Below are 104,751 nucleotides of genomic sequence, written 5' to 3' on the forward strand. Positions count from 1 at the left end.
TGTGCAAACCAAGTGATCATCTCTCAGAATTGCTAAGAGAGAGCCCGAAATGCTTCTGGAGGTTGCGGCTGATAGTTGGTGAACGCTACTAACGACAACCACCAAATACGGCTACGCGTTTCAACCAAACAGTGTTCACGTACCATCAGCTCTTACTTTTCCGAGCTACGCAGACCATATTCTATTCCCTACACAGTTTCCGTACCCATGCCCATGGAATGTACGCAGAAAATGTGCCCCACAGCACCTCAGTAGTTATTCGATCTTTTTCCCGAGTTTTGCCTTTTTTCTAGTTCAAATTCTGAAGACCAGTACGTGTTTGGAAGGGGTCATGATCGTTCATGCCACTGGACTCGCAGTGTTAAATCAAAGGTCGCCTGCACTTCTTGGTCTGCAAATTTCGGTCTACGGAAAGTAAGTCATGCATCACGAGACTGTGCTTTTGCAAGAAATAAATACAGTAACTTCGACATCAGCAGTATTCATAAAATATAAAAGGTCACATATTTTTTTTCACGCTATTTTCACGTGTATGTGTATTACTGCATGAATGCAGCCAGATAGACAAATAAGTGGTGATTCACGTAAAAGTTTCCACAAAATGGCGTTTATTTAATTCTACGGTCCACAGGACTGGTTCGCAGGGAGGTAGGGTAAAATTGTAATTGCGGAATTTGAACTACTCAAATTTTCAAAAGCAAATAAGAACAGCTACACTTCGTCATTTGAATGATGGCCCGGATTTCGCTTCTTGTTTTTCGCCATTCAGTAGCCAGCCGTCGTCTTCAAAGACACTGCCGCCAGGGTTCCCCTTACATGTTTAGCCATGAACGGAGCCGGGACGGCAACAAGGCACGCATTCCATGTGGCATTATGAGCATGCATATGCGCAGTATATCTGTAAAAAAAGACAAAGGCAATTAGGATTCTCGGGGGTTAGGATCGTTGTCAAAATACTGATAGTTTCCACGTGGCGTAATGAACGCACAGCATGACTCTAATATGGCAGCTTCGATGACGTCAAAGAAGTGTAACATCACGATGATTAACCAGCCTAATCGTGATAGTGACGTCACGAGAGCGTATCAGATACCCGCCAGAGGTTAGCGTGGAATGTACTGAAAACATTAACGCGACGTGAAAAAGTTCACGTTCTACCATGTCGCTGCTGTTTTAGAGACGTCCCTGCAAGTCGCCTACAGCGCAGAATCCCAGTTGGCTCATGAAGCCACCTGTCAGGCTTATCACGTTTTGTCTCAATAAATTATAATGATTGTAAAAAAATTATGAGCAGACGAAATTTCGCAGAAAGTATTATTGCTAGTGTATGCGTTAAAGAGCGATACTTAGCAGTACCTTAATCTGACACCAGTATAAACACAGCTGCAAACATTTCATTGAACTACTAATGTAACAGTTGTTTGTGTTTGCGTACTTTTCATCGGCTGGCAAATGCAGTCCGACGATTTCATTAATAAACTTTGTGCGACTTCAAAAATCGATGCAATCCAACTTTGCTAAGCACCAGCTTAATTGAATTTTCCCAGCAGTAGTGTTATCTTCCGCGAAGATAACAGATAATCAAGTTTTTAATTGATCCTATCGAATGGAAAACTGAAAATAGAAACAGGCCAGCGAGTTCATTGAGCGATTTTCGTTGCATGGAAGAGCCAGCTAAAAAGGGAAGATGGTGAAATGCGAAGAGTGCGACTGTTCCGAAGCAGGTTCCTCGTGCAGTCCGCTCACACCATAGCGTTGAATGTGGTAAAGTCTTACTTTACGGCTGTCAGCAATGTCTAGATAACTTGAATTGAAGAGCAAGTTTCCAAGGCACTCACTGCGTGTAAACGATGCATACAACTTAATGGTAACGCAGCAGTAGCAGCCACCGCACGCTTTATTCTTCAATGCAACTGCCGAATAGTGAAAAAAAAAAACACACGGCCTGCCCCAATACACTTAAGTCAATGAGAAGAGAGACCAACGTGACTCAAATATTTCCTATTTCCTGTAATACATAGTACAAAATATATTAGTTCCATGAATTTCAGTAGACTTTTCTACGCAGTAATAATGTGTCCATAGTTGTGTTCCAGCACATCAATGCAATGGTTAGGTACACTGCATAGCTATACTAGCACATACAAGTTAAGCTCAGGCAGGCGACTGCTGAAAGTAACTTTGTGTCTTTCCATTTATAAAAGTGTGCACTTTACATATCTAGATATGCTTCGGCGAGCAGCTTCGAAAATTCAGCTCAGGATCTAGCAGAACCGGCAATAAGCCTAATCGAATGCATTAAACGCTACTCTGCGCCTAACGATGACCGGGAAGACGATTTGTACCGTCACGGGGTAGCGAATTTCACCGTGCAGGAAAGCAGCACTGCAGGCTTCACCAGATGCGCTTTTACAGAGGACACTTGCGCTCTTCACATTCGTTACATAGTCAGTACAAGGAGAGTAACTTACCGTGAAGGGAGGCACCAAGTACTGCTAAGCATCGAAGGAAGGGCCTGGAAGGTTCAGGAGATGCCAAGAAGCCTAGAAGTTCAGCCGGAGTGGTGGTTCTGGAAGGTTCCGAATCGCTGGAACCTTCAGAATCGGTGGTAGAACAGGATGATTCGGAATAGGTGGTGGACGTGGAACTCCTGGATAAGCGAGGGGAACTGGGGAACAGGGTAATAGCAGAGGAACTGGGGCCTCCGGAAAATTGGATGGAACAGATGTCCCCATAACGGGACGCTCGCCAGAGAAATCCGAAATCAACCGCACACAGAGCATGCCAACAACCGCAGCAGCACACACACAGATTCCTTATGCACGCCATGCGAAGTTTTGCACAATAAACTACCATATGAAGGCTACCAGCCTCCGGGATAGTACGACCTGCCTATCGCGTATGCGCAGCTTACACATATTTTGCTTTGCTGTACGTGGTATCACTCATGCACGGTTCAGATAAAAAAATCCTGCCTATTTGCAGGGTGGTCGAGGGTAGTGACATGAACGAGATAAGCGATAAGAGAAGTTTATAAAAACGTCAGTGCTGATATCGTGTTAAATCGCGTTAGTAAGGGTGTTCGCAATACTCAGGTTGAATTGAGCAACTTTATGGTGATTGTGCGTCCAAAAGTGACGCCATTATTGGTGAAGGCTGCCTGAAACTGTTGTGTACGCAAGAAAACAAACAACGAAAAAATTTCGTTTTAAATTAACCCGCCATGCATATGAATGCATAAAAAGATAACGATTCACACTGTATAAAAATTTTCAGCATCTAAAAGCACTGGAATTCAGGCGTAATGCCGGTATATATGTTCTAACCACCCTCATAAAGCATGCGCCCGGCGTCGTTCGTAGAACTTCAGACTATGCATGTAGTGTCTCTGAATCTCTGAGTTGAATTTTCGTGATCGGGTGCCTTTATTCCTTCATTTGTTTATATACCATGATAGAGGTAATAATGGTAGAGACATTTTACCAGCTTTTAATTTACAGTAATCATTCAACTGCTTCTGTAATGACGGGCTTAATTTTGTGTTGGCCAATAGTTATATTTCTTGGCCTAAATCTTGTTTTTTTATTCTATTAGAATTATATGAAAACTTTGTGTTAGTTTTTGCGCCACCTACTACCATCCTGTTCATATAAGGCACACAAAACATTATTTCAAGAAAAAAAGTTTCTCTAAGCGTCAATGCAAACGTGCGACTGACCTAACTCCGCAGTGTGCAGCTTTAGACAACTCCGCCACGAGTAGTAGTTCTTCAGCAAATAAACGATGAGCTAATTATATACACCATTTACCTCTGACAGCACACAGAACTTTGAAACGTTTCAGCATCGTCTCTTCATGACCAGAGAGTTCGCGCGAAGGTCGCGCTCTAAAGGCCGTCACTCCCGCCTGTTGCGAAGCGTGCGCCGCGCCTGCTACCTTTACCATCTATACCGTGGCCTAGAGGGCGTGGTCGTTCGTGCGCGCACGCTTATCTCGGGGTCGCGGCAGTGTGTACTTCTTGGGCTTTCACTGCAAAGTCGAAGTTACAAAGCGTACGAAGGTCGCTTCGCTCGCGGCCGTGGCCGTGTTTGAGAAAGAACCGGCTCCTGAAGCAACAAGTAACAACTGTGACACTTGTTAGCGCTCGTCCTGTATGTTCCCGTACATTCGCTTCAAACATACTTCCTCGTGTATGAAATGCACGCTTTCAGCGTCGAGCTGAGACAATTGTTAGTTCATGGTTGTCTTTGTGTGTGTCCCATCTTGCGTCCTTCAGCAGCGAAAGGAATGTTTCTAGCTGCTTGCCGTTCTCCTCGTTAACTTCAATTTGTTGCTATCTGCAATGATCGTTTTGCGTTTGCTGTGAAGCTTTAATTTTATTTTTTATCCAACACGTTTTTTCCACACAAATGCCAGGATTGTAATTTCACTCAAGTGGAAAACTTTTATATTCCATTTGATTTTCATTTTTCTTCTTTTTTCTTTTTGTATGTAGAGACAACGTGGATTTCTCATTCACAACCAATCACAACGCTGCCCTAGTTTCTGCGAAACGTGCTCTTTAATGTCATCACATGAAATGGAATGAGCTTCTTAACATGTAACAGGTATACTCGTCATTCTCAACTCACCATTCTCCCACGCACCATTCGTCGGGATCTGCGTTTCAAAGCTAGTGCTATATCATTCACTGGTCAGAGGCGTATACAAGTAAATTTTAGAACATGGGTGGTAGAAACGAAGGGCCAGCAGTACAGAGCACAACTACGTGACAGCACAAGTTGAACACTGACGTTACCGACAGCCTCTGGGTTTAGAATGAGCAAGAGATGAGACCACCGCCCAACGCTTTGTTTGAAAGCGTATGGTACCCACAAGTGTCATCGTCGCCGAAGCTGGACCGCAGGTTCTACTGCCTTCACTGCATAGATGGAGAATTCAGGATAATCTGCTGTTCGAATACTGCCTTCACGGTAGCTCACTGACGTATTTTGCGTTTTTCTAACATTTGGTGCAAGTGCAGGTTTGTTCCCTGGTAGTATAAGAAGCAAACAGAATGTACCTGCACATGTTCGTTTCAGGGCAGTGCTAAATTACACTTCTTAACTAGAACTTCCAGGTTTCGTAGCAAACGATAGCGATGAGGTCAATTTTAGGAGCCGTGCATCGATGACAGTTGCGCCAAGTATGTGCGGTAGAGAATCGATTGCTAGCACACCAAAAAAAGTCCCACAAATCGACGTTAATTTGAAGTTGCGGGCTCTACAATATTCATTAGACGTGAGAAAGTGTGATAATGTAGGATTGGCACAACTTTTTTTTTATTCAGCGATATTGTTAAGTTTTCATACGATGAATTGTTGCTGTCGGTGAACCTTTCAGTATGTCGCCCGTAGACTATGTTCCATGCCATCCTTGTCGGCAGAAAGACAGTCTTCCGTGACATGACCACCACAATACCGCTTACACGTTCAGTTATGAGAGAGTCAGGACGCTGAAACCACCAGCGGGCCTCGTAGCAGGATGACCATGGGTATTCACCGCATACTTGTGTAAAGAAAGCTGCCGCATGCGAGAGCTAACAGTAACCTTGAAACTAACTGAAGCTTGAACGAATATGCCATGAACAAGTTATACATCTAAAGAACAGGTTTGCGTAAACCCTTCTGGCTCAATTTAAAGTGAAACACCTAGAGGCATGACGCATTCACTTGTTAAATTCATGGCGTATGAAAAACAGTTCATTTGATTTAAATGTGGGGTTTAGCGTCCCAAAAGCACCATATGATTATTAGAGACACCGTAGCGAAGGGCTCCGGAAATTTCGACCGCCTGGGTTTTTTTAAGGTGCACCCAAATTTGAGCACACGGGCTCACAACATTTTTGCCTCCATCGGAAATGCAGCCGCCGCAGCCGGGATTCGATCCCGCGACCTGGGGGTATGAAAAACTGTTAAAAACTTAAAAAATAATAAACTACTTGTGTACGAACGGGCATTTTGCATTAAATTTTCTTGCCAATGCACAAATACAAGAACACCATGCTTAGGTATGCGGATCTGAGAGCAGTGTTAATGAAGCCACTAGCATTAGGATAAACTTCTAATTCAGTCTAGGCTAAATAATCTGGTTCCTAACTCCAGTGGTACAGTTCTCAGCAGCTTAGCGTAGTTACAAGAGTCGAGAATTCGACCCCGAAAAAAGCAAGGAAAAATCGATTGCCCAGTCATCGCAAAATACCGGTAGAACCGAGACGAAACAAAAGCCGCATGCGTGCCAGACATACTGTGCGCTATATATAACTATGAGCGACAAGATCTTTGACCAAGCCCCCATACAACCCCAAAACTGTAACGTAATGTAATGCACGTAGCAACGATCAACACGGCTCAGAGGTTATGACATTTCACTGCTTATTTCAAGCGTGCCACTCAGGTTACATTTCAAAGGGACGAAAACGCCCACGCACTAAAGTTTACTGCACGTCAAGAACCCAGAGTTACAGCAACACCAGAAACATCGAATGTGGCGTGACTCATCTATTTCGTAGTTTTATCGCCTAAATAAGGATGAATTTAGTTCAAGAATGGTACTGCCACGTCTCGGAAAACTCAGCGCTCGTAAACTTTCAAAAAATGTTATTCAAAGATATGGGAGGAGTGTGTAGGGCATGCAACGCACTTTTTCTTCATAATTCACGCAACTGTGAAGCTATAACCAAGCAAAGTATGACCACTCCAAAAATATTTCATTCCAGATTGTGAAAGGAAATACGGTTCACAACACTGGATAACGCTTTATACGATACAACGTCATGGTATTACTGCTAGACATCTTTTCACTTCTCGAACAGAATAAAAGAGTGGCGTGACAATGGCCCTTTCGCGCAGACAAACTTAATGCGATGTGGTAGTAAAGTCGCACATCACTGCAATGGTAGGCGCATGCTGGTGCACACAAGTTTCACGGCTGCGAATGGCTGCTAAACCTATGTTTGAAACTTTGTGCGGCAGTAGTTCAACACACTTCATATATTATTCTTCTTGGCAACAATTTGCCAATAATTTCATCAAGAACACAGGCATTATTAGAAGCGACGTAGTCACATCGGAGGACTACTCAAAACGTTACACACCACACAGCAACTGCCGCGCTGGTAGGGCCTCACCATCATTGTGCATGAGTTTTGACAGTACAGGAAAACTGCCTTGTGGGTATTGCAACATGCCTTGGCAAACAAATGGGTGCTCCCTACCGCATTAGCTCGGAGAAACAAGCTTACGCTGATTAAGGCGCTAAAATTGTTCAGTGACCAGGCGTAAAGCGAAAACGTTCTGGAGACCGAGTAGGGTTCACGACTTCGGCAGATGAACATCAACGGAAAATACAGAAGCCCTCGTGGAACGGGAACTCTTCCACGAACAGCTTCAGGTTAAACATTAAAAAAAAAGGCGATGGAACGAGAATCTTCAGGTGAAAAAGTTGACTGGAAGCGCTCAGACCATGGAGCTGAAGCTGAGCGTTCAGAAGGGGCAGTTCATTCGGAATGTTCACAAGTGCAAGCTGAACTCTAAGAAGTGGTTGAGTTAACCAAAACATCCTAAACTGGCGGTGAAACTGGAACTTTACGACGAGCGTACGACTAGTAACACGAGAGGGCTGCACTGACATTTCCAGAACAGGTGGTTGAATTTCGACGGTCGTATAATAGTACATACAAGAGGTCCGTGGTTCAAATCCCGGTACCGCGCAGTTCCCAACCGGATTAAAAAAAAATCCGCGTGTTGATGGAACTGCATTAGGAGGCCTGGGGTGCGGCCTCACCGGCAAACACCGCCGAGAACGCACTCCCTCACCAGCGAAGGATTGGCCACCCTGGTGCAGTATCTGGCCACTACCTCCCACATGCTTACGTCAAATAATAGACGGATACTCACGTCATGTTCATTACATCGCTAAAAAGGTGAATAAGCAAGAGTGCAGCAACACTTGCGATTTCTCTGACAGGACCAGTCTGACAAGACCAGTCATGCTTTAATGGTAGAATGTTTGACTGCCATGAAGAATGTCTGCGTTCGATGTCAGTACAAGTCCCGATGTTCCTTCTTTTCAATCATTGGGACTTGGCACTCAACGGCAATGCCGCTGAAGCCAACACGAGATTTTCTGCGACAATGGCTTCTTGACGCTCTCGCGTTACTCTTTGTGAATGATCGTTCTTGCCGTTCCTCGATTATTATGAAGTGTAGGTTATACCGCTGCCCAACGCGTGCGCGAGTTGTGTGCACCCGCGAAATCAACGACAGGCTTTCGTGTATGCCAATTTGGAGAGACCGCAACGAAAGCACCCAGAGGAAGATAGATAGATGCCTAGATATGTCGAAACAGTCAAAGTGTCTTTCGTTCACTGGAAAATGCTTCGCATTTATAAAAAAAGCTAACATTCGCTCCTGTTGCGTACCTCACAGCTTTTGGCACGAGGAAGTCTAAAAGTTATTAAGATCCCCTCTTTCTTACGCCTTGAAACAAATTGCTTAATGTTTATCAGTTCACGAGCAAGAAACAAGGTATGGTAAAGAAGCATCCTGTAGCGGGGCATTCTGGAATCACTATTCGCCACATTCGTTTCTTTCGTTACAACGCGAGCTTCGCTGCTTAACACAATAAGTATTGCAGGGGTGCACAAAAAACAAAACGCCAACGAACACAAGGGTCTCATGAAATGACATTTGATCATGCTGTCTACAAGCCTGATAAAACGGGTGATAGGGTGACTGTCGAGCGAGATGAAATCACTTATGACCTCTGGATGCTACCATACTTCTGTGAAAAATGGCTGGAAAGCGGAACACTGAGTAGCTTTTTTTCGTGCCCTTTGTGCGTCGTCGGTTAAACTTGGAACACGTCATTACATTGGAGAGAGTTGTCCTTGCTGACAACGTTGCGACGAGCCCGTCTACATGCTCAGCCATGACCAGACACGGGTGGCCGCCATAGACAGGGTCAACCACAGCAGCTGCAGGAACGTGTGAACTGGCCGCACGAGCTCACCTGTGCGGAAAAAGAAAGCAGGCCCATTCGTATACAGTTTTAGCGAGTGATTTATGAGGGGCACTATATTTTTCTCGTGTGTTTCGCTGGTACGCAAGAATGTCTTGTAGGGCATTAGATGGCACTCGATTGTGGGAGGCTGACGCTCCACTCGGTTCGACAAATCGTGATGTAAAGCGTCCGCTATCTCATTCCCTTCCAGGCCAGCTTGTGCGGGGCGCCATATTAGCTGAGCGAAATATATCCTACGTGGCACCGTACGCTTGTCTGTGGTGCGACGCTTTGCCAGCATTGTATCACATCTCTTGGGAGTGTGCCCGAAAGCCAGACAGTTCTAAATCTTGTTTAGGCATTGTGGGCAGTTCAGAGCAGTTGGAAGCACAACTTGCAAGCTCGGACCCGGAGGTGTAATTAGCGCTTCTCAGTCACATAAGACGAGCGGCGCAAGTCAGGGGGTCTTCAGGGACAGTAAAAAATGAAGGAGCAAGCGTTAAGTCGGCGCACTTAGGTTACATAGATCTAGTAGTGCACTTTAGGACATCAGTACCGCAGCGGTCAATACCCGGGGGCAAACTGATGTCCTGTTGACAATTACATGACTGACTTCATAGCACAAAAGCACACAGCATTTAAAAGTCAATGTACAACAAAATGCCAGCCACAAAAAAGAGCATAACCAATACCAAAGTAGGTCCAGGATGAGGTTGCGATTCCGGCCAGAGTTACCGATGCACTCAAACGTTCAAGTTCAGCTGCTCTTCGTAGGCGCAACTGTAGCACACGCTAGTCATATTTCTCATACAGCGCAAAGCAACCATTGCGTAGGGCCAAGGTTCGTAATTCAGTGAACGTGTCACTTCAGTGCGTACAGTTCAAGCTTTTCTGCAAGGTAGTTTACACATTATGGAAACAATAAACTGTAGAAACAATCAAGCTAAATGCTGCTGGGTTATTCCACGAGCGATCGACACGGGTCCAAAAGTTGATATTTTAGATTTCATTGAGTATTTTATATTTCGTGCACCTTTCACCAGGTAGCCCGAAAGTCAACTTCGTTTTGTGATTAACGGCATAACTTACGAGAAAAAAATATCAAACTTCACCAACACGGAGGCACCAATTTCGTCTCCTGTCATTTTCGAAAATTGCATTTGCTATAAAAAAACAAGTATTTTTGTTTCAAGGAAGATATTTTTTACCTGAAATGCATGTCTAATGAAGAATGAATTCATACGGTTTCAATTTTGTAGACCTAAAAAAATAGCTTTTAAAAATGTCGAATTTTGCGATAGTTTAAAATGAGTTACGTATGCCCTATTTTTTTCTCCGAAAGTAATGCAAGCAGCGTTTTCAAACCTGACACGTTTTAAGGATATAGTGTGTTCATTAGGTACATAAATTATTGCTGCCGTGGGGCAAATGTAAATTTTTATATATTGCCTCAAAGTTCTCATATTGGCAAAAGTGTACTCCACTGAAACTTGAATAATAAGAAACCCCATCTTCGATTTTCCCTAAAATCTCGCAAATAGACAACCGAAGGCCATTATACAGTAATATAAAAAAACAAGTTGCAATATTTTGTTTTTAGCGACAATATTTGTGGTACAAATCAGAGCTTTTCGAGAATGCGCTGATAGGTTAAGAAATCTAGAAATAGGAATGGAAAAGCGGCAATGAGCTTCAAACGCGAGTAAACGTGACCTCATTTGGTGAAAAAAGGCTGTTTTAGCAGATAGGAGTAACTGTTTTGAACACGGTATTCTACAGTATCTGAATTAACTCTTATACGAAGAGCACTGAGACTTCTATTATGTGGTGCCTCTCCATTACTGACACACCGATGGAGCTGCTGTGACGGCCATGTGTTTGCAACACGTTGGGTAAGAGAATTGAATGTTGAATGAGTTCGTAAACGATTCATAACAAATTTTTATCATTTGGGGCACGAAGACAGCCGCATTAGACTACAGAACACGCTTTAGGGCAAGTTGTCATCCGTCGTCTGCTCTACAGATGAATTGCTGTGCGCCGAAAGTTCTTCTAAGAACAGAAAGTTCTGAGAAGAACTTTCTGTTCTTCTAAAAAAGAGGACGTATGACCGACCTGTAGTAGTATACATATAAAAGAGATTCTGACTTCAAAATTTATGAATGTTTAATGCCAGACTTGTGTTTCAGCGGTAGTAAAATGCACACTCTCGTTCTTTATGAAAGGGAACACGCAAACGCGTGGCCTACACTCTGCGGCGGCAGCCTACAGCACCATCAACCGACAAGTGAAGAAAGCACGTTTGGCTTTGGCGTCATCCATGGCTAAGCAAGATAACGAGTCATGGCCGGTAGACAAGCGCTGCTAGATTACGTTCCCTCCCCGCTCGCGCGGCGAGTGATATCGGGCGATTACTGCTGCCTGCGCCATGGTCACGCACAACGTTTTATATGTTGGCAGTGGAAGTGCTTCTCTACCGGCCATAACTCGTTATTTATTTATTTATTTATTTATTTATTTATTTATTTATTTATTTATTTATTTATTTATTTATTTATTGCTACACATGAAGCTGAAAGCGAACGCGTTTTTTTTTCCTGTCGGTTGATGGTACTGTAGGCAGCCGCCACATAAAGCCCCTTCTTTACCGCCGCAGAGCGCAGGCCTCGCGTTCGTGTGTTCCTTTTCATAAAGGATGACAGTGCACCTTTTTTGAAGCCATTCTGATGCTGAGGAACGCTAAAATAAAAGAAAAGACATCGTCCTCATGCTATCCGCCAACAATGTTTCAAACAAAGGCCGCATCAACGAAGCTTCTTACAATTAAAAATCTATGCTTAAGCAATACGTACACAAGTGCTAAAAGTGATCCGCGGAAAATTCACGTCGGAGCACTTTTGGTCATCTTTTTTTCCAGTGACACTTCGTACTTTGAAAATATCTCCAATAATAGGCTGGCCCTGGTCAGGGTAGTTTAATTCCCTTCGGCAACCAGGGCCACTTAATAGAGCACTTTAATCATAGAGCAGCTGAATAGAGCACCTAAAAGTACGCTCTTGGATGATTCATTGACTTGTACGTGGAGAGCGCAGTCGTTTATGTTGTATTTCGTGCTATACAAGTAGATTCACAAAGAACCAAGACCAACTATCCAGGCTGTCAGTTCAACATTTAAGTTTTAGCCCCATTGAAATGCAGCAGCTCTGACATGGGCGCTTTTCCAGCATTCTCGATAGTGATACACAATGAAGATAGCTTAAGATGCTAGGGTTAAACCAATTTGAGTTGGTTTCTTGTTTGCTGAAGCCATCACGAGATAGCTTTTGTAAGGAATAGCAGTGCGGAAAAGAAGCAAGCTCGTCACCTCCTGGGCAATGTTTTAAAAGTTCTTGCACGTATTTTAACAAGGCATAAATATCGATGTCATGGCGGAAATACGGTTACGAGGGCAATTCCCATGCTGTGCTGATGCTAAATTCGTCTAACGGTTTCTGCCATGACGTCGCCTATATATTGCGATGGCAGTGAAAAGTTGCCAGCAGGACTAACACATGTGGTCCATACCATTCCAACGCATTAAAGTGAAACTTCTTTCGGGTGTTAAAGTTAGGCTGACCATAGTTGCCACTCCAACCGGGTGCGGTTGTTAACTAAATTGAGCACACATTATTATAACTACAGAAACAAAGTAGCAGATCTATTATGATTACACGTAACATCCAGGTGACCAAAACAGGCGTACAGACCCCAATTTATCTCTATTTGTTTCCGCTAGTGCACTTCCACTCATACCCCAGTAATGGTTGTACCCTGCCACTATCACGGATGCCTTCTAGGAAGGCCTCCGAGATAAATTCGGAGGCCTTCTTAATTACATTTCAAGTCCAATAGGCTTATCGGTATTTCGAAATTTTCTCTCATTACCAAAAATTGGTAGGAATACAGTGACGGGAGACTTGAATACCATTTCAGCATTAGGTGAAAAACGAATTTGAAGGGATGCCTTCCTCTATGCGAATTCTCTCACTGGCTATTATAGCCCCCGAGAGAATCTTAGCAGCGAATCTCTTCTAACAAATCTTGTCTTTCGCCCCTGTACCTAAAAAAAAACTATCATCGTCACAAGCAAGTATGTGCCGCAGCAACTGGGTAAATTCCGCCACCCAGCCCAGGTCAACCAACAGCGAAGAAGGATAGGCCTAAAAAGGGGCATCTGCCATATGAATTTGTTCGGCCTATCAGAAAACTATCATCGCAAACGGGTATGTACCGCAGATATTCCTATTACTCACTGCTAGTCCACGAGAAAAAAAGAAGTCAACAGCTAGGCCAACAAATCGCTGCGAAGCAATAGCGGGGAACTGCAGACCCTGAGCACGTATACAAAGATAGAGCACCAGGAATCAGAGGAGGTAAGGGCCGCTGCAAAACTCGGAAGTGATAGAAGGCCTACGCCACCGATTAAAGTACCCTTGTCGTGTGTGTGATTTAACTCGAACCTCTTTGAAATTATAATCAATGTATAAAACCTAGCATCACCGAGCTAAAGCCTAGCACCTAGCAGGAACCTATAAAAAAACATGGATCACCAAGCTAATGACGATAAGCAACCTAGACGCAACTAGATTAGTCTTCAGAGTTGTCCGGTTTCGCTGTTTCAACGCTTGTACGGTTTAACGCAAGGTTAGACTTTTTTTTTCTGCACATCGTTAGCCGGTGTTCTTAGTTCCATGCTCGGACACTCCCGACGATGACCTCAAGCAGCTCGTTTTTGTTAGAATGGTTACTAACCGAACTGGACGTTGTTACAGGCAGTGCCTTCTTACTTCGTAAACTGCTGCAGTCGTAATACGATTCTGATGATGACGAACATGATGTATTGGTGGCACTCGTCCACAAAGAGAAAGTGTGATACGTGGGAATGGTTGTTTTTGTTTTCGTTCTGACCTTGCCAATCTCACTCACTAAGTACAATCTGGTATTGAGTTCATCTTTTCAACTCCAGAATTGATGCAGGTGAAATTAGGAGCACTTTTACGAGATGTCTTGGAGTCTCCAAGAGCAAAAAACGGGTCATTATACATAAAACCACAAAATCGTATGCCATATGTATGCTTGCCGTTCAACTTCAGAACACATATGTATGTGCTGCATGCTTGCCATCCCACTTAAATATCGCATACAATTTCTACGCTCTCCAGTATTGTTGCACTGACCAGCGACGTAATGGTAGTAATTGGCATATAATACTCGTTCTTTCTTTTTAATTCGACAATATTGTGTTCACGTTGCCTAAAATCTTATGTGTGAAAAGCTCGGCAATTTTCACTGCCATTTTCGTTACATGACAGACACGCACGTCAGAATGACATGAAGCTACTTTGTGAATATCAAATATAAAAGCAAACGAATTAAACATTCTTAAGCGGTTATGTTGAAACGAGGGTGACACATGTCAGCCAACTTGACATCGTGCATGCTTAAAATGTGTGTGGTATCTGTCGCCGTATAATCTCCGGAGGGGTATGATCAGTGTGCGACCGACAGCAAAGTGCTCGCGCATTCATGCTGCCACAAATGCACGCTCACACAAACACAGGTTTCCCGTGAAATGAAGTTTATTGAACGATGTTTCGACAAGTTGTTTGATTGCGTGATGAGATGCTAATGTTCGGTGATTATAAAATCGCCATCGAATCATGTTTTTTTTAAAACTTGTTTGGCTTGGCCACTCTTCGAGTTGTGTTTGCAGATCAGTGAGGTCCTCGGAATGTGATCGGGTGAATTTACCATGCCAGCTTCATTTCGTGGGGAAAGTTGTGCCGTAGGAGAAGGCACTGTAGGGAAGCCGCCTACATGTTGAGCCAGCCGCGCACCGTGCGAGTGCTGTTTGTCACGACGCTGGACGCCATGAGTACAGATGCACCGAACACCAGCTGAGTAAGATCCCAAAAGCTGCTGATGTAACGGCGGGCTCTCTCTGCGAGAAAAAAAAAGAGAAACGATAATGCGTCACGTGAAAATCTGATAACAACCGAGTTAAATGAAATCTCATATAGCAATGGTGTTCGATGGCGTCCTTGGTGACTGGTATGTGGTTCAAAATTCGCAAGCGTGGTTTCAAACTTTATGGTACACGCGAAGAACCTTTGACCTAACAAATTGGGCAGATCATTGATTGGTTTACTGATGCGAGATCAGTGACCAATTATTACACTGACAATACATATAGCTGTAGCATAGCGTTCGCAGCAACACGACAAGCTTTATTTTATAATCTGTCGTCTTGGGCACAGGTTTGCAGACAAAAGAACCACCACTGACCTATAAATCACTGCATTAACTGGTAGATATCTCAGTAATAAACTAGTTCCACCTGAACGAATACGTGGAACTGTATTCTTGACTTTCCTATAAACCAGAGAGTGCGCTTTAAAACCAATGCCTGTAACATTGTTCCAATCAAATAAGTGCGACACTATTAGTTTCGAATGTTTAAGTGCATCATATAAGCATTATCTTGCCCACACGTGGTGCATAATGTCAGGGCACAAAAAATAAAATGTGTGTGAAGAGCGAGGGATTGTGCTGAGGTGCTGAATGAACGGTACACGGTGACATAAGTAGCGTGTCATGACGGAAGGTTTTTCTGCTAAGAATAACGGAAATAACTGAAGTATTCGGGATGCATCAAATGGGTGTTCATCTAAGGTGTATGTCTAATTCAACTACGAGGATAAGTTCGTTCTTCTTGCTGCCCTTTCCAATTATTGTAGGAGAACACATTACCGCTATATTTATCAAGACTTTTGCGCATATCTTTCATAACTACCCAATTAACAGAAACAGGCAGAGTGACTTAAAAAATGCAAGAGCCATGCCTCATTAACATATATACGCAAGGCCATTCCACTTCCAGTACAATGCCAAGCGCACGACATGGCGTGTCGTGTCGAAAAGAAAGACCACTTCACTAAATTGGGCTACACTACCCAACAGAATCTTAAGACCTAAAGCACATTCTTCCTTGTGGTCACAGCCCTGCCAAAGCTACAGAACGAACACAACTTCCTAATATAGAGTTCTTTTTTTTTTGCATGAGAGATACTACACCGGTACAATATTTTGCAATAACAAGTAAAGACATTACCAAAGTAGGAGACGGTGCCGGGCTGGTCTTGGGCAGTCCTGCGTCCCCTGGGAGACCTAACTTGCTTACGCTGCCGCATCTCCCAGAGGCGCCAAACCCTTTTGAAGATTTTGCGGGCCGGGCGGGCACCACGCTCCCATGCTCCAGGACGCGGCATTTCGTACGAACTGTTCTGGTGGTGAGGACCAAGTGAACCGAGGTGGTCCTAGCACCGTGTTAATATATACTGAAATCCAAGCTTGCGCATGTCTCACGTCCCTGGCTTCTTTGCGACTGCGGTCACGTGATATCTAGATGGCTGAAATCAACTCGGGTCACACTGCCCACAGGCAAAAAGATATAATATCGCTTTCAATGTCGACGACTCATTACAATGAGTTACATTGGTTTTTGATGCTGCACTCGATGCCAGATAAATGTTCGAACACGACAAGCGGTAAAAAGTGTAAGGGCTCACAAGTTAGTCGATACAATGGTGCTACTCGGAAAAACTTGAGCCAAAGCTTCTAATATTTCTCGGGCCACCCGATCCTTGCATTTGAACCACAATCCTCTCCATTGCTTATCACCGATAACAGCGTTCCTTCCGTTCATATACCCTAAAAAGAGCTGAGTATTTCGATGTAAATCTTGCATGCCTAACGTGGTGTCTCGTGGTACTCTCACGCGTGCACTTGCTCGACGTGTTTATGTCTTGTCTTGGTAAAGTTAAAACTTAGCGGACAGTTAGGTTTCGCTTTGAAGCACTGAACGTGATAGCGTAATTCAACTCTGTTCGCATGGCCCACCGGATTTCCAGCCTGGCTTCGCTTCAAGCAACGTTTGTACTTCTATTGATAGGCCCTTTCTACCACCCTAGAAGGCCTACAGCAAGCGCCGTTTCGGTGTGCCTCCTACGACACAATTCTTCTTCTTCTTGCGAGTTGGCTTGGTACCCATGGTGCGTGCGTAAGGGAACATATGGAGCTGCGTTGGTTCACATTTTGTCGATTCTCTTCTAAAAAAAAATTGTAATCACCTCACGTCAGAAAACAACGAGAGCGAATGTTTCTGCGAGCAACCCGCCTTGTCGAACGATTACGACACTCCCGTGTGCTTTTGTCCTTGTCTCCCTCTCTCTCAAATCTTCCTCACTTTTCTGTCTCCCCTTAGCCCTTTTCCTGTCGAGGGTAACATACCAAATATTTATTTTCTGGTTAACCACGCCGCCATTCTACAATGCATTTCCCTCTTGCTTGAAGCCTGTGCGATCCTGTGCTTGTGCCATGCAATAGTGATTACGATAACGACAATCCTCCCAGTACATGCCATTCACATAGCTTGTTTTCTGAGGAAACACTGAGCACTGGCGTGTCTCTGCGGTACAACACCTGTCTGCCACGCGCAAGTCTGGCGTTTGATTCCAACTGGAACGTAAGAGTTTATATTCCTTATTTAATTGTACCTATTCCGAATTTCGCTTCACATACGATGGTGAGTAACCAATGATGCCGACAACGAATCCTAAAGCATTTCTTCGAAACAGCCTATTTCACGCTATAGCTTTAAAATAAGTTGCTCTTCAATGCTCGTCTTGTCTTCATGTCTTCTTTGTGTGTGTGTGTTTATAACTGACGCTGCCAGAATAATTGCCAATTCCGGTAACCAAGTAGCTATCATTGCCACTTTGATTGCCTGGAGACCTTTGAGGTCCGCCAGGCACTCATCTAGAAGGTGCGGCTGACGCTGAGGGTCTCAGATGATTGCCGGACTAATCATACCTCCCACTTTAGCCTCTCTCTCTCATTCAATTCAAATCATTGATAATAAATCAAACAGTAATATTTTTTTCTATTAGGTTGGTGGAGTGCAAACTTACAAATATATCAGCCAAGCCACGCCCTATCTATGCAAACACTGTTCCCACCCTATTAAACACGTGTGTTAATTTGGTTTTAGGACAAACCCATGTTGTGTATGTGATCCAGACACGAAGCAAGACTTTTTTTTCGTGTTGGGGGCAGGTTTATTTTAACTGTTTTCTGATGTATAGCAGTGCATGGTAACCCTATGCAGCATGTGCAGTGATGTAAGTTTTTGAAGGGAGGCAAGAAAGTTAAACGCTTAGCCTCCCCCTTCCTCTCTCCTAGCACGTCATGGATGTAAAAACAGAAAGCAACAGCCTTAGTTGGTATGCTGTTATCTTGTTAACCTATAAAAAGTGTATCGTTATAATTTTTGTAATTTCATCGCTATGGCTGAAGATTAGTTTCATCTCAGCGGCTTTCATATTTTTCATATTTGTTTTTCATATTTTTCATATTTCATACTATCACGTCCATTCTGGGCATTGCCAAAATTAAAAAAAAGCTTTAGAACCACCGACATCTCAACGAAGAGTATTGTCTTCTTAGCGATATGTGGTTTTGTTGGGCACGCCAGGAAAAATCTTTCCTAAAACTATTCTCCATCAAAATTTACTATTCCGAAATTCATCCCTTTGTTTGACCGCATGTATTGTATTATCGCTTATTTTTATAGCTATCAAAGGAGTTCCTCTTAAATCTTCGCGTGTACCTAGGCTAGGCGATCAATTAAAAAAATTTTTCTCTCTTACATCCACTGTCAGTTTCAAGGTCCATTGCCCATATATTGTAGGCGCGAAAAACTAAAAAGGCAATACGGCGAATAAGTAATCCCTCTCTTCATTTTTACAGACGTAAGCTAACTAAATTAGAGTATTCTAGAGCTACCTGGTTAATGGTCGATTCCTCAGCGTGGGTTATATGCCACAGATAATAGGCTCTACCCTACTCTAATCACCCGTAGCGGGCATGAGCCATCGACAAGGTTCAAGAAGAAGGACAAAATGGCCGAATTACATGACGACGCTAGCATGGGCAGCAAACCGACAAGCGACAGCACCGAACTGTCACGCACCGAAAGCATCTGCTCACAATCGAGCCTACGGGCCTCTGGCAAGTTCCACGTCACGCAGGACGACGTCCTGCGGGAACTCGGTTTCCTGCACCAGAAGATGGAACAGACAGCACTCCAATGCGAAGGTCTGTTCCGCACACCGGTCACGGATCTCGAAAGCGGTTCTGCCAAAAACGCCGCGTCAACGGGCGAGTCCACACCGGTTGACCCCAAACGAGTCGTCACGTTCCACGAGCTACCCAAGGACCCCGAGATCTCCATCTCGATGACCACTGCGATTCCGGTGAAGGACATCGAGATCCCCAACTCGAAATTTACGGCGGCTCCGACTCAGGAAGTCAAGCCGTCTTCTAGAAGCAGCTGGCTCAGCGTCAAGCTCAGCCACCTAAGTTTGAGCCGACAAACAGGTATATTCCAGTATATCATTTGGATGGTGTATCCCACCAGCAGCAGTGTGCTTGGGGAATACCGCCGTGAATGTAACTTTACCACTTGTAAAAACACACATATGTGTGCGTCCGAAAGGAGGGGGAAAATAGGGTGGCCCTATGCTTTAATCATCTAAAAGGGCTGCTCTTGTGTCGTATACCTTTACTCAGTTGAATCTATCGCGTTTTTTTTGCTTCATTGAGTAAGGTGATGGGTATGCATGCGTTTTGAGGATCACCAAGGACTCCTTACGTTGCATTAAAAGATCTGCTTTTCTCTAACGTTTATCCCTGGAAGTAGGCAAACCGTAGCAGATTGTTGTGCGAAGCACTTCATCGCTTCATCTTGATCTTTTTCGTACATGACGGATCTCGCTGTGTTTACGTACAACAGAGGTGGCTTTCCCAATGAAGCTTTGCCCCATAAATGAGAACGTTTTTGTCACGTCTGTGCACAAGAATGTTGAAGTTGCTTCGTAACGTAGACCTGCCTCAAAGGCACTACCAAGGAGAATGGGGGTCCCATTACCGGAACGTCTGCAGTTTGCACGAAAGTGCGCTGAACTTGCAAATACGACCGCACACATAACGTGTAAGACCGCATTTTAGTGGGCTTTGATCTCTTTTACGAAAATGGGGCTTTTTTCATATGCTTCATTTATTCTCAATTGGAGTCACAATCGCTATACAACACTACAAACTACAAATAATTATATCTATGCTTTTCATTGCTCAAGCCTGTCGGTTTAATTGATCTTTTCGGCACAGATATAGCATCCACAATGACGTCAGATGCCTCTCCTTCGCTCACACGAACGATAATAATGGTAGGCACTCGGCCTGCAAACACTCAAGACATACGTTGTATTGTGGTCACGTAAGCTAGGCACATACCGAGTTTTATTCAATACATTTACAGTACACATGGCGTCCATGTGCACCGCTGCACAGTGTTGGGTGCTGAAAGCGGGCGTACCTGTTGGGTTTTGGTGTGCCCTTAAAAACGTGCACTATACTCAATTTAATATTGTTGGTGGTATCAACTCCGAGCAATCTGATATGCCCATAACTAATCTCGTTTATGGGTGAGCCAACCATTCTTTATCTTTCCAAGTCAGTGCAGGGTCCAGAGTATAACCATGGCTGCACTAGGGCACTGCTTTCAGAACCACATTAAATACCGAAACTTAGACGGTATCTTACGTATTCGCCTAAGATGATACTACTTTGACTAAGCGTAAGTAATGACATCCGAGTCACTTCATGAAGATGTCACAGATATTGGTTATCTATGATGCCATATGCTGTTATCACGTGATCAAAATATTTATTGCACCACTCGCATTGGAAATGCCGATGATAAATTTTCTCGTTCGAGGAGGGTTCTAAGGTCTTCGCAAGTCTTAATAATATTGAATGTTTATTAAGCCTTATTTATAATGTTCACTAATAAGCCCTCATAAGCATTCATTCACCATCTGTCACGCAGGTGACAAAAGCGCGAAGCGCAAGACGAAAAAGAAGATGCAGGAAGCCAGGGATGCCACGTCGTCATCCAACCGACGACTCCGCTCCGCCCTCGGCCCATCACTGGGCTCCATCGGCTTCGTCGCTTTTGTGCTGGTTGCCATAATCCTGGTGGTTGCTTACGCGATCGCCTTCCGTGGTAGTCGCGACATTCAGCGATCCCAAGAACTCGCTCTGAGAAAGGCGACAAATGGGACTCTGTTGCACGAATGACGAGCGATAGTTATCACGGCATACGTTCGACAGAAATCACGCAATAAATCTGATTTACCGTCTGTTTTTTTGTAGCACGCGAAACAGCGTAATGTGAAAGTTATTGCGCGGGCGTCTATCGGCCCAGCGTCCCAAAGCTCTAGAGGCCATTTGGGAAAATATTGAAAAATGAAGATTTCCTGTTCTCCGCTCGTTGGCTTTTAAACGCTACAACAGTCAACCTCGCGATGAACTCGCCAGCGTTTCTCTCACTTTTGGGGGTTTTCATTTGCCCCAATGAAGCGTAGATTTGGTTAACTCTCACCTTCGTGGACTATATAAAAAAAAAAGACGGTTTCAGAGCATTCAATGCCTGGTTACGCCAAAGGATACAATGCAGGCGGTACCAATACTGTAGGTTTCCTGGAGCAAAAATAAAAAGAAAGCTTCGTCCTCGTACGGGAGTGCCCGCAGTTCAAGACGCAGAAAAGAGAGTGAGTGAAGTTTGATACGTCGAAAGATAATTCACCACGCAAGATGACTATACGGGCCATGGCGCTCTTTTAGTTTTAGGTCGACGCTCACCTGATGAAATACCACTCGACTCTAGGCCTACACAAAGAACGCTGAAGCTGCCAGTACGGGAAAGCCTGAAGCTAAAAAAATTAGGGTGAATGCAGCATTTGCATCAATAGTCATTATTATTCATCTTTTCGGGCAGTCTTCTAACTGCATACTGTGCCGCAACACGTGCCAACTTCTGCCCCTCAAAAAGAACGGAATCCTGGCAATAATTACGCGTGCCGTACGGCTGGCATCATAAGCAGCCCAATATTCGACAGGCTCCGCTGTACTGTAGGCGCAAATAGCCCATTCAGCGCTTGGGAAAGTTGATCGAAATTTGAGGCGCCTTGCACTGCCTCTCTTGATTAATGTGTGAGGTTTAACGTCCCAAAACCACCATATCATTATGAGAGGCGCCGTAGTGGAGGGTTCCGAAAATTTCGACCACCCGGGGTTGCACTGCCTCTCTTAGCGACGTGCTTACGGCGTGTTGACGCAACGCTCACACTGTCGCGTGGATGCCGTCGCTCGTATACCACTTTTGATAAGAGCGTATCATGTCTCGGTTACGGCATGGCTCCGAAAACCGGCTGTTGCTTTTTTCACCCACGGCGTCTAATTCTTAAGTTGATTCACCAAAAGTGTGAGCACTTTCGTTGCTTGAGTCTCGCACTCGGCTGTGTTTGGCGGCTTCGTATCTTGCAGCGTGTTCAGCTTCACGAATGCGGGAGACAGTGTGGACTAGACCACCCAGTGTGCACAATTGCCATGCGCTTCCCATCACGCTTGCTTCGTTGCCTGACACGGTAAGTTCCAAAACTGACACGTAAACGTCGCTTTTCATCAGTGTCGTTAAGTAACCGAGAAGCCAGCTTCCTCGAAGGAATTCAATTGAGGTTGCCGTTTCCATGTGTCACATTGTCTTTCATGTTTCCAATTCTGATTCAGGCACGTGTAAGTTTCCGCCAAAAATTTATTTTTGTCCGATAATACTCAGTGCTGTCATACCTTGTTTCACCCAAAAGTGTTTAAGCATAAGTGCCGTGTGCTATAATAACTGGGTGTTTGTGTGTTGGTGGGTAGTCTTTCTTTTTGTTTAAATTTCTGTTTCAGGAAAGTGTAAATCCACGTCTATGTTGGTAATGAAATTCAGCACGGTCTTTGTTATATTATGTAAAGGTGTGTAAGCTTGTCTGCCGTGTATACTAACACATTAGAAGGGTTTTTTTATTATTCTTGGAAATGATTCCATGTTCGTAGACCTTTTCTGTGTCGCTATAGGGATTTGGGTTATATAGGAAGTGCTTTTTCTGAAACAAAATTAATCGAGAGTGTAGCAAATGTCATGCTATGTTTTCCTCTGGGTCCCCGTAGAATTTGCGCTACTACACTATATGTTAAAATAATATCTCACCAACTAGCCCAGCTCTCAACCCTACTGATCTGCATGGCTTATTCACGTCAGCCGCATAGTGCAACCTCATGTTAGTCCTCATGTTAGTCCTATACCGCATGTTAGTCAACTGTCAAACCTCTAATAATCTTAATTTGACAGTCAGGTTATTGTTTGATCTCCATTGTTTCGTGAAATAATTACCCGTAGATTTAAAATGACTTCTACTTTGACATATTTGGGAGACAACGACATTTCCTTCTTCAAAGCAGGTGCACACAAGCCTGCTCCAATGGCTTCGCGGTTCGAACAGATGTCGTGTACCGGATGACCTGTGGACATGCCTCCAGAGAACATGACCTTGTTCGTGAGTGGGACTATTTTTTTATTTAGTCAGGGAGGGCATTGGCTACCGCGATTCGTTTATCTGGACGGGGCCCGACTATACGTTTTACACATCCATATTGCGCATTTAAGACGTGAGCTTGAAATCACCTAAAGTTCGATCGGCATTCGTTGGTCTAGGTTCTTTTTTTTTTTCGAAGCTTGGAAAGCCGAATGTTGTGACCGACATTTAAATGTTAATGATGGTAATAATTGATAAATTCTGCGGAGTTTAGAGTGATGTCAATTGCACTTAATTCATTCATGTCCACTTTACATTTCTAAAAACCTGATCTGTTCATATACAGGTGTAGTGGCGGTGCACACACATTTGTACTACCTGCGTGAAATGAAACACGGACAGCCGCAAGCCTTCGTGATGGCATAGCGCGCGCCGTCCACTTATCGCCACGAACAGGCATGCATGTATGCGCAGAGCTGCCAAAAAGGGTGCGCACGCCTGTCAATCGAGATAACTGGGCGGCACGCGCTATGCTATCGTGAAGGCTTGCCGCTGTTCGGGTTTCACTTGACGCTGACAGTGCGGCAATGATAGCATTTGGATATCCGAACACACACTTTGTAACCGCACGTTGTTATGGGCGCATATGGCACTCGATAAGGACGCTGCAAACCATTAAGGTTCTTAAAAAGGTTATTAGAAACTGTAGGTATGTAGGTAAACGTGTGAAAGACTCGGTTATTTTTCAGTTCGGACAAAAAGCAGTCAAACGCTTTGAATAACTGAACCACTCACTTTACAATGATAATGTCTGTTATACTGCGTAATCCTAGGATGCACCCAAACAAGCTGGGGAAATGTGAGCACATTTAGTCGTACACTTAGTTTAAAATCAATAATTTTATAAGTACGGGGTTAGCCACAAAATTTGATAATACCAAGCGAACTTGCAAGTGATGGCGTAACCAGCCGCTCGTTTTGAAAACGTCTGTGTTTCAGTCAACGACTGTTTCGTGGTCAGCTAAGCGTACGATGGATCTATTTCAGCATGCCTCAGCTTGGCTTCAAGAAGTGAACAATGTGCAGGTACTCAAGCCTATTGGGGCACATTGGCTCAAGTTCATGAAGCACATGACGACGCACGTGTCATGGCTAAATGGTGGTCTCTGACCACGGCCGGGCTTGATAGTTGACAAATTCGAAAGCCAATTTCAAAATGGAACGTTATTTTGCACTCAGTTTTTTATGCAGGGAAAGTGGACCCTCTACTTCTATTTTTTGCTGAGAAACCAAATTGGTGGGTGAGCGTATTATCATTCTTTATGATATTTCAAAATAGTCTTAGTTCTGAACTCAGCATCGCTTTTCAACACAAAAAACACAGAGTTGCCACAAAACACTGCGGTATTTTAAATAATTTGAGTCGCTGAAGAGTGCCGTCCTACTTGTTTTAGGAGCAAAGCTTCCGCCGTACAAAAAACATCCCTCTGCTGCATCATTTCCCTCTTTGTGTAGCACCCGCGGAATTCCGCTTTTGTCTACTTTTTACGACTGGAGATAGTTTTGCCACGCGCTATTTGAAAAGCATTCGCTTGCGTTTGCTACACTATAGCGTCCACAATGGCCAGATGTTGTTCATTTTATGCTTTCACGAAGTAAGCCTTAACAAACAAATGTGCGAACAGATACGCTCTAGTCACATAAATGGCCGCAAGTCTGTGTACGCGAAATTCAGTATTCGGCTGCCCTTAAAAAGAGCTCGGCGTGTGGGGGAGAAGACGGATGCAAGGGGAAATCGTAGGCTTGAGGAGGAGCACCACGGGTGTGAGCGTAGGTTAGTGTTGTCACGTTGCTTACACAGTGACTCATTTTCCCCACTGTTTTGCTGCACAGCTCGAAAACACAAGAGTTTGTACAGGACACAGCGATCACAACTCTTTCCGTTAAACAATGCTACCCACGGTGCTTACAAGATGCAGCTAATGAGCAGGTATGTACTCTAGTTCTCCATCTTACAATACTTGCCGAGTGTACAGCCATGGCCGGTGGTACAGCAGAATAAATTAAACTATATGAATCTTAAGTGAGAAATGTGCAAAGTAGGTTTTATACAAGTATTGATTAAGTTTATTTGTATAGCTACCACTAAAGATATCTTAAACTTTCACAAATTTGTTTGAGGAATTAAATAAACACCACATGGTACTGGTATTACTCGTTACCATGAACGCCGATGGACATGACGTGCAAATCTTTGACACTCAGACTGACACCAGAATGCACTAATTACTTGATCTAATGCAAGATAGTTTTTAAAAGTGTTATAGTGTACCAATGACGAGCTATGCCAACGCCGAACTGTAGCTGTTTGAGGGACTTAAACGCTTCTCAAAAAAAGATATGGAATCTGATTGATCAGATCTCTTAAAACAGAACGTTTAAGCGCAGACAAAAGCCAGAGGGAGAGGATGGAAGTACAAGCGATCTTGATTTTTGTGGTTCGTTGGTGTTCGTCTCAGAGCAAAAGTAAAAAGGAAACACAAGAGCCACGCATGGTAACGTAATTTTATTCACGTGGTATAAACGTAACTTTTTCACTCCCGCTACATCCTGGTTGACATGAACCTTGTGTGAGGAGAGATTTGAATCAAAAATTTCTTAATGCAAAACGTGTGTCTATCGCAAATGAAAGCGAAAAGAAAGAAAAACTGCCTGCATAAGCTTACGATGGGATGTCTGTCCTGAAGATCAAAAGCTGCCACTCATGCAAATGAAAACTAGGCCACCAAGTGTCTCCAATTAATTCATATGCAATTACCATCATGGCCTTCTGAGTGGCATGTCAGTCTAGTTACCCTTGAACATGATTAAGGGCAATGTAAGACAGGCCCCCTATTCACTTCCCCGTCCCCCAAGAATAAACTTCCTGTGGTGCTACGGCCAGTTCAAAGTGGCGCTGCGCACACCTTCGGCTAGACTCCGCCTACCTTGTGTGACTTAATTTTGTGGGAGTCTTTTCGGGGCACGCACCTGTGCGCGCGCTGTATACACGGTCGTCCACTTTTCGTGTGAACACAGATATCCGGGACAGCACTCCGTGGAGCTCCAGCGAATCTGGCGCAGACGCGCATAAGAACGAAGCCTGCATGAACACAGGGGCGCACCGTTGTTTATTTTATTTATTAGAAAATGCCTGCAGCGCCTGAGGGCACTATTTCAGGGAGGGGGGGGGGAGTACACAGAGCGTAACATACGTTTACATAAAAGAACTATTCAAAAACAAGACGAACACACAAAGCAGATCTTCACAATATTGCAGCTATGACAGTAGCAATATGTCCCTGAAAGATGCTTTAGTGCGGCAGTCTGCAATCTCCTGGGTAAGCCGATTTCACTGGGAGATTGTGAGCGGAAAAAAGGAGTAATCGTAAATGTATGTTCTGGAAAAATTTTATCCTATTTCAGAGTATGGTCAGTTATCTTATATAAAAAATGTGGAGGTGAAAGGTAAGATTCTCTATCTATTTTGATCACCCCAATATATATTTTGAATATCATTTCTAATCTCAAGTTTTTTCTACGGGATACTAACAAATCCCACGCTAACCTATCCTTAAGCGCAGTGACATGGACACTGAAGTAATTGTTGCTAGTCGCAAAACGAGCTGCGCGGTTTTGTACGATCTCGAGCATATTAGACAGTTTTTGTTTGTGGGTCCCACACCACGCAGACGTACTCTAAGTAAGATAGGTCGGACATTGGAAAAGTAGAGTAGTTCTCTGATTTTAAGAGGAGCTAACCGGAGGTACCGTTTAACAAAGTTTAACATTCTACAAGATTTCCCTGCGACACATTCAACGTGCTTAGTTCAGCTAAGATTCGATGAAAAGTAAACACCAAAATATTTATACTTAGTTGATCGCGTTAGCTGGATGGCATCTAATGCATAATTAAAAACGTATGGCACACGTTAACGAGTGAAGGAGACGCACTGCCACTTCCTTGGGTTCAGACCCGTACACCACTTATCACGCCAGCACATAATACTGTCTAAATCCCGTTGAATGTACTGATGGTAACAGGTGGATGTAATACAATGGTAAACCACACAATGATCGCAATAGGCTGGAAAGGTGGGCTAGTTGAGCGCTCATACTGTGTGCCTCCTCTTTGCTTCGTGTCTGTGTTACTCCCGCGCTCCCAGTTCACTGAACAATCACACAATAATCTGCATACAGACGTACTTTGCATGACACATTCTGAGCAATGTCATTGAGGTACATACACTAGGAACAGCAAAGGTCTCAACACATATCCCCGTGGAGCTTCCAAAGTAACAGCAACATATTAATCGGTCGTGCATGATAACGCTGTTAATCCTGAGATTAGGGACCGTGATTGTATAGTGGCCTACGTTATGATAGTCCCCTTTTCTTGTGCGCATGGTCGGCCAAGGAAGATATATCTTTTTAATAAAAAAATTAATGCTTCATTATTGAATGAGCTTGCCACTTTTCTGTAGAAATTCAATCATTTAGCTCAGTCCGAAGATTGAAACGCCCTGTGCGATAAATTTTGCTTCACACTAAAGCAGATAGTAGATGTTCCAAGTAAACATTTTATTGCCAAACAACGCCTTGGGTTACTCCTGAAGTCAAGCGAATGAACAATCAAGAGACATCGTTTTTTGAATGCTTATTGAAAGCAACGCAATCCTGGTGTAATCATGGTGCTAAATGCTCTTGGAAAAGATATAAAAGCAAAAAACATGATCAGAAAGGAAAAATATTTCCTAGCATTGGGCCCAAAGCTACAAAACAACGCGGAAAAATGTGCAAGTGTTTAAAATCAATCAGCAAAGAATCAATAGGCATCTCGAGCATAAATGATGACGATGTACTTTTAATTGATAACACCCATAAAGCTTCTGCTTTCAAATGCTATTTTCAGGCTTCTTTTACGCACCCATATCACAGTGATGTACTGTGTATTCCTGACAATGTCTTTGAACCTATGCCGGAGCTGGTAATACCAAATGGTGGTATACTTAAGTTGCATGACAAAATAAATGCGTCTCCTGCAAACGGCCCTGTCTGTGTACCGTCTTACGTGTCTTGCTCTGATGTAATTGCCCACCACCGTGTTTTAATCTTTAAGAAATCATTCCGTATTTCTTCTTTACCAAGTGAATGGATAGTCGCGAATGTGGATCTGATACATGAGGGTGGCCCAAAAATATTGTCTCCAACTACAGGCCAATTGCCCTAACGAGCATGTGCAGCAAAACAATGGAGCACATAGTCTACAGCGTCGTAATGAAACATATAGAAAGTAAGAATTCTTTTTTACCGAATCTCAGCATCAATTTCGGTCTGGTCTTTTTTGTTCAACACAGCTCGTCGAATTCAGTCACGATCTTTTTTTGCTCATTTGACCTTTAAGCGCAGATGGACTGCATATTCTTGGACTTTCTGAAAGCGTTTGATTCTGAGTCCCATGTTCTGCTGCTGCATAAACTCCCATTCCTCAGTGTTACTCCTGCATTGCTTGATTGAATCAGGTGTTATCTACAAGACCGTATGCAACGTGTCGAAAGTAATGGTTCTTAATCTGAATATGTTGCTGCTACTTCGGGAGTTCTACGGGTATCTGTGTTGGGCCATTTACTGTTCCTAGTGTACACCAACGATATCGCTCAGTGTCATGTCTATTGTCAGTTTCTGTACTGAATCGAAGCAAAAGTAGCGCGCCACACCATCGTAGCAGACCATGCGGAGCACCTCCCACGAGCTCCTGTTCATCTCGTCCCTACGCTTCGGTGCATGGCCACGCTACAAGCGCTGGCACTCCACAAAGCATTGCCATTGTCGGTTTGCACAGGGTGACTACACCTACTGATCTCACCGCCGCCATATTGGTTCAGACAGTGAAGCTATCGCATTGCGTGACGCCACCGTATTTCGTCACCACGCTCTACGAAGGAACGCTGGCACTGAGGCGACCATGGTGACCTGTGTACAGCCTAACAGCCAGAGGCCCACACGTGCCTATCCCCCCTTTGTGTACTATAAAGTAACTATTATAAGTATTTTTTTCTTATACACTACAACAGGCTTACTGCAGTATTGTAACGTCGTGAAATCATATTCTTGTTTTTTTATGTATCTGCGTTGTAAACATTTCTGTGCCTTGCAGGTAACTGTAGGAACTCCAACAAGGCTTCATGGTCATGTACTTCACGCTGCACCGAGGCAATTTCTACGGTGCGTACAAACGCTTGTTCACCTTCCGAGCACTCCTGTTGATTGTTCTCCTGGGAGCCCTGGCGTACCTTATTTCTTCCATCGCCAGTCGTGCTTCACAAGTGAAGACTTATGAGCCACTCGTCTCCACATCTACGGAGTCCTCGGCTGAACATGGCAGAATCACGCGTGTTAGAACAATTTATATTTACGATACTTTCTGATGATAACATGGTTTCTCGGAACTAACAATAAAATTATTCTCAGCTTCTGTAAATATTAGTGCATTCTCTTCTGCCAATAAGACAATGTGCATCCTAAGCAAGAGTAAAATTAAATATGTGATTATCTCTTTGAAAAGACAGGGTGACATATTGTGAAAGCTGCCTTAATTTTCTAACAAGTCTATTCAAAATTTGCCGAATTGTGCGCATGATGGGACAAGGCACCCACCATCTTGGTAAAGATGGGCACACGATGTGTGCATGGTGGGAGTATTGGACGGGTGATAGATGGACGGTGGTTGATGGACATACACTTGGTGTACACTGGGGGACGCGCCGATGACCAGTAGATAATGATCGAGGGTGGATGCCCGAGTCAAGGTCGAGTTATAAACTGCACTTTAACACGTAATTATAGACTTCACTTTATTATCTTGCCTTACAAAAATGAACGCCAACGTCATTAGGAAAAATAAATGGAAATACACAAGAATGCACATTAAGGCCTCACGTGTTAAGTGCGCGCTGTCTCGGAGGCTACGATGCTCCGATAATTAGCTGGCGGCGTGGCATTGCGTTCTTGTACTTGGGTTTCGTGCACATGCGTGACTGCCACGTTTTCCGCGACAGCACTGGTATAGCGTGCGTTCGTATCAAACGTCACTGGAAGAAAATCGGTTCGCACCAACCATACTTCATTACATTGCAGGCTAATGGGCCTTGTCTTGGACCGCAGAAAAATTCTTACCATACCGAAATTTGTATGAGCCGCAAGTGTATCACCAAGGTTTTACTGTATTTTCTTAGTTTAAGGTGACTTGTTGGTTTGTTATTCCCTTTGTATAAGTACGTGCTATGTTTATGTCATGCTTTACTTCAAGGCATTAGGTGCGGTTTCTAAGGAACATTCAAGTGACGTGGCGCTTACTACCACAGCTTATTTTGATTCGGCACTTGCCCAGGCCGGAAAAGAGCAGCTATTAGAAAGAGCTACGATAGTTGTTCTGCATTTAGACAATTTGGCCGCGAAAACCGACGTTATAGAGTCTCATTAAACGCACTCAGCGGCACGACCACAGGTGTCTTTATTTTTATAGCAGCTTTTATAACTCGGCCTAACAATGCCGTGGCAGCTGTGATGTGATATAAACAGTTTTATTTAGCGCCGCAGCAATACCTTTTCGCCTGCATCTATTTTTCGGACTTGGCAAGAGTATTCGGAGAGATGTTCACACCAATGACTGCTGAGTAGACAGCTGCTAGACATGAAGAAATACGGGGCTTCGCATTATCTTGCGAATGCTCATTTATATTGGCCAATGATGCTCTACTTTGTGGTGTCATTCCACTCATCGAAGGTGAGTGAGATTGACTGTACTGACATTCCGAATTGTTCTCAATCATTAATGAGGTATTCAGTGATACCTTGAATTCTAGCCACAAGTAGTGGAGCGTGCATCTTCTTCGTGGAGTAATAGACACACGCATCGGCTTTCAGTTTCCTAATGGTGAACTCTCAATAAATTCAGATGGTGAGTTACAGATCATACCATATTTCTCCTAATTTTAACGATGGTTTTGCAATGCACAGGAATTTGACTTTGCATTTGTTTTTGTTTGTTTTTTTTCTTTTCGTGGTATCTTGCATTTTCATGCTTCTCGTAATACTATTTCAACCGTTCGGCAGTGCAACTAAAATGTGTGTTATCCTAGCTGTAAATTTGTAACTAACCTTATTCGCTGCAGTACTTCAATATGGAGGATGTAGCACGCAATGTCTAAACTGCTCCATTATTAAGAAATTGTGTGTTTTGTGCTTGAAGTTCAGAATAGCGGAAATTGTATTGTCACAATAATAACGTCGAAATCACAACAAAAACACGTGATAGTCCACAAACACACGATAGTCTGAAGGTTGCGGGATCGAATCCCAGCTGTGGCGACTGCATTTTCGATGGAGGCGAAAAAGCTGTCCGCCTGTGTGCTCAGATTTAGAAACACCTTAAAAAACCCCAGGTGGTCAAAGTTTCCGGAGCCCTCCATTGCAGCGTCTCTCATGATGATATGGTAGTTTTGGGATGTTAAACCCCACATATTAATGAATCAATCAAGCAGCATCGAGTTCAAAGTTACAAATGATACGAAAAACAAATTGAGCACTGAGTGCGGGACTTCGCAAATTCAGTTATTTAGTTAGTGGACCAAATATATCATTGTAAAATTTATCAATATTGTAGAAAACATTCCTTCATATTTATACTGTTGGTCTTTTTTAGCAGATGTCACCTGTGGTCTCCTACTCTGGTGTCGCAGTATGCGAAGTTCAACTAATTTACTTTGGCCGTTCTTTTTCCCACTTTCATTGTTCTTTTGGCTAATCAATAGAGTGCGGTAAAGCTGGCCCGACAGCAAGGATTGTGAATGGCCTTCTCGCTGCACGAAGTCAGCTACCATGGATGGTAAGTTTTGTTTTAATGAGAACTATTTAGATAACATTCACGTTTTGCGTCCGGTAAAAATCCTGGAAAAGAAAGACAATCACATTAAAGGTAATCACAGGCAACAGAAAGTGGACTAATCCCAACTCTATACAAAATCGTGTTCTTGATCTCCTTTTAGGTGTGGCGCATATACGACTTTCAGGCGTAATTCTTTATCTTACTTTACAAGCCACTGCATGAAAAATTCGCTCAAAATTTCTTGTAAATTTGCAGCGGATACCACGTTTCTTCGAAGAATGACGAAGGATAGAATTAGAGAATCCTCCAGAGTGGGTATGTGCTATATTTTCGAGAAAAACAAACAAACAGGATGCTGGCCTACTACACAAGATTTTGATTATTTAAGGCGTAATGGGTGCCCAGCAAAACTACTTATTGCAGTTACCGAACAAGTGTTTTTAAGTTATTCTAAAAGGACGCTCTTACAGCTTTCCCTGTGACTGTGTTGCGTGTTCTGCGCAAGCCTGGTGGTTTTTTCCTTGACGAAGGTCCATCCTGGGCATAATATTCCAGCAAAGAATTTTTGTGTAATACATTATCTGCCTAAGTGTAAGTATTGGAGAAGGGATAATGCCAACTGGAAGCAATATTTTTTTTATTTTGTTCCTCTGTAGCCACATTTGAGGTGAAAGGGCCATGCCGTCCTTCACATAAGGGGTGAAAAGGAGAGAGAGTGCGGTTTTGATGTTGGGCCGGAGGTCGGCTAATACTGCACTGCGGGTCGTAGGTTACCAACCCCTGGTACAAACCACCGTAATTCTCTAGAAAAATCGAAGACGTAAATGAAGTACTCATTTTTGCAGTTCGTAGATAGAAGTTTTGTGTTCTTAGGCTAACAAAGTGGTCTATTGAGAGTGCTGCTACCTGTAAGCATTTGCGGCAAGGTAAACGCCAAAGGCATTCATGTTTAATTTTTTTGCAGGGTTGAAACCATGCTTGTATTATTTGCACTTTGTGAAATGCTATCGGACATTTAGGCGATGGTTGGTTCAAGGAAAGACGGCGCAGAAAAGCAAATGCGCACGCGCGCGTGCACACACACACACGCACACGGACACACACACTCACGCGCACACACACACCCTCACGCACGCACGCACACACCCTCACGCACGCACGCACAGACCCTCACGCATGCACGCACACACATACACATGCACGCACACATACACATGCACGCACACACACGCACACACACACGCACACACACACACTCACGCACACACACGCACGCATGCACGCACTCATGCACGCACGCAAGCACGCACGCACACACACACATTCACGCACGCACACACACGCACACACGCACGCACACACACGCACATGCACATGCACAGACACACATGCGCACGATTACACGCACACACACAAAGCACAAAATCTAAAAAGACACCACTTCCCCGTGCATTGTTGTATCTTAACATTGTCTCCTGTGTTTTCAGGCTCAGTATTTCGTCACGTTGTGGCGATATTAATCTTTTTGCGCACATCAATGTCTTTCAGTGAGCACTACTAATTTATTTAGCATTGTCTGTGAGCTGTGTTAGTGGAAAATAAACCTCGCTTTACGTCGCAGTGTAGTCCTATTTTCATTGGTATAACCTAGGACGTAGGGGGCTGGCAAGTCGACTGGCACTGAAATCAATTTTTGATAATCCACGTGTGCGGACCCGATAACTTTTTTAAGTATATCTATTTTCACAGGTGTTTTTGGTAATAAAGACCAATGGAAACTACACGACCTGTTCCGGTACTATTCTAACGCAAAGGAACATCCTCACAGCTGCCCATTGTATCAAGCAGTGAGTGGAGCTTATCTAATTTGTCTAATGTCTTCTCTACAAACATAATAATAATAATAATAATAATAATAATAATAATAATAATAATAATAATAATAATAATATTGTTAAGATTAGGAACATTAACAATGTCTCAAATTCTACGTCTCAAACCCGCGATACTAATAGGAGTGATGCCGCAGTGCAGGGCTCCGGAAATTTCGAACATCTGGTGTTCTTGAACATACCCTAACATCGTATATGAATAATCATGTTTTCAAAAAAAATAGATGTCAAGTGAAACACTGTGTGAGAGAAATATCGCAAGTGCTTCATTCTAACCTTCCCTGCCTCTGTTTGACTCACCCGTTTTTATTTTTGTGGAACGAGAACCTTTAGAAAACATCACAGTCAGTGTATATTACACGCCTGTTTGCTGCGCTACGTCCTTCCCGTCTGGTTGCTTTTGAAATTATACATGATGCTTCTCTCATTATAGACTCTACAAAGGCCTCAGTAGACAACTTATTCAGGAAAACAGCCGAATCAGCCGTTATACTGTAGATATATGTTAACCTTGTCTCATCAAAACGTTTTATTTGCCTAGTTCATTCTTCACTTCTTGAAATAAAGTTTGTAGCGCCAAACACAATAGTAGCAATGTACATGGAACGACGCTATTCTCTCCTATACCTTTATGTTTCTGAGTAGTTATGCCCCACGAATTTAAGTAGTCCTAATGAGATATTCTGTATATTACAATGTGTCTAACAAAAGGAACGAGCCCCTAAACGTACACTTCTTTCTTTCAAAAAGTCTTGTCATTCACCTCTCAGAACCTGGCGATTGCGTTGATAACGAGGGCTACTCGTCACTATTACCGCTGCCAAATCTTAGCTATTGCTACAATATGCGGACCCCTACCCACGTTATCGCGCATACACTTTCTTTTTATTCGCAACTCGTGCAGTTGCACTCAAACTCGTACTTGCTTCTCGCTTATTCTAAGTATACTCTGCATATTATCTTTTTTAATGTCCAATCATCCTGAGGAGGCTAACATTACCGTCATAGAAGAGAAAACACAATTTAATGGCTGTGTTACCATTCTACACACAGTAATGACACGTATCCCACGCGAATACTGGCATACTACAACAGTACGGAAAAATTGGACGGTGAGTTCTGGAGAGTGGACCGAATGAAAGTGCACCCAGACTTCAACGAAATCACCTTTGTGAACGACATCGCCCTGCTAAGGGTAAGACAGCTATTTTGAAAGGTGATAGCCATTCGTGACCAGCTGTCATGACCATAGGGGCATCATGGTGTACTATTTCTTACTTTGAATTTCATCTTTGTAGAGCTGTCATAACCATAGGGACATTATGATATAGTATCTTTTACTTTGAATTTCATCTATGTAGAGCCATTGGAACAAAATACTTATCGCGACCTGATTGCAAGCCGCTGTCTCTAGCATTGAGAGGGCTGATAACAACCCGTAATATGTCTTGTACTGCAACAGATGTATAGCCTGACGTTAATGCAAATGACATGCGTATGCATTGTTCAGATTCATATGACTTTAGCTGCAGCGCTAAAAATCGAGCAAGAAATCGGCTGCACAACCTTGCGTAGTAGAACATCTTTAAAACAGCAGCATGCAATTATTAAGCATACAATGTGCCCTTATTCCTCCTTGGCCCATAGAAAAGGGGGTGCTTCTGCAATGCGGAACACCAATGCGTTGTTAGTCTTCTTTTAGGACAACACGCCTTGACGAATCTTTATGAATAGATTTTGCTTTTACATGTGCGCGCGTCACTGTCAGTGTTATTCCTGTGTTCATATGGTCGTTGTGTATACCATAGTCAGCATCCGACACCTGGAGAAGCTAGCCACGTGATGTACTTAAGCGAACGTCTCCAAGTTAATCATTATAAAAATTGTATCACTCTGCTGCAATATAGCAAGTGGTATTCATTTATACCAATTTATGATCAAATTTAAGATAAAATTGAAGTTAATTCAGGCGTTGCTGTTCTTTGTATATATTTGGTATCACGCAATTCAGGTGGAACGATCCTTCACGTTCACGACAAGAACACGTCCTATCTGCATCTCCCTGGAGCCCGTCGACATTTTTCACAAGCATGTGCGGGTGGCTGGCTGGGGTCTTCTCAAGCAATGTAAATACCTTTATAAGCACTAACTCTATATGAAAAGACCATCAAATTCGTTACACAGGATAGAGAGAACACGCTTAAGGATTCGTGAATCTAACCAAATCACTGCATGTTTCGCCAGCAATATTAAAAACTAAAGTCGCAGCCGTTCAGTGTAACAGTATCATACTGCTACTGATACTTCTACACATATCGCCGTCTCTTTTACTCTCGCTTCATCATCAGTCAGTAAGCACGGTTAGAAAAGATCTTTTTGAAGAGAGGCGGGAACTTGTCTGGTTCTACTCGTCTACCTGGTATACCGAAAGTATTTCATTCAATATTGCAGGCACACAACTATGAACAGTCGTAGTTTTTTACTGTGCTCACAGTGTAATTGAAACTGCCACTTGCCGCTAACAGTGCAATGCAGTTCTTCTGAAAACTACAATGTCATCAGTATCATAAATCTACCTGTAAAACTGAGGAGTTATGTAATAAAGGGCTCGTCCTGTCTGTACCTATTATCACGAGGAGGCTGTAAAGTAGCAGAGGCAAGCCTCGTTGGTTGCACAAACCAGTCATCATTAGTATCCGTACCCCTTTTACGCTCTTGCTCTCCTACACATTTGGAGGTGCGAAAGAGTGATAGGACGGCTGGAGTTTCACGCCCCAAAACTACAATATTATTATAAGAGACACTGTGGTGAAGTGCTTCAGAAATTTATACAATCTAGTGTTCTTTAAGGTGCACTTGAATATACATCCATTGACGTCTATAGCGATTCTTCATTATTTGGGTGTGGTCGCAATGGCCGGGATTCAATGTTGCGACCTTCGGGTCAGCTATTGAGCGCCAAAATTAGAAGACGATTGTGATAGAAAGGGAGGGGGGTAGGCAAGGCACAAATAAACACCTTGTTAAACTTCCCAGTTACTGATCTGATGAACACATGTCTTCTTGTCGATATGTTGACTCAACAGACATTTTCTTTTCAAGTTCTCTCCGCACCACTCTACAAAGTCCTAGTGGAATCTTTTTCACGGCACTTGCTTTTTACTAGTTAACTTCCGCAAGGAGAGCCTTGTTCATATATTTGTACGTGCATTGCAGTTGGACCCTCACAGAAGCTTCTTTACTATACTAGTTTGCGTGTCCTGTCGGACGAGGTGTGCTTGAAAAAGTTTGCCAGCAACGGCTACAACACGACTCTGCAATTCTGCGCGCACGAGAACACAACGGATGCCTGCGAGGTAAGGAGCTACCTGGGTCATTAACCCTATTTTTTTATTCCGATTCACCAGAATATAAATGCGGTTCTTGGTGGTATTATGTGAAACTGTTCGTACATTTATCCGTTGATTCAATTATTTAGGCTATAGTAATGAAGGTAGGCTTTTGTATATATGGTAAGAGATTTGCTAGATTCATCTACAGCATCGATGCAATATACCGTTATCAAATGGGTGCGTGCAAATATCAAGTGAATAAATGACACGGTTCCCCTTACAAAAAATAACACGGTGCAGCTACAAAAAATACCCGTGATACGGTTCAGTTACAAAAAAAATACACAGTAATGATCACGCGCTTCCCTTTTCAACAGCGATTTTCCGTTGGACGGTAATATGTCCGAAATATTCATTGATTTATTAATTGACTGATTGATTGATTGATTGATATGTGAAAATAAACGTCACAGAACAACCATGTATGATAGACGCCGTAGTGAAGGGCTCCGGAAGTTTTTATGGCTTAAATATTTTGTCGACAGTAAGTAAATCACCTCGAGATTGCGTCAAATAAAAAGGAAATTCGCCGGCAAAAATTTTCTTCTCTCAGTCATATATTTCATGTACGTTGTAAACATTAACATTAAAAATACATTCAAACATGTGCGCGCTTTTGAACTTCGTGAACTGCTACATTCAATGTACACGTTCACCTAAAACACGAGTTTTGAAATAGCGATTTCAATTGATTGCGGTATCTTTAAGCGCCAGTATATTTCGAAAGTTCTTTCTCAAATTCAAAGCTGAATATGGTTTTTCATCGTTCAAATCGCGACCGCATCAATATGACATGCCACATACTGCCACCGAAACATGCGGCACATCTTAGTGTGGCACGACATTCGCCAAACATATGAGATCGAAAGAAAAATAATTTTGATGTGTATAGGCAAAATTTAGATGTATACCGGTATTAACAGTAATTCCCATAAAATATCAGTAAATATAGGTACCCAAAAAGTAAATAAAGAAAACGAGGCCTGTTTTCTCGCACACCGGACACTGCAATTGACACAAGCAACAGCTAGCGTACCTTATTGTTCTCTTTTAAAATGCAGCTGTCATGCTTTATTGCCACGGTTTACCTCCCAAAACCAAAATATCTTTATGAAGGACGTTTTACTGCAAGACTTCGGATTAGTTTAAACGACCGGCTTTTCTTTAATGTGACCTACATTTAGGCACACGAATGCTCTTAGCAATTTCACGTTCATCAAATTGTGGTCACCTCATCCGTGCGCCTTAAGCGGCTGTCCGTGTGCTCTAGGGCTCACCACAGCTGCTTCCATGACCCGACTAATGCATTCATTAGTAATGAGGATAGCGATGTGCCGAGTTTCCCGCGGAAATGATACGCCTTAAATCCTGCGTCCAGGGCTATCAAGTTGTTAAGGTATACATATGGACTAACCTATCTTTTTTTTTTTCAACTTGCATGGAAACCAAGAGTATTGTTTAACCTCGCGCAAATATATCGTAAGTTCACTTATTTTCCATTCCTGTATTTTGATCCCTTAACGCCTTTTTTTTTAATACCATAGTACGTGGGATAGCAAACTGGACGCGCTTTTTCCTGGCATTCATATACCTCTTCCTCCTGGTTCTCCTCCTTAGCTATAGATTCCAGCACTTGGGCTTGATAACGTCTGGTTCGCGTTTTCAGCAACGCGTTTTTTTTATGAATATGTGAATGCGCTCAAACATCCTCAATAAAACAACAATGCATCATCATGGAGTGTTCATTAGTGACTATGAATAATTATGGTGGCGTTTCATATGAAGCGCGTTAGCGGCTTAGCACTATTCCTGAACTACCATTACAGTTATTTGGACGTGCTCAGGCAAACAAAAAATAATAAAAACGTTCCACTTGCTTGATATCTCTAATCAATCTATTTCGCCGCTTCCTGTTGCGGCATCGAAGGGCGACTCGGGAGGACCGGCCATAGCACGAGCCGACAACCGCCGCTTTCTTCAAGTGGGCATCGTCTCCTACGGCGCAGGCTGCGCGGACGAGGAAGTACCGGGCGTCTACACCCGACTCGACGCCCTGGTGCCGTGGATACTCGACAACATACTGTACGGCACCTGGCTCATCTTGTATCCACGCGGTGAAGACTAGTGATTACTATCTGGTTCATTTGTATCAGACCATTATATATAACTATGAAACAGGATTAAAACATTATGCTTGACATGTCGAATTAGTGCTTGTTTCCTGCACTACAAATCTAAGGCACGTATTTGCAAAGCGACGTAATCATTACCTCTCGTTTTGATTACCGTTTCGGCGCGCTTAAACCGAGTTGAATGAGTAAAACAGTAGGCAGGATAAAGTTTAACTACGGTTTGTTTATGAATACTCGCCTCATATTTGTTTCTTAAGTACGCAAGAGGCACCAATCGATAAGGAACACAAAACGTAGGAATGAGGTTTGTTAGTAAGTACAGGCTTGTTAGAGTTAATTGTCCACGTACCTTTATCATTGTTGTCATTCAAATGCGTGTGTCACTTGATCTATTAACATGTATAAGCTTTTTAGTCGAACCACGTGCAACCACGTTCATGAAAACGATCTTCAGTTAAGCGCCGTCTAGAACGTAGGAAAAACTTCAAGTACACTGGTTCGTCTTAACAACTTTTTTCTCCGGTGTTGTCACTAAACAAACAAACGTCAAAATGACCGTACAAATGTAAGTAAATGCCGACGACTTGAATTAACTAACAAAAAGCTTCAATTTTCCTATGTTCTCATATCAGCGATACGAGGAAAAATTGCATGCGTTCCTTTCAAAAAACACCGATCCTAATCATTTATTTAGTTTGCATTCTCGCTTGCTACACTGCCTAAGCTAAAGGCCTCGTCCCTTGACACACAGCACTCCGCATACCTGAATATTCACGAGAACTACGCTGCGAACCTTTTTTTTCTGTTATCTATATTTATAGTATTTCAACACGAGGAAAGATCAGCTATTTTTTATGCCATATTCTCCAAGCAGAACCTCCTTGAATAACCTATTTACATCAACAGACACAATTAAAATCCAACTCAGCACCACGTGTAAAGCTATTGCTCATGAGACCCTAACCATCCCCCCCCCCCCAAAAAAAAAAAATATTATGGAGTGTAGCACATGGGGACTACGTTGTACTCTTTTGAGGAACTTATCCCTAGTCAAAATTAAATTCAGTCTTGCAAAAGCTTTTGAAACAACTCCGTCGGCGTCTTTATCTGGTATACAGCACGAAAGTAGCAGTGTCCGCATGCTAGTGCCTGGCGCGTAGGTAGAATATTTTCTGGAGGAGGGAAGGGGGATGGAATGCATTTTCTTGAACTTGATTGGGGGCCAGGCCGGTGGTCGAGTGTCATTTTGGGTTGTGCCTCTTATAGCACAAGAATATTTCGAGTGGCAGGAGGGAGGGAAGCATGACCTGGCCATCCCTTGGCATCGCCACTGGCTAGACCTAGCTCGATGAAGAAAACTGTTGAAGTGGCATGAACTGACGAAGGGACAGATTGTTTTCTACACATACTGCTTAGTCGCTATCAGTCTGTAAGCGACCGCCAATCCGCGCCCACTTGGTATTGCCCTGGCACTCGACATTGCAAGCAGCGCGCCCTTCCTTTTTTAGCACACCCTGTCAGTCAATTTCGACAACGCCTATTTCGCAAATAGTGTGCGTCGGCTCCTTTTGAACCCCTTCACTTTGTTTTGCATTCAAATTCTCAACGATTGCTCTCCATACAATGACTGGTGAAGCAGGTCACTACAACTAACACCAATATTCGCTTTTTTATGTGTAAATTTTGAATTTGGCGTGCACTTTGATAGGTTCAAAATAAGTGCACAATGCTCCACTAAATAGACAAAGTGATCGGCGTGAACGGTTGCACTATACCGTTCTCATGGCCGGACCACTTAATATATGTGCAGTAGAGGCGCACTCCGCTTTATGGAAACCGGAAGCCTAGTGGGTGCGGGTAGTTTTTCAAGTTCTCTTCTCACCATTGATGTTCGCTGCTTTGATGGTGCTCCGCAAGAACTCACGCAGAGCAGAACTACGCAAGGCCGTGGAAAGAACGGTTACCTGCCTGTCTACGGCTGTACAACACTTCGCTGATCTCGTGTTCCTTAGTTTATTGACGCATTCATGTTACGGTGAGTATATAACTTTTTTTTATTTCTTATCGTGAGACGCTTTCAACGCTAGGCATTGATTGGTGTACGTATTCAACTTACATTTTTCTGAAATCGCATGTTAGTGGTAATTTTTGTGTTTGTCACAAATGTTATTCGCCAAAGATGGATAGGTTTTCCCTTTTGATGATGCCTAACGTTGAGAAAGCGGTGAAGCACGGCATTTTTGCACGCTATATCGTCAAGACTATTTATGGCTGCTTTTTCTAGGTGCTTCTCGCCGATGCAAGCTTTGAAATTTTCATAAAGTGTTATTTTCTTTTGCACATTTTGTTCAGCAAAGTTCATACGACTAGTCAACCAGCGCTGTCTAGTTGATACCTCCTAGAGGTTCTCCAACCAAATGGGGTGGTTGAGACCCATTTTGGCTATCATGCTATCAGTATTCACCTAAATTTCTCTTTAAGAAATAGAAAAAAGTTTGACATCTGTTATGACGTTTATTAAATATTGTTTAATATTTCAGAAAGCTTTATGCATCACTAGTTTGTCTTCATTTGTTGAATATGCGGAGCTGCGCATACGTCCAGAAGCATAATGATGGTACAAATATCACATCGCACCGTTCACCAAGATGTAAGTTCATTCGTTTTTTTATTGTTTATGTAACTGAAACCGTTTCAGCTTATGGAAACACATCTTATTTCAAGTGTTTCAGTTGTTGCAAACGTGAGAACAAGAGGTTTTAGGAATGCTTTTTACGTGACATCGTAATGTGTCTATAAAGCTAGCGCCACACTCGTAATCGTTCAAACGATCAACCACTCGTGCACTTACAGATTTACGTTACCAACTTATGAACAACCTCTGCCCTGTGAACAGTGCTGTAACGCTCGTATCTCCAAGCGATATACTGCACACTGTCGTCGAGCGTGCACGCTCTAGTCGGTTAGCAAGTCTTTGCAAGGCTTGGTAACGGGGTGAGATAGTGCGCTTTTAAACGAATCCACCTCTGTGTCATCATCATTGTTAGAGTGCACCAAGGGTGGGTGGCCAGGATGCTGAGTTTCGGTGCATCAATTTATACCGCCCTATATAGGTCATTAGCGGTGACCATCATGGAGGGCGTTGTTTCTGTCGCGGAGTTGTACGGTAGGATACAGCTCTAGACGCCGTCAACGTGGGACGCCAAAGCGCGATGGCGTGCATTTTGAGCGTTTGATAGCTCACATCAGGTTTTTGTCCGGAAATGAAGTCTCTCTGGCCCTTTCCAATCAATAACCTAGAGAGACTCGACTCTTTACTGGTACGTGGTTGGCCAATACGTCTTGGCAATACGAGGAAATTACCTTGTTGAAAATATGGCAGCAGGTGCGACTCCTCACGTACGCTGAAAACAATCAGGTGCAATCTTTTGTCAAAAAGTGGCAAAAAAAGAAGGAAGAAGAGATAGAGAGATACCGTGTTGGTATAGCGTTTACAGGACTCGACTGCTTAGGGCTAATTCGAATAGAGGGATAGAATCACGGCCATGACGGCCACTTTTAGATAAAATCGAAATGCTAAAAGCCCGTGTAGTGCGTGTAAACAAGCCCAAACAGCAGAAAATGGGGTATTTGGCCCAGTCTAATTCCGACAAGCCTTGAATATCACTAGATGAATCAGTGCTTTCAGTCGGCGTCATTTTGCTATAGCTGTCGCGTTCGCACAACGTGCTTCTTCGGAGTGCCGGGCATGACCCGAAAATTAGCACTAACGGTGCGATAATGCCAGCAGGATCTAGCTAGCGCTATCGTAACGCCGACTGAAAGCACAGATTCACCTATGTCGAAGTTAGTCTCGGTCGGAAGCAGTGTTTTTTGCTGTTAGTGTTTCTTTTCATGGAATATTACCTAGATTGAATCGCGCACTAGCGAAATGTCCTAAGACTTCCCCTACAGTGTTCTTCATAATCATATCGCTCTATTGAGAAGTTAAATCTTAACAATTATTACACAATTGTTAAGGAAAATCCGTGACTCTTAAGCTTCGCCTTTAAGACGTGAGCACGACAGCGATATTCACACGCACGCACGCACGCACGCACACACGCACGCACACACACACACACACACACACACACACGCACGCACGCTAACACGCTCACACGCTCACACACACGCGCTCACGCGCTCGCACACACGCGCTCACACACACACGCTCACGCGCTCACACACACACACACGCTCACGCGCTCACACACACACACGCTCACGCGCTCACACACACACGCTCACACGCTCACACACACGCGCTCACACTCACGCGCTCACACACACGCGCTCACACACACGCGCTCACACGCTCACACACGCACGCACACGCACACGCTCTCACACGCACACGCACGCACACGCACACGCACGCACACGCACACGCTCTCACACGCACACGCACACGCACACGCTCTCACACGCACACGCACACGCTCTCACACGCACACGCACGCACACGCTCTCACACGCACGCGCACGCACACGCTCTCACACGCACACACACACGCACACGCTCTCACACGCACACACACACGCACACGCTCTCACACGCACACGCACACGCTCTCACACGCATGCGCACACGCACACGCTCTCACACGCACACGCACACGCTCTCACACGCACACGCACACGCTCTCACACGCACACGCACGCACACACTCTCACACGCACACGCACGCACACGCTCTCACACGCACACACACGCACACACGCTCACACGCACGCACACACGCTCACACGCACACGCACGCACACGCTCTCACACTCACACACACGCTCTCACACGCACAGCACGCACACTGACGCACGCACACACACTAACTCGCACATACACTCACTCGCACACTCACTCGCACACTCACACGCACACTCACACGCACACGCACACACACTCACTTGCACACGCACACGAACACTCACACACACACGCGCTTTTTTAAATGCTTGTTTCTCAGTGCAGATCCAAACTGCGCCACAATGAAAGCGTGTATACGTGCTAACGCCATTTTGCTCTTGTATTTATTCACGTGTCCCTAGAATTGTCACTCACAGCCTGCCCAGGCGCTTTAGAAATATAACAGCACTTGATACCTATGACCCTTGCTACTACTCTCAGGGGGTTTCTTCAACTGGGTTGAGTTCGCCAACGAGCCTTGCGTGTCAAGAAACGGTTTCAACGGCGTTTGCCTGACCAGCTCGGAATGCAACTTACACGGCGGTGTCGCCAACGAACGCTGTGCCCAAGGCTATGGCGTTTGCTGCCAAGGTAATGATTTATTGTGAATAATCGCATGCAGATTTGTCTCCTCTTGCAAAGCAGCACAACAAAAGAGTTGTGTTCATTGATATGGCCAGTTTCGCTCTAGAACTAATTGTTGAAAAAGATAAGGAAGCCTTATGGCAATCAAAGATGAAAAATTGTAGGAGCCATTAAATGGTGCCCTTAATTGAGGTCTAGTTTGAGTGACGAAAATGTAATTGAATTACAGTAGACAATTTCCTCGCTGTTATTCAATTCTACGACCTAACTTGGTTTAAATTTCCTTGACGTGACATAAAACTTACGTCAATTTTCCTCAATAATACATTACATTGAAAGACAACCTATGTTTCTTATGATTTCCCTGGCCTATTTACTTGTCCTTTGGGTACACTTGGCCACGTCTGACTAAAAACAAGCCACTAGAAAAAAAATTTGATGTTTTGTTTTACTCTTGGCGTATGCATAAGCGAAAGTCATTGATCACACTGACTCACTTTTTGCGATAGTTGTACAACCTCCGTAATGTTGCGCTTTTTTTTTTCTCTTTACCGCTCGAAATTATTCTCGTGCTATGTGGTGTTGTCGGCGTTAATTCATTGTCCCCGTGCTCCACAGGCTTGTGTTGTGAGGACTGGAATCCAAATACTCGAACTTGAATATTACCACGTCTTTCTTTTCGCCTCATACAGTGTCCCGAACTTGTGGTGAGATCATAACGCGAAACAACAGTTACTTCGTAGATCCAGCATCCATGGGTGGTTCACTGACTCCGAGTCCGAACGGTGTGCTCTGCTCAGTCACGGTCTACAAAGTAAGTGAGACGCTCTGCTTCATTCACGAAGAATGAAAACTACGCCTGCATTGTCGATGTGCTCATTTAAGCGGGTAGCGCTCTCTAGTGCTCCTAGCGTCATGCAGGGCTTGTAGTGCCGAAAACATGTTTCTAAGACTTTCATCTCTACTGAAGGAGACGTGTAGATCATTTGCCGTAAGGCTAACCATACATCTAAAATCACAATGACAACCTCACGTACTCCGACTAATCATTTTGATTTCTTGTCAACTCTTTTAAAACTAAATCTAAAACGGTTTTGACTTTCGGCTGATCTCCACTGACAGAAACAGTTTATGCATGTAAAAAAAAGTAAGCAATTGTTACTTGAAATATAGCGAATAATTCTGTTTGTTTCCGACGTTGAAGATCACCGGTGGGTAACTTATCGGTATTAAAATTATTACTGACTCTGTGTGCAAGCTCCCATTGATTATAAACAAATTGAAAAAAAAAACGTACTTTGACAGTGATTGAAGAGTGCACAACAGCCACTCGAAATGTACAAAGCTCCACTGGCACGTTGCACGATAAATACGCTAGACATGTTTTGTTGCCGTCATGCATGTACATACATGTAATGTGATGTTCAATATTCGATGACATCATCAATTGTTGGGGGGAGGAACGACTATTTACGCTGAACTTGAAAAATCGACCGCTGACTCTTGACCAGGCCTGCAGAGCCACAATGACATGTGGGCCATGGTCAGGAGTTTTCACCAAACTAACTAAAAATCCTTATATTACTAATGCTGTATGCCTCTCAAAATTTTATTATCGTAAACCTAACGTTTCCTGTCGAACTGGTTATTGCATTTTCCACAGGTGGACCCGACAGTGTGTCAGCTGAGACTGAACATGGAGCGCTTAGACATCATTGGTCCCGACGTATCCCACTTGTCGGGAGCGTGCACCCACGATGCATTCCACATCAGTGGTCAGGATGAAAACAGCGTGGTACCCTTAATATGTGGTCTAAACAACGAACAACATGGTAATTTATTTATTTTTGCTAGATTTTTCCACTAAAGAAACTGCGCCAATTTCTACCATGCATAAGATGATGCCAAAACCGTCACACTAATAAAACTGTGCGTTATCTAGCTTTTGTTTTCGCTGCACGCTGGTCTACAAAAATAGGAAAAGTAGCTTTGTGCGTGCGTGCGTGTTTGTGTGTGTTTGTGTGTGTTTGTGCGCATGCATTAATAAAAAAAAGGAAATGCCTGAGGCATACCAGATATCGACGAACAGTAATGTGTTGTACTTGAGTCTAAGTGCACCACCGTGCCTGATTTGACTGGCTATGCATCTTCATTGCAGTTTACGTCGGCGTGAGCCAATCAACTGGTCCGGTAAGACTGTCAATTTTCCTCGCTCCCAACGGTACGCAACGGAACTGGAAGATTAGAGTTATCCAGCTGCCGTGCACCAGCCAGAGATTAGGTGAGCAGAACAAGTGTAGTTTTTCTTTGGCTGGATTTCAATCTTTGACTGCATGAAACTCATTGCGCCTGCTTCACTGCACCATCTACAAAGCGTATCATGACAGGAAACATCAGGAGGATACATTTACTCGGCAATAAATTGTTTTGGCACCAGCATCTTCGATAATTTGGTAATGAGAATACACACAATGAGCAACTACCGTAGTTGTAGTAGCTACAGCAACTACAGAGGCAGTGGAGGTAAGGTAGGGAGTTTGATTGCACTTTCTCAAGTCTCTCGCACTTAACGACTGTACAGGTGATCGTATGTTGTATGTTGAGAAGAATTTAGTCCAGCCTATTCGCAAACGTGATGCAGCGCATTTCAAGCTGGGCGCCTTACCATATACCACCCGCAATTGCAACAAAGGAGGTGTTACACCTTTCTGAGCTGAGAAAATGCAGCGCCAGGCTGCTATGGTATACGCATGTTTAACATGTGGATTACATTTTCGCCTAAATCATGTTGGAGAGTCTGACGTTGTTCATCAACGCGGGAAATGAAGTATACAGGGGTTCATTTGTGGTCCCTGAAGATTTGCGGTAGGTTTATGAGCTGGTATGCTAAACGCGATTGCAGTGTAACATCGCGTCGCACAATATTCGGGTGAAAGCCTAAAGTGCCTCTTCACGCGTGAAAAGAGACCATCGGCATCGGTGGCGCCCAAGTGAGCAAAGATAGTCATCCTGTGATGAAAACATCATACGTCCAAATTTTCGACGTGGTTATCACGTCGCTGTGACTTCATATACATTTACCTCCCATGGTGACGTCACCACATGGCAACGTCGTCAGCTCAAGCGTGTGCTGATCTCGGAGACACAACACACGATCGAACTTAGCGCGATGTGCGCTAAACTTTCAGCAATTTTTATTTCGGGAGCAGCATAGACCAGGCTCGGTGTTGAGAGCCTTTACTCGTCATCAATGCAATCGACTGCTACAGAAAAAAGGAAGAAAAAAATGAAGGTGATTTTCGCCTTCTGGTCGCCAAAGGTGAATGCGTAAGACTCTCTATTGACCATTTTTTTCATAGCCCCAACCCTTTTAACATGGAATACAGAGCATTTTCTTTTTGTCACAGCCCCCTCCGGTTGTCTGCAGTACCACGAAGATGCTACTGGTGTCATATCGAGCTTCAACTACGGAAGTGACAGCCCTTCAACCGGAAGTAGAAGCGGACGCCTAGAGAAGGGCTACCCCAACTTCAGCCGATACTCTATTTGCTTTCGGCTGGCTGCTGGCGCGTGCTCACTCCGCCTAGCCAAAGACGGCCCGTTCGGTGTGTACGCCGATCCCGCTCCGGGAAATGCTATGAACCCAGGAACATCGGTGACCAATCGCTGCGAAGACTTTCGCTTCAGGTCACCACTGCTGGCAGACTTCCTGATGCTGGGCGTCCAGCCCTTCTGTGGGGATGACTTTCCGGACTCTTTGGAAATGGGTAAATTTCATGGCCCATGATATGCGACTGCTTTCTACAGTACCTAAACGGTAAAACGCTAAAGAAAACCTTACATTAATGACCACCAGGTGGCACAACGGTTTTGATGCAATCTAAGCAGAAGGTCATGGGCACGATTGTGGCAGCAGTGGTCGAATTTTGAAGGAAGATAAATGATAATGTGCCATGTTCAATGTCACTGCACCTTAATGTATAAGAGTCTGGTAAATATTACAAAATGACACCGTTATGGCATGCCTCCAATCATATTGGGGCTTTGGCACGTAGAACTCTTCATAAATAAAAAAATTACCTTGAGGTGATAAGGTGTCTCTAAACAAGAAATGTGGTTGAAGCCAATCTTGCAAACAGGGGACTTGTCTACGTCAAGATAGTTGCCTTGACAAAGACAAGCTCTTCTCGAAGCATTGGCTTCATCCACATTTTTTGTTTGATGATATATGATCACTTCAAGTGTCCAGTTCTGCTCGAACTTGTAGATAAACACCATGACACACACGCTTTGTTATAGAATAACGGCAAGAATCACCTCTTTTGGCGAGAGCCTCCATGCGCGAATTGGTTTACTCCCCATGGCTTGGCAGTGAGAAAACTGATAAGTACTTAGTCTTTTTCAAATAAAAAATGCTAAACAAAATCAACAGGGCAAATTCATTTTTCCTAACATTTGATCGTTATACCGCCATATGGGAGCACATATGTGTGGTTACGACCCATTTGAACGAGTGTCTAAATTTTCATCACAATAAAATGATCCCAATTGAGGCAGAAATGTTTTGAGTTGTTTCTGCTCATTTTCAAGCAAAACTAGACGCTGTAAATTTTGATAAATTATCAAACAGAAAATGCGGATTAGGCCAGTGTTTAGAGAATGACTTGTATTTATATTCCCCTATACTTCAATCTCTTGTATAACAAAAATTTATCATAAGAGAATGCTAGACTCTTTAACGCAATTTCAAAAAAATATATATATGCGGGTTGCTTTGCAGACTCAAATATGCTCTAAGCCTAAGAGGGCAATATGATATGCTATTCAGCCAGTAAGTTCTCTAAGAAATGAACATCGATACTACCGCCATTGTTGAACAAAAACAGTCGTACTTTTTCACAATAGTTGATTCACTTGCCAGAAAGATTCGTCATCCTTTTTCGAAACAATTAAGGCATTTCATAAGGTTCTACACTTTAATTTTTTGTCTTTTCTTTCCCCCTTTTTTTACAGTGGACACTGGAGCGATGATCATAACTTTCGTGGCAAACGGCACCCATCGACCAGAGTATGCTGGCTTCAGACTTCGTTACCAAATGGTGCCATGCGGTAAGGTTTATTCGTTTCTCGGGTACTAATACAAAACATGTTAAGACCACGCTACAACAAATTCACAAAAAAAAGGTGCTGCGGAAATTGACCTGAGCAGGTCATCTTTGTCGGTGCGCAGAGCAAAACGGTGACTTGACGACAATTCGTCGTCTTCGAGAAAACACACTCACAGTATACACTTGCTGTCTTGCGCGAAGGGCATTCCTTTGAAAATCGTAGGCATTGTGAAAATGAGTGGGCATGAATGCAGGACATTTCGAGAGGTGCGCTATTGCACACAAAGGGACGTGCACCAGTATAGTATTCATGGGAGGTCTGTGCGCCAGTACTGCAAGTGAAGAATCGGAAGCCATAAGGGCGTTGGCAATATTTGTTTTTTATGTTAATTCATTGCACATACTAGTTGTCCTGAAGGCACTAGCTCGGGTGGGGAAGCGGGCCGTGCTGGCCAAAAAAATGATGCGTACTGAAGATACTGACATAGACAGGAATCTTAGTAATCACGTGAAATGTTTGACATCTTTTCGCAGATATTTTGTTAAGAAATTGGCTTTAAAAGAGCTCAGCTCAAAAACTCAATCAGGCAGGTAAATTATCTACAACGCATTCTGTGTGACTTGAAAGGAACATCAGCTGAAAGATATATTCGAGTGCATAACTACTGCGTGACACTTTTTCAGCAAATATGTCAAACAACGTCAGTAACTTTATGAAGCATAGCCTACGGGGAGCATGTAATAATTAATATTAGCGCTTCCAAGCTAACAGTCAAGGAAAATTATTCCCACTATGTACTAAAAAAAGGTGACAAAGAGCGCATTGTAAAATCCATCGTAATGTATGAATCACTCAATCTAATGCCGTGTTCGTTTTGAACTGATCTCAGTTCGTCGACGCCATAATCTCGACATCGACTCAGCGATCAAACTGCCCCTTCCGGAGCTATTCCTCCAAGCCCCGACTACGAGCGTGCCCCAAGCTTCTACCGCCAGCGCTGGTCTCACAAGTGCACCCGGCAGCGGTTTTCAGCAGGAATTTCCTTTCATTCCGGAGCCGGAAGTCTACACCGAATCCGGCTACTTCCCCGAGCCTGATGGTCACTTTCCTGGTGGCCAAATTGTTCTTTACCACAAGGGAGCGTACAAAGGCCTCGCGATGAAGATTGTCAGAAATCTCGTTTCCGTCGGCCGGAAGTGACAGCAGTAGATTCCGGAAGTCTTACCCCGGAGAATCGCTGCTTCTCGTAGCTCATTCTTTTCCTTTGTAGATCATCTTGCTGTCTAGTAGTTTATAAAATGCAATTATTTGACAATAAACGCGTGCTTCGTAGTTACAAAATAAAGGTAGCATCGGGTGAATATTTGCCGTTTCCGATGTGCCAATGGTCATTGACTAACTCGTACGGAGTTTGCTTAGCACAGAACGCTCACCTATGCTTATGATACGAGTACTCTTTCTTGTTTTATTGCGCTGGTAATTTGCAATTTTCTTTGAAAATGGGCTCTGCTCCATCTGTTTTAGTGGTCGAATAACTGTGTCATCTAAGCTTTAACTATAAGCTCACTGTATGGCGGCAGCTGTAGGGTACATCTTTCGGCAAACCCCCCTCTTACGTTCACTCACTTAGGATCAATGACACTGAGATAAGTGCGTTGGTTTCAGTAAGCGAGAGGGTGGCTCAGTAAAATTTCGGTGAGCTCCTGTTCAAGGTAGACTAGTTCATTGCCTATTTTGGTCAGTCTCAATCCGGGTGAATTTAAAAATTGAAGGGAGAATAAGGCCACCAGAGTATTTTTTCGCTCAGCTTGAGCCGCAGTAGGCTACGACGAGCGCAATTTTTAGTGAATCGCTCTCCCAGTGGTACCAAAAAGTGTAGCATGATTTCTAATGAACATGTGCACAACTCGAAGAGAAAGTGACATCTTTTTTTCTCCTCAGTCGATTGTATTAATCCTCTCTCTCTTCCTATAGTCACAAAAATTGCTGCACCTAACTTCAAGGAAAGAAGTGTAATTTAAGAACTCGTTTTCCTTGTTAGACACGACATTATAATGAAAACTAAAGGAGAATGATGCTAAGGGAAGCATAGGGGATGTTTTTAAAAAGTAACTAATATAAATATGAAGAAAGAAAAGTGGGAGGCAAAATCACTTGCCACCGGCAGGATTCGAACCTGCAACTTTCGTAGTTTTATAATGCCTTCCGGATCTGCGACATTGCATCCTTCCTGCACCTCATGGCGTTAACCCTTTATTGACGAGACAATAAAATACTTGCAAAAAACATTTATTTTCTACATATTTACAATTGTTGCAACAAGACTAAGCATATTTCATAAAAAGAAAAAAAATTCTGCGTATAGTTTCTAAAATACAGCTTTGTTGCCTGTGGGCAACAGTAGGCACGAGCCATAAGGTAGGCTTCACTGCGTGCTTCTTACGGGTTAGTGTGGAATTTGTGCATGCACTCCTTCCCTGGAGTGAAACAAAGGTGTACGTTGCACTTCCTGCACATGACTCGCGTGATTCCTGTGCAGTTTGGGTATTTACAACGGCCTTTTTTGCAGAAAACATCGGGAGATGGTCGATAGTGTCGAGCCTTATCTCCTTGCATGGAACAGGAGCTGATGGCCCGCGCCGCTTCTTCGCCTGCAATTCATTCTCGACTTTTGATGGGCCCAATGGTCGCTTCCCCGAAGGGGTCGATACCTTTCCCTGTTGCCTCAGCGCGCAGGCAATGTCTGCTTTGAATGTTAGCAGGGTCATTTGGTGCTTGCAAGGCACGTTAGCCGCGGTGGCATCTCGGCGGTAGAGGAGCCAGCAGTTGACAACTACTACATCCAATAAATGAAAAAAAGAGCCTCTTGTACCACTTTTTTGACCTTACGTGGATGCGGTAGAGTGCCACAAGCATGTCCAAAAGATCAACACCTCCCATGCATTCATTGTAGATGCCGACAATAGCAGGGCGGGGTATGCTCACAGTCGTTCGGGTCTTCTTGTCGAAGCGCTTCACGGCTTCTCGGGTGACGCTGAAGCAAACGTGGACAGTAAAGTCACGGGGCGGTTGTCAAACCAATTGACAGCCCTCAGGCTCACCCCTTGAAATGTGGTTGCCATTTCCACGTAAGAGCCACGCCCTTTCTTCTTCAGATCTTTGTCGGATGGAAGTTTGCATCCTTTTAGGCGAGCCTCACGTACTGTCCCTACGGAACTGATTCCAACCTTCTTGAGGACTACTTGTAAGTCCACGCCGCAAAACCAGTTGTCAAAATACAAGGTGTAGTCTAGACCGCGGGGCACGATACTCGCCATTCGCAGGACGATGTTGCCACTTGCGCCGATGTCGGGAAAACCTTGCTAAGGAAGAATTTTGCCTGTGTAAACTTCAAAGTTGTACATTATGCCGCGTTCATCGCAGAGAAGGAAAAGCTTATAACCCCATTTTTTGGGCTTGTTGGGCAAATACTGCTTCAATGAGCTGTGGCCTTTGAACGGCACCAGCTGCTCATCAACGCATAGCTTTTGAGATTTTGGTATCTCGTGGCATTTGGCGACCAGGTGGTCCCACAGGGGCCGCACTTTGTAAAGCCTGTCACGTTCGGGGTCATTCTGGTCTGGTGCTTCCTGGTTGTCACTAAAATGCAGTGACTGCTTGATTTCTTCCCACTTGTCTCTCGTCATAGTGTCGGTGACTTGACTGACTCGGAACCTCTGCGACCAGTACATGCGTGTTTGAGGCAGCTTCAAAAGCGACATCGTGAGCACTGTACCAATGAACTGCTCTAAATCATTGACTGTCATTGAAGTAACTTTGTTGGGATTCTTCTGAGCGCTATACAGGGAGGACTGCTCACAGATGTGAGACAGGAATGTCACGTCAAAGAAGTTTCTGAAATAGGTGATGGGAGACTCTACCGGGGATGGGTAGGGTGGTGCGTCTTTCCACTCAGGCATGCTATTACTCGAGGAGCCTCGGACAGCCTTCCATGTGGGAGAATCCTTCGAAGGCTTGGGGATTTCTTCAAGCGCATTGTCGATACTGCCCGCGCTTGGAGCTCCTGAGACCTCTTCATCCTCACTGTCAGCTGGCGGTGCTGTAAAAATTGCACAGAAAATGATTGCGATGTCAACAAAGTACAAGAAAAAGCCAACAAAATCAAAAATAGTAATTACTCTCGTAAATTTCATCAGTGCTCTCTGTGTTCAGTAAAATCTATTCTCTGCTAAAGAAAAAAGTTGCGGAAATACTGTTTCGCTAGCTGGCCTAAACAATGTCTTTGAAATACACAGAGCCAGCCTGCTGCAAAGCGTAAACGGAATGCCAGACTATCCGCGTCCCACGCAGAGCTGCCGAACTTGGGAACACCTAGAAGCATCTGCTGTGAGAGATGCCGACAGCCTCAAGTGAAAGCGCCGGACCACACAACCTTTTGTAATACAAGGAACCCCTTCCTTCACCTCATCCCACTGTGCTTTATTATGCAAGAGACCGTACTTTATTCGTCAATCGAATGATAGCGTAGTTCCGACTGACACGATAAAATAAATACTTACTTGTCCGGGCTAAAACAGCGTTTTCAGGCTCTTCGTCGCTCGATGAATCCAGGTCAGAGTCATCACTGTAGTCAGGGGGCACTTTTGCAGCAAATTTTCCATAAAATGCACCCGGGTCCATTCTTCGAAATCGTTGCTTTGTCTGCGTGTCCTGCGTGAGGTGGTGCAGCGATAATGGAAGCAGTGCAGGCAGAGGAGCGCGCTACCAGACAAAATTGCACAGCGCAACCTTAGCGGGATGAGAAACACAGCATTGTGCCTCGTGTTGCCTGTAGGCAACAAACACCTCACGCGCCCGTACGGGCCCAAATTAGCAGCGCCGTTTATATAATTTGACAACGAGGAAAGTGAGGCATTTTTCTAAGTCATTGCAAAAAGCCAGAGAGAGAACAACGAATGCTTACCCGGAAATAGATGTTCGAACGCCGAAGTCGTGTCGTAGAGCGCTCTGCAGAGATTTGCGCGCCAAACTTCTTTTTTCTCTTCGTCGGTTTCTTAGTTACAAATCAGAGGGCGCCACACATCCATGTGGCAGTAACATGGGGAGACTTTAGAGGGAAAAAGAAGCTCGCGAAACCGAAAGTGATCCAAAAAAAATATTTTCCGCTATGTTGCATGTGGGCAACGTTCGTCAATAAAGGGTTGAGCGCCTGCTTCCGATTTCAGCTCACCTTTGCTACAGTGACGATGTCATGTGATTACGGTGACACCACAAATTTAAAAAAAAACTTCGATGACATCCCTGGGTGAAGTCAGGACATCGTACTACGTCGATATTATCAAATTCTGGGTACGCCACCGGCACACACATCACTTTTGTGCCGCGTGGCTTTTCACCGGCCTAATTTACTAACTACATAGCTTTTTGACGTCATTGGTGGTGACCCCAACACCCGACACAGTAATGTGATGCATCGTCACGTCACGCCAATTATCGAAAATTACATGGCTCCTGATATAAGATTTCAACACATCGTCCAAGCAAGTCAGAGCGATTTCTGTTCAATATGGTGACATGACGTATAATTGCTATAATGTTGAGTCGATATTCCTAGTGGGATGCGGCGTGTTTAAACCGCCATTGAGAGTGGGCTGGCTTCCTTTTATTTATCTATTCATTCGTGCAACAACACAAGATTGCCATGGTGGTTGTGACAAAAGGTGATGTTCAAACACACGTCACCTGACTAGGCCTCTAGCACCCTACATGCATTCAACGCACAAAAACTCGCATGCGTGTGGTAAATAATATACGAAAGTACTAGCACTCATACAGAAACAATGAGAATGACATGCAGGTAGCAGTGGAATTCCGTAACACAAAAATGCGACTACAACTTAGAACAAGATACCTCATGGCCTGAAAACAGAGTTACCGACTGTCACGATGTGTGTTTGGTTTGAGCAAGCGGGTTTGACACATGAAGGTTACGAGGCGTGATACTTAAACAGGCTTCAATCATTGATTGATTTATATGTAGGGTTTAACGTCCCAAAACCATTAAATGATCAGGAGAGGCGCCCTAGTGGAGGGCTCCGAAAATTTCGAGCACCTTAGGTTCTTTTACGTGCGCCCAAATCTGAGCACACGGGCCTACAGCATTTTCGCCTCCATCGAAAATGCAACTGCCGCAGCCGGGACTCAATCCCGTGACCTGCGGGTCAGCAGCCGAGTACCTTAGCCACTGGAACGCTACGGTGGGGCCACTTCAATCCACTTAACGGTACAAATACTAGAAGCACAGCTAAAAATATGTACACTCATCGAAATAGAACTAACGATAGACCCATAGGACCTCAGAAAATAATAGTAAACACCTCTTATAGCACGGCCAAGTCCCACGTGCGTTTGTAGTCACTCCCTGCGTCCGTCGGTCCTGGCGGTATAAAAGGACGCTCGCAAACGAAATGAGGCACATGATTTTCGTTCCCATTCGGTGGTGAGACTGGTGCCAACAGGAACTTCGGGCACCTCCCAGGCCTCTGTAGTCCGTGGGACGATGGCGTGCAGACGGATGGCCGTGATCCCGGGCTCGTTCAAGGTTGGTGGCATGACGCTGACCTGTCCCGGCCACTCACTGCCCCACCCGCCAGCTGGACGACCGGAGCATGGTGATGGCAGCTCGCCGAGGTAGAATCTTGGGCGACTCTCGAAGCGTTGCAGCCCTGGGGCGAGACCCGGGCTGCCTCGACTATCCGTCGTCTTCTCTGCCGTCCTGGCCAGCAGTCTTCTTCGCCCGCGCCCAGCATCCAATCTCGCGTGCCCGCGCGCGCTTCTTTTTCTTGGTTTTCCCTCTTCTTTTTTTCGCTATTGTTGATTGACTGATGGATATGTGGGGTTTAATGTCTTAAAACCACCATATGAATATGAGAGACGCCGTAGGGGAGGGCTCCGAAAATTTCGACCATCAGGGGGTTCTTCAACCTGCACCCTAATCTGAGCACACGGGCCTACAATATTTCCGCCTCCATCGGAAATGCAGCTGCCGCAGTCGGGATTCGAACCCGCGACCTGCGGGTCAGCAGCCAAGTACCTTAGCCACTAGACCACTGCGGCGGGGCTGTGGTGACAAAAGTAGTAAAAGACAATGCATCTGGCTACAAATGTATTTTTGGCGCCCAATAGTGATCAATTCTTTTATCGAATCGTTGAACCACTAAATTTCTTAGTTCTGTTAACGATATGGCCACGCGCGTTTCTTATTTTCACTTTTGTTTGATTTGGTTTTCGCCCACAAATCCTGTTGTTACACGCATTTTTTCCTCGTCCTTTGTCATTTTCTTTGTCTCTCCTGACGCTGACCCTTTAAAAGTAGTGGCGTTACATTATACAAGCTACAACTAACAAATAAATATATGCAACATAGATAGCTGAATGAAGTTCTAAATGGGTAAACATCTAAAATTGTAGATATAAAAATTCACGACCATCGCAATCAAGGAAATATTTTTGGATTGCTTGCTGATTGTCACCAGCCTGTGATATACAGTGAGACAAGATGAAATTTCTGTCCGTATTTAAAACGTTTAAAAAGTTTGGTACGGCACCGTGGCTGCCCCTCGCAACTACCCTTCTCATACGAGAGACAACACAACAGTTTCACAGCTAGCACCCGTCGTCGCTAGCAGGGTGGCAGCGGCAACGAAAGATGGCGCCACTCTTTCAAAGGCAATCGCGGCGCCAGCCCTATAATTCAACTCGTCTCTCCTTATCCGTTTCCTTGCAGCACCCTGTAGAACCCGATTGGGAAAGGAAAGTGGGAAAGGCTGACTGAGTGACGCGACACATCCGGGCACTTTTCTGTAGCGTGTGCCGCCTAAGCTTTCTTTTTCATATTGTGTGGTCGATATTAGACAGCGTTCGAAGTTACAGCGCATCTTTTCCGGCTCTGTGATAAGTTAGCGAAATGGACGCTTTCCGTAACGCCGTCGAAGATGATCGATTTGTGTGAATTTCAGCTAGCCCTGCGATATTCTTCTTGCAGTGTCTTTTTTGTTTTTTGTTTTCTGTATGTGCTCTTATCCGTTTCGTCCGTGCTGAATCGACTAATGAGTACTATGGTGATGGTCAATTTCACGTGCTGCATGCTCTACCTCGCTGGTGGATCTTGGAGCGACTGGTCTGTCCAGATGCAACATTTTCGATGAAGTCAAGGTAAGTATAAGCCATTGTATCAGCATGCCATTCAACGCTTGTGCTGTAGCTACGCGGGTAAACACAATGAACATTCCAAAATCCAGGTTACTTCATGAGTAAAAGAGCTTCGTCCGACATGAGAAGTTTGGAACTGAACAGTGCAGGCATATTGTCCCTCTTTAAGTGGCATCTTCCGTATATATTGGAACCAAGAAGGGGCGTGGACCAGTCTACTCATCACGCACGCCCTCGTAAAAGTTGTTAGACATGTGTCCGGGTAGTTGGGTATAATTCTGGAGCACATGATAGCGCTAATAGTTTACGCCACCAAAAGCGATGCCATGAGCCGACATACACACCGTGTCCACCTCGGTGGAGCAGTGGCTAGAGTGCCCGGGTGCTCATCCAAAGGTGACGGGTTCGATCCTGTCCGTGGTGGTCCCATTTTGACGGAGGCAATATAGTAGAGGACCTTGTCCTGTGCGATGTCAGTGCACGTCAAAAAAGAACCAGATGGTCAACAATTCCGGAGCCCTCCAATACGCCGTCTTTCGTAATCAAACGCTGTTTCTTTTGGACGCGAAACGAGAGATAATAGTTACGTACACACAGTGCCACTGATGCATTCACAGTGCGCCATGAACTTTCCCAACGTGGGTACCCTGTTAGTTTTGTTCGCTCTGCAAAATTGAGCACTCGCTACGACGCCTCACTACGAAAGATTCAGCCCCAAGTCGATGGAGCAGTCCTCTGTAGCGCCAGCTGTCAGCGAAGCGTTAGAACGAATTCTGTGGACTTATGACGAACACGCGGTGCCTGTTCACTCCCGTGAAACGGAGCATAACTAGAGCGCTTGTAAGAGAAGCTCACAAAGGAAAAAAATTTTCCAGGCGTTGTTTGGAGGATCACCTCCGCTGACTGTTTATATCGCCGAGGCCGGAAATTTTTTAAGGGCTCTTATAGATCACACGAATGACGTCACAAAGAACGCTGTCTTCAATACACTTGGGGAACACATCTTTACTACTAAACATAAGGTTTAGAGAGTCAACACAAGCATAATAGCTAAAAATGGTTAATTGTGGGGTATTACGTCCAGTATGTGGGGTATTACGCCCCAAAACCACCATATGATTATGAGAGACGCCGTGGTAGAGGCCTTAGAAAATTTCAACCACTTGGTGCTCTTTAATTTGCACCCAAATCTGAGCACACGAGCCTAATGCATTCTCGCCTTTATCGAAAATGTAGCCGATATGTGATCCGGTGACCTGCGGTTAAACGGCTACGTGCCTTAGCCACTAGACCACCATGGCGGGGCCACTAAAGAAGTAGTTGCTTCCGTCAGTTCTGAAGTCATTTCTCATATAGACCTTCAGGAAAAAAAAGCTAAATAAGAATGATGACATGCTCCCACGAGCATACGCCGTGTGCATTGGTCTCGTACTAAAAACGGAAAAGTTCGCCACGTCGAGCCACCGTGAAAAAGGCTTCTTGCGTGGAAGCCGAAACGTCTTCGACATTTTTAAAACTTCTTAGGTTTCGCTAGGCCATGCTTTCATATTCCATTACACGTATACACTCAGAAAAATCACGTGCGTGACCAGCAGTATTTCGGTAAGGAGTGGTCTAGTGGGTATGGCGCCCGACTGCTGAACCGAAGGTCATGGGATCGAATCCCGGCTGCGGTGGCTGCATTTCTGATGGAGGCGAGAATGCTTGAAGCCCGTGTACTTCTATTTAGGTTCACGTTAAAGAACCCCAGATTGAAGAAACCTCCGGAGACAACCGCTATGGAGCCTGTCCCAATCGCATCCTGGTTTTGGGACGTTCCACCTCAGATATTGCTATTATACTTTCAGGATAGCGGCGTGGATCACACTACTTTAAAACCCAACCTAGTTCAGTAAAACTGCAGCTGAGATGACCCACGCACGCCGGTGTGGCACATACACAGGATAATTTTCGGAATCGAATGATTGTTCATCCTGCTATAGAAGCGTAGTCGTTTATTCGAGCACAAAAATGGGAAGTCAAAGATTACTATGATAGAAAACAAGGAATAAAGTTCCCCAAACGAAACTCCTCCTACGCACAGGTAGCCGCGATTCAGCCCACGCTGGCATACGTGTCGTTCAGTGCGCGCGCCAGAATCTCCTTCGTGCGGCTTCGATCAACGCGTGCGCCAGTAATGATGGCGTACGCGAACGCAATCACGATGGCGACAACCAGCACGATCGTGGCGAGTAACAAAGGGCGGGCCACCATTTTCACGAAGGAGCGCCGCCTGTCGGTGTCCATCGACTCGTCGGACTTGCTCTGCGTGGCCGCGCCGTCACCTGCGAAAGTGAAGTCACGAGATTCCTTACGAGTTCGCCGAATACCACAGTGTTTTTCACAAACACACCACAGGGAACTCTGGCGCTAGTGTCTACGGGAGCTGTAACGCACGGCACATCAGCCAGCATGGTAATCGTAGGTAGTTCAAAACTTTCTCTAATATTCGTAGTTTCTGGTGTGTTTGGCTCAGCGTGGCTTGAAGCTGCTTTGTCACGAAACGACTATCAGCAAATCTACAGCAGTGACCTTTCACCGTCTCAATGTTTTAGGCTGAAGAATTCAAATCAAGTCACGAAGTTCACAACGGTCTCTTCTGTTATTTGAAACAAAACCAAAACACAGCAATCAACGAAACAAGAAGTATGTTAGAGGCCCGCAATAATGAAGGCTAGGCAACTTTGTGTACTACCCATCATTCCCAAGGTGGCTTAACAATCGCTGTGCTTAAGTCCCCTCTAGTTCATTTTAGGGAACTATATGCCGAAGATAATTCTCAGAAAAAAAGCGATCATATTTTTCTGTTTCCTTCTCAGTCAAACTTATTCATTCCTACCGCCTTCAAAGCTTTCTGCACCGAATGTGATTTCACATAGCGTCCGGGATCGCAGGCAATCTTAGCTTTTTTTCAGCTCACGTGGTTTTGCAGTGCATCTTACATCAGCTCATGTTTAACCAAGCCATGAAGTTTCGTGATCACATCGTCGTGTGACGTCATGGTGTCGTTGCAGATTTCCACTACCTTGGGCATGATGAAGTAACAGGGCGATGTGAATGCATGGAAATGTTGGTTTTTTTGCGTTTCTCATGTTGATGAATACAACGACGGTCACATCGTGTTTGGTGGGGCACTTAGGGCGTTCGCAATAAGAAAAAGAGACCCTATATTTCGTTCGCTGATGGTGATGAGACCCATGATCGCATGCTTCACTCCACAAACGCGCAGCAGTATAACAGTGTGTCTCACGTTAATTTCGAGAAACTACCAACAGTGCTTCATAATTCAATTGAGAAGATTAAAAGTACGTTCATTTGGCTGATGGGGACATCATCTCATATGATATGACCTAACGTGAGCTACGTCACCATACAAAAAAAAACCGCAAGAGATTGGTCAATCTTGTTTTTATCGTCACTTGTTTACAGCATGGTCAATGCCTTGCACCTAATAAGGATATTTAGGAACACAGTACTTTAATAGGAAAGTAGCTTGTATTAGTCTGCGTACGTGAGAGGCACAAGTCATGCTGACGGTGATTTCTCCGAAAGAAAATGGCAAATATCACTTTTTAAAAAACGCATTTGCACACTGTTGTCTCTGATGTGCAGTTAAAGACAGAAGGAGCATCGGCGTTGTTTTTGTACTTGTCTCTATGTCACACACAGGTAGGTGGAGATGACTTTTGAGCAGAACTGGTGCGACGAAGTGGAGGTGCACTTGTGCAATGTATCGGAGGGCACATCTCATTGCTAATTTCATCATTCCGGTACTACACGTGACGTTTTTGCCATATGATTCCTCAATTGCAGCGTCACACACATGTTTTCTACCATTTTCTTGGAGGTAAAGAACTCCCAGAAAATGTCAGTCGTCAAAAATGTTCCTGTAAATACCTTCTTTAACTGCACCCTCTAGCAGTCGTAACTTGCTTTGAACACTTCGCTCTTATTGTCACGATTGTTAGTCGTAAGCACAACAGAGGAGGAAGAAGCTGTGGCAGTTTCTGGCATTTTTCGAAGACGACGACGTCGCTCGTCTGCTCTTGCGTTTTCGTGCTTGTGTACGAATAGTGCCTTGCTGCTCTCATCGAAACAAAGCATTGCGTCCTGTTCTTTTCGCGTTACGACACTGGCGGAGGTGCTGGACTTCTACAACTGATGTTCGGGTCTCCTCCGTGGCCCGGCACTTCAATTCCGACAGCGCAACGTCGTTGTCTTCGAAAAACTCCAGGAACACCCACTACTTCTTCCTCCTCTGTCCGGCTTACGGTTAATAATAAGGAAAGTAATTATGTCTAAATGCTGAAAACATTCCTTAACCAGGAAGAAATGGCGCTCACCTTGTTTCTGGGCCAGTCGTAGCAGGTCATTGGCGGTGGCATTGCCGTAGAGGATTTTCCCAAGACTTACGCTGCCATCGGATGGTGCCGGCACTAGCGTGGTGTCCGGCGACCACTCGGCACCACTGCTTGCGGTGGCCTGCCGCAGCTCCCCTCCGAGAGCCGACTGGCCCACCAGGTCCCGGTGGCAAACGTTCATCATATCGAGGATATAGTCTCGCAATACAGCGCCGCTTTCTAGTTCAGACAGTTCTTCATCCATGACCGCTGGCTTCGTTTGAGTGTGGGTTGGTTGGTCCTTCCTTGATGTTCTGGCGCAACCCACCGTAGCGTATACAGAGCTAGCTGTCTTCCTCTTCTTCTTTGTCCTAACCTTTTGCGGCACGGCTTTCTGGTGATGATGACGATGAAGATCATATCTGCCTTATGGCACTCGCTCACTAAGAGAAATGGGCCAGAAACCAGGTAGCAGGACGTTTAAAGTAAACTTGAAATCAAATTATAGGCGCCTGGAGTAAATTTAAACTAAATATTAATATATAAACTAATTATAAATTTTATAACTCCTGGAGTAATTATAGACACCAGGTTTAGATCAAACTACAGTGTCTATAAATACAAAACATAAGACGTCGAATAAATGAAAATGCTCCACGATCATAAGGTCAGACTATCACATGAAACTTATGGTACAAAGGTTGACGAAATCGAAAGATAAAACAAAAATAGGTTAAATTACACCTAAATATTGTTGTTTCTTCTGCCTAGTTGAACATGGTAGAGCAGACATTCCATTGAGGACAACCATTGGCGTAAACCGTTGGCCGGAGGGGTCAGAGTGTCCGTTCCCTCCTATGTTTAGACTGCAGTGGACATTCCTTGCAATGGTGCCCCCTTGAGACTTGAGACATTCATGTTTTCTAATTACTTTACAGTTAAGTCTAGCGCGTTCAACTTTTTTCAAACGCTAAACAATATTGCCGTGTACCTTTGTTCAATTCCAGTCACCTGTGTGAAAATGAAAATCACAAAAGCCGCTTGACCGGTTCAAAGAATACGACTTAGAACAATGTAATAATCCAGCTCAGATCATGCTCCTTATACTTATTTTCTTTCAAAGCATTATTTATTTCCAATGTAAATTGAAATACAACCTATAATAAAAAAGAAAATTCTGAGTTCTGATTTTTCTAGTTTTACTCTACTAGCTATAACCTAATGCAGTGAGGCGGAATGACAAAACTACTTCGACACTTATTGCTAATTTTGTCTTTTGAAGTGGACTCACAAGGTCTCTGGAGACGTTAGTTACTTTTCGCCATTTTTACGTACTATTGTAGTGGTAGAAAGAATGAACAGTGGGTGTTGAATTGAGAATTGTTTCCATTAAATTGTAGCAAGGCCGACAGATGGGATAATTGATATGGTTCCATAATTCTTGAAGCAGCGGAAACAACAGGGAAAGCAGGGGCACTCTAAAAAGTGTTCGCAGTATTCACTTTTTGTGCTGTCATTCGTGCTGCTTTATATGAAATGCTTCAACTATATCACTTCCAGTTATGTTTTGCTACACGTGATCGTTTTGGTGAAGGCAGGGACATGTTTCCCGACACCTTGGAACGTGTGGTGTGTCGGCAAGTATTTCAAAATGCCTGTTTTAACGATCTTTAGAAGCTCCTCCTGCAACTCATTACTATAACGTGTATAATCGGCGGCTTGTTTAATTTGGTCAGTGAAGAAGTATTTAGTGATGCACGGGAGAAAGATTAGACATTCAACTTCTCACTACAAAGAATTGCCGCCAAAAAGCGTAAAACAAAATTTAACATTTCCACTTGATTTTAATTTGGTCTCCGAAACTTCGGCTTTGGCATCAAAATTAGGCAAGGTTTACGCATTTTTGTAGACAGTCGACCGTAACGCGTGCTGCAAGTATTGTTTGGATGTTAAATAAATTTTGCCTGATGTTAATTAGAAGTGGTTTTGTTATATTTTTACCTTTTTAAGCCAACAGAGGCTTGCTAGCGCATCATCGCCTGATACCGCAGCATTTACCATGTTTCCAAACTTGTCACTAAGTATAGCGAATGAACGCTGGCATATGAAGGATGCTCACGTAAGAAGTGTTTGGCGACAAGAGGACGTACTTGAAAGTGGTATTTCGAACATTGTTTCAAATGACTTGGAAGCTTCTGAATGCATCATTCATTATCACACATAATTGTAAGTATTTCATGTCACACACTATCAAACATTATTCTGCCAGGCTAAATATGAAGTGACTGCCATGGGGCAGATTTCTTGTAACTCTAATTTCGAAAAGTGAACCAAGAAGAAATAAAATAAATACAAGACGTCTATATTGCGTTATCATAGCTTGACCTCTACCACTGCACCCGGCATGTTTAGGAAATGCCGATAGTTCTGGGCACAGCAGAAAAAGAAAGCATCAAATTCCGGCAATGCGTGGGTATTGGCAACAGTGCCACTTCAATCACAGGTACACAGACTTTGTCTTTCGGCGGTACAGCTCGCACGGTTCTTTGGCCATAGCCGAGCCATACGGGCAGAAGAAACTGACGGCAAATGGTGCGTACTGAGAAAGCGCCCCGTTGACCCTGAGAACGAGAAACATTCAGGTATAAATGGTCAGTCACTGGTCCATAAGCACGACTGAGCACACATATAGTCTCTGTTAATACCCATATCGTGACACATTTCACTTGGGCACGCGAAATCGGACTGCTGATAATATGCTCATACTGGCAATCGCCTAATGGTCATCGTTTACTTTATAGCAGTATTCAAAATTCATTTCTAGCCAGGGTTCTCCATAGTAGCTTTATGAAGGCGTATTTTGACAACGTATTCGGTTTCAATTTTATACTATGAATCTCCTAGTGGTCGACTAACATCTACATTTTACATGCCACGCCATTGACAGAAACAAGCATTTGGCCGCATAGCAAAGGAGTGAACAGATAGGTCCACACATATCGACAGGGCACACGTTGCTAACCAACCGCATATATTACAAAGGAAACGCGAGGCATGGCTTGCGGACAAGGCCAAGCAGAGCCAAGTAGCTTTGCTTGGCCATGTCCAGCAAGCCGCTCGCGTCAGGAGAGCCCTGAAGTGAGGGCTCTGCCATAACTACCTGAATTTATTTTTGGAATAGTTTATATGCTCCTCATTTATCTTCACACGTTTTTAGAATTCAGGGATGCAAATAAAATATTGTAGACAGGGCGTCTGTATTCTAGGGTTGCCACTAGAATTATCATTCCTTCAAACCACAAGTTCAGACTGTCTTTCACATGACCAGAAAGAAGGCCGAAGTTCCGGTTTTCTGGCGTTAAGCACGCGCAGATAATATTTAGTGCTTTCCCACACGCATAATTAACTGGAGGCAATCGGTGTTTGAACGGTATATTGAAAGGATTGCATTATGATCCAGCGCGTCGAGCGGTTAAATGGAGCGGGGAAGTGTAGTGGGCAAGTGGAGCGGCGCAGCGCAGCGGCGAAGAGCATTTCTTCCGACGCGCACTGCAGCGACAAACCTGATCGTAACTTGTCTGTTCCCGTCTCAACAGCGGAGGTGGCTCATACATTGAGGCACCACCCTCATTAGACAATGAACAGCTGAAAGCAGCATCATTGCAATTACCTAGATGATACTTCCCTACATGGCCTTTATGAACTGCCCAGACGCATTCACTTGGTACAGCTACTGTATTTTACTGTTACATGGCCATAGCTATCAATCAAGTCTGTAGTCCGGTGACAGCCTATATGAATAAATATAAACTGCAACCACGAGGCCCCGTTGTCATAATTTTGATGCTTCCACCGAGTTGATACTTGGCACTTCGCAAACTAGAAACACTATAGAGCGTTGCAAAGCACTGCCATTGCTGCTACCGCTTTGGTGTACCTCACACGCGCTGTCTAGTCATAAATCTACTACATAGCAGCATAAAATGACTAACACCGAGGGTGATGCTGTGAACGTGTAGATACGTGTTTAATTTCTTATTAGTTCGTCATCACAATCACGTCAAAGCAGCTGGCAGCTCTAATTAGACGGGAATAGATAGTGGTACGCCTTACTTTTTATTCTCAGCCTGTCACCGACTATAGTTAGCACTTTCACGTGATCACAAAGTGCATTGAATTGAAAGAGATAACTACAACGGAAAGCATGTGCCTAGACATGCTACAATTGTTCACCAGTTAAATGCGTTCGCATAGTTGAGTGAGAACAACGCGGTTTCTTCCTCTTCAAAAATACAAACTAAACGGAGAGAAGGCTGACCTGGTTTGCGAAGGGAGGGTGCCACTTCTTGGCTTTCCGGCGTGGTTCGTGTACGGTTCGCAGGATGACTGCACGATAAAAGTCCTAGTTGCAAATAACCATTCCTTGCGTCCAAACCCGCACACGTATATGCAGCAAGCAAAAATATTTTCACTGTAATTGAATGATTTTAGTAATAGCACTGCAATGGTAACGCAAACGGTATGCACTGATTTCTGATGGTGTTTGGTAGGCTTTTGCAAATAGTGAATTTTAGGTTCGAAGCGAATACTGATTTTGCTAAAAAAATCAAATTCGAATGATATCAATGACATATAGTATAAAAAATGGAATATTTATTATGACTTAACTAACCTGCACAATATTTCTTTTGCATTGAAATAGGGGTACTACTCAAATGTTTTTTTTTCTTTGGTTCAAAGAAAGTTGAAACAACTTTGAGTAGTAGTTTCGGTAGGATGCGAGTGATAACCTGTAAGATACTTAACGTTTTAACATTTATTATGCTTGGAGCATACAAGACATCATAAAAGCTTAATAAAATGAAGAATCGATTTGATGGTAAACTATTCCTTTAGAGAGTCTTGCAACACTTTTTCAAGTAGCCATAGAGCCAGTAAACATGCTTGTTGCCTCACAAATTCACCGCCGCAAAGTTTCTAGAATCAGTCCAGTACGAGCGGAGTTTCAAAATTTGTCCCATGCTGCAATTGCATTTTGTCATTTTCGTCCCGACGAAATAGCTAGAAGCTAAGCTGGGAGGAATAGCACGGCGTAAGAAAACAAGGAAATACGTCACACGCACCTCGTGACCTTGAGCACCTTTTTTTTTTTCTTCGAATACGGGGCTTTCCACTGCGATCGCGCACGTACTCGTGGACAAGTGGTGGCCTCCCGCGGCAGTCCCGGTAACGACGAGCGCGCCATGCTCAAATCAGCCAATGGTTGTGACTTGAGCCATATATTCCTTCTCGGCTGTGATAAGTGATTTTTGAGCTTGTAGAGCCATTTGCTGAGGGAAGATAGCAGTTTTAGCTTTGAAAATTGATTGGGAATTACAGGCGGCACGCTGGGCTGTGTTTGCCTCACGTGTTCTCGGCAGCCTCGACTACCGAGCAGCAGCGTTTTCTGACCATGTTCAATAAGTGTTGCAAGGCCCCTTTAAACTTATTGGGGGGCTTCGCGGCAAAGCAATTTTTTTTAGCGAAAAGTTGTTTTCACGGCTTATCACTTCTATATTGCAATGAAACCACTTGTAGAGGCGTTGATAGGCGGATCAATATATACCTATTCGTTCATTGCGAATATTTTGAAAATATTCGACACATTAAATTCGAATCGAAGCGAATTCGAATGCTCAACTATTCGTTCGAATATTCGAAGCATTCAAATATTCGCACAAGCCTAGTGTTTGGCGTAAAAAGTATAATTGGAATAAAATGCCCAGCATTCGAGTGACACGAATATGTCGCACCACCGTGAATATGCATTTACCTGAACAGTTTCTCAGTGTTATTTTAACGGCAGTGGCTTATCATGTTCTTCACAAGCATTTCGGCAGTTACACGTTTGGTCATTTAGGCTTTCAATGAAAGTTGCCTGTCAAGCAGTATGTGCACAAACTGCAGCAACTTTACGGAAGAGCTTTTGTGACTCTGATTGCACTGCGAAGCACATAACAGACTTTGTCTCGCCGAAAACTGTACAAGCTTACCTCGCCTATTGCTATGTTTTCTTTATATGTCTTCTGTTCTACTGCACCGCCGCAGTGGTTTAGTGGTTAAGGTACGCCGCTGCAGACCCGCAGGTCGCGGGATCAAATCCCGGCTGCAGCGACTGCCTTTTCGACGGAGGCGAAAATGCTGCAGGCCCACGTGCTCAGATTTGGGTGCACGTTAAAGAACCTTAGGTGGTCAAACTTTCCGGAGCCCTCCACTACGGCGTCTCTCATAATCATATTAAGGTTTTAGGACGTCAAACCACAGATATCAATCAATCAATCCTTAGGTTTTACTGCTTTGTGTCAAGCGACATATTGTACAAAAAGGCATTAAAGAATCAAAGGAGCAATCACCTCTACGTAAAAGAAGAAGGCCACGTGCTCCGAATTGTAGGGGGAAAAACCACGTGCAAGGAGATTCGGGTCAGTAGAAGCCGTCTGGCTCAGATTAAGGAAAAGCTGTCGAGGAAAGAAATATGAAAGAGAGAAGGTCATACTTCACTGCTATACACTTCTGGTTGCGGTCAATGTCACGCCACAGACTTTGAAAAACTGCTACTCGCTATTCTTGGTCACATCGAATAATAGTCAAACTATCATTAACTCAACGAGTGCACTTAATATATTTGCCACAAAAGATGCCTGCATATCTGTTAATCACTAATAAACAAACCAACCATTTTAGTTTGCATGATCTTTCAAATGGTACTTCACTGATTCTCACAGGAGGCCTCGACCAGTAATATCACGAATACGATTTTTTCTTTGCCTATTCTTATTCAACAAATTTGCTTATTACGTCCTGCTAGATAGATTCAGTCATTCTGGAGTTTAACTCCATTATTCTGCAATAAGTGTAAGCAAGCAATGAATAAATAATCACAATCTTTCATACGTTCTCGCACTACTACAGATAAGATAATCCTTGTCCCATCAGTGCCCTAAATATGGACATGAAGAGCGTGACTTCGAATCCCGGTAGTGGCAGCCGCATTTCAATAAAGGCGAAAAGCTAAAGGCCTTTGTACTCCGATTTAGGTGCGCGTTAAAGAACCCAGAGTATTCGAAATTGTGGGTGTCCTCCACCACGTTGTCTTTCATAATGGGATGGTAGTTTTAGGCACATGAAGTCTAAATAATTACAATATTACATTCGTCTTCACGTCTTATACTCAAAAGCAGTCACCTGCAGAGCTTTAAGCTGAACTTCAGGGCTGGAAAGTTCAAGTAAACTTTCGCCTACCTCCATATAAGGAGCGAGTGCCAGATGGTCGGCCATGATGTCTTCGTACATCCAGTGCTTGATTCCTTCCATTTTCTGCAAGACCAAGGACGTTCTTTCTATTATTCCCCTTAATGAAATTCAGTGTCCTAGCTCCAGTGCTAATATCATGGACGTAAGGCAAATAATACAAACTAAACGCTATTTTTATATCAACACAAACGAAGGGCACGGATTTACAGCAACTTCGACGCTTTCGGTAAAGGAACTTCAGTTGGAATTTTCTGCAGTGACGGCAAAGCCGGATTAGGCAGCTTAACATGGGACTGAGAAAAAAAAAATCACGCACCTCTCGATGTCAACGATGACGAGTGGGCGAGACTAGGTACTAAAGTCCATAATGTCTACGTTGAAGTCAATGACTAGTATAAAGTACGGACAGACGACGAACGAATAGACGGACGCACGCAAAGCCAGATGAATTGGCGGTAGAAAGCATGGACGGACAGACGGCCATGCGGACGGCGCAGGTAGTTTTTTTCCAACTGTGTAGCAGGTATCGTAATTAGAGTGTGGACGCCAATACATTGATGGGTGCCGGACAACTCTAGGCCCTAAAAAGTTTCCCCCTCAAGACAAGCGAAATACGACTTGATACACGCATTTTCTGTGACATACTTGCTCTCTTAGTCGAAAACTTCGTTTTCTGAAACGATTCTTCGTCCTCGCCGTCGCTTCCCTGCAGCCGAGCAGGGAGGCTGCTTTCTACGCCGAAGACATGTATTTGAGTGCATGCTTACACCTTGTTGAGCATGCAATGGGCCACTTTCCTAATCCACAAGTGCGTTTCTCTACGATGCAGACCCGCCCTACTGAAGGCAGCACTGGAGGTGTTTCAAGTCGAAACGAGGTCCTAGCTGCACGTGCTGGGCTTGTACATTAGCCGTATCTACATAGAGATAGCCGAGTCTACATTTTCCACGTCATAGCGCAAGCATACTATGCTTGATTACGTTGTTTTCACTAAGTGGGTGGCTGCCATTAGTAGGACATATTGCATAGCAGGAAAGTTCGCTTTATGATTAAAGTAAAAAAAAAACGACTGCGCTCTGCAAAAAAGTGCAATATTGCATAGACTCGGCATTTGGTTCAAATCCTAATTGTCAAGGTCTGTAATTTTGTTACACAGCTGTATGGTTCCGAGCGTCAGTCAGTCAATCAGCTCGCTTGTTCAACCGTATCAGATTCGTGTTTTGTTAGGGTGGCGCTACCGTCGTTCGTTTCGTAGGTCTTTCGTGGCCATTAAGGTTCGTTATGACAAAAATATAACGATAATAATTAGGTAGACTGTCTGTTTTAAACGAGATATCAGCGAAAACTTACAGACACAGATGCCCAGGATAGCATAGGGGATGTTATCAGAAGTAATTGTTATGTAAATGTGAATAGACAAAAGTGCATGAAAATACAACTTGTCACAGGCCTGTGACCTTTGAGTAATATGCCCGATGCTATTCGATGATCACAGGTTCAGTTCCCGCTGGTGGCAAGTTATCTCTTCGTCCACTTTTCTTTCTTTCAATTTATAATGAAATTGTTCTAAATAACATTCTCTATACTTCCCCTGGCAAGATTTTGTGTTAGTTCTCATTATTACTGTATGTAACAAACGAAAACGAGCGCTTAAATTTACCCTTATCTAGAAGTGGGGCTGCTTCTTTCAAAAACACGCTTGCAAGTGACACTTTTCAGAAGCTTCTCAACGAAACACGCCATAGTGATTTCTTGTTTACAATTTCTATACTAGGAGCATGCCTACGCTAGCGGCAAAAACGTGTAACAATACTTTATTGTAAGTTTTATTGTTCCTTGCTGCTTTACTTTCTAAAATATTTAGAACGTCTCTCCCACACACACTTGTGTCAGAAGTGCGCTTCTACCATCCAAACCTATGACGTTTCAGCCCTGGATATTAACTGCACTTTTCTTTAATTTCTTGAGCTAGCACCCACTCAACATAACTTTCTAAAAAATAAATTATAGCATCCTCGTATGACTGATGCAAGCAGCAGCAAAAAGACCATTATGTGAATATTATACTTCAGTACAATGAAAACGTCACGTTAAACGAACAATGCCACAGCCAAACCATCCGAGAGCTACTTTGAGCCAAATGCTAATTGTTGTTTTGTTTATATAGACAAACATAATTTATTTTTCTAGTAATGAAAATATCCAACAAACTACTATAGTAAATGTAAATAGGACGACACTTCAGCAGGACTCATAAATGTTGTGCTTCTAAGGTAAACAAGCAATCAACTCCACAAGAATATCCTTTTTAGGTTCGCGGGATGTTTGCAAGAAATGAAAAAATAAGATAGCTGTAATCGAGTTGAAATGTTACCTCGAGCATAATAGGAATAGGGTGGGCTACGTATGCACCCAAGGCACAGTGCCGTCTCGCATTGAACAATGGCATTCTGTTGGGATCTGGAAAAATAATCATAGCATCCGAAACGAGCAATGCAAACCATCATCAAAATGCTTTAAAAAATGTGTGTTTAAAGAAGAAGTACGATGTAAATGCTAGAGATGCACTTTAAGACTAAAAAGGATGAAGGTTTTGCGGCGACAAAAGTATTGATTGATATATGGGGTTTAACGTCCCAAAACCACCATATATGAGAGACACCGCAGTGAAGGGCTCCGGAAATTTTGACCTCCTTGGGTTATTTAACCTGCACCCAACTCTGCCAACATGGGGCTTCAAAATTTCCGCCTCCATCGGAAATTCAGCCGCCGCTGCTGGGATGCGACCCACGACCTGCTGGTCAGGAGCCGAGTACCTTTGCCACTAGACCACCGCGGCGAGGCCGCGGTGACAAAAGTAGTAGAATACAACGCATCTGGCTGCAAATTTATATTTGGCGCCTAATAGTGATTCATTCTTTTATCGATTCATTGAGAAATTTCTTAGTCAGTTAACGATATTGCTACGCGCGTTTCTTATTTTCACTTTTGTTTGATTCGGTTTGCACCCACAAATCTTGAGTTGGGAATTCTGAGCCCAAACAGCGCCTCATTGTTTGAGTTGGTTCGCGATCATTGTCGATTATTCTGTTACAATTGCATGCGAAACGCGAACACTCAAGCTTATTCTAGTGATTGCACGACGACCAGTGATAAAGCTAAAATAGTCAACACCGCATGTATGAATACCGACGTGGTTCACCACTTGTCTCTTGATCGACGGCCGATGCTCTGTTCGCCTCTATCAGTGCCAGCGTCTTCTCTAATCTGACTTTCCTTTTACGTGGTCACAAGTTCGTCCCAATAAAGAGTTTAACCTGAACATCCAATCTGCTCCCTTTGTCCGCGTCACGACACCGTGACTATGGTTCAGCCACCAGCGGCATCGCATACTACATTACTGTAATGCTTCCGACCATTACAAACAGTAATGACAGGACCACGTCTGGCAGTGCAACGTTCAGGTGGTTTCAATATTGGCATCTTGGATGCTTACTTACAAAAAGTAGTTTAAATTAAAGCAATCTTTTCTTTCTACCGGAAGTGCGCAAACAATTACAGCGTATCCACGGAGTGAAGGATGATGAGAGGGATGAAGCGTCCATCCGTCGTTCCGTCCTTCCGTCGACCGATCGACCGACCACCATCTTATCAAACTCATCGCCCCACTCATCATTCACTGCGTCGACATGCTGTGTAGCTGGCTACGACAACGTAGGACGAAGGATGGATAGAGCCACAGCGTAAGGAAGTTCGCTTCTGAAAATCGCAATAAGCAAGCGACAAACAAAACTCCCACCTTGCTCGTGCCTGAAAAAGAGGGCTCGTGACAGAACGTCGGACAAGGAAGTCCTTTGATTTGAAGTAGGTAAAAAATACACGCAGCACTAATGCCAAGGTAATTAACAAGCTAAATCAAGATGGTCGATATAGGATGTGATGAAGGAAGCACTCACTATGCGCATTGGCTAGAATTCTCGCTGCAGTCCTAACAAGGTCGGGTAACATCTTCACCACGTAAAACTTTCTGGAAACAAATAAAAACGACGCTTGCTTTCATGTGACTTCTTCGAGCAATCGCTATTGTTAAGTTGCTGTTGACCAAATTTATTGATGCTCATGGTTAGGTAACTCTTTAGAATTTCGCACTCCCTCATTTCTGCACATATCCACACATGCATATACTTAAGACTATCGTTCATTCTACGCGTATTATGTGAGTCACATTTCGCACAATAAGGAGTTGGTTGTGAGTGCTTTTTGCGGGGTATAATCGTTAGTACACGGCCTGTGGTTGTATGCGTGAATGAGTCTTTTAAGTGGGGCTCAGGCAATTTGTTAAGTTGTTACGAAAGATAATCAACTTGGTACGTCCTAATCGTATCTTGTTTTACTTTGTGGTTCAATAAGAGTTTTGTTTATTCAGAATTGAAATACAAGTGATACAAGTGCATGTGTTATGTACAAATACAGAAGGAGGTCTCAAAATCGCGAGACTGTGAGTGAGACCTCCTATAAAATCATACATGAGTTATACAACGCAATAGTAAAAAGTGGAAGGAAAGAAAATTTAAGGTATACAAAATGTACAGATAAGCACGAAATAGCGAACGTAAGTTATGAAAATTGTACAGCTAAGCATGCAAAAACTAACACGAAAATGCAATAACTATCACTCTGTTTAATATTAAGCGTTATGACGGTAAGGATAGTAAAATTAAGATATACAAAATGTACCGGTAAACACAAAATAGCGAACATAAGTTATACAAGGTGTACCGATGAGCACAAAAAAACTAACAGAAAAATACAATAACATTCAATTTATAGAATATCATGCATTAAGAATTTAATAAGTGTGAACGCAAACCTTTTTTAAACATTTCGAGGGATCTATTTTTGATCTCCAAAGGTAAAGAATTCCACAGAGAAACAGATGAAAATTTAGTGGTAGACTTGCCATAATTAGTCCTAGGTTTGGGTAAAAGGAAGTTATTAGCCTTTGCAAAACGAGTCGATGACGCCTGAGGAAACTGACTTGTGTGTAGTAAAGGAATCGAAAGTTTTCCATTCACATATTTGTAAATAAGAATGCCGAGAAAATATTTAGTCAGCTTCTGAACTGATAAAATTCCATGCGAACAAAGTAAGGATGATGCATTGGACATGAAGCCACTGAACGTTTTATTCTCAATGCTTGGTTTCGAAGATGTTGGGTGGCTGATAAATGAGTGGCACACGTATTCCTCCATGATGAAATGCAATAGATTATGTTTCTGTGAAAGAAAGGGTAGTAAAGTGACAACAATATTTCAAAACGAAAGAACGGGCAAACTTTTAGAAATATTCGAATGGCATATGCAGCTTTCCGCGTAAGCTCTAAAACTTGTGAATTAAACTCTGAATGTTCATGTAATTTGACCCCGAGAAACATTGCACTAGACGTAGAATGAATTTGATTATCGCTTACGAAGACAGAGGGGTTCCTAGGTATAGTTTGATTAGGTAACGAAGATACAACGAAGTTTGACTTTTTAGCGTTTATGTTTAATTTATTCTTATTGAACTATTTAACGATATTTATCAGGTCGGTATTTAGTTTAAACAACATCGAGTCAACTTTTTTATCTGTAGTTAATATAGTGGTATCGTCCGCATAGAGTATACAGGACGAATGTGCTAGACATTGAGGAAGATCGTTTATATAAATTAAAAATAAAAGCGGGCGCAAAATTGAACCACGTGGAACACCGATCTTTATGGTTTTAGGGTTGGAAGAGGTACCGGACACATGTACCACCTGTTCTCTATCAGGCAGATAGTTACGAATTAGTTCTAGTGGGACGCCAGATGCACCAATCGATTCTAGTTTCTGAAATAAGATGTCGTGCGAAATAGAATCAAATGCTTTTGAAAGGTCAAGAAAAACGCCTTCAACAACACTACCGCTGTCAATAGCATATTTAATTTCCTCTGTTAGCGATATCTTGGCAAGTTCAGTTGAGTACCCGGCCCTGAAATCCAACTGTTTATTAGCAAAAATGTGAAACTTGTATAGATAACACCGTTAACGTCTCGCAAAAACTTTTCTATGACTCTACTGAAGAATGAAATAATTGCTATAGGCTGGTAATTGGAAATTAAATGGTTGTCACCTTTTTTAAAAACGGGAATAATTTTTGCTTTTTTCAGACATGTAGGGAAGAACCCAGTTCCAAATACAAGATTTATAATATGACATTATGCATCAAAGAATAAATGAGCTATCAGTTTCATGTCGGCAGCAAAGAACTTATCGAGACCAGCGCTTGTATTCCTAATACTATTGATAACAGTGAACACTTCCTCGGGTGACGTCGGATAAAGGAAGAATGAATGTGGTAATCATGAACAAGTGTGTTCGAGGGATGCTGTCGACTGAGAAATATCAATGCCGAATGAGTCATTGAAAGAGTTCGCGATATCAGATGGGTTATCGATCACACGTTTTTCTGAGTGAATCAAGGTTATATCTGAATGTACCGTAGTCCTGCCAAGAAAATTGTTTACAGTTTTCACACTGCTGCTAAACGTCATTTCCGGCTCGCTTTATTTTATCCTCAAAATACATTAATTTAGCGGCTTTAAGTAACTTTCCTAATGTGTTTGAATATTCTTTATAGCGCTTCTGAAGGTGAACATTGAAAGGGCGCTTTTTCGTCTTTTTGTATAAGTCATCCTTTTTCCGCAGACATTTCAACAGGTTAGGTGTCAAACACGGATTAATTGGGACAAGGTACTTTTTTTCTGCTTACTACTAATGTTGAAGTGGCCGTGACTGCATTTGAAATGATAGAGGAAAATTGTTGGTCGGCTATTTCAGCATTATTGCATTCCTTAACTGCCGACCAAACACACTGCTCGATGATGTTAATGAATGATGCAGTATTTAGGATATTCTTGAAGCATCGACTTATTTTATTATTATTGGAGATGCCTATGCTTGCATAAACAGGATAATGATCTGTGACAGGCATCTCGATGACAGCTGCTTCATGAGGACTAAGGAGGTTAGACAAAATGTGATCTATAATAGTGCCATTGCCATAAAGTGGAACACGAGTTGGTGCAGTTGTGAGGCACTCGTATCCATACCCACTGAAGCAGGAAATGTATTCAGAAACATTTGCGTTGGTGTCATCAAGAAGAATAATATTCATATCTCCTAAAACAATCACCCGTTTCCCTTCTAATGCCAGAGTTTTCAACGCCTTTTCTAAAGCTAGGCAGAACTCCACGACAGATGACGATGGAGAGCGATATATGCAGGCAACAACTAAATTCTTACTATCTTGCGAAAAATGTGGTTCATGAAGTTCGATCTACACGCATTCTCAACCAGGAATTCTTAGCGACAAGTCCAGTCGCCTATAATAGTGAAGGCATGAAGATATAAAAACAGCTGCTCCACCATGTGCATCGTCGATTCGGAGACAGTATTCAGAAGAATAGGAAGAAAACTTAAACAGGTCCCTGTCATATTCACATAGCCACGTTTCACTGACGCAGATGATAGAGAACTTAAATGAAGTATCCATGTTTCTTGGGTTTGAGAAAAAAAGTCATATTTTCGTCACAAGAGAAAAGCGAAAAATGTCATTTCTAAAATCATTAGGCAAATTGGCAACAAATTAGCTTCAGTAAATTTGTATGTTATGCTTTTCAGCAGTTATAGTATGACGCTCACTCCGTTAGCATGTCGCCTGGAGTATAGTTAAAAAATGGCAGTGTAAAAAAAAAACGGGGCCGCAGTATTAAAACAAGCAACCTTCGTGCTGTTTTATGGCTTTAACGGAACATTTAGCAATCAGAGCATGTCACGTGTGACGGTATAAGCAGCCTTCCAATCCACTCCTAAGATACAGCGCACGCAATCGCGTGCGACCATACCCGGCCTGTAAAAATTGTATTTCTTGCCGGAACCAGGCACCACCCTCGGGCGACTATTCATGCGCGTTTCGCGTAGTAAGAACCACCAGCACGTTTCATCAATGTGCTAGCCGCGACCGTGAGCAGCCCTCACAGGTTTTCCCATACGCATAGAACACACGATGCTTCGGGCATGGTCGCCATTTGTGGCTACATTGCGCCAGATTCTCTTATTAATTACCCGTTTGGCGATAAAAAATTCCAGAGGGCACCATGGCTATTGACTGACTGCTTTGAAGTTTACGGTGTTACGTATTCGAGATGATGGTTTCGTTTATTCATCAAAAGTAAGAAGTCTCTTTGTAATACGACTACTGTTCTATTTGGCTACCAATTTTGCGATAATATTCTATGGGATGGCTACTTTGCCTTCATTTGGCTTGAGTGTTTGCGCCTTATCAATTCCACCCGGCAACGGAGACTGGAAATAGCTGGCAAGAGCGTCAATGTCAGTACTATCGCAGTAAAAGGAACTCCAGCAACTGACTGTTTCTATTGAGCTATGTATGTCATAAAAAGGTTCCTTAATACGTAGACGTCCTATTTAACAGCTGTAGTATGATAACCAGAATGAACAGAGGAAGTGCCTCAGACACGCTTGCTGACGTTTGAATAAAAGGACCTATTTTCATCAAAGGGAGCTTGTTGACAAAGATAGATCGTCCTATCGAAACGTCTACCAGCCTGTCAGAGGCACTTCCTCGGTTCATTATGCTTATCTCAGAATAAATTACCATATGTCGGCTCCCAACTTGGTTTTTGAGTTAAAGACTATATGAAAAGTATAAGTATTAAAGTCATGCGTGTAATCCCCAACAATGTTTAATAGAGCCACAGTGTAGCGCCAAACAGTGGAATAACTTCCAAAACCTTGGGCTGTATGTTTAACGCGTACATGTATCAAATTGGTTATCCAGATTCGAACTTCACCACCAATGAAAGCGTGACCCTGAACTTAGAATTGAACTGTTATAGCCTATAGGTACTACCGAAAATGGCTATAAATATGGCGTGCTTGAAATGTGTTAGACTGTATGAGCAGGCAAGTTTCGCCTGCTTAAATCATGAAGTCATGATTACCTTAATAGCGGAGGTGCTTGAAAGGCGAGTCCAAAGTAACTGAGTGGTACAACTGGAAAAGAAAAATACCATAGGCTGTAAGCCACTGCTTCTATTTGAAATTTAGCGGCACTACATACAAAATAATATTGACAAAAAACAGTTGCCCTCGTTTTAAACGACTATAATCCAGCTTTCTAGCTACACAACTTATACCTAGTATTTGTGAAGTTGATGTCACAGAACCGTCAAGCTTTTCATGCATGCCGCCCCACCACGGTGGTCTAGTGGCTAAGGTACTCGGCTGCTGACCCGCAGGTCGCGGGATCGAATCCCGGCTGCGGTGGCTGCATTTCAGTTGGAGGCGCAAATGTTGTAGGCCCGGGTGCTCAGATTTGGGTGCACGTTAAAGAACACCAGGTGGTCTAAATTTCCGGAACTCTCCTCAACGGCGTCTCACATAATCATATGGTGGTTTCGGGACGTCAAACCCCACATATCAATCAAACTTGTCATGCAGTTTACGTGCAGATATACCAAACTTAAGAGTGCTTTGGAATAATGATTTTTTGAAAGAGTAGAGAACGCAGAAGAGAGACAAGTTATAACCATGCAATGAGCGTGTTTCCACGCTCAAGTTTAAAAAGCACGGAAAAGCGCAGTGACGAAAAACAGATGCGCGCAGGTTAAGCGTCTGTTCTTCGACTGTATTTTCCTGATCCCTCTATTTTATCGCGCTTATTAAACACAAACGCTATCACACTCCGTAAAATAGCCGTCTAGGCCCAAGAATACAAGCTATAAGTGATGCAAACACTTACATATAACATTGGAGTATTCGTCGTAGACTACGCTGTACTCAAAGCTGCTTGCTGGGGGATACCTGATAGGTACAAACAGGCAGGTCAGTTTTCATTTCAGCTACGAACACGACACAACTAATCGTTGTAGATTTACGACATCAAATTATGAAAATCTAAGCCAAAAACTTCGCAAAAACGATTGAATAGTCAAAATAAACGCAGTAGTAAGCGCTTGTGCACCAGTGGTTATGCTGAAGGATGACTTTCGGTAAGATCATAGGCAAGAAGGGGCTGATCGCTTTCAATTTCAAAATTTGAAGTTGCATCATGAGCTCACTCTATTTTCCTACCCGTATTCTCAGCTGCACAGAGGTTACTATTTTATCATCGAACCAGGCAATTTTCACGGGTCACTCACTTTCGGAATAACGGAGTCGAATTGCCGCTGAGGTAGTACTTATCGAGTCGCAGCTTGTAGGCCTCAGAGTATACTGGCGCATGGGATGGTGCTTGTAAAGAGCTCTGTCATACTGGAACGCAAAATAACAAGTAGATACAGTACAAGGTTGAATGCATGCGCACTCACCATCTCATTTCAATACGTTAAAGCTTACTATATATAAACGAGGGAATATTGAGGTTGCTTTTGTACTTACGCCGCATTCTACTTCACCCAGGTCAACGCTGATTCCAAGAAGTGCGTCGGAGAACATTATTTCAACTTTCAGGCCGTTAATCTGCATTACATGAGGCGCAGACAACCAGCACGCATAAGATTTTTTTTCGTATGCTACCCTGCGCTGATTATATGCTAGCAAAAGTGCTGTATGATATGTTCCCACGCGTTGGGAAGTTCCCGACATACTCTCGTTGGAGAAAACAAACCTTTTTGTATTATACGCGCTAACGACTCTACTGAAACTAAATTTTTTTCGACTGGTTAGAACCTCTGATTTTTCGCGCTTACGTTCATCATTCAAACAACGTCGCGAAGGTAGTGCGCTTGTTTTCTGAAACCCCAACACGAGGTTCGTGCTTGAGGTTCTCCAAACGTTCTGCTCTTATAGCCTGCATTAACGAAGCAGCTTCGCCACACAAATTTATTTACGGGTCGAATTACCCCATGAAGCTCCGCATGCCCCGTGAGGGTAGTTTTTAGCCAACATCTAAGCAAAGACCATGTCATCCTGCGTCACCCAAATGCGACAACTACGGCCAGAAGATGAACCGGTCAAGGGACTGATAAGTGGGCCTAACGTTTAATAAGACCCCGGTTGACAGTTGTGACGCCCTGAATAGCACACCGAAAAAAGACACAAGGAAGCACAGGTATAACACATACGATCATGACATATTTGTCATGTGTCCGTCGAATAAACAATTGATTGTACATGGGCACAGGTAAGACACAGAGGAGCGTGAACTAGCAACTAGCCCCTACGCTGGGCTTTCTAACTCATTAGATCCTAGAGAAAATAAAAGCACTTAGTTACAGTAACACATTCAAGCATCCTGTGCAGAATCCAGCATGCAAGGCTAAATTTTGACGATGCATTTAGAATTTCAAAAACGTTTAAAGCGCCGACTGACGGGAAAAGGGGAGGTGTGAAAGCCCCGCAGTGAGTTTTCAAACAGCGCTTAGTGGGTTGGTGTGGGAGGGGGGGGGGGGGGGGGGGGGCTTCGCTGGCAGAAGCACGACGACCGGGAAAGGAGGAAGGGTTCTGTAATGAGACACCGGATTTACGCACCGTATTTCCGCAACTTGCTGAAAGGCTTTGATACGGTCTTGGCAGCACACTGTCCGATATTCTTGTATATAAGCTGTGGCACCGTAGCCCGTAGATCTAAGACAACTGCAACATTTATGCCGGTAAGCAGAGGGTAATGACAATTAGCGTACGAGACTCTCCAATTCCGAGGCCTTTTGAGTCCCCAGCCAGGACAGCCGCTTTGCGTAAGAGGCCAGGGTGTCAATGAATTGCGGTATCCACCAGGAAAACTGCGTGAGGCAAATACAACGAATCATCAGCGTGAACCGCTAAGGAAGTACCCATACATAAAGCATTTTCAGGAAATTTCTCGTGAAAGCAGCATCCCATTCTAAAAACGCTGTTCTGTGCGACAGCTTAGCCGATAGCACGACGATTCTTCGCGTACTTCACAAACGCATAGGACAGAGCCATTACTACTACCACACACTCTCAAAATAATAGGTAGAAGTATATTTGCTAACTTTGTGGTAGTAGTGGTTTATCACATATTGTTACAACCCTGGTAATATGCGCAGTTAGTGATGGCAAGAGTGGTAACAGTTGCTACCTTTGCTGTTACATCCAGCATTTAGTAACTTTTGCTACCCGAGCCGTTATCAACCATGGGTAGTAGCTTTTAAAGGTTTCAAGAAAAGAAGAAGTAAGCGATACTACCCTGTTAATTTTGCCATTTTAATTCTCCATTGCTAACTTTGGTCCGTTAATGACACATTACTATGCAACTTCGGATAATCTTGTGCGGACAAGCCTAACGAGAAGCGAAAAGAAAGTATATAGATCTTGAAAGTTCACCACGCAGCTGAAATCGAAATAAGCGTGGAGCCCCTACTTTGAAGATGCTTGTCTGGCAAAAGTGGACACTTGTGTTTTAGGATAAATTATAACAAATGTGAGTCCAGAAAACTATATCGTACTACTTGGTTACGTGTGTTTTTCTAGACGTAGCACAAGACTTTTAATTATCCTTATTTACACAAAATTGTATATCATATCTATTTATTAGAGAAGGGCCTCAAAAAGGCATAACGTACAGTAGTGAAAACATGGTACCGAACGCGTTAACGTAGTCTCAGTGCATTTGAAAGTTTCAAACTGGTCATTTATAGGAGGGTAAAAGGTAATAATCGTTTTTGGGATTTTACTAGCTAAAACATTGATATTGTATGGAAACACAATGTAGTGAGGTACTCCGGAATAATTGTGCTCATCTGGTTAACTTTCATCTACTAGTCTTGTTAATTGCCTGGAACTTACTGACTTTACAGTAATTGTCTGTTACAACGCATGTAGAACTTGCCTATGGTTCGTTGACTCGTACTTCTTCGTTTCAACAATATTAGAATGACGCTTAAATGTCTGAGTTGCCTCATTTAAAACATGTCTTTTTCTTGATCCATGGATATCTTCTCCGTCATTTCTCCAATTAAAGATTATATGTCGAGCCAACTCCTCTCATAAATAATCGCAATAGGTACCACCTACTATTTTGGATTAGACAGTCAACAGCCGCTTAGCAAAAAGATGGTAACGGAGCAGAAAAGTTACTAACGGCTGCAGTTACAACGTCTTTTATACCAGTTACTAACTGTTTACTAATGTAGGCAGTAAACAGGTAGCGAAAAGTAAGTAACGGTGGCAGCTAGTAACTGTTTACTAATGTAGGTAGTAAACGGGTATCAATGGTTAGTAACCGTCCAAAAAAAGTAGTAAGCGCCGTAGTTACTACCTATTCGCTTGCAGTTGCTGCCTTTTTACTAACGTTTTTACGAGTGTAGGCGTGAGCAGGGTTGCATTTCGGAGGGGGAAGGGGGGCAAGTCCCAGCGCTTCCCTTTCATATTATGTCAGTGGGCGGGGCTGACATCGCACCCCCAGTTGAGTTATTAGGTAGCCTCCTCTGCGCCACACCCCCTTTTTGCGCCCGCCTACGACTGTTACTTTAGTGTAACAGATGCACCAAAAATGTTTTCCTTGTCATTGCTCAGGAACTTTCAATTTATTGTACATTTGTTTTACGTGAGGATAGTGATTATATTAACAATCACTATCCTCACGTGAGATCACCAGTGTGAAGTATACTCCTCACTAGTCTTCACTGATCAGTCTTGTATTTTTTTTTTCATTCATTACTAGGCAGAACGAGAAATACATTAGGTACAACGGCCCTGTGGTAGCATATAGATTACTGTAGCAGGAAATTTGCAACTATCATCCCACGTATATGAACCACTCGATAGCTTATTTTGTCATTACGCTGCACAAATAGATTGATGGCGTCAGGAATTGTGACGATAAGGAGGAACCGGGATGAGGAAGATTACCCGCTAGCTCTTTTATTTCTTTGGGGAGCCTGTATGGTGGACCTTCGAAGTATGTAACCCCGCCAAAGATCTACCAGGAGAGCTATCTCAAGACTGTCCCTGACCTCCCTAACGAGGTCCTCGCGAACGTTGGTTCCGGCGACGGCCTTCAGCAGCAGCGCCTCCACGCCCACCGGACAGGTCCGCTCGGCTAAACGCAGGCACAGCTGGGGCCTGGTCGGTAAGCTTCGATCGCGGTACGGCAACCGTACAGCCTGGCTCGACCGTGCGTGACGTTCGGGAAAGAAGGCACTCAGTTCGTCGGCCACGCACAGCGCCATGAAGTTGAGCAGGTGCCGCCTGTGGCGCCGTTCGATGAGTGATGCGGCAAAAGAAAAACGCTGTCATTGATAGCAGCAGAGAATGTACAGGGGTTCAAGAAAATCGCAGGCTACAGTGCCATAGCAAGACACGGAATAGTAGCCTGGGAACTTTTGACCAGCCCTTACGTACACAACTCACGGACCGAAAAGCGACGCTGTTTTATTTCAGTATCACAACTTCTGTAAGCAATGATTCGCAATATTCGTGTCATGCCACTACAGATCTGGCCGCTAAATGCAATGTTGGCCCTAATGAAATGCCATTTTGACCTTACTGTATTTATTCGCCCATATGACATCGACTGTAGATGCTGTAAACCACAGCACGAGCGTAACTTAGCGCTATGTGTTCGAGTTTCAGTCCGTGAGCACTGCACCTATAGATTGAACATGGGTAATTAGTTTCGCAGGTTCAAGCTAATATCGTCACGTGTAAACAGCGTCGTAATCAGGGTCGTGCGTGAACAAGCGCGCAAAAAGTGCTTGCTTTCATTTGGGACATTACTGCGGCTTTTCCATTCGGCTTTGTCACTGAGCGTCAGTGGCATAATCAATAGGTCTTTACTAATATAACTCCCTTTAGCACGCACGAAACACAGAACAAGGAACCGACTAGTGAGCGCTAACTCTAAATTAATTCATTTTAGAAAGGAACAAGACATATAAGTACCCGGAAACCAGCATAGTGCACGCGCAAGTCATGTGACACCCAAACATAAAAAGATAGGGCTAAACAGAATTAAAAAAAAAACTGTGCTACCTACTTTTTAGAGCCACTGAAGGTTGACTTATGCATTTATTTGTTTTACTGCAATAGATCATTGGGTTCACGTACTGACGGTATGAGTGCAGGCTTAGGAACTATTTAGTTAGACAGGTACCGAGTGACACTCTTGTTTTAGATGCGGAAGCATCTTATACTCGCACCTTGTAGTGCGCCGTCCGCGCCGTCCGCACCGCTTCTCGAACATTCGACAGCTGACGCGCGCGCATGCGCCGTCGCGCCGTCGCGCACTCTTACACCATCTGTGCATCCCTTCCTCCTCTACACACCGCGCGCGCTTCACTCCTTCACCATCTGTGCACCCTTCCTCCTCTACACACCGCGTTCGACATCTACAATTCTCCTGATTCTCCAGTGGACGCGCATGTGGCGTCGCGCTTCGAGAACATTCAACAGCTGACAGTGCATGCACCGTCGCGCTGTATATATACTCAAGGTCGGCGCTCGCTCGCTCAGTTGCCGCTCGTCGGTTGGTTTGTACGGCACGTCGACGTCCAAGGTCGCGGTGAAATGAATTCCAACGAATCCACAAACACAATGATCGACGTCCCTTCGACCAGCGCCGCCCTTTCGCATACGTGTGTACGTGTTCACTCATTTAACACCCCCTCCTACAACCACGTTAATCAATTTAGCCATCGACCCAAGTAAGTCGCAATTTAACACCCCATTTCACAACCACGTTAACCAATTTAGCCATCGACCCAACTAAGTCGCACTTTAACACCCCGTTAACCAATTATATGCTCCGCATCCTCCTCAGTGTTCCCCCGAGGGAAGCTGCGGGCAATTTTTTTTTCTTGTAATGCATATACGGTCAGGCATTTGCGTTTTTATTTCTGAATATTTATTTTAGTCTTATGGAACATACAAATCGACGGTTCTTCCTGTATTCAAGGCTTATATTTGGTGCATATAGTATGAGAGCATCACTTTACTCAATATTGGGGCGCACGGTCAGGATTGTTGATGAAAAGTTATTCATCTAGCTCATTGAGATTTTTTGAGCAGCTGACATAGTTGCGGCACCTGGCTGCACTCATCTTCACAGCGCACGTCCTTCGATACCACCACTGAGATGTGCTTCGGTGAACTGGTACGAAACTGATACTTCTGGTTCAAGTTAAGTTACTTGCTTTATTTTCGCTCTTAGTTTCAGCTGGTGTACAGTCAAATGCAACTATACTCGACGGCGCACTGGCTCCATGCTTGGAATGTTCTCACAAAACAGTAACAAGCAGCTCATTACCAATAAAAAAAGGTTACTTACAGTTCGTACTGACCCATGATGACTGCTATTTTTCGCACGTAGCGCATATTTTCCACCATCACCAGCGAGCTCTGCTCGAAGCTTCGGGCACCTTTGAGGGCGGTGTTCAGGAAACTCTCCCACTGCCACTGCAATAAAACAGTTCTGAATTTTGGCATTTGTGAGTTCTTGATTTACGATTCCGTTCTCGCGTTCTAGTCTCGATAATACAGCTACGAGGTGTCAAATGTTCTATAATTGACTCGTGTGTGAGTAGTATACATATATAGAAGCTTCCTGTGGTCCAGTACGCAAAGCCCTCTGTACAGGTGCTCAAGCATTGAAGTGAGTTCTTGATCTATGATTCAGTCCTCACGTTCCGCTCTTCACCATGCGACTATGAGGTGTTAAATATTCTAAGGTTGGCTCATATGTTAGTAGTAGAACTCTCCTGTTGTACAACAAACCAAATACTTCGTACAGGGGCTCAACCGGTGAAGTGAGTTCTTAATTCACGGTTCAGTTTTTGTGTTCCAGTCTCCACCCTGCAGCTGTCAGAATGTTCTAGGATTCACTCATGTGTTATTTGTGCAAATCTCCTGCTGTGCAGTACGGAAAACACTCCGTGCAGACTTTTAACAGTGAAGCTGAAACGGCTCATCACGGACTCTGCTCTGTGGAAGTGTCCTCCGCTGTGACTTTTTATTTCTCTATTACCATGTTTGAGATGTGCATGCTTTTAAGTATACGTTTTGTACGCTATTCTAAAAGGTGTTAAGGATACCAGAAGAATTTGAAAGCTAGCAATTTATGCTGCGGCTGCTATTAACCCTGTACTGATACATGGTCACAAAACTGTAGAGAAACTATGTCAGATAAGGAGGCCCTACGAGGTAGTGGGTCCCGGCATTGCTTTTCTTTTAAGTTTTGGGCGCACCAATGGGCTGATTTGTAATAGATGTGGTTGGCTATACACTCTCCCATAGTAGAGTACATAGTGCTCTAAATCGTTAACCACTTTTTCTAATCACAGAGTACTTTACAGGTAGAAACGATTCCTGTTGTGCATTTGAATGTATATTAGTATATATTAGCAATGTCTTGAGAACGAACAATGTAACACATAAATGCCTTCTGCGTATGTATGATTTTTTCAGAAATAAAATTCCCTTAAACACAGTACTCTAAATTGCTTCAACACTTCCTTATACACGCTTACTGGGACGGCTTTATGCTATCCCATAGTAGAGTATCAAGTACTCTAAATCGTTCACCAGATTTTTCTAAACACGGCATTTCTGTAAAGCGTTTCAAATGAACAGCCAAACAGTTATTGCAGCTTGAAATCACTTCGTTTTCAGATGTGTCCTTCATAAATTATATGCTTTTCACAAGCCCGCTTATCTTTCGTCTCTGTTACCCTGATCTATATTTAAAAGACAAATTCAAGGGCAACACTGGCCCACATACTGCGGGAATTGTCGACCGTAAACTACATATATATCACCAACAGAAACCATGAGGAAGTAGCCTCGAACCGCAAGGTGCGCAGCGAGGAGGCTTTGCTCAGCTCCGTATCAGAACAACAATCGTTGGCCATCCAGCGAGCCGAGCAAGCCGCCCACGTCCAAATGCTCGCGGCCTATGCCTAGGCTGGGGCTGACACCCCAATTTAACTTCGAGGGATATTATTGTTAGCGTTCTTCTTTTTAAAAGTGTCCTTTCACCACACCAGAATGAGGTTACAAAGATCGGATAAGTTTTCGTGAGGCCATTTTGACTGCTGTTCATAATTAAGCAATAACGTCTACGCAACGCAACCACCACTCCGTTTTCTGAGCATGGCCTTGAGTACTGCAAAGCATTTTCGGACACCGTTTAGGAAAGATTTCAATGCCCTAACACGTGCTTTGAGTTCACCTGCTAAAGTGCTGTTGTTTTCAGCGTCGCTGCGTACTATCCCACTCACATAATGAATGGGCAGTAGATCCTCCACAGCGGTGCGCACCGTATGTCCAGCGACGACTTCAGTGTCAGCAGACGCCTGGGAAAGAAAGGGAAGAGGCACTAATGCTGAACCCAATACAAACGAGTACAACAATCAAAATGGCTGCATCGAGGATCATTAGCTTTCGTCGTGCACAAGATAGCACGCACCGATAACCATAAGTGGACGCATAATAGAGAAGGTGAGGGGGAGGTATCTGCTTTCTTTAGTCACCTAAAGGAGGTACAGTCATCCCTACAAATTATTATAATGGAGATAGAGGGGCTATGTGATTCTTGAGGAAGGGGAGGCCGACATTTAGCACCATGCATTGATATCAGGGTGGCGATGCTTCGACCAACGTTCGCCGACACTGAAGGGGAACCTCTCACGCGTATATGCCCATAATTACATATTGCCGCCGCCAGGGCTCCTCGTTCTTGCGCGTTTTGATATAATGAAGAGACTATTCCTTGCCCATGTCTACTGTGACACTCTGGATGGAAGCTTTAAGATGTAATACCGGCGTCACATAAGCGGTAATAATAATGTTGATAATATGCAGGGCATGACATCCCAAAACCATGATGTGAGTATGGGGAACGCTAGTTGTGGAGGGTTCCGGAAATTTTAGCCGCCTGGTGTTTCAATATGTGTGCTGACATCGTACAGCACATGGGCCCCTAGCATTTCGCCTCTATCGAAATGCAGCCGCCAAGGCCGGAATTAAACTTACGACGTTCGCGTCTGCAGTCGGGCACGTGACTGCTGCACAGTAGAGGCGGACATACTCTTGAGCGGTCGCCAATGACAAAGATCGCTAACGTTGGTAAATATCACTTCGTTCAGTTGGAGCTTTGGTCGCGCGTGGGTTTCAGTGCAAAACAAGTGCTTTTAGATGCGAAGCAACTCTTCGATTAGCCTGTGTGACACTTTCCCTATATGCGCACCTTGCCGCAGGAGTTGGAGCGGTGCCAAGTAGCTCACGCCCTCTTAGCAGTGCGTGGAGACGTCTCTCTCCCTCACCTGCCGCGCGCTCGCAGCGTGTCAGCACTCGCTCCCTTCACCATCTGCACCGCTCGCAGCATTCTAGCCCACTCCTGCCGTGGTCATCCTCTCACCCACGCCACCTCTCTTCATCTGTCGGCGAGAAGCCGCGAGCCGGTGGGTGGGCGCGGCGCTGACACGGTGGACAGTGCGCCGCTGCTTCCTGCGCCATCGCGCCGACGGGCGGGACGCTGTCGCGGCATGCTTCCCGCTAGTGGGCGCGTACCTTTCGCGGCTGTCACCGGTGTTGCGATGACTAGCGAAGCCGATCGCGTTCGCGAATGGCGACGTCAGCACAGATGAGGCGCGAGCCAGTGAAACCGAACGCAAGCGTCCGCAGTGGAAGACAAGCGACACCGACGAGTTGCCAGTCAAGAACACCGATCGCGTTCGATAATACAGGCGGCACACGGGTAACACCGACGAGATGTGAGCCAACGAAGCTGAGCGCAAGCGTATTCAACGCGCCCCACTTGCCGTGTCTCTGCAATTCAAATAACTGCTTACTCGAGTACACGCTACACCAAGTGTCGCTTGAAAATGTTTTTCTAGCACCTACGTCGACGCCCGTTTCAACCGGGTCAACACGGTGCGCACCGATGCTGCTTCGCATACCATCAGAGTTCCCATCGGGCAGATGATCCATAGTTTTTTGTGGTGCTTCCTATACATAAATGAGCGGTTTTTTTGTAGAATTTCAGAATTCCAGTTAAGTTTATCAGAATTAGGTCTTGTTTCAGTGCGGTTGTTTGAGAGAAAAAATTAGAGCGCCTGGATTTCTTCCACTAACATCCACCTGAGGGTTTGTGATGCCAGTAGGTATACTTGCAAGGGCTGTTATACGTACCCGTCTATTTTATGTACTGCGAGAGTATTCCAGGAGTGAAACGTTGTTGCAGCAGAGAAATTTGTCTAGCAGTTTGCCAAACCATCTGACCCTTACAAGGAAGCGCCTTTGCTATAGAAGGAATAGGTTCTTAGTAAAAAGGAAGTTGAAGATGGATTAGTATTGCAGTATTGTAGTGCACTGCTTTAAGCTTGATGAAGAGGCTTTGCTACCTTCTGACAAAGAGGGTGGAGTTTTTACACCACATTCAGTATATACAGCCTACAGTGCAGAAATATAATATAAATTTGTTACTATGCTAGTGATACTATTATTAGTAGAAATAACACAGATTGGCACTATCTTACGTGTCAAAAATATTATATGATTACGGAGCATGACATGATGATAGGCTCAAAAAATTTCGACCACCCGGGGGCGTTTTAGGCGCTAAAATCTAGGTGCACAGGCCTCTAGCATGACGCTTCCACCTATACGCAGCCGCCGCGGCGGAGAACGATCCCGTGACCCTCGGGTTCCAGCTAACTATTGCAATAGGATTCTTTTTTATTTACCTACGTCATCCAGCCGGAAAATTGAGAGGACATGGTGTTTCCTGTGCACTGCGTTGTTTACGCCTATAGAAGAACGTACCCATTGCCCCAGCCTAAGGCTTTTACTCAAATGACCTGCGTAGCTGACTAGGAATTATGGTACTCGGCTGCTGACCCTAAAGAGGTGGGAAGAAATCCCGGCTTTGGAGATCGTATTTCTGATAGAGCCAAAAATGCTTAAGGTGCCGAAAATGCCTAAGTTGCTTAGAAATTGAGGCTCGTTAAAGCACTCCAGATGGTCGAAATTTCCGGAGCCCTCAACTACGGCGCCTCTCATGATCATAGTTTCAGCACACCAAACGCAAGATATACATATATTCGCAAACATTTCAGTTCACGTCTTACTGCAGAACCTGTAGCCGTGTTGTTTTTCGAAGCCAGCCATACTTGCCTTCGCAATGTCTTTAAATATGCTGAGGGTGGCCTCTATGTCGGTCATTGTCTGCCGTCTCAGCGAGGGCATCAGAGTTCTCAGCGCCCACCAGGTGCTGATGAGGTGGTCCAGGTGCTTGCTCGCATCGTGCACCTCTAGGCGGGGCACGATCGGGCTTCGCCTCGTCAGCTGCATCGGCAAGTGAAATTCGGTCTACATTGTAGTGCCGGCATTTGCACCATCAAGAACTCAAGCATCCAGCCGCTAAGCCGGGCAAAACGACCACTGAGGAACTGACTAAGTAGCGCGAAGGCAAGATGGTCATTGATCTCTAACACTCCAATGCAAGAGAAGCCAAGCGCCCGGAGATGAGGCAGTTTGTTAAATAAGCAGATGGGATTACAGAGCAAGACAAGATTGATTGGCGAAATCAATCTTGTCAACAGACCTTTGTCGTGCTATGTACGCAGTTAGGCTGATGACGATGATCATGACAATGTCACCCATTTACACGCAGTTTCCACCCTTTTCAAGTAGAGTTCTTTCTCTTATTCTCTACAATATATATCTTCCAGGAACCGTGATGAAATGTGCGTAAAACCTGGCTGTTCCAAGGCTTTTTACTTTTTCTGCACTGCGCACTCAACTGTCATGCTTAATTATCGATTGTATCACTCGTGACATGTACTTCATTTACATAATTGATCGTAATGCACAAAGTACAATATAATCTACAGTTGTGGTATTCAACGTCAAACGAAAATATTATGTGATAAAACTTGCAATTTGTCTTAAATCACACGCGAAGCGCACCCAATTTACTGGGTTATAAAGTTGCAAAATTTTAACACACGAAGAAGATACTGACAGAAGATTTACGTTGCTAAGCAGAACTGAAGTGATACATAGTAAAGCAGCTTCAAAACATTCCAAGTGTGCGCAATAAGAGGGAGAACTCGTCGAGTCCATTTCTGTTATCTATACAGTTCTGCAACAAATGTGCACGCACAAGAGCACGAGCCAAATATTCATATCTCTATTCATTGCTTTTACTGGTACAGGGTAGACTACATACAGCTAAATTAATGAAGTATTAGTATTACTAAAATATTCTGATTCCTTGTATGGTGTCGAGAAATGAAATACTACAAAATCAAGATAACGTTGATGTAAATTGAAATGAGCCGGAAAGTTCAGAACGTCAATTCGCTAACCAGAATATCTTGGTACTCAGCGTGCACGTCGGGAAGCTTGAGATGGAAGAAGGGAGCGACGTCCAGTAGCCTCAGTGACATTGCGATTGGCTCGTCCAGCCTCCAGGTGTGTTTTCTACGCTCCTGGAGGAAAGGAAAGCCTCCAAGTCCGATGGACTCCAGCACGGACAGAAACGTTTCACGGGTGTGAGCAGTCGTCTCTGTGAAATCGGAAGCGACCACCGTGGAACGCAGAAGTCAACTGGGCATATTATTATTTTTCAAACTCTGTTAAACAGCTTAGAATGTAACTCGAGTTTGTTTAATGTGCTGGTCACTATTGCTGACCATAGAAATTGATAACAATACAATTCACACAACATTAGCCTACCTTGATGGTGAATTTATTCGAGTGAGTCGCAAAACAATCGGCTGTGTCGAAAAAGCATCTTTACCAATAAAAATCATAGCGATAATAAAACAACAGGAAGTAAGCGGAAACATTTTTAACGTGATGTGAAGAGGTTTATAACATAACAGCATTAAAGCAGCAGAAAGAAAAGTGACTTGTTGCTGGTGGGGTAGAAAGGCGTCCGCTGGGTTCCCATTCAAAGGAGGGGGTTGAATATTCAACGCAGCGACACCTCTCTTGGTGAAGACAACTTAATAGGCAGATTTTCAACTTATCCACTCATAAGCGACTAGAATGGGCGGGAGCTCATCCCCCTGTTCCCCCGTACACACGCATTTGTGATAGGCATACGCTAGTAACTCTCTCAGGGGAAAAGAAGGTTCGTCCCAACATTTCTTTTGGTCAACGTATGGAGCACATTTTGTACCCACCCCCTCTTAGGTGACTATGGTTGCGGCAGCACCCCCCCCCCCCCCCTGCCTTGCTCGCGTGCACACCTATGGAGGCAAACCTACATACTACATATTTCATGCACGTGCGTTCACAGTAGCGCTAGAACGGCAGCTATTGCCACCTGCCTATTGTCTCAAATATTGTGTAAACACAAATTTGTGATTTGACGTACTGGAATAACTAAGAAAGACGCCAGCCGGCCCAGAAACGGATGCTGTTTATGTGTTTCGCGTCATTACAGTAATAATGTGTGCAAGAACTAACCTGGACAATTATTAGGGAGTGCCAGTCATAGTCATGGCAGCGCATGTGAACGCGGAAATGAAGGATTCATCGGGTTATCACATACGAAATTCTGCCTATATGCGAATAATTACTTACGTGGGGACGTGCAGTTGTGCACGAAGGTAGTCACTTCAGCCAAGGCGGTATCCATTGTGCCAACCCTCTTGACATTTCCTGCCGTGTCGAAACAAGAAAGACACTTTTGTAACAAACATTGCCTTGAACGCAGTTGGTGGCTCCGAACAGGCTTGTTCGTTTCGCTTTCGCTTAGTATCAACGAACAATTATTAGGGAATTTTTTTAGGAAATCGTCTGCGCATTTTGTCTCCCTCTTTGCATTTCTGTCCCCTACCATTTCTACGAGTTTAGTTGACCCTTAGGTGACTTGACTTTATTGTTAAGCGAAACCGAAAGTCTTCACTCAAACCTAAAGCCTCAATGATACCAAATGTTATGTGAACATATCACTTCATCATACCTTTTATACGATAAGTTTTCAGTTGTGTACTTATGTGTTTTCTGAACCATCTTTCCACGCAATAAGCGCAACACTGGGGAAAACTGTTAACACCTGTTTATTGCACCTGCAAAAGGCGTACCGACTACCAAAAATTATGATACATTACGCATTTTCTTTACTTCCAGAGCGGTTATCGTGTTTTTTAGAGGGACACCAAAACAATTTTCACAATGTTGTGCAAACACAATAGACTGGTAGACCAAGTGTCAAGGATTGTTTACAGACTAATTTGAGCTCTCTGTGAAAACTGCGTAATTTATTACAGCACTTTAAAGCTGCAAATTGTAGCAGATCGCTGCCTCTCGATGAAACCCATTTTCGACCCATTGACAAAGCGACATGCTATGCCCATTCGACGTCACTGTGGCTGATGATCTTATTGGCTGTGGAATGCGCTGCACAGACTCCGTGAAGGTGAAGCCGAAAGTTAAAAGGAAGAGTTGAGGTAGGTGAGAGTGAATCGCGCAGTATAGGCGGAGGCTACCTATTTATTTTTCGTGAATCCGTTACTAAAGAATGTTTTGATAGAAATGTGGTGCCATTGATTCGCTCCAGTAAAGATCTAATTAAGAACGTAATGTGGAAAAAAACCGTTTTAGTGACCTCTTTGAGTTGTAATCCCTGAGCTGCGACTCGGCAATCTTCTTTCATGAAAGCCGCGGGAGGACCGATAAAAACGCGAATTACTTCCCTGCTTCGCTACTGCAAGAGCAACATGCTGACTGCACTATCGCCCATGGAATCATCTCACAAGGCTCGCTTTCCACAAACGTATACGTCCAACAGTAAACGCTTACAAGGTGTTTGCTTCATAAAAATACGAATATCTTCTCTATCACGTGTAGTGGTTTTGTTTTATGTGGTGACTCTACAGGCTGTAACATTTATGCAAAAGTTATGTTCCCATTTATGCTCCCAAACAAAGTCTGCACAAGCTTTCTCGAACATTGCAAATCCCGCAAACTTTCGCAGTGTAGTGTACCTTTCATGTCTGCTTGTATTGCTGCGAGATTAGCTCATCTCTTCCTGTCATTTTTAGACTCATTTCAATCAAATATCCACGCATCTGCTAGTCTCATGGCGGCAGATTCCTGGTCACGATTCGCCGTTTACAAATCGTGGTGCCGCTCACAAAACATCTCTCGCATGAAGTACCTCGGACGTAGCGCAGTGCAGAACGGTACAAATATCCGACGCTCGCGTGCTTGTAAGGCAGCCACTGCGGGTGAGTCCGGTTCAGCAGGTCTTCGGTGCACACGAAGCTGTAAAAATCGCTGCACGGTGGCACCTGCCAGCTGAACAGGCCCTGCGGCTGGGCCTTGAAATAGAAGGCTGAAAAGGACGTCGCGTTAGAAGTTTACAAGAGTTGTCTTTACATACTTAGGCAGAATAAACAGTACCAACGAAAGAGAAAACCGAAATAAATAAAGCGAGAAAGTCAAAAGCCTGTCCGGTACGGCTTTCAAGTAATCTTGAATAAAAGAAACAATTTATTTATTTGTACGTATTTATACTATCTATTTTCTTAATTTTCTGTATTTGCTTTAGACATGTCCTTTGAGCACAAAAGAAAAAGTCACCGCTCTTATCTGTCCTTCTTTATTTACCTAGCGTCACGTTGTCACCATTTTGCCCAGTACAGAGCAATTATCTCCACAATGCGTTTTATGGCCGACTGTACAAAAACTCTTGGGGCCCACCCGAGACTAGCCCACAAGTAGCTGCCACTCCGCCTACCAACATAGTGCCCGAATAAAGTTCCTGTTACGATACAATGTTTGCGACCTTCAGAGTAACACAACGTACTACAAATGTCGCCCATTAACGTAAACGCACTCACATTTCCTGTGGAGACACTTCCCCGCAAACTTCTTTCGCCAGTGCGCTGTTCAGTGAAATAACTACACAGTATAAAATTAATTAGGTATTAAAGTATTTATTCGAACAAATGTATCTCATTTAATTAATCTTAGTGTAGTGAAATATGAAAATTATGTAATTTGACCATGTGTCTTAAATATTCCAAGGTAGCATGGTTTCACTGCCCATGACCATGGAGGCATAGCGAGTGAATTTCATTCACCTTGATTACCACACCTATATATTGCGAAGTTTATATGTCCTATTTTCAGTAACTCTTAAGAACCTGCCATTGAACATAAGCCATTTGCGCATACTCATGATCTCCTTCTTTTTAGGGGCCTTAGCGCCATGTAAATTTTGTTCCAAGCACTTCTACTAGAGCAGTTACTTCCAGCTGTTTTTAACATTCAGGCAAGTTCTCTACATAACAGAAGTCATGGGTTCGGTTCAAGTAAAGAGTTATATAGATTGTTATATTATCGAAACTTAACATCACAAACTAAAGGCCAATTAGTTGTCAGTATGAGCATGGTCCCTCAATATTTGGTCCCTCAATAAAGTATTGAGGAACCATGGTATAAGTAATGAAATTTAATTGATTTCACTTAAAGGGATGAAAGAATCTTTGTTGGTACCAAATGAAAGTAGGAATAGGGCAGACAGGATGGATCTGGCGTTGGACGGAGACCCGAGGGCCGAAACTCTAGAATACAGGAACTATGTCTTGAAGGGCCACTTGGTGCAGGTTACCGCGTTGAAATTGCGTGGAAAGCAGGCAAAGGCTAAAGGTGCCGTCAGCACTTTTGTTGTTTGTTCCTTTATCCTCCTTTCTCTTTACGCGCTGCAGTCAACTAGCTCTAGCAGACCTGTCTGCCGCCCGGAACTGTACGTGTCAATTTTGGCTTTTTTTAAGACTGTGAGCAGCTGGAATACTTGGCCGTTTGGGAGATCAGATCTCAATCAGATGTTACGTGGCCGCCGATGAGGTGGATTCTCGGCAGCGCACGAAACACCAAGTTAATCCAAAAAATACACCGACGCTAAGAAACGCCGACAAGTTAGGGCCACTACCAGTAAAAATAAAGAGTACGGTAACCTGCGACTGTTTTATGCTTACATTCAGGCAAGCAGGGCTTGTCCACGCATTCAGGTGGAATACTGATGCTGCTGTTGCTGCTGGCGGTGGTCATGGCGATGACGTGCGTTGCGTCCACGAACTCGTTTTCGTGGCCTCCGCGTGCAGTGGGAAATACGCTTAGTTCAACCACAATTCACCGAGCGATCGTAACGAAGCTCATACATGCTATAACGCGCAAACATGGCAAAGCGTGTCACCAGCTGCCCGAGTGTTCAACCATTGACACTCTTGTTATGGTCAAAAGTGCATCAGACGTGAATCACGCACTCGTTCACAACTTGACTGATCTCTTATAAGCTATCATTCATTCAAATCATCTGCGGTCGATATAGTATAAGTTTATTGTGCTGAAAACTTCACATTGACGATTATTTAACAGAATTGGCGACTATTATTGAAGTAAACTTCGATTAACCAGAACATGGCTTGGTTAGCCCTGGTTTGGTTTTGTGTTTTAGGGGCAAAGCTCCTAAGGGTGTGTGTAGTTCCCTCGTAGAAGTCATAGAGTTAATATACAGAAGGTAGAGGAAAAGTTCCTCATTGATATTAAGCATTAAAACCTATGTTCGCTCAGATGCCGCCATAGTGGAACGATACTCAGCTTTCGGTTGTCATTCAATCGTGCTCGCCACTGCATGCTGCGATAAAACCTGGCATTTTTTTCCGTTTCGTGGATTTCTATTACATTGCAGCGAGAGACTGTCACATCAAGTCTAGTTTTTGGTTGACGGCAACAAAAAGCCCGGAAGACAAGGCACTGTATACGACTCAACCGGCACGCAAACAAGTCGGCGCAATCAGCCGCACGCTGCACCACCCCGCTCTCTACGTTACAATGATGATGACGCTGCAAACCGAACAAACCTGCAAATGCTCTTTTCTGTGCTGAGTGAATTGCATAAATGGCCATTGCATATTTCCTAAGAGTAGTTGATAAACTTTATACAATTTTCGTTTATTTTTAATTCGTGAAAACGCTTGTTTACGATTTGTGTTGCAAACATTTGAATGTTTTAAACGTTTAAATTTAGCGCTTGTCTGAATATTGTGATGGCAACGATGACAACGTTCGAAAATGGCAGCGCTTTGGTGGTTATAGCTTTTCCGGTCTAGTTTTTTCTATAGAGTCAGTATATTAACTTTAGGGTAGTATAAGTATGTTGTACTAGTAGCCACGTCTAGTTAGTTCTAAGAATTATTCACTTGATGATGTTGTGTGTGTATGTCTTCGGAAATAATATCACAAGATGGCACTGGGGGTTTGCGTATACAAATTCACACCATATACACAGAGTGACTGATGAGTGGGGTGAAGCATCTGTCTGTTCGTCTTCCCGTCACAGACAGACAGACGGACGGGCGGACGCTTCGTCCCCTTCATCATCATTATCTCAGTGGATATGCTCTGAATTTTTTTCTTGTTTGTTGTTTTTACAGGGGCCACTTGCGAAATTATATGCACAACAGACAGAAGGCTTGTGCAGTCGCATGGATTCACATAATTGTGCTTATCAAAAATATGTCTCTTTTAAGCTGCCAATTGAAACATATTGTATCCGGCTTTTCGTTGTCTCACATAGCATTCTATTCCCGTATTCAAAAACACTACTTGACTTGAACTTGACTTTAACTTGACTTGAACTTGACTTTAACTTGACTTAAACTTGACTTGAACTTGACTTAAACTTGACTTAAACTTGACTTGAACTTGACTTGAACTTGACTTGAACTTGACTTGAAACTGCCTTCAATGCAGCATGTTCGCAACGCGTCCGTGCGTTTGTGCTCCCTTGGCTCCGCCTAAAGATAGAGCGTTTGAAATGCGTTTGTGCTGCATTGAAGTCGGTGGCAAGTCAAGATCAAATCAAGCAGTGTTTTTGAATACGGAAGTAAATGTCGTGTCTGATAGAACTGTCCCGTTTCAATTTGAACTTGTACATCTTTACAGGCATGAACTTATGTAGCCCATTTGTTAATGATACCTTCATATAAGAGAAACACGCGTCATCATTGCCAAGGCGTGTAAAAAATAAGCAAGATTCAAGGAGAGAAACTGTATGACGTACCGGTGTATTTTCTTCCTCGAATGCGTACCTGGGCGTCTGAAATTGAAAAATGAATCGAGAACACAACAAAATACAGACAACACTGAGGAACAAATATAGGTAAACTAAGATTGGTTATCTGGGATAGGTGCCTGACAAACCGATACTGCCTATCGATGCAAAAACTTTTCAATAACTTTTCACCCATTACTTTCTTCGGCAGTGTTTCCGGACTGCTTGACACCGCAGTGGAGCTTAGAAAGATATAAAATAATTTTGTGACGTCACAGCAGAGTAGAAAGCAGCAAACCTTCCTTCCATCTGAGCTAATAAAGCCAATGTGAGCTGTATGCAATGCGAGAATGTGCCAAAAGAGCTTTATGTGATATAGTTGCGGTTTTGGATTTATCCCATTTTAAAAAAAGCTCCTCATGAGTACCTTGCACTTTCGCATACCATAAAGTTGCATGACCACATCATGCATGTGATTTGCCATAAAGCTTTCCTGTCCTCAGACGGGTTGTATTTACGAGACAGTGTACATGTGGATGCATTTGTATATTCCTGGCAACCACTGTGGTTTGGGTGGTCAAGTGCAAGTCTAGAAGGGCAATTAGTGAAGAATCTAACGTATATAACAAACAGCGCGTCTCCGTGAGTAAGCCGTCGGTTGCCTTATTTATAAAAACAGTAGGTCGAAGCAGTAGGCAAGTGCAATATGCTAAACTGCGGTACTATTGCTGTTCTTGATTCCTTGCTTTTTTTATAGCTGCAGAGCTCGTTATGCTAGAGGTATGTCGAGTGTCGGACGTACAGGAATCTTCACGAACTGACAGCTGTTCTTTCATCCTCTATCTTCTTCGTCCTAATCATGTCTTGTTTTTCACACATAAAGCCTTGAATCTTATCATTACTTCTCTGGAATATTTATTATGACTATATAATGTTATTATGTTCTTCATCTCTTAATTCACTCCCCAAATACGTGCGCATTAGTTGAGCGTGGAATGAGATAATTTTAATGGGTGAGAAAATCAGCATGGACAAAGAAATACAAACAAACAAACTAGCCAAGAACGAAGCGAGTAGAAAGAAAATAGGATAAAGAGAAATACTCGGCAAGCAAGTCTTCATGCCGTTCATCCCCTATCCAAAGGCGAGTGTCTTAATCGCTCGAATATACAGGTACTCTAGCAGAACACTGCGCAGCCTTGTTAGTGTAGTATAGCGAAGAGATGGGAAATGATGTTGAGGTTGAGGAAGTGGAGGAGAGGATTAAGGAGGACGGAAAGCAGGAGTTTGGAAAAAAAAGAGATATAGACAGAAAGCAAATGGAAAAGACAGAAAAAGAAACTGAGAAAGAAAATCGAAGAAAGAAATTAAGTGAGAGGGAGATGGGAAGAATGAGAAAGCAAAAAAAAAAAAGAAATAAGTGAGAGGGGAAGAAAGAGAAAGGAATAAAGAAAGAACGAAATAGAAAAAAGAGATACTGAAAAACAAGCGAGAGCACGTCAATGTATAGTTTAGTATCGCATGAGGTGGGAAAGAAAGCCTTGAAAAGGCAATAGCCTAGTCAAGACAGGACCAGAAATACCCACGAGTTCAGCTGTGACCATGCCTTGAACGACTTGGTGCTATCTGCATCTCTTTTTTTTTATTTGGAAGGGATGCCAATTAAATCTTTTTGCATGCTCATATACATTTCTGTCGTGTCGGGAAAGAGATCAACTCGAAGGCAGCGCCGCTCCTCCCTTCTTGCATTGCGTCCTTGCATTATTTCGTGGAGTCTACCAACATTATGAGTCAGCAAGTAGATTAGACAGCATTCTTAAGTTCATGAGCTTGAATAAATTTAGTATTTGAGGTTTTGCGTCCCAAACCCACGATATTATTACGATGGACGCCATAGCGAAGGGCTGCGGAAGTTCCCGCCATGTGAAATTTTTCAAAGGTGCACTGACATCGTACACTACACGGGTCTGTATCATTTCGCTTCCAGTGACAGTCAACCGCTAACGCCGGGACTGAATTCTCCCATTGAACGTGAACTTGAAGATTCTTGAACGTTGAGAGAGCCTTGAAATTCGGGCTTACCTACTGATCGCCTTATTTTCAGCGGCACGATATTGCTTGAAATGCACGTATACATGACCGGACGGGGATTGACTTGCTTACGTTAAAGTGTACTTCTAGTACAATGTACTTACGTGGCGAGCTGACGAGCACCGGAAACAAGATGGCGGACACGAGCAAGAGGGCGAATGTGGCAAGCAGGATGAGCGCAGCGCAGACGCTGACGTGGGAAAGACGGAACCTGCAAGCGATATGAAACGTCTCGATGAAAACATGGCGAGATTTGACGTGAAGCATCTCGCGGCAAATACGCATGCCGGCATGGAATGCGACGAGAATCTCACAATTTGAAAGACGATAGTCTTTCTTCGGATACTTGGACGCAAAATTTTCGTCTGTCTGTCTGTCACACGATTCATCCACACAGCCAAAGTTTAAGCACTCGCTCAACGCCCAGTCATATTCAACTAGTGACTGCGTTCATACTTGAAAATATTGTCGATCAAAAAGTGATTATAACGCATATCTGAGGCACAACATCAATGCATATGTATTAGGTGGTATGTCTCATTACTAAAGTATACGCAGATACGTAATTGTAGAGACCACACTGTTCTTGTTTCTTTTTGTTTTTTGCGCTGCGCTGAAAAAGCAACGCTATGCAAGGAAAAGACTGCCGACAGAAGACTATTGTCTTTTGACGCAGGGAGCCTTCATGTTCCCTATTTTGACAACAAGCTCACTATTTTAACAACATTAGCAGCACCAAAGACAATTACTTCATTCGTAAACTTTGCATGGGGGTCAACGTGGACTCGTATCGTTACACCACTGTCACGGTCTGCACAGAACAAGAAAACGCCAGGAGAAGAAGACTTACATGTAGAAGTTCGGAACTCCATCCTCCAAACTCGGTGCTCCTGCAATGTCCAACAGACAAAAAAAAAATTACTTGTAGTTTCTTTTTGGCTGTGCACTATATCTATTTTCTCATTCGATGGTTATAGTTTACACCATAGCACTTATGTTCAATGCAGCGATCACAACTGGCTTGGACCACACACCACAGCGCACATTTATGGATCCGGCCACTTCGACCACTAAGAACTAATACAGCCATGTAGCCATAATTAGTGATGGTGGTAGTGGGTGGAGTGGGGGCATTTAACTATGTTTTATACGTTTTAATGCATACGTTCGCATTACGCATGTTATTGTACTCATGAAAATATTGGAAATTTTCGGATGTGGTGGTGTTGAACTCCCTTGAAACCTCACTTTGGCTACGCCATTCGGCTCTTACTTCATCCAGAAATGCGCGTAGCATATTATAAACTACCGACGCCTACTGGTCAATCAAGTGTTGAAGAAAAATTGTGAACTTTTATTGCATTATACGCACTGTAATATAAGATAACCGTAAGCTATGCTGGGGCTTAGAAATTCAAGGAGTTCACATATCGTCCTGTGCTCCTAAATCTCAGCGAACTGTTCATTGTATTACATAGTACTACATAGTGCTATGTAGGACTTTACAGTACATTGGGAGAGCGTAATGCAGCTTTCCAAAATTTTGCGAATGACTGTTTGCGGAATTCTGTGTCTTAAGCCTGCTTGTTCAAAATGCACAAATTTTTGAGGCCATGTGGCCGTAACAGTGACTGATGCTTTTTGCTCTTAGATAGCAAGTTAGAATAGCAAGTAGGCTCCCACTTGCTAAGGTCCGGACAATTTTAAAAAATCACCTATTTTCTTTGTTTATTTCTGGTAAAATGCTCCGTCCATTCGAATTGTGAGGGGGTGGAAGGGACTGCTAGACTGAAAGTAGTGGGATCGCATTCTTGTCCCTGTGGTAGTCTTTCGATAGAGACAAAATGCTAGACAGTTCTGTTTTTTTAAATAAAATACTACAGACTCAAAGGCACACAATGAAGAACACAGGATCTTCAAGTTTTTTGAAGCTCTTTACTGCGCTGTCCCCATAATATGTAGTGGTATTGGGAAGTAAAAGCCCGAAAATTAAAACGAAACACAATCACCAATTATGTGATACAGCAACATGCTCACCGACAGGTGGTCGTCCATGCCGGAAGTAAATAGGGTGTGGCTCCGAAACATGGCAACATGGAATGCCTTCGTGAGAGTGAGAAGTTCGGTGTCTTGAGGCCGATCTCATTTTCACCTCTGTCCGTCAAAACAGCGTCTGCCGCTATGCACTTCCAGAATACGAAAATACTGCGGGAACTGCCAACGAATTTCCAGAACTGTGATGGAAAAAAATTTATATTGAGTATAACGGTGGGCCCTAGAGACAATCAGGGGGCCAGTTGATACACGCAAAACATAATATACCTAATTATTGATGAGAAAGGAGATAGCATCACTGCCAACCACCTCCATTTAGTTAGGTTAAGTTCTTTGGAAACGTAGCAGTGTTTCATTTTGCAGGAAATAAGGTCAACAGTTAACTCGGACAGTGTCGTCACTAGAGACGGTCTTTGAAGACGCTGATAAGCACAGATGACATCGCATACCTAGTGATGCATGAACAATGAAGTAAAATTGCTGACGGCTATGACATAGTCATTACCTTGAGTCACTTAGACAGAAGACAACTGTAACAGTGGGAAACTGGACATCGGAGAGAAGCTTGCATACTAAAGTAAATCAAGGATGTACGGTTATGTTTTCGGCACAGGTCACACAAATTTTCATAATACTCACCTTGTCTTCACGGTGACTGGAACTCTAGAATCGAGGTGGTTCTCAGTTCTTCTTCTTATTCACCTTCTTCCATGGCTCACACCCACTGTGGGTGATTGGCCGGGATTCGGGGAAGCAATGCCGGGTAGTGATGATCTTGATGATGAGGCCTGGCTCGTACTCACTCAGGAGGTTTGGCGAGACTTCACTGCATAAATTTTTCAGATACCTTCGAGTGATAAATATTCAAAACAAGAAGAAGGCAGAAAAAAACACACTTAATACATAACGAGTGCAGGAATTCTTTTAACACTCAGATCAGACAGTAAAGTCGTTATCTTCAATAGTATTACAGCAATAACAAAAACGTAATTAAAATTTTTCTGTTTAAAATTAGCTCATTACTGCTATAATAACACTCCCACCGAACCTACTTTCTCGTTTATTCAAATGCACGTATTCGAAGAAGGTGTGTGTGTGAGAAGAGGCTGGTGCGCTTAGAAAAGTGGTGAACTATTTAGAGCACTTCGGAAAGCTCAGCCCGCCAGCCTCAAGTGTGGCCATAGATACCAATTCGTTATCTTTGTGTTCGGCGGTCACCTCTAAAAGTGACTCTTATTTATCACGCACGTTTAATTTTCTTGTCCCCAACTCACATAACTTCAATCCGATTAATCTGGGTTCCTGGAAACAAAGA

General features: G+C 43.7%; 4 protein-coding genes and 2 long non-coding RNA genes across 6 annotated transcripts in view; 4 read left to right on the plus strand and 2 right to left on the minus strand.

Moving 5' to 3' along the window:
• The window catches only part of LOC119164374 (uncharacterized), an 8,343-nt gene extending 1,448 nt beyond the window's left edge, over positions 1-6,895 (plus strand). The window contains exons 1-3 of the long non-coding RNA XR_012885554.1: positions 1-414; positions 4,496-4,607; positions 6,758-6,895. The exon at positions 1-414 is cut by the window's left edge and continues 1,448 nt beyond it. This is a non-coding gene — a long non-coding RNA (uncharacterized LOC119164374). The remainder of the gene's footprint in view (positions 415-4,495; positions 4,608-6,757) is intronic.
• LOC119164373 (uncharacterized) lies at positions 586-2,989 on the minus strand. The gene is made up of 2 exons (XR_005108843.2): positions 2,472-2,989; positions 586-898 (listed from the first exon to the last, which is right to left on the minus strand). It is a non-coding gene; the product is annotated as an uncharacterized LOC119164373 (long non-coding RNA).
• An 11,952-nt stretch (positions 6,896-18,847) lies between the features above and the next one.
• Positions 18,848-21,335, plus strand: LOC142768935 (uncharacterized). The gene is made up of 2 exons (XM_075871528.1): positions 18,848-19,518; positions 21,029-21,335. Exons 1-2 carry the CDS (start codon positions 19,041-19,043, stop codon positions 21,277-21,279), a joined length of 729 nt encoding a protein of 242 aa, XP_075727643.1. The 5' UTR covers positions 18,848-19,040; the 3' UTR covers positions 21,280-21,335.
• A 1,081-nt stretch (positions 21,336-22,416) lies between these two features.
• LOC142768936 (proclotting enzyme-like) lies at positions 22,417-39,978 on the plus strand. Its single transcript, XM_075871529.1, has 10 exons — positions 22,417-22,628; positions 23,485-23,582; positions 25,455-25,551; positions 29,758-29,825; positions 32,414-32,487; positions 34,237-34,334; positions 35,433-35,574; positions 36,391-36,505; positions 37,596-37,735; positions 39,699-39,978. Exons 4-10 carry the CDS (start codon positions 29,786-29,788, stop codon positions 39,894-39,896), a joined length of 807 nt encoding a protein of 268 aa, XP_075727644.1. The 5' UTR covers positions 22,417-22,628; positions 23,485-23,582; positions 25,455-25,551; positions 29,758-29,785; the 3' UTR covers positions 39,897-39,978.
• Positions 39,979-40,980: 1,002 nt separating this feature from the next.
• On the plus strand, positions 40,981-51,769 carry LOC142768236 (uncharacterized). The gene is made up of 9 exons (XM_075870185.1): positions 40,981-41,938; positions 42,444-42,553; positions 45,071-45,220; positions 45,907-46,028; positions 46,878-47,046; positions 47,373-47,495; positions 48,622-48,981; positions 50,228-50,323; positions 51,213-51,769. The coding sequence occupies exons 1-9, from the start codon at positions 41,931-41,933 to the stop codon at positions 51,521-51,523; spliced, it is 1,449 nt and encodes a 482-aa protein (XP_075726300.1). The 5' UTR covers positions 40,981-41,930; the 3' UTR covers positions 51,524-51,769.
• Positions 51,770-65,410: 13,641 nt separating this feature from the next.
• On the minus strand, positions 65,411-80,782 carry LOC142768237 (uncharacterized). Its single transcript, XM_075870186.1, has 10 exons — positions 80,693-80,782; positions 80,455-80,566; positions 80,055-80,116; positions 79,255-79,306; positions 74,163-74,233; positions 72,581-72,666; positions 70,195-70,269; positions 69,306-69,410; positions 67,232-67,299; positions 65,411-65,534 (listed from the first exon to the last, which is right to left on the minus strand). Exons 5-10 carry the CDS (start codon positions 74,212-74,214, stop codon positions 65,411-65,413), a joined length of 510 nt encoding a protein of 169 aa, XP_075726301.1. The 5' UTR covers positions 74,215-74,233; positions 79,255-79,306; positions 80,055-80,116; positions 80,455-80,566; positions 80,693-80,782.
• Positions 80,783-104,751: the final 23,969 nt, after the last annotated feature.

The sequence above is a fragment of the Rhipicephalus microplus genome, chromosome 8 (assembly GCF_043290135.1).
Source record: "Rhipicephalus microplus isolate Deutch F79 chromosome 8, USDA_Rmic, whole genome shotgun sequence".
NCBI classification, from domain to species: domain Eukaryota; kingdom Metazoa; phylum Arthropoda; class Arachnida; order Ixodida; family Ixodidae; genus Rhipicephalus; species Rhipicephalus microplus.

What these genes read in the sequence shown, in the direction of transcription:
- LOC142768935 (XM_075871528.1), top strand. Translation starts at nt 19,041, where the DNA reads ATGGCCGAATTACATGACGACGCTAGCATGGGCAGCAAACCGACAAGC. An exon ending in AAGTTTGAGCCGACAAACAG is followed by an intron (nt 19,519 to 21,028) that starts GTATATTCCAGT and finishes TCTGTCACGCAG; the next exon opens with GTGACAAAAGCGCGAAGCGC.
- LOC142768936 (XM_075871529.1), top strand. Translation starts at nt 29,786, where the DNA reads ATGGTCATGTACTTCACGCTGCACCGAGGCAATTTCTACG. An exon ending in GAAGTCAGCTACCATGGATG is followed by an intron (nt 32,488 to 34,236) that starts GTAAGTTTTGTT and finishes CTATTTTCACAG; the next exon opens with GTGTTTTTGGTAATAAAGAC. An exon ending in ACGACATCGCCCTGCTAAGG is followed by an intron (nt 35,575 to 36,390) that starts GTAAGACAGCTA and finishes CACGCAATTCAG; the next exon opens with GTGGAACGATCCTTCACGTT.
- LOC142768236 (XM_075870185.1), top strand. An exon ending in GCTCAGTCACGGTCTACAAA is followed by an intron (nt 46,029 to 46,877) that starts GTAAGTGAGACG and finishes CATTTTCCACAG; the next exon opens with GTGGACCCGACAGTGTGTCA. An exon ending in TCCGGACTCTTTGGAAATGG is followed by an intron (nt 48,982 to 50,227) that starts GTAAATTTCATG and finishes CTTTTTTTACAG; the next exon opens with TGGACACTGGAGCGATGATC.
- LOC142768237 (XM_075870186.1), bottom strand. Translation starts at nt 74,214, where the DNA reads ATGTTACCCGACCTTGTTAGGACTGCAGCGAGAATTCTAGCCAATGCG. An exon ending in CCTTCTTCTTTTACGTAGAG is followed by an intron (nt 67,300 to 69,305) that starts GTGATTGCTCCT and finishes TTTATCGTGCAG; the next exon opens with TCATCCTGCGAACCGTACAC. An exon ending in ACCCTCCCTTCGCAAACCAG is followed by an intron (nt 65,535 to 67,231) that starts GTCAGCCTTCTC and finishes TCTCGTTCTCAG; the next exon opens with GGTCAACGGGGCGCTTTCTC.